This window comes from Panthera uncia (assembly GCF_023721935.1).
Source record: "Panthera uncia isolate 11264 chromosome C1 unlocalized genomic scaffold, Puncia_PCG_1.0 HiC_scaffold_3, whole genome shotgun sequence".
In the NCBI taxonomy this organism is placed as follows: domain Eukaryota; kingdom Metazoa; phylum Chordata; class Mammalia; order Carnivora; family Felidae; genus Panthera; species Panthera uncia.
In genome coordinates, this window is record NW_026057584.1 from 18,333,689 (window position 1) to 18,466,952 (window position 133,264).

Sequence of the window (133,264 nt, forward strand, 5' to 3'; positions counted from 1 at the left end):
CAAAATCCACATACAAATTTCCTTCAAATACTTAGCTACCTTTTAAATTTTTTTTTTAACGTTTATTTATTTTTGAGACAGAGAGAGACAGAGCATGAACAGGGGAGGGTCAGAGAGAGGGAGACACAGAATCTGAAACAGGCTCTAGGCTCTGAGCTGTCAGCACAGAGCCTGACGCGGGGCTCGAACTCACGGACCGTGAGATCATGACCTGAGCCGAAGTCGGCCGCTTAACCGACTGAGCCACCCAGGCGCCCCCTTAGCTACCTTTTAAATGGCACATGTTCAGGAAGAGATTTCAAGGAATCTAGTGGAAAAGTCAAATATCTGAGCAGGGATTTTGGAAGCTGCCACAGTGTGTTAAGGAGACCAAATGTGGGGTTCAGGACCCATGAAATTAGAAGGTCTTGGTAAACGCCTTGGTGTTTTCAGTAAAATCCCAAAAGGACCAAATTCTACGTGTAAGCACAATGTCACAGCACTAAGGGATACAGCCTAGGATTAAGAACAGAACTAAAATGCTCCCGCCTTAACTAGGCTTCTCATAGTTCATGAGTTCAAGCCACACTTCAGGCTCTGTGCTGACAGTGCAGAGTCTGCTTGGGTTTCTCTCTCCCTTTCTCTCTGCCCCTCCCCTGCTCACTCTCTTTCTCTCTCTCTCAAAATAAATAAATAAACTTTAAAAAACAATACAATATAAAGATGAATAGCTAAAAAGTCAATAAAGTTGAATACTAAAAATTACTTGATTATTCCAAAAGAAAGGAGAGGAGAAACAATGGAAAATGGGTAAGACAAATAAAAAACAAATAACAAGGTAGCAGAACTAATCCCAAACATATCAATAATTACATTAAATGTAAGGAACTATTAAACAATCCAATCAAAAGGTGGAGATTGCCAGTCTGGATTTACAAACACAACAAAACAAAACAGAATCAAACTATATCTTGTTTATAAGACATATACTTTAAATATAATGACAGGGGAGCCTGGGTGGCTCAGTCAGTTGGACGACAGACTTCGGCTCAGGTCATGATCTCATGGTTTGCAAGTTCAAGCCCGGCATCAGACTCTGTGCTGACAACACACAGCTGTCGCAGCTGTGACAGCTCTGTCTCCCTCTCTCTGCCCCTCCCCTGCTCACATTCTGTCTCTCTCTCTCTCTCTCTCTCTCTCTTCCTCAAAAATATGTGAACATTAAAAAAAATTAATAAAAAAATAAAGAAAATATAAATAAAGAAAAAAAAAACTAAAAAGTCCCTAATTGCAACATCCTTCCAAATGATCCATGGGTCTAAGAAGTTACAAGAAAAATTAGAAAATATTAACCACTTGATAATTAAAACACAAAAAAGTCATGCTTAGAGGGAAATGTGTAGCTGTACATGCATTTACTGTGCAGAAGAAAACATGTGGGGCACCTGGGTGGCTCAGTCGGTTGAGCGTGCGACTTCCGCTCAGGTCATGATCTCCTGGTTCATGAGTTCGAGCCCCGCCATTGGCCACTGTGCTGACAGCTGAGAGCCTGGAGCCCGCTTCAAATTCTGTGTCTCGCTCCCTCTCTCTGCCCTTCCCCTGCTCATGCTCTGTCTCTCTCTGTCTCAAAAATAAATAAAACATTTTTAAAAATTAAAAAAAAACAAGAAAACATGTAAATCAATGATAAACTATCAACTCAGGAAGTTCGAAAAATAAATGAAATGAGACCCAAAGAAAATAAAGGGAAATAATATGTGATAACTTAAATGTCATGGACAAATTTCTTGAAAAATTTAAGTTTCCAAAACAGACATGAAAAGAAATAGGGTATCTTGAATAGTTGAAGAAATTAAATTGTAATAAAACTTTCTCACAAAGAAACTCTGAGCCCAAATGCTTGAAGAAGTAATATCAATCATGTACAAAGCCTTTCACAGAATAGCAAAAGAGGAAATGCTTTCTGACTGACTCGATGAAGGAGTACAACCAAATGTTGTGAAGAAAACAGGAGAAAAATCTTGGTAGGTTTGGGTTGTGAAACATTTTTAAGAAACAGAAAGCATTTGCCATAAAAAGATAAAATTGATAAATTGTACTTCCTCAAAATGAAAATATTTTGCTCTTCAAAAGACACAGTAAGAAAATTAAAATGAAATGCTCAGAGTTGGAGAAAATATTCACAAACCATTTATCTGATAAATGAGTTGTATCTAGAAGTACCACAGAACTGTGAGTATTAGGGAATTATAAACACGTTTAGTTGTTATGTTCTTATCCAATTGCTGCTATAACAAATCACTTCAAACTTAGTGGCTTAAAACTACACAAATTTGTTAAACTCACTGTCTGGAAGTCAGAAGTCTAAAATCAAGATGTCAGCAGGGCTGTGTTCCTTCGGGAGTCTTAAAGGAAGAATCCATTTTCCCGCCTTTTTCAGCTTCTAGAGGCTGTTTGCATTCCTTGGCTTGTGGCTTCTTCCTGACATCTATCCAAACCTCTCCCAATGTCACATCTCCCACTACTGACTCTCCTCTCTTACAAAGACTCTTGTAATTATACAGGGCACACCTGGAAAATCCAAAGATAATCTCATCTGAGGTTAATCACCTTCTAAGGTTAATCACACTGCAAAGTCCCTTTTACCATATAACATTCACAGGCTCCAAGAGACTCTGACATGGACATATTTAGGGACCATTATTTAGCCTACCACAGATGTCTGGTATTGTGGTTATATAGGAAACTGGGGATGAGTTAGGATGGTTCTGGGGGCGGTAAAAAAACAAACAAACAAACAAACAAACAAGGGGAGGAGTTGGCTACACGTCCGCAGGGAACAGGGTCCGCCCGCGATTGGCCAAGCTGCCAAGGGAGGGTTGTGCAGATCCAACCCTCGCTGCGAGTGGGAAGCTACAGTCCAGTTTAGCCCCTCCTGCTGCTGTCTCTACTTTCTCTGCAACTTAGGAGGGGAGTGAACGCGCTGATCCCGGGAGAATGCAGCACCTACTGTGGCCTAGGGGTTCTGGGGGGCTTCCGCTACTCCTCTGCTTCGTGCTGCTGAACAGCCGCCCAGGGGGCTGCAGCGACATTAGTGGCCACGGTCAGGAGGAAACCTGGGGGAGGGGGTGGGGAAGGGCAGGCCAGAGAGCGATCCTGAGAGAAGTGGGTCGGGGGCCTCAAGGTTAGGAACTTAGGAGGAAAAGTATGAGTATGTGTCTGAGAACGTGAAAAGAGACAAACGTGGGAGCGTCTCGTAGAAAGAGACGCAGCCTTGGGGTGGGGCTCCGCATGTGGGATCTGGACCTAAGAGAAGCGAACTCAGGGAAGATTATGAAGGAGAACGGGAAAATAAGTGGGCAGAGGGAAGTAAGCCCCGCCTATGCCGGTACAGGAGAAGACGCACCGAGGGACCAAGGAAGAGAGATGCCAGGAGCTGAGGGATAGGCAGGATCTCTGGACAATAGGAGCAGGGACCCATGGGTACGGGCGTCCTGACTCCAGAGGGAAAGCTGAGCCGAGAAACGAGCCAGGGATTCATCATAAGCCCTCAGAGCCTGGCGTCTGCGATCTAATTTCTGATAAGAAGGAGAAGGCTAGGCTGGGGTAAAAGAGAATGGAGGGGAAAAGGCCCATCCTTCTTCCTCTCCCTCCACTCAGCGCCCTCGGGGGAGACCAGCGCTGACTCACGTCTGAGCAGCCAGAGACTGACTGCGCAGACTCGAGGATTCCAGTGCCAAGAGCGTGGGGAAGAGGGCGCAAACTCCTAGTCTGACGCCAACTTTCCCCGCCCGATTCTTGGATTTAGAGGCCAATGCGGAGAACTCGTGAAGAACTGTGGGAGGAGGCCTGGTGGCGGTTGACTGGAGGAGTGTGTGTGTGGTGGTGGTGGAGGGACGGGGGGCGGCGGGGGGGACGTTCTTGTAGGGATGCCTCGCCCTCTTTGCCGCTCAGACGCCTCTTCCTAGCCAGATTTCGGCCACCCCCTCAGCACCACGGACAGCGCCAGGTGCTTTGTGGGTTCTGGCAGAGGGTGTCCAGGTCACCAGTTTTCCTATCAGTCCTGGGATCAATGCCTCAGACAATGATCTCCCCTTCCAGAAGAAGTTCTTATCTTTCTCAGTAGGCTGCTGGAGGTTCTACTCCTTCCTAAAGGCAGGGAATTGGTATGGGGATCCATTTGATTCCAGAGGACAATTCCTTTTTAATGCCTGTCCGTAATGACTCATGGTAATTCCATTACATAAAAAAAAATGGACTTTGCCAACTCTACCCCGTCTACCCGGAATAATGAAAGTGTTATAGCATTAGGGATTGTTCTCCCCCACACCCTGTCCTTCTCCTATGCAGTTAGACAAACTGGTTTTCTGGACAAGGATCCAGACACACAAATCCTGTCTGTACTTACCAATACTTCCTTCCTCTAAGGATTCCAGGCCTCCGTTCTAATCCCCTTCAGGATTTCAGGCCTTCTTTGAGATGCAGCTCACCTGCTTCCCATGCCCCACTTATCACCTGATTATCCATTCCAGGTGTGTAGCTTTCTGAGCGTCTTCTTAGTTCATCCTCCACAGGCTGCTTTGCTTGCAAGCTCTTACCTGGAAAATGGCATCAAGGGAGAATGAGGTGCAGGTGCTGAAGAACAGAGCAGGTGGTGATGGGGGGGGGAGGGAAAAATGAAAAGAAGGAGGATTTGTAAGGAAGAAGGGTCTGGTGAGAGGAACAGAGACCAGGGAACCCAGGGGTGATAGTGAAAGACAGCTGCTTTTCTTCAACTGGGATTTAAAAAGCTTCTGGCCAAGCTCTCTTGCTGATTCCACCATTCTGCCCTTAGATGGTCAGGGCCAAGTGGGAGTGGGGCAGCTCTGGCCCCTCCAAGGGATTTGTCTCTGTAGTCTTCCAGCACTTGTAAGTTGTACTCCAGCAGATTGTGCCCCTAAGTGAGTACGGGCTGGGAAGAGAGGCTGGAGCCTGATCAGAAAATTGGGGTGGGTGAGTGAGGGGCTGTTTGATCTGTGGATGGGCTTTCTTTGTCAGATTTCTCTACTTGAAACTTTCCTGTCATGCTCACCTCATGGAGAAGGGGGTATGACTGCAATGGGGGTGGATAGGTGGACTGTTTGACCTTGATCACCCTGGAAGAACCCAGCAGAGGCTTCTAGAAGAAGCCAGCATCCAACTCCTTCTGATGAGCTCCAACCCATAGTGCTATCTGAGTTTTTCCATAGCCAGGAATCCTTAAGTTCTCAGCCAGAACACACACACACCCTCAGCCTCTGAGTAGGAAGCAGAGCAAATGGATGACTAGTAGAGAGGAGGAATGAAAGGGAGTGGAAAGTCCCTTGGAGACAGATGGCTGATGCTTCCTTAGAGCAGAATTTAATGAATGGGGGAGGGTCAGATAGGAAATCTACCTTGAATTCATATGATTGGTACTACTGCTGATGTCTAATATGCGTGTAATGCCTTAGAGCAGCTGTTCTCAAAGTGCATCCCAGGACCAGGAGCATCAGCACCACCAAAGAACTTGTTAGAAATGCTAATTCTTGAGCTTCACCCCAGATCTACTGAATCAAGAACTCTGGGGGTGGGAAACAGTAATTTGTGTTTTAACAAGGAAGTTCCGATGCACACTAAAGTTTGGGAATCGCTTCCTAAGAGTTTTCTAAGCACTCTTTACATCCCTAATCTCTTTTAATCCTCACAATAGCATCAAATGAACCAGCAAACAGAATATAATCCTAGTTGAAAATTTATTGCACACCAGGCACTATGCTAAGCAACTTTTTTTTTCTAAATTTAATGTTTATTTATTTTTGAGAGAGAGAGACATAGCACAAGCAGGGGAGGGGCAGAGACAGAGGGAGACACAGAATCAAAGCAGGCTTCAGGCTCTGAGCTGTCAGTGTCCCAGGTGTCAATTCACCACATCCTTTCACCCTGCAGGTTTGTTCTGGAAGGATGACATCACCCAGGGTGTGATGACCCAGAAGATGGGGCACATCAGCAGATTCTACCCCCAAGATCCATATCTGAGGCATGGATAGGCAACCTTTCCCACCAAAACCACTGGGATAAGGTATGAAAGGCCTATGGTTGATCCACACATCTAGCAGACAGACAGCAGGGAGAGAACAGATATTAAAACTGCAGGTAAGAGCTGCTGGCAGGACTATGAGAATGATCTGGATGTTTTGTCTAGGCTCCACAAAAAACACCTCCATTAGCCATTAGTGATATCTGCAAAGGGAGAGATGGATGTTAGCAGGCCTACCTCCCATCTGTCATCCCTGTCTCTTCTAGGGGCAAGCAAGAGGAGAAACTTTGACTCCTATTCCCCAAGGTAAGACTTATGCGTCTTCTCAAGCATTTTAAATCCCTGACTTTGGATCCTGCCCTTTCCCTTCTGGAGCCCTGTCATCCTTTTCTGCCTTCTTCTTGATTTCTGGCTTCCCCCCTCCCAGAGCCCAATGGCCAAAGTGAACAGGGATCAATGTTTTACCTCCAAAGTGGATCTGAAGACCCTGAAACGAGAGGTGACCAACCCTGTCAAGGTAAGGGATTGACTTTCTCAGGAGTTTGGAATCACCAAGAACCTGTTGAAATGAGGGAGGCAGCTATGAAGGGAATGAATATTGAGGTGTGAACAGATAAGCTGAAGGTCTTTCCTTTCCCAATCGAAAGGTACCCCCACCCTCCTTCTCTCTCACAGAAACACCTGGGGGTATCAGTATGAGAGGTTGGGAGGGCAGATGTGGAAGCCTCTAAAGAAGAAATTATCTATAGTTTGTGCATAGGCATTGAGTCTAAAATAGGCATTGAGGGGCACCTGGGTGTCTCAGTCAGTTAAGGGCCTGAATTTGACTCAGGTCATGATCTCGTAGTTCATTAAGTTCAAGCCCCATGTAGGGCTCACTGCTGTCACAACAGAGCCTGCTTCAGATCAATCCTCTGTCTCTCTGTGTCTCTCTCTGCCCCTCCCTCACTGTGCTCTCACTCTTTCTCTCTCTTTCTCATCTCTCAAAAATAAATAAACATTAAAAAACAAAATAAAATAAGCATTGAAAATTGCAAAGTTTATTGCCAAGTTTATCTGTCTATCTATCTATCTATCTATCTATAGTGAGTTCTATGCCCAATGCAGAGCTCAAATTCATGAACCTGAGATCAAGAGTCGCATGCTCTATTGACTAAGCCAGCCAGGGACCCCTAAAATTGCCAAATTAAAAACAATTAAAAAGTCCTTTTTTTCTCTCCATATACTCCTTTGCATACAGCAAGGGATAGCAAGGCTCCTTTGGATAAATGGGAGAGGTAGTCCAGAGGCCTTCACATTCAGCACTCCTTCCCCTCCTTGCTCTACCCTGTGGCCTGGGCAAGTCACCTGGGCAAGGCTCTGGGTTATCTCTTTGAGATGCTTAAACTCTTCAGAATCCAGATTAAAACACCCATCTAGCACTCCCATCTATCTTTATAGATAAGACATTGGGGCCCAGGCTGGTCAAGGGATTTACTCACAGCTACATAGTAGGTTCATGGCAAAGCCAAGACTGGACCCAGGGCTCCTGATTCCCAGACATTTCACAGGGGCACATCCCCTGCCCTTCCTCTCAGGGACTGCAGTGAGAATTGGGCTGTTCCCAATGTCCAACTCCTCCACATTAACAAAAGTCTTTTTTTTTTTTTTTGGACTAAGACCTAAATTACAAGAAGGTGGCAGCCAGAGGAAGGTATAAAGGATGGTCATCCCAGGCAGAGAGCAGTGACAAATGTCCTGAAGTAAGTATACCATTCAGGTTAAAGGAACAGGTGGAAAAGTCAGTGGCAGAAGATTAGGTTGGAGAAGTAAGCCCAGGACTGGCCATATAGGGACTCATGGATTTTATTTTAAATGTAGTGGCAAGTTAACTGGGAAGTTTTAAGGAAGCCCTAAACAATCATAATGTGATACATGATTTCAAAAGGCCACTCTTGTGATGTTGGGGTATAGGCTGTGAGAAGAGCAAGCATAGAAACTGAGAGCCTGCAAGAAGCCTGCACCACAGGGAGCTTCCAGCCCTGCATGCTCTCCTAGGAAACCAGTCCCCATTCCATCAGAGAGCAGCTGGTCTTCCTAAGTCTGGATTGGTTGCTGGGTCAAGGCATCCAGAACTAGGTGACAGATCCATTTGCAAAGGATGGTTGCCATGGTGTTTCTGTAAATGCAAACAAGGTACTGCCATTCTTCCCCAGCCCAGAGCCCCAGGGAAAAGCATGGGAGAGCTGGAGAACTCTTTGTGGGAGCCAGAAGGACAGACAATGGGTGGGCTGAGTAATTGTAGCTTACTCAAATCAGGCTGTTATTGAAGCATTTTGTGAGGGAAAGTAGGTGAGGAAGAGGCCACCTTCCCACATACTGATTCCAATCCTTTGTTTCTTCTTGTTTTAGGACTTCTTTGAGCCACCCCCCACTGTGGGCCACAACCTTGTTGCTGATTGAGACCTCATATGAAGCCTCTCTGCCCCAGTGCCCTCTGCCCTCCAGAGGGGCAGTTCTAGGATGACCCAAATGTGGATCATTAAAGTGGACTTTTGTGCAAACTCTTTCTGTGATTTGTCTTGAGGTGGGGGGGTCGGGTCTGGACACGGCCAGAGCCTCTGAAGTGGAAGAGTAGGGGTGGACCAGAACAAGGGTGCAGTGAAAAAGAGCACAGCTCCTTGGTGCTGGTGGAATGCTGTCTTGTCTTCCCTCCAATGACCATTCCTGAAGTGGAGAAAGTGGAGGTGGGACCACAGCTGGAATGCAGCCTTCCCCACCCACGCCTGCCTGCACTGTGTGGTCTAGTTGCATACCCTTCCATGTCAGACAGGCCTGGACCCTGCTGTTTTATGAGGGTCTCCATCTCCAGCATTACCACTCCTGCCAGCCATCTCCCAATCACCCTGCTCCCAAGAATCAACAGAGAAGTGCTATAACCAAAGTGTGCACACGTTAAACATTTTGATGGCTCCTGCCAGTTTCCTCCTGACACCTGAAAATCTTAAAAGGGAGTGGGTAATCTGACCAACTAGGTTCAGCCCAACTGAACACCAGAATATCCTATTTGCAGAGCTTTATGCTTCTCAAATATTCTCACACTCACTGGATACTCACAAGTGTAAACAAGTGGGCAGGTATCAGTATTTGATTTCTCTAAGTATATGTGTGCATATACTAATAATCATATGGCAATAAACATAAGTTTATATACTTTATTGGATATGTTATACTTCAATAATAAAAAACAATAACTAGGAGCCTCTCAAAGTAAAAAATGTAAGAAGTGAATAGGAGAAAAGATGTTTCTGAAATGGATGATTTGCTCTCCCTGCTATCAATACTTAGTATGAAGAAGCTATAGTAATTAAGGAAGTGTGGTGTTGATGTGAGGATATACAGGTAGATCTATGAAACAAAGTGCCCAGAAATAGGTCCACAACAATGTGGATACTCTATTTATAATAAAGGTGGCCCTGCAGACAGAAGGTAATATTTTCAATAAATAGTTCAGAAACAATGGAGTACCCTTGCAAGAAAAATTCACCTTTGTCACTTTAACTTAAAATGTACACACAAATAGAATCCAGGTGTATTATAGGTCAATGTGAACAATTAAATGATGAAACTTATTCTATAGCTTAAAGCCATTTGGTGGTTTTATTTCACTTCTCTGAACTTCTATTCTGCAAAACTTTGTAGATAAAGCATTTAGAGGATAGCACAAGAATAACTTCATGTCCTAATAGTTGGAAATGACTTCTTAAGGAGGAAACAAAAGTGCAATAAATAAAGGAAAAGACGGTACATTTGATATATTAAATTAAGAATATCTACAAACTTGGGGCACCTGGGCGGCTCAGTTAAGCGTCCGACTTCGGCTCAGGTCATGATCTCATGGTCTGTGAGTTCGAGCCTGCGTTGGGCTCTGTGCTGACAGCTCAGAGCCTGGAGCCAGCTTCGGATTCTGTGTCTCCCTCTCTCTCTGACCCTCCCCCATTCATTCTCTCTCAAAAACAAACAAAAAGAATATCTATAAACTCTTTGAGCTCAAGAAAGACCGTTTTAGGATATACTATTATCTCTGTCATGTGAATGCCAACTTCTCCCAGCTGTCTTCTCTGATAAGAATGGAAAAGGATGAATTTCCTAAGTCAGTGTTGTCTGGTAGAAATATAATTTATAATTATATACGCAATTTAAATTTTTCAAAAAAAATAAAACTAAAAATATAATTTTCTAGTAGTCACACGTTTTAAAAAGTAAAGAAGAAACAAGGCAAGTCTGTTCTCTTTAAAAGTGTGGCTTGGAGAGATATTTTTTACTTGATGGCCCACAGAAAATCACACTGGTCTATAATTTGTTGTTGTTGTTTTGCCTTTTAAATAGGCCTTTATTATAAATTTAAAATCTAGAGAAGCTCTTTTTTTCCCCTACCCAATGAGTTCACAAATGCAGACATTGGAGCAAGTTCTTCATTTAAAGATATCGTTTATGAATTGGTAAAAGATGATATCCTTGGGCACTAGTGCAGCTTCTAATAGGCAGTGCAAACCACAGTCACTGTGCCAAGGCCAATAAGGTTACCTCACCATCTAGAATTTATAGTTTAATTCCTACCCTTAACAAGGAAGGATAAAATTTATGTGGTCCAAAAGGGGAAAACTATACCCAAAAGACAGTCGTGGATGAGTCTCCACATTTTCCATTCAAGGTGATATTGACTTTTCCTGTCCCACTGGCCCTTGGGATGTTTCCCCATATGTACTACTATTATTCTTTATCTCATTCTGCACCAAAGTGAATTAAAATCTTCTTTGATTATAGCATGATATTGGGAGGTAACCAGTGATATTTAAATATGCTGGCTTGTAAGTGATTGAACTTTCAGTGAGAATACTCCATGGGCACTCTTCAGTTTTGATTCCACAAGAAGAGACTAGGTAAAGAAACTCAAAAAAGTCCAACAGCCCTCCAGTTGTAGGACAGCCAGTTCCCAGATATATTTCATAATGCTGGGGTTTCTGGTAATGCAAATAAGAATTTTGTTTAATTCTGACCTGAAGCCAGTGCTCATTACAGGTTACAAACACATCCTCAAAACCACAAATCAACACAAAAAGCATGAGGAGCCCTCCGGACAATCCAACATGTCAGAGGAAACAGGAAATCACACTGGTCCATTTTTTTGATGATATTGTGGCAACTGAATATGATGAGCAGAAGGTAGCATGAACCCTAGATGTCATAAGACACATGCATGGAAGAAGGACCTCAAGAAAGCTCAGAGTCCTGCCACATTAATGAAGTTTCTAGGGTCCAATTGTCTGTGGCATGTCGAGATGCCCTCTCTAAAGTGAGACACTTGCAATAAAAAAGAGACAATACTCTTTGTGGAAGAATGGGCTTCTTTGGCATTTGAGGCAACAGAAAACACATTTCAACTCTAACCCATCAGGCTTTCGTATGGCCTGAAACAAGGGAACATTCTGCAGGAATTCCGAGTGGCAATGCAAGTAGTCCTTTCACTTGATAATTATGACCAGTGGCCTCAGGAGCAACGGAAGTGTCTGTAGTAGACGGAGACATCACGTGAATCTTCTGGCAAGCCCCAGTAAGATTATTATAATGTAGATCCCTAGGATTTTAAAGGAAAGCTGTGCCCTTTTAGGCCATCAGCTATTCTCCATTTGAAAAGCAGCTTAGTTTCTTACCAGGCCCTGGAATACTGAACACCTGGCCATGGGACAACCAGTAATTATGCATTGGGTATTATCTGATCCAGTAAACCATAAAATTGGAGGTTCATCACAGCGTTTTACTGTTAAATAGAAATGGTGTATACACGACTGGGCCCAAGAAGATATGGATTAAACAAGTTACATGAAAAGATAGCCCAGATTCCTTGCTTCACTTATTACAGCCTTCTGGGGAATTCTCTATGACTGCCTAATAGAGTGGGGGGAAAGCACAGAGACAATTTATACATGTTTGCACAAAATGCAGTCAACAGTTAGAAATGGAAAGATGCTACATTACAGCACAATTCAGAAGTGTCTGTGAATTACATTGGTGAAGAGCAATCCTTTCTGTGGGAAGTTTTGTTGGTAGATCTGGTGGTCCACTCAGAATTGAAGAGGAAAAAAATTGAAGTATTCGTCTATACTGATAACAGTATTCATGAATAACAGGTTGGTTAGCTGATCTGGGATTTGAATAGAACAAGATATGAAAATCTGTGACCAGAAAGTCTGAGAGGGTTCACTTGGGAGGAACAGTGTGAAGACAGTCGTGGTTTCCTGTGTAAATAATCATGAGAAGAAGTAGACTGTAGGAAAGATTGTCAGTAATGAGGTTATGAAATGACCAATTCTGTGGATAACATTCATCCTCTTTCCCCAGGCCCCCTGGTGCTTTCTTAATGGGTCCACATATCAATGGATGTGGGGCAGGAAATGCATGGGCTTACCAACATGAATTTCCTCCTCCTGAATGGTACGGTTACAGCCCACCTGAATACCAATTTGCTTACAGCAAAGGATAATGTTGAGCTCCCAAAATGGCACACCTGGTGACAGATTTTTATTTTGAACCTCTTTCACCATGAAAAAAGGCAGTGAGGAACACCTGGGTGGTTTAGTTGGTTGAGCATTCAACTCTTGATTTCAGCTCAGGTCATGATCCCAGGATCATGAAGTATGCTTAAGATTCTCTCTCTCTCTCTCTCTCTCTCTCTCTCTCTCTCCCTCTGTCCCTCTCCCCCACTCATACTCTCTTTCTGTCAAGAAGAAAGAAAGAAAGAAAGAAAGAAAGAAAGAAAGAAAGAAAGAAGAAAAAATGGAAGGAAGGAGGAAGGAAGGAATGAAGGAAGGAAAAAGAGGGGTGCCTGGGTGGCTCAGTCAGTTAAGTGTCCAACTCTTGATTTCAGCTCAGGTCATGATCTCTTTGTTCGTAGATTCAAGCCCCACATCAGGCTCTGAGCTGACAGAGAGGAGCCTGCTTAGGATGCTCTCTCTCCCTCTCTCTCTCTGCTCCTTCTCTTTCCCCTCCCCTGTTTGCTCTCTCTCTCTCTCTCTCTCTCTCTCTCTCTCTCTCCCCCTCTCTCTCTTTCTTAAAAATAAACAAATAAACAGTTTTTAAAAAGAAAAAGGAAAAATGGCAGTGAATTATATTCTGGATATGGATTTGCCTTTTCTGTCCTCAATACTTCTGATAATGTTCACTCACCATTAGTGAACTTATGGAATGATTGTTTTATCCATCCCCAAGAGTTTTGGGACTAGGAGTAAAGGTCAGAGTGGCCCCCTCACTATTATACCTCAAAATATCTGAAGGAAACTGTGCTTCCCATCTTCTGAATAATGAGTTTTCAGGTCCTAGTGCCCAAGAGAGGAATGTTTTCCCATAGTCATAGTCATAGTCATAGTCATAGTCATAGTCATAGTTGAACTGGAAGCTGAGACTACCACTCAGTCACTTTGGGTTCCTCATGCCACTGAACCAATAGACAGATATGGGTATCACTATATTAGCCACAGTGATTGACTCCAATCACTGTCTGGCTGTGAGTTGACAAAGGTCTACATTTCTTTACCTGTCCATACCTTTATAGGTAGTTCTTTCATTAAACTCTTCAGATTTACTTTGACTGAGTGTACCATAGTTTCTGGACAAGTTCAAAGCATTAGACTGTACACACGTGAAGAGAAAATTAATAAACTGGACTGTAGTTCAAAAGAAAATATCCAGAATGAAGTATAGACAAAAGAATGGAAGATACAAAAGATGTGGTAGAACCATAAAAGATACTACATGACAGTCTAACACACATTGACTTGGAGTTCCAGAAGGAAGGGAACAAGGAAATGGGGTAGAATCAATATTTAAGATGACAATGTCGGGGTGCCTGGGTGGCTCAGTTGGTTGAGTGTCCGACTTCAGCTCAGGTCATGATCTCACAGTCCATGAGTTCGAGCCCTGCATCAGGCTCTGTGCTGACAGCTCGGAGCCTGGAGCCTGCTTCGGATTCTGTGTCTCCCCCTCTCTCTGCCCCTCCCCTGCTCATGCTCTGTCTCTGCCTCAAAAATAAATAAGAACAGGGGCGCCTGGGTGGCGCCGTCGGTTAAGCATCCGACTTCAGCCAGGTCACGATCTCGCGGTCCGTGATTTCGAGCCCCGCGTCAGGCTCTGGGCTGATGGCTCGGAGCCTGGAGCCTGTTTCTGATTCTGTGTCTCCCTCTCTCTCTGCCCCTCCCCCGTTCATGCTCTGTCTCTCTCTGTCCCAAAAATAAATAAAAAGCGTTGAAAAAATAAATAAATAAATAAATAAAAACATTAAAAAAAATTTTTAAGATGATAATGTCTGAGAATGCCTCAAAATTGATGAAAGACATCAGGCCAGGTATTCAAGAAACTGAATCTCAGGGTGAATAAATGGAAAGAAATGTCTCTCAAATCACAACGCATTAAAACTGTTGACAATCAAAGATGGGTTACCTCTAAAAGAGTAACAATTATACTTCAGATGATTTCTCAAAAAGAGAGAGGGGGAGGGAGAGAGAGAAAAGGGGATCAAGTGAGCTGATACTTAAAGTTTGCTGCTAGGATATACTCTCTACCTTCACCCTATTTTCTGTCTCAGGAGGCTAACCTGTATGTACTATTTCAATGAGCTCCCTCTTCCCCTGGATTCTGGTTAGGACAATGGGAATACTAGGAGAGATCAGAGGGAGGGAATGAGGAGAGTGAGAATAAAAGTTCTTTTTCCCCAGCTTCCTCCCTGTGAGGTTGTTACAGGCTGTCCATTCCCCCTGGCACATACATGCAACAGGAAGCATGTACAATGGTATATACACAGTCACACTATTCATGATAACCCAAGACTGGGGATAATCCAAAATCTATGTATATTTACTTTTCTTTATACTTTCATGACCCAACCATGCATTCTTAGGTTAAAATTGTAAATAAAAGCAAAGAAACATGGTCAAAAAGAGAATGAATAATGGCTACCTTTGGAAGAGTAATGACTGGGAAACACAAGGTTTTTAGGGTGCTAGAAATGTTCTATTTCTTGACTTGGGTTACATGGGTGTTCATTTTGTGACAATTTGTTAAGTTGTTCATTTTGGCTTTATGTATTTTTCTGTTTGTTTTATTTCACAATTTACAAAGTTTTTAAAAAGGAAATAAATGAGTGAAGTGATAAAGATGGCAGGAGGAATTGTGGAAGGTGAGGAGAATTCCCCGAGTATATTTTATTATATAGTTTTGATTGCTGAAAAATGTAAATATTTTACATATTCAAAAACTAAAATTATATACAAAGTAAAAAAAAAACCTAAAATTGAAAACAAACTGAAACAAACCAAACTGTATATCAAATTGCTAAAAATGACTACACAAAGAACTATTTCAAGTGACTTTAGGAAGCAGTATTTTGATGGTATACCCCGAGGGGTTATAATCCAAGGACAAAATAAACTACCACACATCTTAGATGTCCTTATAGTTTTATTAGTTGAGTAATGTTTATATTATTATTTGTAAATTATTGTATGTATATTGTAAAGATTACACATATAAGTGATTATATTAATGCTATAAGAAACCAAAGTTTTCAGTGTGAGAATAAAGAGATACCAGTACAAAATCAAGAGTGCAATAAAAATCACAGTTTTATCACAATAAAAATCACCCAGTGCCTGGGTGGCTCAGTCAGTTGTGCACCTGACTCTGGATTTTGGCTTAGGTCATGATCCCAGGGTCGTTAGATGAAGTCCTGCATCAGGCTCCTTGATTAGTGTGGAGCCTCCTTGAGATTCTCGCTCTCTTCTCTCTCTCTCTCTCTCTCTCTCTCTCTCAAATAAAAAACTTTTTAAATTGGAAATATCAGTATGTGTGACTGTGGGTTTGTGTGTGCATGTATCTTAATATTCTAGCTCTGTGCACTGAAAGGGCCTAAAAGCAATATCACTTCAGTTTCCATTATCACCCTTTTTTTCAATGTTTATTTATTTTTGAGAGAGAGAGAGACAGAGTGCAAGCAGGGGAGGGGCAGAGAGAGAGATAGAGACACAAAATCCAAGCAGGCTCCAAGCTCTGAGCTATCAGCACAAACCATGAGATCATGACCTGAGCTGAAGTTGGACTCTTAACGGACTGAGCCACCCAGGCACTCCTCCATTATCACCCTGGAAACCCAGATCGTGGGGGAGCCTGGGTGGCTCCCAGGCTCCAGCCACCCCGTGTGGCTCAGTCGGTTATGCGTCTAACTCTTGATTTCGGCTCCAGGTCATGATCTCTCGGTCGTGATATTGAGCCCGGAATCCATGCCCAGCATGGAGCTTGGTTGAGATTCTCTCTCTCCTTCTCTCTCTTTGCCCCTCTCCTGCTCTCTAAATAAATAAATAAATAAATAAATAAATAAAAACATTAAAAAATACCCAGCCAGATTGTGGTCTCTAAAATCGGTCCTTATTAAAAGCTACCAAGTATCTTTGGAAGAATGGCTGCTTTCACGTCTAGGGCAGGGAATAAAAAACATGAACTTGGTACATCTTGGAATGATAGAAAGTAAGAGAACTTTCAGTTATTAGTGGGATGTTTCAAAAAGACACCAAACCAGTTTAAAGGAGCTTTCATTTACTTATTCTGGGGCAATTTGAATATAAAAAAAGAATGATTACTGCAATTGATTGATGCTCATTGACTATATGAAAACCCATACTTCCCATAGTAATGCTCAAACAAGAAAAGTCATTAGGATGTTTCTTAAAAATTTATTTGTCACTGTCGAAGGTAGCTACTACACCCAAAATTCATTATGCTCCAAATTGGTAAACCAAAAAAATAAGAATGTATGCTACATTTCCAGCTGGAATTGTATTTCCGGTTGGAATTGTATTTCAGGGTAGGGGCGCCCAGGTGGCCCAGTTGGTCAAGTCATAGACTCCTGGTTTTGGCTCAGATCATGATCTCATGGTTCCTGATCTCCAGCCCCTGCATTGGGCTCTATGCTGACAGCATAGACAGAGGGATTCTCTCTCCCTCTCTCTCTGCCCCTTTCCTGCTCCCACCCTCTCTCTCAAAATAAGTTAAAAATGTTTAAAAAATTAACCTGATCCAATCAAGACATTAGATATAACTTCTAGTTTACAGTAAATGCAGGGGATACACAGGATAGATACAGGGCAAATACAGGGAGATCTATCATGAGGAAACAATCAGACAAATACAGAAGGCGGGGAGTTGTAAATAAAAACTAACCGGGTCTATCCAACAAGACATAGTCAAAAATGGGGGAGGGGCGTGTCTGTGTTCATTTAAAGAGAATTAAGAGACAAACCAAATGCAATGGTGGTCTTTGACTCCTATTTTGAACAAAACAGATGGAAAAAGGCATTTTTTGGAAACAATTTGAATTTTTGAATATAAACTGAGCATTAAATGATATTAGAGAATTACTGTAAATTCTGTTAGATGTCATAAAGGCATTTGGATTATGTGGGAAATACCCTTATTTCCTGGAGATACATAATGAGATATTTATAAGGGAAATATGATGTCTATCATTGACTCTTAAATACTAAAAAGAAACACATCTGGCAAAACAGCAGTCACTGTTAAGTCTAGATGATGTGTATATTGAGTATTTACTATGCACCACTATCTTTTCTTGTATTTTGGAAAATTTTCCCTGAAAAGTAAGAGAATAAAGTGATCCAATCTGAACTTTAGAAAGCTCACTCCCTACCTTATTGGGCGAGAAGAGTGAAAACAAGAGACTAGTTAGATGATTACAATAATATTAGTGATGAAAAAGCACCGTGACTTAGATAAAGTAGTGAGTAGGGAGGAAAGGAGTAGATAGGAGATATATTTTGCAGGTAGAGAAAGAAAGAAAGGAAGAAAGGAGAAAGAAAGGGGAGTCAGGGCTAATAACTAAAGAGAATATGCGTCATGCGTTTAGTATATGCCAGTGCAGTCCTTGTTCTAAGTGACCCACATGTGTTAACTCGTGTAATCCTCACAACCACCTTGCGAGGTAAGAATTATTGGCACCTCTTTTTTTACACGTCAGGAAACTTGGGCGCAGAGAGGTTAAGCAGCTTGCCCAAAGTTATACTCGCAGTAGGTGGCATTGCTAGAACCGGAATCCAGGCACACACATATAACCATCCCTGTTAAGGATGTTAAGGATACCAGTACCATTAATTGAGACGCGTAACAGTACCTATTCTACTCACTTTTATGCTCATTTTAGGATTTATACTAACCGACTCACATGTATTTCCTGGTCCCCACCTAACTTAACCTTTTTCTCCAACCCTGGGACTGGGTGATAGAGGCGGTAGTCCTTGGGGAGAAGCAAAGGTCAAAAGGGGGTGGGGCCAAGTGGGAATTCTAGTGAAGCACCTACTATTTGGCAGAGGAGACGTGGGGCGGGTCGGCACCCCTCTAAGGCAGAGCTCTTACGCCACGTCTGACGCAAGTAAGCGTAAGAGCCGGGGGTGGAGATGTCGTCACCACCCGCCCAGGGTTGGCGGAGTTGCCGCGAGAGGGGCGTCTAGACCCCGCCTCGTAGGTGGGTGGGGAGTGGCAGGCCCCGCCTCGGCCCCTCTGGCTGGCTCCGGCCGGCGTTGCTGCGGTTGTGGCAGGGGAGCGAGCGCGCCGAGCCCCGAAGGATGCGGCGCCCGCGGCGGCCTGGGGGTCCCGGGGGATCCGGGGGTCTCCGGGTGCTCGTCTGCCTCCTGCTGCTGAGCAGCCGCCCGGGAGGCTGCAGCGCCATTAGTGCCCACGGTCAGGAGGAAATGGGGGGGGGGGGGGGGGGGGGGGGGAGTGGGGGGGGGGGGGAAAAAGGGGGGGGGGGGGGGGGGGAGGTGGGAAGCTCGGGTAGAACGTGTGATGTCTGGAGTAGGGTAGGGGGAAGCACTGTGAGATGGGGAAGATGAGAGGGCGACTGAGAGGAAAGGGGCGTAGGCCTGGAGGTGGGGCTGGGAATACGGGGGCGGGACCTAAGAGAAACAGACTCCGGGAAAGATTGCGGGTTTGGGAGGAGGAATGGGGGTGCATATGGACAGAAGGATTTAGAGACGGGCTACAAGACCACGAGAGAAGCAAGTCGCGCCGAGGCGCCAAAGAAGTGGTGACTGGCGCTCAGGGATTGGGGGTAGGGGATAGGGGTGGGAAGAGGCAGCGCTGATGTCCGGGCGGTAGGAATCAGGGTCAAGAGCATCGGGATCCCAGCTCCCAGAAGAGCATCAGACCCAAGGAGGGACCAGGGTTTCTCTTTAAGCCCAGAGAGGCAGATTGCTGCGATCGAATCTCCAATAAGAGGAAGACAGCTAGGGGAGGCGGCAAAAGAGGGTGAAGGGAGAGGGGTCCTTTCCTGTCCCCCTCCCCACAGCCAGGCTGATGCTGACTCACATCTGAGCGGACAGAGACAGTCAGCGCTGACTCATGGGCCGGGGGAGGGTGGGGTGGTGGGGCGCGTGGGGGAAGGGGCGCAGCCTCACTGACGCCCTCCTTCCCCACCTGGTTTGGAGGCCAATACAGGGTACTTCCTGTGGCACTGTGGGTTGGTAGGGTGGCAAATGAAGTCTAGAACGGTGGAGGGGTCAGGTCTGTGGAGATTCCTGACCCTAGCTCCCCTCCCTCCCCCATAACTGCTTCCAGGCTAGCCCTCGGCAGCCTCAGGCTCAGATCTTCAGCACCGTGGACAGCGCCAGCGGCTCTGGGGCCGCTGACCTCAGGAACAGTGTGGGGAGCATTGCCCTAGAGACACCCCACCCTTACCCTTTTCCCACACGGAGGGAAGGTGTGCTAGGGTTTCCATCACTTCTGAGTCCCAACTTATCATAGTTAGGATGCTTTGGGAGATTTGGGGAGGAAAGTCCCTTCTCAGAATTTGGCCAAAAATGTCCTCGTAGTAATTCTATGAGAGTAGAAGTATATGGTCCTCTACTACCCCCATGCACCTGGAAGGCTTCTCCCCATCACCCAGTTAAGCAAACTGAGGTTTTTAGGGAAACTATCCAGGCTCTCAGATCCTTAAAATCCAAAGTCAGATCCTGTGCTTCCTTCTGTTAAGAATTCTAGGCCTCTTCCCTACTCTCCTCCCAGCTTCAATCCTTTCTTTGAATGGAAGAATGGACCCCATCTCCTTCCCCCTTTCCCAGCCTGTTCATCCTCTGACCATTCTATGTGTGTGGATGTCTGAGCAGCTCACCTTTCCCCCTACAGGCTGTCTGTTTGACCGCAGACTCTGCTCTCACCTTGAAGTCTGTATTCAGGGTGAGTGAGGCTCAGGCATAGGATTTACAAGATGGGGAACACAACAAGAAAGAAGTGTGGGGGAGGTCGGGGGGGTGGGAAGTGGTACTAGTCCTGGGGAGAAGTGGGAAGGGCCTGAAGGAGCAGGGTTCTGAAGCCAAGAGAGGAGATGGAGAGGATAGTGCCCATTTGCAACCTGGACTTTAGAAAGCCTCTTGTCCAAGCCCCCTACTGACACCACTTTTGTGCTCTTAGATGGCTTGTTTGGACAATGCCAGGTGGGAGTGGGGCAAGCCCGGCCCCTTTTGCAAGTCACCTCCCCAGTTCTTCAGCGCTTACAAAGTGTGCTCCGACAGCTCATGTCCCAAGGTGAGGTCTAGCTGCACTGAAAGAGAGGCCTTGGAAACTTGGTTGTATAGGGTGGGGAAGTGAGTGTGCACCTGACTCAAGGGTTTCTCTTTATGAAACATTCTTTTCACACCTACTTCTGGAGCCTCACCTTCCCAGACCTTGCTAGAGAAGGGGGCAAGACAGTAGTGGGGAGTGGAGCCATAGAGGCGGGCTGTCCACACTCAGACTCTTTGGAAGAGTCTAGAGGAGGCTTCTAGAAGGAGCCACTGGAAGAGACCAGCATCCGTCTCCCTAGGGCCAGAGCACTCCCTGGAACTGAGTGCTCCAGAACCATGAATCCTGGAGTGCTCGGCCAGATCACTCCACTCATAAAATTCACTCATTCAACAACTATTTATTGAGGATTTACCATATAAGCTTAGTTTTAGGTGCTTGGGATGTATCAGGGAATAAAACAGACAAAGATCTGTGTGTATTGGGGCTTACATTTTGGAATTTAGGGAGGGAATGCAATATATAAATTAGAAAACATATAGCATGTTTTAAGGTGATAAGTGACATGGAAAAAATTACAAATAGTACAGCATGATAAAGAGGTCAGAAATGGTCGGGTAGGAAGCTTCAGCATCAACCTGGGTAGTCAAGGTAGACTTTTTTGAGACTATGAAATTTGAACAAAGACATCAAGGCAGTGGAGGTGTTTTCCAGAAGGTTATCTGGGGGCAGTGTTTCAAGCTGATCAAACAGCTAGAACAAAAGCCTTTACTAAAGCAGGAGCATGAGTTTGAGGAACATCATGGAGAACACCTTTATGGTGTGGCTATAGAGGAGTGATAGGGAAAGTGGAAGGTGCAGTCAGATAGGTATTGGGGGAAGAGATGCAGATCATTGTAGGGCCTTATAAGAAAACTGTTGTCTTGGGGTGCCTGGGTGGCGCAGTCGGTTAAGCGTCCGACTTCAGCCAGGTCACGATCTCGCGGTCTGTGAGTTCGAGCCCCGCGTCAGGCTCTGGGCTGATGGCTCGGAGCCTGGAGCCTGTTTCTGATTCTGTGTCTCCCTCTCTCTCTGCCCCTCCCCCGTTCATGCTCTGTCTCTCTCTGTCCCAAAAATAAATAAAAAATGTTGAAAAAAAAATTTAAAAAAAAAAAAAAAAAAAGAAAACTGTTGTCTTTACTCTAAGTAAAAGAGGAACCCATCACAAGGTTTTGAGCCTAGAGGTGCATAATCTCACGTCTACCTTAAAAGGGCCATGCCTGCTGTTGTTGAGAATAGACTGAAGGGAGTCTAGGGTAGAAGCAGGGAGATCATTAAAAGCTACCACAGTGACTCATGTAAGAGATGAATGTTGCATGGACCAGGTGGTTGCAGGGAGGAATTTAAGATGTTCTTTCAAGGGGCACCTGGGTGGCTCAGTCAGTTAATCATCTGACTCTTAATTTTGGCTCAGGTCATGATTCCAGGGTTGCGGGCTCAAGCCCCATGTCAGTCTCTGTGCTGAGTGCGGGGCCTGCTAAGGATTCTCTCTCTCACTCTCACTCTCTCTCTGTCTCTCTAAAATAAATAAAAAATGAAAAAAAAGACGTTCATTCAAGTACAGTGGGAAGTTGAGAGTATGAGGTTGGGTTTTGAAATATGGAGTATTCCGGAGTGGAGATATAAATTGCAATTAAACCCATGATGTAGATGAGATAAGCAAAGGCTTTAGTGTATATGAAGAAGAGGCCTAGAGAATTATAATATTAAGAGGACCAGGACAAGGAGAGGAACCAACAAAGGAGACGGAGAAAGGGGAACCAATGAGGTAGGAGGAAAAACAAGAATGTCTCGTGTTCTAGAAGCCAAGTGGAAGTGTATTGCAGAGGAAGGAGCCATCAATGGTATCAAATAATGATGATAGATGAAATGGGATGAGATCTGAGAACTGGCCACTGGCTTTAGATATGCAGAAGTCACTGGCGATTTTGATGAAAATAGTTTTGGTAGAATAGGTGGGAATAAAATCCTGAATAGAGTGGATTCAAAGGGAATGAAAGGAAAAGAATTGGATACAGCCAGCACAGATAACATTTTCAAGGAGTCTTGCTGCAAAGAAAAGGAAAGAAATAGAGTGAGAGCTGGAGAGGAATGTGGGGTCATGCAGTAACTTTTTAAGTTGAAAGGAGCTCCATCATGTTTGTAGGCTAAAGAGAATAATTCAGTAGAGAGCAGAGAAAAATGATCATATAGGAAATAGGGGGAAATTGCAGAGAAGATGTTCTTGAGTAGATAGTAGGGGATGAAATCTAGTGCCTAACTTGGAGGGATTGGCCCTAAATAGGATGAGCTATCTAATGTTCATAGGCAAGAAGGCAAGTATCGATGCTAGTAGATCCTAGAATATGAGTTAAGAGCAGACTATTAATTCAGAAGCAAGGAAGAAGGAATGGGAGTAGAGAGTGGGAGATTATTCCTTTAGAATAGGTGACTGACCTTTCCTGAGAGCAGTTTCATGAAAGGCAAGAGTCAGACAGGAGATCTGCGTCAGCACAAGATAATTGATGGTGGTGGTGGAGGCGGGGGTGGTGGTGAAGGTTTAAAACGTGTGCAGTGCTTTGGAGTTTTCTGAGCACTTTCATTTCCCTGATTGCACTTGATCTTCACAACAGCCCCATGAAGTATGTCTTTTTCCCACCTTACAAATAAAGAAAAGCAAGGTTCAGGGTCAACAAAAATAAGAATAGGAGTGATAATGATGGCAATAATAAGAGAAGCTGTTTAAACTTCACAACGTGACAGGTACAGTTCATACCATTTTACATTAGGTTATTTTAATTATCACAGTCTTAGGAGGTATAAACCCCCATTTTACAGAAGAGAGAATTGAGGCTCAGACAGGTTCAGCAATTTGCCCCAAGTCACACAATGAGTAAGTGGCAAACTTAGTTTCGCTGGAGGCAGTCTGACTCCCAAATCTGTACCGGAGACTGGGAAGAGGGCAGCTCAGATCAGCCACCAAGTCTCTGGAGCACCTCCACTGCCCCTCTGCTCTACTAAACTCAGTACACTGCCGGGTAGGGAGTGCGGTTTTGATTTTCACCCTTACTGGGCCCTCAGACTGTCCCGAGCCAACCTCACCCTATCCTGTCCCCTGGCAGGATTGTCCTGGCACGATGACCTCACCCAGTATGTGATCTCCCAGGAGATGGAGCGCATCCCCAGGCTTCGCCCCCCAGAGCCCCGTCCAAGGGACAGGTAGGCATCTTTTCTCAACAGCTCGAGCACAGAAAGGCTGGTGGGCCTGTGGTCTTCCTAATGGACAGAGGGAAGTGGCCACCAACGTCAGCAGCCTAAGGCACAAGTAAAAGAGGTTCAGGAGTGGTCATCTGGCGTGTTCACATGCTTAGTAGGAGCTGAGCTCATCCCTGGGGATCCAGCAAAACAGCAAAAAAATATTTTTGAAAACTTGGACATTTCATAATTTGAAAGAAGCATCAAAGGGTCAGCATGGGACAAATACGAGTTTTGTCGTACTGAAGTTGTTTAATGTTCCATTTCATTGCTATGTGGAATGATATGTGGAAAGATCATCATCTTTTTGTGGTTAGGGCCTATGAAAGCATTGTTCAGACCCTGCAAAGCAGAGGAAAGTAAATGAGGGTCGTGGGGCTCAAGTGATGATACCAGGAGAAAAAAGGCAGAGTGGGGTGGGAGGGTAGAGTCGAGGGGCACAGTACTGAGTGTTTGAAGGCCAGGTGTGGGCATATGAATATAGGGGAAACGAGGCAAACTGTAGCCCCAGTTTATCTAGAGAGGTACCTGGCTGCCTTCCCCTGTACCCATTCTCTCCTTTTCCATCCCCTGCCTCACTCTTCCCTAACCTCTGCCGCTGTGTTTCGGGGACCCAGGCATGCTTACCCGGGAGGCAATGATCTATACCCAGGCTTGGCCCTCTGGTCCTTCCCCATGCTACTGTCTCCCTGAGACTATTTCATTTTGTTTTAAGAGGTCAGGTTTACTGTAAACTGCTGAGCCTGTCTGGTCCCACCATCTCTGTGTCCTGTATGCTCTGTACACTCTTGCCCCGTGCAACCAACACACACACATACACTTTGCTTTCTTCCCCAGATCTGGCTTGGTGCCCAGGAGACCTGGTTCTGCTGGGGAGCTGCTTTTACAGGGCATCCCTACTGGCTCCACCCCTGCTGCCCAGCACCGGCTTCCTCAACCTCCAGCGGGTGGCAGTGGTGGGGGGGTGGGCTCTCCACTGTCCTCTCTGCAGGCTGAACTGCTGCCCCCCCTCTTGGAGCATCTGCTGCTACCCCCGCAGGCCCCCCACCCTGCCCTGAGCTATGAACCTGCCCTGCTGCAGCCCTACCTGTTTCATCAGGTGAGCTTTAAACACCGGCCCCACCCCAACACCTATCCCCGAGCCCTGACATCTGCTCTCACCTGGATCTCTGATTTCCCCACAGTTTGGCTCCCGCGATGGCTCTCGGGGCTCAGAGAGCTCACCCGGGATGGTCAGTGTCGGCCCCATACCCAAGGCCGAACCTTCTGCCCTCTTCAGCAGAACTGCCTCCAAGGGCATGTTTGGGGCTCACTCTGACCACTCCTACGGGGACCCTCCAGGGCCTTCACCTGGTCAGCTTTTCCAGGAATCAGGGCTTTTCTACCTGGCCCAGGAGCTGCCAGTGCCCAGCAGGGCCAGGGCACCGAGGCTGCCAGAGCAAGGGGGCAGCAGCCGGCCAAAGGATTCTTCAGAGGGCTACGAGGAAGAAGGGCTAGAAGGTCACAGGGAGAAGCTTCCTTCTCCAGCAGAGCAGCCAGGTAATGGAGTTCTCAGCATCCATTCCCCTCCTGTGGAGCTGCATTCGGGGTCTCCTTCCTAACTATCCATGCTTTCATTAATCTGCCCTTAAAGTCATTCATACATTTAATTAATGTCCACTGACAACCTAATCTCTGCCAGGCACTAGGTGGGCAGTGGGGATACTGTAGGGGGTGGAGCTGACATAACTCCCTTCAGCTGGAGAGTCACGATGTCCATGGTGGGCCTGAAGTCTGGTCTTGGCCCTAGGAAGGCCTTTCCCCCCAAAGTGTGGACAAGGGCTGGAAGGTGGAGGGCATCAGTTTCCTGGTGTTTGAAAAGAAGCTCTTAAATGTGCTAGTTCCCTCCCCCACCCCCAACACATCCCACAAGTTCATGTCACCACCACCCTCTCGCCATAAGCTCTGCGTCTTGCTCCCAGCAGATGTGACTCTGCAGAGACTGGCATCTGTGCTGGCGGGCTATGGGGTGGAGCTGCGTCAGCTGACCCCTGAGCAGCTCTCCAGCCTCTCAACCCTGCTGCAGCTGCTGCCCAAGGGCTCGGGACGAAATCTGGGTGAGTGTCCAGGCAGAGAAACTAGCAACTACCAGCTCCATGATGGCGTCTTGCCCCCATCTCTCAAGACCACATGGAGCAGCCTAGAGAGGAAGGGTCAGGGTCAGGGTCAGGGAAGGGGGTTCTTTTGAGACATAAGCACAGGGTCATTGCCTGCCAAGAGCAGGAAGCAAGGGAGTGGGGTGGTAAGCTGAGTTAGAGCAGGAAAGAACTGCAGGGTGGGAGTAATGGAAGAAGCCAACAGGGGGTATGAGCAGGGATCACTAGGCACCAAGGAAGGTGGGTGGATGATAACAGCCTCTAAGGAAGGGAGAGGCCAATGCAAAGGTGAAGCCAATAATTGATGGGTAGGGGGAGGACTGAATAAAGAATAGTTTTGAGAGGTGCAGCCAATAACACAGGGAGAAGCTGAGAAAACAATTATAAGGTAGAAGCGAACAGGCTTGAGGCCACGCTTAGGATCAGACCAAAGACAGGGCTGGGTCACTGACTGAGGGAAAAGAGGCCACAGCAGGCTCGGGACCCCTGGCCCTCTCTCCCGCCCATGTTGTGTGGACCTTGGCCTTGGCCTTGACCCTTTGCCCAAAGTCTTGTTTTTCCTGTCTCTACAGGAGGGGCTGTAAACGTCGGAGCTGACAACAAGAAAGTGAGTTTGTGGCACCTCCCTGGCCCACAGAGCCCCTGCCAGCAAACCCCCTTGTCAAAATCTAAACTTCAGCATCGGGACCCAAATCTGTGTCCTCCACACCTCTTCATTTGGGGCGGCGGGGAGCAGGGGGGTACCCAGGCCCGGGGACTGCAAGTCATTGCCTAAGATCTCACTTTAGGTTGATGGCAGAGCTGGGTCTAGAAACTGGAATTCTCGACTCGCTGCTTTTTTTCACTGTAGTCATTTCAGGCCCTGCTCTGAGGATCCCTAGGCGAAGGGGGATGCATGCATGCATGCTCCTAGCCCCCCTGTAGCCTGAAGAGCTCTCTCTTTTTCACATGTTGGACTTCTGCGATTTTGTGGCTACACAGAAGTCTAAAACCTATCACCAGCCTGTTCACCTCTCTCCTAACGCCACCTTCCCTCACTCCAGAGGCTCTCCCCGCTCCAGCCCCATCTTGCAGACCATTACTGACCATGCTGCACTCATTCAATCCTTTATTCATCCATTCATCCACCTGAGTCACTTTTCTGGGTAACCTCTCTGTGCCCAGTGTTGCCCTGGGCCCTGGGAGGTAGAAAGAAACAAGTCCAGAGGTCCTCTTTAGGGACCTCAGAGTTGGGATGTGGACCCCCATTCCCCTATCCCCTCTACTGTCCAGAGATCATACCTCTATCCTCTCTCTTTTTTTTTAATGCTTGTTTGTTTTTGAGGGAGAAAGAGAGGGGTGGGCAGAGAGAGAGGGGGGACAGAGGATCTTAAACGGGCTCTGTGCTGACAGCAGAGAGCCTGATGCAGGGCTTGAACTCACAAACTGTGAGATCATGACCTGAGCCAAAGTCAGACGCTTGACCGACTGAGCCACCCAGGTGCCCCTCTATCCTCTCTTCTAAACAGACAGTGGAAGAGCAGGTGCAGGGTGGACACACAGTGGAGCCTCCGCCCCCCACACCCTCCCTTCCTGGATACCCCACTGCCAGCCCCACTTCGAGTAAAGCCCAGCAGGTGCTGATCTCTGGATCCTCTGAGCCCCCCAAAGCTATTGGCCACCCTGCCACACCGGTCCTGCTGGAGAAGAAAAGTTCCCTGGGCCAGAGCCAGCCCACAGTGGTGAGGCCGCCCTCAGCTCAGCCATCAGCAGAGGAGTACGGCTACATTGTCACTGACCAGAAGTAAGGGCTTCAGCCTGGGGAAGATTTCTAGTCTACCCTCCCGGAGGGGGAGGGGGTGGGTTGGCCTGCCTGGATGGAAACAGAGAGCAGAAATCCAGATGTGAACTGGATGGGGGTTGGAGTGGGGAGTGAGCTGCTCTGCATCCTTGGAGGTGGCTTGTTTCAAGGAAGTGGCTAAAAGGATCCCCGCTTTCCTTTCTCTGCTCGCTCCCTGCCTCCAGGCCCCTGAGTCTGGCTGCAGGAGTGAAGCTGCTGGAGATCCTAGCTGAGCATGTTCACGTGTCCTCGGGCAGCTTTATCAACATCAGGTGGGGCTGGTATCTGGTATCTAGAAGGTAGCTTGAGGGGAGAGGTGGCTGGTGGGACTCAGGGAAGGAAGGGAAGACGAAGTCTTGGTGAGTGGCCAAGGCAGGCACCCCCGCTACACACACACACACACACACACACACACACACACACACACACTGGATGCTGGCCTCCTCCAGCATTTCTTGGGCCTCAAACATCCCTATAGGGCATCTCTGTTCAGCCTCAGCTTCCTTTTCTCATGGGGAGAGGGCCAGAGTTGGCCTCTCTGTTACAGTCTGGGGTCTGTGGTGGGTGAGGCAGTAATATAGCTCCTGTTTGGCAGTGTGGTGGGACCGGCCCTCACCTTCCGCATCCGACATAATGAACAGAACCTGTCTTTGGCTGATGTTACCCAGCAAGCTGGTAAATACTGCCTGGTCCCAGCCCCAGCCCTAGTAGGACATTCCTAGGCCTGTGGCTGATGCCCCCACCTTGAAATATTTCCAGCGCACACAGGCCCTGCCTGCCACCTAGCATAGCATGACAGGGGGTGGGGACCACATGTGGCTGGAGAGAGTCTGACCTACATCTTCCCTGCAGGGCTGGTGAAATCAGAACTGGAAGCACAGACAGGGCTCCAGATCTTGCAGACAGGAGTGGGACAGGTATGAGAACTGAAGAATCAGCTGACACCCCAGAGGGCTGACGTTGCCCGCAAGAGATGGGGGCAAACTTGGCAGGAGAACCAGAGCTGAAACTCCTGTACCTGGCTGGCCCGCTGGCTTTGCCAAAGCAGCCCTCCCCCTTGCAGTTTCCTTTCTGGCCAGCAGATGGCCCCAGTGGCGGCTCTTCCCGCGACCCCCAGCCCCTATTGCTGGACCAGCCTTCCATACTCCTGCTTGGAGTAACGACCTGAGATGTCCATAGCTTTCTGGAACAAAATCTCTAAATTTTAAGGGAAGATCCTATGCATAAAGGACATTAAATTCAAATATAATTATAAAACATATAATTTATAGATTTTAATTATAGTTAATATTTTGAGAGAGAGTGTGAGCAGAGGAGGGGCAGAGAGAGAGGGAGAGAGAATCCCAAGCAGGCTCCACACTGTCAGCACTGAGCCCAACACTGGGCTCGATCTCACAATCCATGAGATCACGACCTGAGTTAAAATCAAGAGTCCGACGCTTAACCAACTGAGCCACCCAGGCACCCCTAAACTCAAAATAGATTTCTATTCTGCATCCAACACTGATGCCTCCCATTCTACTATTCGATTCCAAGCTGTGTCTCCAAACTTCTCTACATCCATTGTTTAAATGCAAAAACTCCTGGGGTGGGGGGTGGGGGGTCATCCAGTAAGTTTCAGGCAGTGCAGTGTGGTTGAGCTGGTCTGATGGGGACTGAGAAGGAGGACCTGGGGTCTATTTGAAACCTTCTGCCTGTGCCACCATGCCCTGCCCTCTCAGCTTTGCCCCAGGGGACACCCTAGCAGGGAGTGTGGCAGGGGAGGACAGGGCTGAGGAACGGCTTCTACCTCTCCCCTGCCGCCACTTCCCTTGATTCTAGCCTTGTTCCCACAGAGGGAGGAGGCGGCCGCAGTCCTTCCCCGGCCGGCCCACAGCACCTCTCCCATGCGCTCCGTGCTACTCACTCTGGTGGCCCTGGCGGGTGTGGCCGGGCTGCTGGTGGCTCTGGCAGTGGCTTTGTGTGTGCGGCAGCATGCACGGCAGCGGGACAAGGAGCGCCTGGCAGCCCTGGGGCCCGAGGGAGCCCACGGTGACACTACCTTTGAGTACCAGGTGTGCAGCCCCAAAAGCTGGTTGATGACAGGGAAATGGAAGGGGCTTGGGAGTCTGGGTCGCACATGGGGTGAGGGTGGGGTGTTGGATGGGGAGTGAGCACACATCCTTGGGAATATCCAGGCAGGGGCTACAGAAGCCCAAGCTGGGGTATTGTGGGGGCATTTCGAACGGATGGGAATTGGGAGAAGGTTCCTAAAGTTCTTCCCAATGCAACAATTCTGGGGTTCTGGGATTCCCCTCTAATATCTGAAGTTCTCACAGGCACCCCCCAAACAGAACACCCTTGAAAAGGATGAGGTCCAGGGCAGAAAAGCCTACCTCACAGGAGAAGGATTTCCTATAAAATCAATCAAGGATAAGCCTAGAATTGAACCCAGGACTCTGCTGAAAAGGGTTCAAGGGGCCTGGGACCCTGCCTGATTTTTCTTCTGCAGGACCTGTGCCGCCAGCACATGGCCACAAAGTCCCTGTTCAACCGGGCGGAGGGCCCGCCGGAACCTTCTCGCGTGAGCAGCGTGTCCTCCCAGTTTAGTGATGCGGCCCAGGCCAGCCCCAGCTCCCACAGCAGCACGCCATCCTGGTGCGAGGAACCTGCCCAGGCCAACATGGACATCTCCACAGGGCACATGATTCTGGTCAGGACTGGGCCCGGGCCCAGAGCCGGTGAAGGGACAGGATGGTGGGAGAGGCAGGGCTGAGGGTGTGGGCCGGAGCCAGGCTGTGCTATCCCCGTAGGCGTACATGGAGGACCATCTGCGGAACCGGGACCGCTTGGCCAAGGAGTGGCAGGCCCTGTGTGCCTACCAGGCAGAGCCCAACACCTGTGCCACCGCCCAGGGGGAGGGAAACATCAAAAAGAACCGCCACCCTGACTTTCTGCCCTGTGAGTCCTGCTGGCCAGCCTGGCCCAGCCCTCTCTCTGCTGGGAACTCTGGAGGGCTTGGGGGAGGGGCTGGCCGCCTGGCTCAGGTCAAGTGGCAGAGGGACCGGCACCCCAATGACCGAGGGGCACCTGAGGTGAGACGTGGGGTCTGTGCAGATGATCACGCTCGCATCAAGCTGAAGGTGGAGAGCAGCCCTTCTCGGAGTGATTACATCAATGCCAGCCCCATTGTAAGTGGCCCCAGCTCCAGCCCCCTCCTCTGCCCCGTTTTTATCCTGCCTGCATGAACTCCATTACCTTCTGGTCACCATCCACCCCACCTGAGGCCCTGGAATTGTGAGGCCGGGTATCCTGGCATGGAAATGGGGGTTTCTCAAGCTCACCCACATCCTGGCCTGCTCCCTTGGACGAAGCCTCTCCCCAGGAGCATGTCCCATTCTGGCTCATGATGTATCTTCCCTGCCCCAGATTGAGCACGACCCTCGAATGCCAGCCTACATAGCCACACAGGGCCCGCTGTCCCATACCATCGCAGACTTCTGGCAGGTAAGTTCTTGGAAGGAGGGCTTCTCCAGGGACCAGTGGCCTTTGAGGGCAGCTGGGGCCAGCCGGGGCCCAGAGACGTTAGAGTGGAGTCTCTGTCCCTAGATGGTGTGGGAGAGTGGCTGCACTGTCATCGTCATGCTGACCCCACTGGTGGAGGATGCTGTCAAGCAGTGTGACCGCTACTGGCCAGATGAGGGGTCCTCCCTCTACCACGTATATGAGGTCAGCAAGGCCCCTATAGCCAGGGGACAGTGGGAATGGAGAGAGTGGGTGGAGAACCAGTCATACATGTATGAACGTATATGCATATAAACATCCATATGCACACACACACATTCACACATACATGTACATCTACACGTATGTGTCCAGTCTAGGGCCAGAAAGCATTTATAGGGACCGAAGGTGAAAGGTACAGAAACAAACCCATAAAGCCACCAAAACTGAGGTAAGCAACTAAGAGTCAAGAGTATATGAGACAGGGAAGATAAAACCAAAGACCAACATTAAGACCTACTTTAATTGAGCCTCACTTAGCTCTGAGTTTCCTGGAAGCCAAAACCAAGAAAGAAATACCATCAGTCACATAGGTTGCCCATAGAAGGCAGACACAAACTTTTTCCTTAGGAGAGAGGCGAGGTAGGGGGGGAACTGGATAGAGGCAAAGCCAGGCGAGGAAAGAGGAACAGGTTCCTGGCACATGGAAGGTGCCCCTCCTGTAAAACAAGAGTCACTAAGAGCACACTAGAAGCTTCTCATCACCAGGTGAGCCCTGAACCCAGAGAGTAGGTATTCCATCATCAGATGAGCACTCGGCAGTCTTTTCTAAACTTTTTAAAAATTGGTGTTGCTCATGGTTAAAGAGAAAGAATAAAACTATAGAAGTCCATCAAGCTTTGTGGTGTGTGTAGCACAGACACTTTGCTAGACTCTGTGAGGAAGAGGAAGGAGAAGCTCTGACCTCAAGAAGCCCGCAATAGTTGTGTCTAGGTGGAAAAACCACCGGTTGTCCTGAGCGGCAGATAAGAGACGCAGACGACTAGGGGGCTTGGGGACAGCTGGGACAGTTGGAGCAGGCAGTCGGGTAAGCTTCTTGGAGGATTTAGAATTTGAACCGGCCTGGGAAGCCGGGAGGATTTGGAGGGGCCCTGCCGTGCTCAGGCCTGGGTTCCCTCACGGGCAGGTGAACCTGGTGTCGGAGCACATCTGGTGCGAGGACTTCCTGGTACGCAGTTTCTACCTGAAGAACGTGCAGACCCAGGAGACGCGCACGCTCACGCAGTTCCACTTCCTCAGCTGGCCGGCAGAGGGCACTCCGGCGTCCACCCGGCCGCTGCTGGACTTCCGCAGGTGAGCGTCCTGAGCCTGCGCGGAGGCGCGGCCCCAAGAGAGGCTCCGAGGAGCCGGCGAGAGAGCCCTCCGCACGGGAGCAAGGGGGGGGGGGGGGGGGGGGGGAGGGGGGAGGGGCGCTCTAGCCTGACCTGGAGCCTCCGCCTCTGACCTCCAGCCGCCGCCATCCAGACCCCCCAACCCGACTGATGCTCTGTCTGTCTGTGCACATCCCTCCACCCCTGTGGTCCTGCTCCGTTTCTGCTCGCTCTCGCTCTCGCTCTCGCTCTCGTTCTGCTGGCTGTGTCTCCCTCGCCCCTTTCTCTCCCTACCTCCCCAGGTCTGGCTCCTTCTCCATTCCCCCCCCCCGCCCCTCCCCCCAGATTCACCTTAGTCCAAGCTCCCTCCCTCTCGCCCTCTCTCCCTCTACTTGGTGCCCGCCTCCTTGCCTCTCCTGTGCTGCTCTTTCAGAGCTCCAGCACATTCCGTGTGTCCCCTCTCCTCTCCTCTCTCACTCCCTCCTGCCCATCTCCCCTTCTTTATCACTTGCTGTTTCTTTGCTTCTGTTTTTCTTTCTCCCCATCTCTCTTTCCTTCTTTTCCTTTCTCTGTCTCCTCACTCTGCCTCTCCCCTCATCTCTTGGTCTCTCTCACTGGCTGAGTCTGTCCCACTTTTTTATCTCCACATCTCTCTCCCTGCACCTCTCCCCTGTTCTGTCCTCCGTTCCCTTTCTCCACCTCCCTGCCATCTCTCTCTCTCACCCTCCCTCTGTCTCCCCACTCTGTCCTTCTTCCCCCCTCCTCCTCTGTCTCTCTCCCTCTCACGGCTGCCAGTGTCATTTTTGTGATCTGCAGCTAGTATTCGCTCTCCAGTTGCATAGTCACAAAAGTGATCATTGGCAGGTGTGGCCGCTGCATGGACAGGACAATCCGATCAGGACTTGTGGGCCCAGGGGCCCCCTGAAGGCTGCTGGGAGAGCTGGGGGCTGGCGGAGGGGGGGGTTGACTCAGAGGAGACAAACACCATCAAAGGCCTTGCAGAGGATCTCCGGATTCCTGGGGACTCCGTGGAGCCGGTGGGGGCTGGGACAGGAAGCTAACTAGGGGACTTACCCAGTTCTGACAACAAAACCACCACCAGGCCAGTCCTCCAGCATCCAGTCAGTCTTCCACTCCCCAGACAGGTGGCTGAGGAAGGAGTCTGTTGCCCCTAGTGGGGCCTCGCCCACACTGCTGCCCCCCTCCCCCCCCCTTGTGGTCTGCAGGTGCTGAGCAGGGGTGGGAAGCTGAGGATAGTTTCTGAGCCTCAGGATAATGGTTTCTACCTGGGCTCCCTGATGCCTGAGGCACAGGTGTCTCAAAAGCAGTGCCAGGGGTAAAAGAGCTATTTCCTGTTTTCCTCATTTAAAAACTCCTTATGTGCATGGACCGTTTTTTTAAGACTGCACAGGTAAGTTACAAGGTTACATTTCTTTGCTTCAGGCCAGAATTATGTAAACTCAGTTGGCATTAGACAGCCAGAACAAATTGCTGCTTAATCAGTATGGTTCAGTGAAGGTCCACCAGAGGAAAGGCAAAATATATTTTTTTGAAGTGCTAAAAGTGACCCTGAGCAAGTTCCTTGATCTCCCTGTTTCCTTACCTGTGAAATGAGGATGATGACCCATACTTAGGGAGTTGTTACAAGAGTTAATGGGATAAAGTCTGTAAAAAAATCTAGGTGCCTGGCATACAGCGAGGGCTCGATTAATTCTAGATGCAATTCATGGTCATTCTTATTAAATGATTGGGAACTACTTCGGCAACTTCTGTTCAACCCCAGCTCTCTAACACATGAGCCAATTTGCTAGAAAACCATATGGACTCCTGTAAAACCATTCGAAGTCACCTGGCCCTTACAAGCCTGGGGGAATCAGACAGGAAGGCCATTAAGTTCCAAGTTTCCCCTGAAACAATCTAATAACCCCTAAGGAGATCCTCCCTAGCCCTGGCCCGTTGGGGGTGTCAGGCTTCTGCAGGTGACTCTCAAAGCAGAAAAGTCATAAGGGACAAGGGCAGGTTAGCCTGGACCACTGAGGAAGGGACAAACCCCCTGTTCCCTCCTGAGAGGGCAGCAATCAGGGTAGCAGAAAAGAGTCTGGGGTCCAAGTGGACCCCAAGTCTAAATACGACCCAACCACAAAACACCTGTGCTGAGATGAGGCTGATTCAGGGAGACAGACAGCAACATAATGTTCAGAGCTGAGAAGTGGTCCTCCCCTGGCCAAAAGAGCTTTGTGCCTAGGTCTGCCTGACCTCACTGCTAGTAAGAACTCCAAGGAGCCTGAGTGGAGAGGGGAACAACCTGGACAGTGGTAAAGGAGGGGCAGAGCAGGAATGTGACAAGATTGCCACCCTTGAAGTCACCAGAAAGCCTGTTCTCCCTGGACTTCTGGCAGAGGTCACTATTAATATGTATTATCATTAACGGTACTGCATTTATCGAGCACCTACTGTATGTCAAACCTTACACTTAATTCTGTACACGAATTATCTCATGTAATCACGGTGAGAAATCTAAGAAGGTTACTATTATTATCGCCCTCGTTTCGCAGGTAAGAAACCTGAGGCTCAAAGAGGTTAAATTAGTTGTTGTTCCAGGGGCACAGCGTGGGCACCTAGCTCATGAAGTGACAGGGCAAGCCCAGTGCCACCCACACCATCTCTGGTTCTTTGCCTCCAGCCCTGACTCATTTCTCCAGCCCTCTTCCCTCCTCTGCCCTGGGCATGTGGGGAGAAAAGGAAGAAAGAGAGGCCCACAGGTGGGTGCTGGTACCCCTCACCCTCACACCCATTTCTTGTTGCAGGAAAGTGAACAAGTGCTACCGGGGCCGCTCCTGCCCCATCATTGTGCACTGCAGGTGCGTGAAGAGGGGCTGTGGGCAGAGGTGGGGAGGAAAGGGGACAGGACAGCCCAGGCCAGAGGGCTCTGAGGTGGGGGCACTCATGATTCCTGCCCTCTCTCTGTCCCCGGGTACATCTCCTATGCATACTGCCTGCCTTGATGCTGGCAAACTAAAGCCCATGGGCCAAGTTCAACATACCATCTGTTTGTTTTTTGTTTTTTTTTTTTAGTTTTATGTATGTGTGTATGTATGTATTTGGAGGGGGAGGGGCAGAGAGAGAGAGAGAGAGAGAGAGAGAATCGCAAGCAGGCTCTGCGCTGTCAGCACAGATCCCGATGCGGGGCTTGATCTCATGAACCATGAGATCATGACCTGAGCCAAAACCAAGAGTTGGACACTTAACTGACTGAGCCACCCAGATGTCCCACTATCTGTGTGTGTGTATGTGTGTGTGTTTTAATGGCCCATGAGCTAACTATGGTGTTCACATTTTTAAATGGTTGAAGGAAAAAAAAAAAAAAAAAGGAATGTATGACAGAGACTGTACTTAGCCCACAAAGGACAACGTGTACCCTCTGGCCATTGACACAAAAAGTTTGCTGAACGAAAGCCTGGCCAGAGGCTGGAAGGGGCGGTCCCTTCCCCTCCTGCTGCCTTCACCTTAAGACTGAGCCGGGGATCTCCTCTTAGGTTGGCCCACTACCCAAGTGACACCCCATGGGTCACAGGCTCCGCACTCAAGTCCTAGTTCCCAGGGCCAAGGGGCTATGACTGCTGCCTCCTTAGCTCACTTACACCCTCCTCGAGCCAACCCTAATGGCTCCACCAGTGTCTTCGCCACCTTAAGCCTCCCGTCTCCTCTGCCCCTTCCCCTTTTCTGCCGGGTCCTGAGCTGAGCCTGTCATCCTCTCCTGTTTCAGCGACGGTGCAGGGAGGACTGGCACTTACATCCTCATTGACATGGTACTGAACCGCATGGCAAAAGGTGAGGACCTTCCCCACGGTACCTGCAGTCCAGCTCCTGATCAGACTTTCCAGAACCCAGGCTCACAGGAGCTCTAGGAGGGACAGGTTGTTACACCCCCAGGCTTTGCCCAATCCTCCAAGCCTCCCGACCCAGGATGCTCCAGGCGTTCTGGGTCCTATCCTCCTCTGGACAACCTCCTCTCCGACCTCCAGGAGTAAAGGAGATTGACATCGCTGCCACCCTGGAGCATGTCCGTGACCAACGGCCCGGCCTCGTCCGCTCTAAGGTGACTGTTCCTCTTTGCCTTGACCGTAGCTGCCAGCCTTCCCCAGGAGGAATCCCCCTTCTCCCAAGTGACCTCCCTAGCACCCCCTCCCAAAAGCGCCCCTGTTGCACAAGCAGAGGTCGGTGCTCCCCGTCACCATCCTCCCACTGCCCTTCCCCAGGACCAGTTTGAATTTGCTCTGACTGCTGTGGCGGAGGAGGTGAACGCCATCCTCAAGGCGCTGCCCCAGTGAGACCCCTGGGGCCCCTCAGGGGGCAACCAGCCTCTGCTCCCTCTTTGCCTATGTGAGCATCCATCTGTGTACCCACTCCTCACTCCCCAGCCCCACGACCTTGGTCCCTCTTGGGGATGGCCAGCCATCCAAGAGGAGTGTCAGGAAGGGGGAGTGGGAGGGGGCGGGTGGGGGAGTGGGAGGGGGCGGGCCCACCCAGCCTCTCACACGTCAGAGCCCAGATGTCCCATGGGGGGAGCTGGCAGACAGCCAGGAGCCGAGGAGAGTCATGGGCAGCAATTCCACCCAGAGTCTTCTCCTGCCTGAGTTCCCTGGCCCCATCTCCTGTTCTGGAAGCTCCCACTATGTCTGTGTGGACAGAACCGGGCGAAGGGCCGCCACCCCCGGCCCTTCCTGCTTTCCCAGCCCCTGCTGCCTGCTCCCCTACCTCTGTGACGCCCCTGCTCTGGCCCCCGCCCTCCCTGCTTCCCTCAGGCCTCCTCCCCCGCCCTCCTGCCACGTGCCACTCAACTCTCTCCCTCTGGCACAAGAGAACATTTCTAGAAAAATCTACTTTTGTATCAACGTGAAATAAAGTTAGTGTGTCGTGTGTGCAGCTGCAACCTGGACTCCTACGCTTTTCCGGAGGCTCTGCTTCCAGACTCCGTCTCCGGCCTCAGTGGGGAGCTGGGCCCTGCTGCATTTCGCAGGAGATGCAGATAGTGATGGGTCAGCCAGGCTGCAGAGCCTGGTTCTCAAGCCCTGAATGGTGGCCAGGAAGGAAGCAGTTCTCTGTGCTGTGCTTCCCATGTGGCTGGCAGCCTCTCTCCAAGGCGCTCACATACGCCAGCTTGTTGAATCTTCAATCACTAGCCCTGAAGGAAACTCTCCCAAGGAAATGCAAATTGTATATAGTGGAGTTTGCAGTCGAACCCGGGCATGCTTAACCTCTTTACTGCCTCTCTTAATTCTAGAACAGCTGCTTTGTTCCCTTCAGCCTCAGGAAGATGTACGTCGTGCAGGACTGAGGTTAGGACTGGGCGAGGTGGTACGGGCAAAGTGCCAGCACAACTTAAGCAAAAGTAGCTGAACTCTGGATAGCAGCTTGTAGACCAGGCTTATGAGACATCACTACAGGCATTCACCTGAGGGCAGGGAGCACTTTCTCCCTTTCTCCACCCACCCCCAACCCTTCTCTCTGTACGTTCCAGAGGACCCCTCACCTGCATGTCAGGAGGCATCCTTGGACGAAGGTGGTGGACATAGAAATGAGGCAAAAAGAGCCTTGGGCCTGGAGCTACTTGGGAATTAAGGCCTCTTAACCTTGCCAAAGCTGTCTCCCCTCACAGGAAAAACAGGGGCGTATATCTGCCCTGCACAGCGAGCAAAGGGACCAGCAGGCAGACAGCAGCGCCCCCTACACCTCACCTGTGCTCTGCTGAGGCTCAACTCCAGTCTCAAAGACTAGATAGAAATGGGCAAAACAGCTTTTGGTCAAACTTCCAGCAGATTCGCTCTTTCGAGATAGGGGTTTTAAATTCCTCCTTCAGGGCAGGTGGCTTCCTTGCTTTGAGGAAAATACAGCATAAGCCCTTTGGCAACTGAACATGAAGCAATGCACTTTTCCTGGGATGAGAGAGGGTCGCTGGGGAGCCACACTGCTCTGCTTGACAAGGGAAAGCTGCTTGTGCCATGGCTGGAAGGGCATCTCCGAAGTTGTCTGGAGAGGAGGGAGGCGGAGATCCCTGGCTTTGTCCTCCCTAGGCCCTGATGAGTTTGGGGGGCCTGAACTCTGGGTGAGGTGGACTTGGGCCACTCCATGTGGGAAAGGCAGGCCTTTGAGACTGGCCACTGGCCTTGAGGTAAGGGAACCCGACAGGGCTCAGTCTATGGGCCTCAGGAGTGTGTTATTGCAAGTTATCACGACGTGTTTCGCTACTTTCTGCCATCCACATGCAGCTATAGCTTAGTCTGGTCCTGGCTGTGCTGCAGCACATTGGGTGGCAGGTCCCTGCTAAGGGGAAGCAACAGCTGCCTGGGGAAAGCCACTTACAGGGCCACAAGTGCAAGGGCAGAAGAATGTGAGCATTTCTGGAGATTCGACAGTGTACGGGGGAAGGGCAGCCTGGTCAAAGAGGGACTTCTGCTGTCAGCTAGGAAGGCTTGTGACCTCTAGGTGTTTGGGCAATGGGGCGGGTTGGTGGGGGGAGGGGGGGCGGCATGTTACCCTCTGGTCCCTAGGGTCCCTTTGGGGCCACCCTGGAAAGGAAGAACACAGGAATACAGCACAGCACTGAGCTCTCAAAACAGCTTTATTGACTTCCAGTGTTTCTCCCTCTGTCTGAGCTCAGCCCAGCTGGCTTTGATAGGTCTCTGAGATACAATGTCACAGGGTTAGCACTCTGGCTCCACCGCTCCCCTCCCTGGCCCCTGGGCTCCCCAGGCAGGGAGGAGGAGAGGCAGCTCATTTGTGTTGGGAGAAAAAGGATGGGCAGCAGGGTCAGAGGCCAAAGAAGCCATACAAGCAGCAACATGCCCAGAGCGCCACACACACCAATCCTGGCCATGCGTGTGCGTGCACACACACACACACACACACTCACTCACACTCCTTCCCTTCCAAGCTCTCTGCCTGCCCACACCCATCTATCAGCCTTCTGGGGTCATGGCCCGCTTGTCGATCCTACCCGGGCTTGGGGCTTATTCCTTGGAACCCAGGACTGCCCACAGGGAAAGAGCCTCTTCCAGATGCCACAGCGCTTTGATTTGTACGCTGTAAGCCCGGTGCCAGCAAGAGGTGTCAGGGGAACCGAAGCTTGGTCCATTACCCCTTCATCCACATTCCTGCCACCCCGGCCAGAGTCAAATCAGATGACAAGATCTCCCCATCTCACAGCAAGTGACAAGCCGACCTGGGCTAGAACTACATGTCCCAAGATGCACAGCTCCACAACCACGCACCGCTTCCCCCAGATGATCTGTCAGAAATGAGGCAGGGTGCATTGCATTCTGGGACTTGTAGTCCCCCAAAGACAGCACCAAACACCCAGGGAAGAGTTCACAGGCTAAGACTATGGATGCCTCCCCACCCGGCCCCCCACCCACCACCCAGGCCCAGCTCTACGCTCAGCATGGGCGAGAGAGAGGAATGGAGGGTCCCCTCCTAGTGCACAGGGGAGGGCGCTGTCCTGTTGGAACTGTGCAGCAGCTCTGGATCCGGGACATCCAGCTCAGAACACATCTGAAGAGAGAGCGGGGGCGGGGTGACAGGAGAGATGGTGAGCAGCAAGCCGTGGAGGATGGGGCCAAGCATGCAAACCTGGGCTAGCCCTGTGGCTCCTCCCTGAGCCCTGATGCATGGTGAAGCAGGACGGGGCACAGTCCCCTCCTAGGCCTCCCTCCTGGGGCACCCTGGCCTTATCCCACCTCTCCAGGGATAGCGGCCTCACCTCTGCCTAGTCCCGAGGCCCTGGGGCAGGCTGAGGCAGCAAGAGGAAGGGAGGAGGAGTGGGCTCCAGTTCCGATTCTGGACGAGAGGCTCCCGCCCCACCCAGCTAGCCTCCCCAGAAGACCTTATGGCCCTACCGGCCACAGCATCTTCCTGGTCACACTGAGGCTTTCTTGGGGAAGGAAGAAGGGAGTCCTAGCCAGATGGCATGAAAGCAAGCGATGCGGCCCGTGGGGAAGTGCAGAGAGAAGAGAGCGAGGGAGGAGCAGCAGCACCAGAAGGGAAGCAACAGAGACGTCAGAGCTCAACGCTGCACAGAAACCAGGGTGGGGTGTCTGCAGCTGGACAGGGAGCACAGGAAGACTCCCCGGTGTAGCTGCCGACTCCGGCTCAGAGAACCCCGGGCCAAGTCCTCCTTCCTTGAAGTCATCAGCAACACAGGTGGCAGAAGACCTGGGCACAAGAGGCCCGACCCACACCACTAGTGCCCTTTAGAAACCCCATCTAGTAGGAATAAGTGCATCCTGGCTCCTGGGAGGCCCTCCCACTGCCCGGAGGCCCCCCCACCCTGGGCTGTGCCAGGGACCTATCAGCTGTAGGCTGAGCGGAGCAAATCCCGAGTCCACCCCGCAGTGCGGGTGGACGTGGGAGGGAGACCTGCGGGGGGAGCACGCAGTTGGAGAAGGGCTCCGGCAACCCAGGCCGTGCCCCTCTGCTCCCAACAGTGAGCAGGACCCCCGGTGGCCCCGAATCAGGACGGTCTGGGCCTGGTGATCAGAGGATGAGGCAGCGAGAGGCCTTCTCCTCCGGGGACGGGCTGGGTTTGGTCGCGTCCCCCCTGGCAGCCTCAGGAGCCCCCCCCATGCCGGGATCTTGGTCCTGAGCCTTGGGCCGCCCCTGCCGTCGACGCTGCGCCCCCCGCCCACCTGCCGGTTTCTTCCCAGCTGCCTCCATCTCTGACAGGCTGTAGGCCATGGCGAGCTGCAGATCTTCATCATCCTCAGAGAGGTCGCTGTCAGAGGGGCGGGAGACAGGGGTCTGCCGGACCTGTGTGCCCCCAGACCTGGAGGTGACAGACTGTTGCTGCTCACGCCGGCTCAGCTCCAAGCCCAGTGCCAGGTCGTCTGGGACACCTGCAGGAATCACAGCCACTTGCGACCCAGGCCAGGGGAACCCTGCCAGGCTGCCTCAGGCAGCAGCGACTCTGACCACTTCCAGCCCCTCCTTTGGAACAGGCCGCATGCGTTTTGGCACTTAGCATGGTGATCATGCGCACCGGCAGGTACTCAGCTCCAACAGGTCCGAACAGTCTCCTTGCCCGGGGCCGGTTACTCAACCTCCCTAAACCTCCCTTTCCTCATCTATAAAATGGAAATGATGACACTGTATGCATTGTCAAATCGTTCAGATGACTAAATAAGACAGCCCTTGAAGCATACTTAGCACACGGGGCTCGCAGAGCTATGGAAGCGTAGCTGTGGTGACCAACCCATTCCTGTGGGAAGAGTTCCACCCCAGGAATCCTGCGTTCTGAGTGTCACGCCTGGCTTTGCCCCTTACTAGGTAGGACAAAGCCTGGGGCTTGGGGCTACTTGGGAGTCAGGGTCATTGAACCATGCTGAGGTTCAGTCTCCTTCCATGAAAAATAGGGTGAAAACAAAACAAAACAAAATAAAGAAAAGTAGGGCGAGTACCAATAGCCCTGCTTTCCCCCTGGCTGTTTCAACAGAGGTCATGTTATGTGCACAAGTCCTTTCAAAATTGTCAAATGTTGGGGCGCCTGGGTGGCTCAGTCGGTTAAGTGTCCACCTTCGGCTCGGGTCATGATCAAATGGTTCATGGGTTCAGGCTCCACACTGGGCTCTGCACGGACAGTGTGGAGCCTGTTTGGGATTCTCTCTCTCCCTCTCTTTCTGTCCCTGCCCCACTTGCTCTCTCTAAATGAATAAGTAAATAAACAAATACATAAATAACTTTAAAAACATGCTGGGATGCCTGGGTGGCTCGGTCGGTTAAGTGTCCAACTTCCACTCAGGTCGTGGTCTCACAGTTCGTGAGCTTGAGCCCCGCATCAGGCTCTCTGCTGTCAGTGCAGAGCCTGCTTCAGATCCTCTATCCGCTTGCCTCTCTCTCTCTGTCTCTGTCTCTCTCTCTCTCAAAAATAAATAAACATTTTTAAAAAATAGTCAAATGTTCTACAAACACCACGCACCCACTAACGACGATGGTCATTAGCTGGCCCTCTGAGACTCCTCGGTTCCCTGCCCCAGCCCCTTTCCCAGGAGCCCCCTCTCTGATTCTGCCAGTCTGGAATATGGCCGCCATTCCTTCCCTGCCCCAAAGGAGTTTGGAGAGGAGCAGTTTGGGAAGGGGGATCTGGGGATCTGGGGCCTGGGGCTGGGGCTGGGGCTTCCTGCCAGGGACTGGGTGGCGGAGCCGCTCCTCACCATTGATTGTGACTGACTTCAGCTGCCCGTCTTCTTCCACTTCCACCCGTTCCTGCCCGTTCTCCATGATTCTGTGAGAGACGGCCCAGTTCGGTCAGCAAGCGTGCACGAATCCCGCAGGTGCCTTCCACACCCTGGGATGCCACAGTGGACAGGACAGACTCTGCCCACAAGAAGCTGACATTCTAGTCGTATGCCGCCCCCCCTCCACCCCTCACCCCCTCACCCCTATGCCCGGTATGGTCCCAAAGGAGCCCTCACCTGCGTGTCGTGATGCGGTGTCCTTGGACAAAGGTGGTAGACGTAGAAACAGAGCGAAAAGCACCAGCCCCAGGACTGAAGGAGAAAGATGAGGAGGAGAAATCTGGTATGGAGACAAAGGAGGAGGCGGAGAGGTTGTCAGAGGGAGGACGGAGCTGGCATGCCGCAGTCACCATGGGCCAGAAGCCTTTGTGGGGTCTCCCCGCAGAACTGACAGAAGGCAGGGCTCCAGACACGCAGGAGAGAGGCTTGAGCCTCTCTCTCACACATGAGCTGGGAGCTGGGATGAGGGGTTCCAGGGCCCAGAGCTTGCAAAACAGGGAAGGGAAAGCACTTACCGGAGTGCCCAGGGAAGGAGGAAGAGAAGGTGAAGAAGGGGCCCGAGTGTCGGGAACCCCGGCTCTGAAGCTCTGAGAAGGGGCCCAGGTCATCTGCAACGAGCAAGCAGATTACTAATCGGCAAAGAGACTTGTCCCCCAAATTGTGTGAACCCTGTCAGTCTAGAAATGTAACCTGATAAGCCTTTCTGATCGTTTTTCTTTTTTGATTGGACTTGTTTACAAATTAAATTTCTTTTTAATATCATATATGGAAAAGACCCCTGGCAAATTCTGTCCACAGTAAAAAATAAAGGAAGGAAGGAGGGACGGGAAAGCGGAACGGGGGACAGCCAGTTCCTTCCGTATAGGCAGGTAAGCACGGTGTGAAGTCGGGCAGACCTGGCTATGAGTCCTGGCTGTCCCCTTTGCTGTGTGACTCCAAGCAAGTTATCTGAAAGTACCTTTGTTTTCTTAGCTGTAAGTGGAGAGAAAATGATCCAACTCACAGGGTTCATGTTAATCATTCAAAAAATGGTATCTGTTGTTTGTGATGTCATTATTATTGTCACATGGTGCTTTGAGTCTTGCTTTCACGGTTGCTATTGTGCAAGCCTAACAATGTATTATTGTTACTATCATTTAATAAGGCGAGTCTCTGTGGGTTCAGGCCTGTGTAAGGTTCTGTCCCAGCTGTCACTGGATCCACCCCCACAAAATCTTCTGTCTGCGGAATTCTGCTTCCCCTTCAGCCTCCTGCCTCAGGGCCTCCCGGCTGATGGACGACAGGCCTAGAGCAGGAGCCAGGCCGGTAAGAGGCCTCCCGAGCCCACTCACCAAAGAGCTCCGCAAAAGGGTCTCCACTCCCGAAGAACTCCCGGAAGACCTCCTCGGGGCTGCGGAAGGTGAAGGTGAAGCCGGGCCCACCACCACCAGGTTCCGCTCGAGATGGGCCAGTTCCTGGAGGAGAGGCAAGATGGGGAGGGGGCTCAGAGCAAGCATCTCACCCTGAGCCAAGGGACCCCACTGAAGGCATGACCAGGGGCCTCAAGAGACCATCCACTGCAATAACCTGCCCTCCCTCTCTCTTCCATGAGCCGCGTTCATCCCTCCCCACCCCCACTCCACCTACCTGCCCCAGTCAGCCCTTCCCGGCCATAACGGTCGTAGATCTCCCGCTTATGCTCTGGAAAAAGAGACCAGATCATTTCTCCCTCCCTCTGGGATGATGGCCTCCCCTTCCAGACTGGGACCCTGTGAGGTCTTCCCAGTGACTGACGCTAAGGAGGTAGCAGGGCGCACAGGGGACGCGGGCTATAGGTTTTAGCAATGCCTGCTCTTCACACAGTGGCTCCTTCTCATCTGTAAAATGGACACAATAACAGCACCCACCTCACAGGGTCATTGCAAGGATTAAATAAGATAATCCACATAAACTGCTTAGCACAGTGCCTGATAACTCAGTAAGTGTTCAATAAATGCTAGCTAATAATTACTACTGTTGGTATTAATCAGGGCTTAGCCTAAATGTCACCTCCTCAGAGAGACCTTCTGTGACCACTGTAACAAAAAATGGTGCCCATTAATCCCTATCAACATCACCCTGCTACTTTCCTTCAGAATACTCTTGTCTGTGTACTTCCTTGGTTAATGTCGGTCTTCTGGACCAAAATGGAATAAACCCATCAGGATGAGAACAGTGTCTGCTTGTCCTCCATGGTTCCCCAATACCCAGCAAGGACCCAGCACCATAAACACTCAATGAATATTTTTTGAATGAAGAAATAAATAAAACAGACCTGGATTCATATTCCAGCTCTGTGTGACCTGGCGTAAATTACTTCACCTCTCTCAGCCTCAGTTTCCTTGCCTGTAGAGTGGGGGTGATAGATCCTGCCTCACAGGATGGCTATGAGGACTCCTGGAGATCACACCCACCGGTGCTTGGCACAAAGGAGGTTCGGCACACGTAGGTTACCTGCCCTGCTCCCTTCCCTTTGTCAAGACCCATCCTGCAGCTATCAGACCCTGGGGAGCACACACTGAGCACAGGGCATCAGGGAAAGAATAAAAGGGTGCTTTGAACGTAGCAGGTGCTCACTTGAATTGAAGCAAAAAAGAAAAAAGTCCCCGAGTCCCCACAGGGAGGTGGCGGGGGGGGGCACTTAGATGCCAGGTTGGAAAAGGCACAGAGGAGACAGGAGGTGGCAGCATGGCTTTGGGAAGCAGCAGGATGGGGCGTGAAATGGGGGTGCCCTGCCCCTGGCCCTTACTGTCTGACAGCACTTCATATGCCTCGGCCACCTCCTTGAACTTCCTCTCAGCAAATTCTTTATTATCCGGGTTCTTGTCTGGGTGCCACTGTAGAGCCTTCTTCCGATACCTGCAGGAAGTGGTTTCAGAGGGGTGGGTCAGAGGACAAAAGCAAGTACTTCCCACCATGGAACAGAACGGCCCATTTTGCCCATTAGTCCGCCACGGTCCTTTCCCCACTCAGATAGTGTCCACCCCGGCAGCCCGGGGCCGCCTCTGCTGCCACGTTTTAAGGAGTCCCTCTCTCTCTCCCTCCCCTCTGCAGCCAGTGCTAGGGACTGTAGTAGCAGCAGATGATCATGTAAGCCTGAGAAAGCCCCAGTCCTAACCCCTCCCTGGAGCGCACTAGGGCTGCAGAAGTTAGAAATATGTGTTGCCATGGAGGGTACAGGGCCCCTCCTGGTCACAGGGCTTGGACCTGTGAATCCTGCAGGTATCCTGACAAAGCCGACCCCCAGGGGCTGGGACTGGGGTAGGAGGGAGGGGGGAGGCGGGATCCACTGGAGAGGGCCCCACAATGCAGCTCCCAGCAGAACTTCTTGCAAAGGGCTTTCCCCTACTCTTCCAGGGGTCTTCTTCCTCACTATAGAGGGAACCCTCCCCCAATCCTTTCTAAGGCCCTAGCTCTCTCGCGGCAAGGCTCCTGAAGGACCCCATGGCGGTGTTGGGGTTTGGGGGGGCGGCGGTGAGAGACTTTCTGATGCGCAGCGGAGGCACTTACGCCTTCTTGATGTCATCAGCGGACGCACTTCGCGGCACGTCTAGGATATCGTAGTAGGATGCCATGGCAACTCGTCAGTAGTCAGATGGGCCTCTCCTCCTCGGGGCTGCAGGAGAGGAGGAGGAGTCAGGCAGAAAGAACCGAGGGCCCCTCCCTGGGGCTGGAGACCCCCCGAGGGAGCGGGAACAGCTCCCAGCCGGGAAGCGGAGCCCACTGGGTTCTGCTCGGGGCCGGTGACGAGGCTCCCTCGGGCTGCCTTATCGGCCCCCCGCAGGCCGGTGCCACGGGCTATCTCGGCGCCCAGGCCCCGGGAGCCCTATCGCAGCCCCCTGACTCCAGCAGCCCGGACCGGGGCCTCCCAGCCTGACCCGGGGCCCCCCGCCCGCACCTCCTCCGCCGGGAGTCCCTGGCCTCCTGCAGCGCCCCGCCCCTGCCCCCCGCCGGAACCGTCTGGCACCGGCCGCCGGGCTCGCGGCTGCTGCGTAGGACGCGCCCGGCCCAGCTGTGCGCGCAAGCATGCGTCAGCGGCTCGGAAACTACTAGAGACCCAGCGGAGGCCGGCTCGGCCTGTCACCCAGGGGGCGGGGAGGCGGGGGGCTGCTGCAGGGGCTGCCGGGAGATGGGGGCGGAGCCGGCTATTTTGGGCTTGCACCCGGGCGACGTCATCCCTGGACCGGACCCGGGAGACTGGCGGCCGGCTGCATCCAGGCGTGACGCACTCGCCGGCAAACAAGCCACCCGGCCCGTGGTCCCTCTGTCGCTTTCCTATAAACAGGCTCGATGATCGAAGGCTACTCACCACCTCAAGGACTCACAGACTCCCCCTCTGGGCCTGAATCCTCCCCCTCCTCCCGCCCCAGGTCCTGAAAACAGGCTGCCCCACCTACTTCTCTGAGTAGGTCAGACCTGCCTGTCAGCATCTCGTGACATCCTTCATCACACTCGTCAGAGATACAAGTCAGCACTTACTTGTTTGATTTTTTGATTGACATTTCACCTCCCCCACTAGCATGTAAATTCCACGGGACAGAAATTGTGTCTTTTTTTGCACTAGAGTACGGGAGCAGTAGTGGGGTTCAAAAATATTCTTTGCATAGTTAAATAACGAACAGATTGGAATCTCTTGTTGACAGTTTTGACACATTTGGGGGAGTTGGGGTTAAAAGGTAAAAGGAAAACAAATTTTTTTTAAAAAAGGAAAAGGAAATTCTGCAGGCTCAAAATTTGTTTTTTGTTTTTTGGGGTTTTTTTGTGGTTTTTTGGTTTTTTGGTTTTGTTTTGGTTTTGTTTTGTTTGTTTGTTTTTTTTCTCCTAGAGTGATCTCATGTAGACCTTGTCAATGATTCCTGGGTTGAGGACTCACTGGAGAGTTAGAGAACTTTCCAGAATTGGCTGCTACTTGATATCCAGGCCAATGCACAAGTGTTAACTGAACATCTTCTACACAGTAGATGCGGCCAGGCTGTAAAAAGAAGAATATGGCCCAATACCTGGCTTCACAGAGCTCCAACATGATGAGATAACAGCCCAGCAATATAGCCCACCAGGAAACCTCAAGGTCTTAAAAACAGACAGAGCTGGGTTTGCAACCTGGCACTTTTGTGTGGCTTGGCAAAACCTCTGAGGACTCAGATTTTCCTACCTGAGTACAGGTAACGCCTAGGGCTGTTTGTTAGTCAGATGAGGTGTGGTGCATAGTATCCCTAGGTCTTAGTACATATCCTCTCTGGCATCATGATTGGCCCAAGCAGTAAGGCTTATGTGAGTTCAGAAGAGTGTTTTCGGCTGGATGACCTAGAAATGCTTCACTGAAGAGAAAGGCTTGAGCCAGACATGAGAGAAGGTGGTGTGCATTTGTCTACTTTCCCTGGCTGCCCACAGTCTGACCCTTCTGCCTGCATTTGGGAAAGTCCCATTGTTGTAGGCCTGGATGGGAGGCAGGCCACCACCTGTCACAAAGCCCTGACACTTGCTCTCCCAGACTTCTCGGCTCCAAGGGTACAAGCAAAAGACATAAGCCCTGCCAATTGAAAGCTCCAACTGGGACTTTGAATGTGGAGCAAGTCACAGAGAAGCAGGGGCAGTTGAGAATTCATTTCCGTAGTGATTGTGACAGCGGAGCCAGCAGCGGCCTCTAGTGTCTGGAGGAGGAAATGTCAGTCTCAGTGCCTGGGTGAGAGGGAGCCTCGCTGCAGCCCCTGTTCTGTAGGGAACAGGGGTCTTTTAGGCAGGCTGTCCTGTGCCATGACCTTGACTTTGGTGCTAGCTGCTCAGCTTCCCTTGGTGCCTACCTGTTTGTGGAGTCTCATCTGGAAGCCCTAGTATTAACTTTGTGTGCTACCCAGCATCTCTCCATTTTATGTTTGTGGGAGGGAAGCAGGGAGGAGTCTTTTTTCTTGTTTTTAATTTGCCAGAGCTAATTTCTGCTGTTTACAAGGAGAGCCCTGACTGACCTTAGTTAGTATAGGTGGAAGGAATCACTCCAAAATCTTCCATCCAAATCTTTCTTCTTACTTCTCTTATCTCAGCAGACATTTGTCTAGCACCTACTGCGTATGTGATATTATATTAAGAATTAGGAATACAAAGGGGTTTGAGTTGCAGTCCTTATACTCGAGATAAAAATCTAGTTGGGACATTGACAAATGGTAGCTGAGGGAAATTATGTTGAACACATCTAGCAAACAAAGGGTTAATTTCCTTTGTTCACAGAGAAAAGACAATGCAGTTTTTTAAATGGGCAAAAGGCACAGATAAGACAGATCACAGAAGAGAAAATATTGATTTTTAAACATATGAAAAGGTGCTCAATCTCATTCATAACAAGAGAATTATAAAGGAAAGCTGCAATAAAATACTTTGTTTCACTTATCAGATGATTGACAAAGGTCAAAAAGTTGTACATTGTATGGGCAAGGCTGTGGGCATAGGCATGCAAGTACAATGGTAGTGGGAGAGCAATATAGCACATATCAGAGTTAAAGGTGAATAGCTTTTGACCCAGCAATTCTGATTCTAAGAACTTATGGTTGTACATATGTGCAAAGAAGTATGTACAAGAGTTCCAGCATTTGTTTCCAAATCAAAGGACTGGAAACAACCTAAATGCTCATTCATAGCAGACTGGTTAAATAAGCAACGGTGGGGCACCTGGGTGGCTCAGCCGGTTAGGTGTCCGACTTTGGCTCAGGTTATGATCTCATGGTTCACGGGTTCAAGCCCCGCGTCGGGCTCTGTGCTGGCTCTGTGCTGACAGCTCAGAGCCTGGAGCCTGCTTCGGATTCTATGTCTCCCTCTCTCTCTGCCCCTCCCCTTGCTTGCACTCTGTCTCTCCCTCTGTCTCAAAAATAAATAAACATTAAAAATAATAATAATAAAAATAAACAATGGTACACTATACAGTGAATACTATGTTGTTACCAAAAAGAGTGAGGCATATCTGTATGTACTGAAATGGACCATCTTCCAGGTTTTTTGTTAAATGAAAAAAACAAGGGTAAAACAAAGCGTGTCTAAGTGTGCGTACATTAGTCCCCCTTGTCCACGGTTTCACTTTCTGTGGTTTCAGTTACCCACGGTCAACTCCGGTCTGGAAGCAGATGATCCTCCTGATACATCATCAGAAGTCAAAATTAGCCTAACACTACATTATAATACCTACGCTATTCACCTCACTTTATCTCATCCTGTAGGCATTTTATCATCTCACATCATCACAAGGAGGCTAAGTACAAGATATTTTGAAAGAGACCATATTCACATAACTTTCATTAGAGTATATTGTTATACGTGTTTTATTTTATTATTATTTTTAATCTCTTACTGTGCCTAATTTCTAAATTAAACTTTATCATAGGGATGCATCTAGAGCAAAAGACATAATATATATGGGGTCTGGTACTATCCATGGTTTCAGGCATCCGTTGGGGTCTTAAGCATGTCCCCCATGGATAAAGGGGGGCTACTATATACACATTAATAGGGGTGACTGGGTGGCTCAATCCGTTGAGTGTCCGACTTTGGCTAAGTCATGACCTCATGGTTCCTGGGTTCAAGCCTTGCATAGGGCTCTGTGCTGACAGCTCGGAGCCTGGAGCCTGCTTCAGATTCTGTGTCTCCCTCTCTCTCTGCCCTCCCCCACTCACTCTGACTCTCTCTCTCAAAAATAAATAAACATGAAAAACAATATATATATATATATATATATGTAGATGTCTCTGGAAGGAAACACTAACAAAAAAGTTAATAGCGGAGGCTGTGAAGAGGGAAACAAAAGAAGAGGACTTATTTCCACTTAGAGACTTATTCTTGCTGTTTGTTTGGTTTATTATTATTTTTTAAATGTTTATTCTTGAAGGAGAGAGAGAGAGAGACAGAGCACGAGCAGGGGAGGGGCCACCCAGGTGCCCCTATTGTTGCTGTTTGTAAATCTTTTTTGAACCTTTTCAATTTAGAAGCATGTTCACATAATAACCGTTCAAATATACACATATTTTTTTTTTAATCTAGGAGAAGTAGGATATTGGCAAGAAGCTGGGTGCCACCATACAAGGCAGTCCATGCCAAGTGCCAGATGAGTGATAGAGACAGACAGTAGGTGCTGGGAGAATCTAGAGAAGGGGGAGCTTCCCAGGGCTGGCTGGTTCTGGGTGACCGTGACCTAAGCTGGAAGGAATGGCAACACAGAGACAAGCAGGGGGAGGTGGTGGCGTTCCAAAAGGAGGGGATGGTGAGAAAGCAGCTTTGGAGGCAGGCATATTCCTGACACACCAGAGATGAAGGAATAAATGCATTGGGTGGAATCCAAGTTGGGAATCTGTCTTTGTGTCTGCCTGCAGGAGGTAATTGCACCCTGTCTTTAGAAGCATCAAGGATGAAAGCATTCCCTGTACTGAGGGAGTCCCCAGGAGCCTGGGTGGCACTCCCAGCTGCCCCATGGAGGTCTGGGTTGCCACCTCCCCGCACCTCTGCCCAGTCCAACCTAGGCCTGCCAGTGCCTGCCAGCAGAGTTACTAGCTGGGAGGCCTTGCAGGGTTTGAGAGGAAACGGCCACACAGCTGCCCAGGGTGGGCGGGCTGCTACAGCAGACAAGAGGGGCGCCTGGCCCCTTCTCTGGATGCCCAGCAATCCTGGCTGGTGAACACCTCACATCCTTCTGGCCTCTCCCAAGCTCTCACCTCCCACCCTATGAAATGTTGGAAGCAGGGGCCCTTTCCAGATGGCACTGACAGCCCAAACCTGGCTCCGAAGTTGCTTCTGCCCTTGTTCAGCCCCAGAAGCTGTGTCTCTGCCGCCCCCCTCCATGCCCTCCACCACAGCGCCTGGGCAAGGGAGTGTCAAGCGTCACCCCCTCCTTGCCTTTGAGGTGCCTGAGTCACTGTCTGGGCATTAGAGGCCTGGCAGGCCCAGAAGAGGTGGCTTCTGGGGAGGTGCCTGGAACTCCTGTGGAGAAGAGCGGGGAGGGCACCCGAGGAAGGAGAGGACAGCAGCATAAGCTTCTGTCCAGGCTGACCTGGATTCGAATCCCAACTCCTCCATTTACAGCTGAGTACCCTCGGGCAGGTCCCATAACCTCTCTGAGCCTTAGTCTCCACATCTGTAAGACAGGCATTCACTTAGCAAGTCAATTCAACACATATGTCACCTAATATGTCCACCCAGAAATATTCTGGGTGCTGAGAATAGAACAAGCCTTGTTCTCATGAAGCGTCCAGTCCAGTGTATATAACTGTATTTACCTCAGTATTAAACAAGGTAATATGGGTACGGGGCCTGGTACATGGTAGGTGCTCGATAAATGACAAATGTTTCTTGGGATTTGAAGGGCTCCCGAAATAACCCCTCTTCTCTTCCCAGGTTTGAAACCAGCTGAGAGAAGGAAAGACACGGGAGTCAGGTAGAGATTTGAAGTCAGCCCTTTGAGGGAAAAAAGTGGACTTAAAGAAAAAGAAAAAGAAAGTGGATTTGAGGGTATAGCTGAGCTACTCAGCCAAAATGGGCTTCTAAATGCTCCCACTGAATTAAATTACTCCCACCACGACTAACACACACACACACACACACACACACACATACACACACCTTTAGGCCTCTTTCTTCCCAGGACAGAGCTGCCCCTATATGCTTAAATCCTCAGAGAGGAATTGAGAATACATGCTCTCCCTGGGCAAATCATCGTAAAATGGAAGGAAAACACTGCTGCCCTGGGCATGCCCCTTGGCTTCTCTAAACTCCTCCCCACCCTGTTGCTTTCACTCCATCCTCCACTCACTACAGAGTAGTCATCGGGACAAGAGTGACAAGGACAGGTGAGGGGTGCCAGGAGTCACTCCATTTTAATCCACCACAGGCCCTGAATGCTGGACCTGGGGTGGGTATGGGCATGGTTTGCCTGTTTTCTCTGAAACTCACTTCCCCCACCTTCCCCGGCCCTCCTCTGTACCTCACAGGCTGCACCCCCTTGGACCCAGGCCCCCTTGCCAACTAGCTCCTGTCTAGTTTCGGACAGGGGGAGATTTCTAGCCAGAAATTGAGGGCGGGAGGAAGGAAAAGCCAGGGTATTTCTCCCCCTCTCTCTAAATCAGGGGGCACCCCAGGCAGTGGTTGTGTCTCCTCCATGGCTCTGGTCCAAATGTCCCTCCCTCCTTGGTCCCTCCTGCCACCTCTGGGCAGCCCTGCCGTGGCTCTAGCTCCCACCTGGCATCCCAGCTCCAAGGCTCTGACACCATCATCTCATCCCTTGGCTCCTCCAGCCCTAGGATTGCTAGCAGTTTCCTGGGGCTACTGATCTTTCAGTTGCCTTCCCAGCATCCAATCCTGGGAAAGGGAGGCTGCAGGAAGGACAGAGCTGAGGCCAACGCTAAGCAGTGAATCTCTTGGGGGTGGGGGCGGGGATGGGGGGTGGGGATTGCCCTAGTTTCAGTCCCTCCAATGGTTCAATCATTCCTCTAGCCCAGCAGAGGCTACAGAAAATCCATATATAAAGATTTTACAGCCAGCCATCTGGTTGGAAGTGCGGGCTTGCCTAGCACGAGGCATGGGATTGAAATAAAGGTCACTTGTCATTATCAAAAAGTGGTGAGTATTGACAGAGATTACAGGGAGGTCAGCCCCCCGCCCCCCGCCAACACACACACACACACACACACAATCATTTCCCCACTGTTGCTGCCACCATGCCACTGTTCGTCCCTAATGCCACCTTCTGGATCTTCTGGACCCAAACCTCCTGCCTGAAAGAGACAAACCTTCAATCTGCAGGGAGGCCTAGTGAGCCCCAGCTGTGTCAGACTCCTCCAAGTCACCACTTCGGACCCTCCTGGTCTCACCAGGCTCTGGTTGCAGCCCTGTGTGCCTGGGACCAACTTCAATTACCTCCTGACCAGGGTTTCCCTGGTGACGCTACAGACCAAGTGTGTGCAACCTCACAAGTGCAGGGGAGTTCATGCCTGATGGGGTGGAGGCTTGACCAATGGAGGAAGGGAGCAGGTGCATGAATTTCCCCACCCACACCCCCTCTCCTGCCCCCCCACCCACCCACCCAAGGAATGATTCTGAGATGCCATTTATTCGGCTGCATCTTCTCTAGGATGAATTCTGCCTCCTTCTCTGCTTTACTCTCCTTGGCCCCCAATCTGCTTCCTGGAATTGCCTCTTTAATAAAATCTGGAACCAGGTCTGCTTTCTGGGGAACCCAGGCAGAGATCCCAGCCTTCTTACCTCTCTCTTTTTTCCCCAAGAGAAAAAAGACCCTCGTGCGACAGTAAGCCCACGGTCCTTTAATTACGGCAGACACACAGGAATCCCCTAGTATTCATGCCCCTCCTCTTCCCCTCCCTCTCCTTCCACACTATCATGCCCACCTCCTCGTAATCCTTCTCCAGGGCAGCCATATCCTCCCGGGCCTCAGAGAACTCCCCCTCCTCCATGCCCTCGCCCACGTACCAGTGCACAAAGGCCCTCTTGGCATACATCAGGTCGAACTTGTGGTCCGGGCGGGCCCAGGCCTCCGCGATGGCGGTCGTGTTGCTCAGCATGCACACGGCGCGCTGCACCTTGGCCAGGTCACCCCCGGGCACCACGGTGGGTGGCTGGTAGTTGATACCAACCTTGAAGCCCGTGGGGCACCAGTCCACGAACTGAATGCTGCGCTTGGTCTTGATGGCGGCGATGGCGGCGTTGACGTCCTTGGGCACCACGTCTCCGCGGTACAGCAGGCAGCAGGCCATGTACTTGCCGTGACGGGGATCGCACTTCACCATCTGGTTGGCAGGCTCGAAGCAGGCATTGGTGATCTCTGCCACGGACAGCTGCTCGTGGTAGGCCTTCTCTGCAGAGATGACCGGCGCATAGGTGGCCAGGGGGAAGTGGATGCGAGGGTAGGGCACCAGGTTGGTCTGGAACTCCGTCAGGTCCACGTTGAGGGCCCCGTCGAAGCGCAGGGAAGCCGTGATGGACGAGACGATCTGGCTGATGAGCCGGTTGAGGTTGGTGTAGGTGGGGCGCTCGATGTCCAGGTTGCGGCGGCAGATGTCATAGATGGCCTCGTTGTCCACCATGAAGGCACAGTCCGAGTGCTCCAGGGTGGTGTGGGTGGTCAGGATGGAGTTGTAGGGCTCCACCACGGCCGTGGACACCTGGGGGGCGGGGTAGATGGAGAACTCCAGCTTGGATTTCTTGCCGTAGTCAACCGAGAGCCGCTCCATCAGGAGTGAGGTGAAGCCCGAGCCGGTGCCCCCTCCGAAGCTGTGGAACACCAGGAAGCCCTGAAGTCCTGTGCACTGGTCAGACTGAAAGGGCAAGGGGAAGAGAAATGTGGGCCAGGAAGCTGATGGAAAGGAAAGAGCCAAGTCATGCTGTTTCAAATTCCCCCCCAAAATGCATTAAATCCTTGGAAGACTTTTCCAAATGCACAAAATAGATCCTCATAGGGAGGGCCCCCTCTCTCTCTTGCTCTTCTTTCTTTCTACAACCTCCCAAGGTGCCCGCACACAGCTCTCTTGAATCTCATGACATAGTCACTTTTGTGATCATAACTTGCCAACCCCGCCCAGCTTCATACCTGTTTACCCCTGACTTAATTTCACATGTTTCTGGAGGGCTTCCTTACTGAGATCAATAATCTAGGAACCCGATCCCCATCCTCTGTGGAGGCCAAAGTCATTCTCAGAGCCTTGGGCCAAGATTATTTGGATCCCTGTTTTTCACAGGGCCTTCTGCCCACATCCCTGCCATACAAGGTGATATTCTGGGAATGCCCGTGGACCTCCATAGCTTGGCCAGGCAGCCCGTGGACATGTTTGCCTTTGGTGGCCACTCTGCCCAGCCTGGACCAGTTGCCATAGGAGGTAAAGAGGACATCTGGCTTTAGTCTGGAGCCTACACCCTGTTTCCCCTGATCAGAGTGGAATAACCCTCCTCACTGGTCCTGATCCTGCATCTTTAAAACTCATGGAGGAAGCTCTCTCAAGGGCTGAAGCTCCTCTTCCTGTCTGGTGTTCAGATCCCTTCACTACAGAAATCCAGCCCTAAGCCCTTCACTCACTGGCTTCTGAATTCGGTCCGGTACCAGGTCAATGAGCTCTTTTCCAGTGGTGTTAGTGACCTCGGGCATAGCTATTGGCAGCATCTTCCGTGCCGGTGATGAGCTTCTCTGGATGGAAGAGCTGGCGGTATGTGCCCATCTGAACCTCGTCTGTAATGGGGAAAGTTTTAGACACCCCTCCTTCCCTTGCAGCCTGGCTCCCCAAAGTTCCCCGAAGGGGCCGGGTCACTAGGCCCCAAGGCCTACCCTAGAGGAACCCTATTCAGGCTGCTGCTATTGCCCTTGACTTTTAGTATTTTTCAATAAAAAGGAAAGGGATGTGAGGGATGTGGAGCGACCTTGAGACTCTGGAGCTGAGTGGCAGCAGATCTGTAGTTTAATTGGCTGCTGCAGCTGGGAACTACAAATTCTAGTGCTCCAGTTTCGGAGGACTCGCTGTGGTACCCAGAACAAGGTGACATATGTGGCAGGGACTGATCCTCACTCACCAATCACACTGGGCTCCAGATCCACGAACACTTCCCTGGGGCACGTGCTTTCCAGCCCCAGTTTCACTAAAGAAGGCGTTGAAGGAGTCAGCCCTTCCACCGATGGTCTTGTCCCTGGGCGTCTGCCCATCTGGTTGGATCCCATGCTCCAGGCAGTAGAGCTCCCAGCAGGCATTGCCAATCTGCACGCCAGCCTGCCCCCACATGGACTGAAATGCACTCACGCTGAACGGGCAAAGGGCAGAGAACACTCTTAGCAGAGAGAAACCTGCCATGCCTGGATACAGTTCCCACCTGCAATCCTTTCTTGAGTGGTTCTCTGGCTGAGAACAAAGGTTCCTGGACTCTGCTCTCCTTGCCCCACCTCCCGTGTCTAAGCCTTTACTGATGGCTTTGAGGATCAACAGGCAGTGGCTCAGGGGGCTGGGGGCCAAAACCCACAAAGGAAGCAGACGTGGGCAGTTCCAAGATTATATAGTCTTTCTTGCTCAGTGACTAAGCATCGTGAGGAGTGTTGAGGGGGGTCAGATGAGTCTGGCAGAGCATGATAGTCAATCCACCCATGCTCGGAAAGAAATTAAGGACCCTTGGTGAGAGACACAAGATCAGAGGTTTCAGGGATCAGAGGCCAGGGGGAGGTGTTGAAAGCAGGAAGAACTCTAGAATCGTGTTACAGCTAGAAAGGCCAGCAAGGAAGGGAAAAGTGGTCCTGAAACGGAAGGGGGTGTGCTGTCCTTTCCTCTCTTGGGTGTGCACAGTTCTGGAGTGGAGTGGGGCTGGGGAAAAGGTCTTTCCCACATGACTCTAGGCTGGTGGTCAAAGAACTCTTGGCCCCCAAAGCAGGACTGGGATAAAGTGCTTGGTCCCGGAAATCCAAAAGGTCACTGCCCTTCCTGGGAGCCTCATGAGAATCAAGAAAGTTTGACCCTCTCACTCCATCAAACATTTGGGCCTCTAGTATGTTCCTGATGCTGGGCTGACACTGGAGACGCATGGCATCTAATACACTGGCCCTCAGTAGCCCACTGTCCAGGGAAGGGAGAGTTTCATACACTAACAGATATATAACAGTGTGGCAGGTGGGATACCAGAGTATGCCTTCATGCTCTGCTTGAGAAGTAATTACCACAGGCCTTAAAAACAAAATGAGGGGGCGCCTGGGTGGCTCAGTCGGTTAGGCGGCCGACTTTGGCTCAGGTCATGATCTTGTGGTCCGTGAGTTCGAGCCCCGCATCGGGCTCTGTGCTGACGGCTCGGAGCCTGGAGCCTGTTTCAGATTCTGTGTCTCCCTCTCTCTGACCCTCCCCTGTTCATGCTCTGTCTCTCTCTGTAAAAAAAAAAAAAAAAAAAAAACAACCAAAATGAGCACATCCATCAGATTCACCGAAGCTTTAAGGCCGAACCATGTGGAGGATGTGGAGAAATGGGAACCCTTAAACTGTTGGTAGAAGCCTAACGTGCCACATCTCTTTTGGAGAAAAATTTGGCAATATCTAGGAAAGCGGATGATGCTCTTGCTCTAGAGAAATTCTCACACAGGTTAACAAAAACAGGTACGAGAACAATCACGGCACCACAGCAACAGAGGCCAATTAAATGTCCTTCCACAGCAGAAAATGGATAAAGAATGATTCAGAAGTGAAAATGGATGAACTACCAGAAAGAATCTTCTTAAAAAATTTCTTACCGGAAAAGAAAAGCAGGGTAAGGAAGAATCATACAAGCGGATACTATTGATAAAAACCTTTAATGCGTAAAACAATACCGTGCATCATTTACAGATAAATGTACACTTTGCTGTATATTCTCGTAGTGTGTGTGTATTACAAAAATAAAAAAAGCAAGGGAAATATTAACACTAAATTTGGAATAATGGTTCTCTCTCTTAGAAGAGGGAGGTGAACGCAGTTTGGAGAGAGATTCTATTTCTTAGGCCGGGTTACAGGTATTTATTATTTTTTCTGCCTTCCTGAGTATCTGGAATATTTCATAATTTTTAAGGAGGATGCTTTATCCATAAATTTAATACTTTTCTGACTTTAAAAAAATTCATTTTTGAGAGAGAGAGACAGCGTGAGCAGGGGAGGGGCAGAGAGAGAGGGAGACACGGAATCTGAAGCAGACTCCAGGCGCTGAGCTGTCAGCACAGAGCCTGACGCAGGGCTCGAATTCACAAACTATGAGATCATGACCTGAGCCGAAGTCGGACATTTAACCGACTGAGCCACCCAGCTGCCCGTTCTCTGACTTTTTAAATATGATTTAACTTTTGATGATTTTTAAGATGACTGGGATTAATCCAAACATCATCATTACTTCTCTACTTGCCTTGAGCAAGAATCTTCACCTCTCTGTGGGTGTCCCCCTATCTCATGAATTGGGAGAGTAATAAGAGCCCCCTCCTAGAATTACTATGGGGATTAAATGAAAGAATGCATACAAGTTGCTGGCTCATTTCATGACACATACGGGGGGGCGGGCACCATACATGTTGGGTCCCCTACCAACTCCCACCCTCCAGTCCCTGCTGTCTAGTAAGAGAAGGTAATGAATTAAGCTGGGATGTAGGGATTTAGGGACACAGGACTCACAGAAATCCGCACATCCAGGAGGGGGTGCTGACAGGGTTTACCAATTCCCTGGCAAGGCCAGCACCGGCTGCTGCAACTTTGAGCCTGCCCAGGCTCTGTCTACAAAGTCAGACACCGTCTTGGCTCCCTTGACTGCTGGCCCACACAAGGCAACTCTGACCTTTACTTGAGATGCTGGGAACGACACCCCTTACTGTGGGGCAACAGGTTTGGGACAAAAAACTCAATCCCTCCCTGGAATCCCATAGACTTTGTGTCAAACCCCCTTCCCTCTATGAGCTCAGACAAGTTACTTCTCTTCAGCTGCTCTAAGCCCTTTCCTTGAATGTAAAAATAGTACGACCTCTTACCCGGCAGCCTTTTCATTATGTCATTTAGTCCCCCTACGCTAAGCATTAATTATGTGCCAGGCACTGTGCTAAGCGCTCAACACACACTATCTCATTTAATTTGCACAACAACTGCTGTAGGTAGGTACTATCTTTATGCCATTTTGCGCATAAGGAAACTGACTCTCGGGGAGGTTAAGCGACTAGCTCTAGGTCATGAGCAAAACCCCTAACATTCAGAGTGGGGACAGTTTGGTGCCAACCATGCTCTTAACTGTTCTTCTACCCTTCCTGCTGGGGACCCTGGCAAAAGATATCAAAGAAGCCCCATGTACAGCCAGCTCTCCGTAAGTGGGAGCACCCTCCCTTTCCCCCCTCCTCCTCACTCTCTCTACTGAAATGAGGGGTCAGGTCAGATGCATCAGATGAACAGGGCCATGAGGATGTGTCCCAAGAGCTGCGAGGTGGGATTAGAGGCCAACAGTGAATCTGCTGTGATGCTTCAGGTTTCTGGAAAAGTGCCTACACTTTCTGCTCCAGTCTTGCTTACCCCACACTCCCTACCCCTAAATTTGGAGCCCCGCAGCAGCCCAGCTCCTGAATAGAGGCTTAGAGACATGTCCTCCACCCTTCATGTGCTCTCACATACCGACACACCTGGGGGACCACACTCACATCTGGAAGTCTCTTTCCCTCTCTCCACCTCACCTGCCCCCACACTGTGGCCAGGCAAACACTTAGACTCCCAAGGGAACCTCACATCACCCACCTGGGTCCACTAGGACCCTCACTTGCATGCCCAGCCCCCTACCCCTGCTCACCATGCTGCCTGGCTGGGGGCTGGCTAGGGTTGTCTGTCTGTCTGCTGCTTGATGGGAAGCGGATGTGGGTCTGTGAGAGATCCACTGCCAGACCCACCGGCTTCTTTATGGTCTCTGGTCGGCTCTCAGGGGGTATGTTACAAACGGCCCCAGGAGGGCAGGAGGGCCCCAGGAGGATAACCGTTGACTTGGTTACCAAGCGCTGGGCATGGGCTCAAACAGGGCAGCAAGGTGAGGGGGTGAGCAGAGGAGGGGTTCAGCTGGTCACCCCACACAGGTACCCAGGCCCCCGGGTACACAGTGTCTGCTGCTCAGTCACACAATCCCATTTCCTGGTGGCTCAGCTGGCTGGCACAGGTGGGAGAGGATTCAGAAATCAACCCCCCTGAGCTCTAGCAGCACTGCCACCCCTGGGGTGGGTGAAGGCAGGAAGTGGAATGTGGGTGGGGCTAAAAAGATGCACTGAACCAGAAATAATGAGTCCTAGGGCCAGAGATCAAGCCTCAGGGCCTTCTGGTGGAAACTTGGAATGTTTTAGGACAGAGGGAAGGAGAACTCAGTCTTAGGGCCATCTCTAGCATTTAACATCTTCTTTGGCCTCAGTTTTCCCATCTGTAGAATGGGGAGAGGTAGTGTTGTAAGGATGAAACAAGACAAACTTTCTTAAGTGCTTAGTCTAGAAATGCTGTTGTTCTCCCCAGGGAAAGCAAAAGGAGGAAGGAGCAGGGGTTCAGGGCTACTTGTCAGGCTCTCTCTCTATTCCAGACAAGTTGCTGCAGGCCTTGCCTGGCCTCATTCCCCCCCCCCCCTCTGCTGGAGTCTCCCTGTGGCCTCAGGCAGAACTTACGAAATACACATGCTAATCTCTCACCTTTGTATGCTGCTTTGTGGCTCTTAAGGTAGCTTCACCCCTTATCTCCTTTGAGTCCCTCCACAGCTCTATGAGGTAAGGGAGGTGGGGCCCCCATTCCCCTGATGTAGAAAAGGAAATGGAAGCCTCTTCCCTCTTGCCCAAGGTCACATGGGGGTTATTAGTGGTGGAATTAAAACTCATCTGTGACTCAGGCTCAGTGCTTCTTCCCTTTCCACAAGGCAGAGTTTTCACTGTCCCTCATCCCCCTCCTGTGTCTTTATTGCCTTCCTTTCCATCTTAAGTTCCACAGTCAGTCAAGTCAGGAGCACTCCCTTACCTCCCCCAGCTTCAGCATCCTCTTTGGACTAAACCACAACCCTGGTTCTTCACCAACTCTGTGCCTGTACTGACCCAGCTAAACAGCGGCTGCAGAAAAACCCAGAACCAGACTTCAAACGTATGACCACTAACCTCAAATGGACTCTAATGCTGCCTGGAAACCACACTGTGTCTCTGCAGTCATTCTTTCAATTAGCAACCATGGCCAAGAATAGGAATGCCAGATTTCGCGAATTAAAGAATTTTATCTTGCAACTTTATCCACGAAGCAGTTGCCAGTGTGAAATTTCAGTCACTGTGGCAAACGGTGGGCGAGTTATTTTGAGGTGGGGGCTTTTTCAGAGTCCTTCTCACCACCGTATGCCAGGGAGTGACACAATATCAAGATAGCTAACTCTGGTTTTGGCTGTGGACTGCAGTCTTCTCTCTGCCACCTGGAATTAAGAGGCCAAGATCCCCAGAGAGAAGACGCAGCCAGCCAACACTGCAAATGTAAGCAAGCTCTGCCTACTCTGGGTTGATCCATGAAGCCATAGACCTCAGGAATTATTATCCAGAAGGAGGGATTTGGGGCCCAGAGGGCCCACTGGGCCCCAAATTCTCTTGTCGAACATTTCAGCTTCCCAACTGGCTTTCAAAGTCGGGCATCTCAAGAGTCAACATAAGTGTCACCAACTCTGGAAAGAAAACTGTCCTAAAGGTAGGCCGGGGAAAAGGGTCTTAGGTACAACAGACTGAAAGACTGAGATTTTTAATTATACTAATGTATCTGAGTTATAAAATGAGAAGCAATCCCTATCTTAATTTCTTCAACAAGTATTTAGGTTTTTAACTTAAGCATGTGGGTAGAAGACTTGAAAACCTAGGACAGAAGCAGGTTTGGCAGGGAGCAGGGTGAGGGTAGGACATCGAGAGTTCTACTTTGAATGTGTTCCGTTGGAGATGTCTAACAGGCTTTCAAGTGGTAATGTAAAAAAAATAAAATAAAATAAAACAAATAAGCACCTGAGTCTGAAATTCAACGTAAGTTACGTTGGAGATGTCTAACAGGCTTTCAAGTGGTAATGTAAAAAATAAATAAATAAATAAAATAAATAAGCACCTGAGTCTGAAATTCAGAGTCTGAAATGAATGTATAAATTTGAGAATTATCAGCTCATGGGTGGTATTTCTTTCTATTCTATTCTTTCTCTATGGTTTGGGAATGTATATACTCTAGTTCTATTCCTTATTGAATAGCCTTAAAATGTTACAGTAACTTTTTATTAAGGACACTCAAATACACCTGAAAGTTGAGATAATATAATAAAAGCCCATATTCTCATCATCTACCTTCAATAATTGCTCCTTCAGGAAGAAAAACAAATGAAGAAAAGAGAGAGCCTGGGACTGAGCTGTGGGAAACACCTGTTAGGGGTAAGCCATCAGAGGCCATCAAGAAGGACAGGCCAGGGAAAAATCAGGAGAGGGGCATGTCACTGAAGCCAAGAAGAAAGTGCTTCAAGGAGAAAGGAAGGATCGACGGTCTCGAACGCTGGTGAGAGGCTGAGAAAGATGTAGAAACATGACCTTTGGCTTTGGTCAGTTGGAAGTTACTAGGGATTTTGGCAAGAACATCTCAGTAAAGCACGTGAACCAGTGGACAGTGAAAAGGAGAGAAGACATGGAGATATCCCCTTTGGAAAGATTGTGCTGTGGGCAGCCAATAGATGCTCCAGTGTGAAGAAAATGGAAGGATGTGCACTAAGGCTCAGTTCCATCTTTTCCAGATGGAATTGGCGGAGATATTTTAAACTTTGAGGACCTTGCTGCACTGCTCCAAGATGGAGGTGAGACTCTGGGAAGGGGTTAGAAACGATGGACCTAACAATGGGCAGGGGAAGAGGAAGAGAGATCCAAAGAGAGAGTGGTCTGCTGGACACCTTTGTAGGGTAGATGGACAAAGCGGTGATTCAACTGGAAAAATGAAGTGCCTGGTATCATCTGTTGGATTCTGTACATGTATGTGAATGTCTAAGTTTTCAATCTAGTAATACGGATTATTACCTGTACACCCACCCAGACATTATGGCCCTAATTCAGGAGATACATACACACTCACAGTCATGTGCACATGTACATGAAAGTCTACACACACACACACACACACACACACACAGAGTCAGAAGCAGAATCTATATTCCACTAACATGCCTTGGACATTTCTCCCAGCAGCCTTGTCTTCTCCATTTTCCCTGCCAGAAGGCCTACTCAGGGGTTGTAAACTCCTTGCTACAAGAGCCAGGATAACATAAATATGTTACAGTTGAGCATATGATGGTAAACGGTGGACTGGGTGATTTGAAGCAGCTTGCTGTCCATCCTAAGAAGGTGGCCACCGCCCAGCTCCATTTGTTGCCCTACTTGTTTCCTACTGCTGTTGTAACAAATTGCTACAAACTTAGTAGCTTAACATAATACAAATGTATTATCTTACAGTTCTGGAGATCAGAAGTCCAAAATAGGTCTTATGGGGATTGTAATATTGTGATTTATAAAAATATATATTTGGTTATTCAGATGACCAAAATATATTCCTCATATATGTTTGGTCTTTGTCTAGGATTCCTGACTCACAGCTCCTAAAACCCTTGGAATTTCTTAAGTGTTCAGAGGGATAAAGGTGTCTTTTGTTATGGTAATGAGATGACTTTGGGGAAAGCACCTAAGGTTGGGGGCTGGTTGCCAGGGATCCAACCACTTGTTAAAGAGCTGGAACTTTCAGTCCCCTTTCCACCTCCCCAGAGGGGAGAGGGGCTGGAGATTGAGTGCAAACACTAATGGTCAATGATTCCATCAACCATGCTTATGTAATGAAGCCTCCATACAAATCCAAAGGGATGGGGTTTGGAGAGCTTCCAGGTTGGTGAACACATGGAAGTCCTGGGAGAGTGGCACGCCTGGAAAGGGCATGGAAACTCCTGGTCTTTTCCCCATACCTTGCCTTATGCATCTCCTTCATTTGGCCATTCCTGATTTATATCCTTTTATAACAGACGAATGATACAGTAAGTGAAATGTCTCTCTGAGCTCTGTGAGCCATTCTAGAAAATTAATTGAACCCAAGAGGAGCTCATGGAAACCTCTAATTTATAGCCAGTGGGTCAGAAGCCCAGTTAACAACAAGGGTGCTGGAGGTGCAGTCGTGTAGGACCAAACCCTCTACATGTAGAATCTGATGCTATCTCTGGGTAGATGGTGCCAGAATGAGTTGAATTCTTAAGGCACCCTGCTGGTGTCTGAGAATTGTTTGGTGCTGTATGGGGAAGCCCTCCCCATCCCCACCCCCACTGGAATTAATACCAGAACCTATTTAGGTATAAAAAGGTGTTGGCAGAGTTGCCCTCCTTCTAGAGATTCTAGAGGAGAATCTGTTCCTTGCTTTTTCCTTGTTCTACAGGCTGCCATATTCCTTGACTCATGGCTTCCTTCCATCTTGAAAGCCAACAATCACATCACTTTGACCTCTGATCCTGACCTCTCCTTCCCTGACTCTGACCCCCCTCTTCCACTTATAAAGAGCTTTGTGACAGGGCGTCTGGGTGACTCAGTTGGTTAAGTGTCTGACTTCAGCTCAGGTCATGATGTCACAGTCTGTGAGTTCAAGCCCTGCACGGGGCTCTGTGCTGACAGCTCAGTTCTGGAGCCTGCCTCTGATTCTATCTCTCCCTCTCTCTCTGCCCCTCCCCCACTCATTCTCTGCCTCTCTCTGTCTCTCAAAAATGAATAAACATTAAAAAAAATTTTTTTAAGATCTTTGTGATTATATTGGGCCCACCCAGAAAATCTAGAATAATCTCAAGATCTTTACCTGAATCACATTTGCAGTTCTTTGCTACATAAGGTAATATAGTCACAGGTTCCAGGTATTACAATGTGGACATCTTTGGGGGACTATTATTCTGCCTATCTCAGTTGCTATATAGGAATGCAGGCCTGATACAGCCAGATCTTCCAATTCTTTTCAAGATAAGCTAGACATCTGGATTTTTATATGACTGTGCAGAAAGAGTTAACACAGCAGGTTGAGACTGCTCCTTAGAAAGGTCTGCTTGTGGGGCATCTGAGTGGCTCAGTGGGTTAAGCCTCCTACTCTCAATTTTGGCTCAGGTCATCAGGTCATGATTTCACGGTTCATGAGTTCGAGCCCTGCGTCAGCAAGGAGCCTGCTTGGGATTCTTGCTTTCCCTCTCTCTCTCTGTACACTCCCTGCCCCAGTAAGTAAGTAAGTAAGTAATAAACAAATAAGTAACTTGTAAACTTGGCTTTGGCTGGTGTCTGGGAACTTGGCTCTTTAGAGTGCTCCCAGTCGATGATGGTCTGATCAGGATGGTTCGCTGAGCCTAGACAGTGTGTAAAGAACATGGCTGATACTGAACAACTGCTTTCCTTCTAGGAGTCTGGAATTTTGGTACGTGCAAAGCAGAGGCGTCTCTGTGACCAGCCCTCACCATAAACCTTGATTGCTGAGTCTCTAACAGGCTTCCTTGGGCAGAAACACTGCAGGAAAATGTTGCTCCGTTTTCATCTTGGAGAAAGAGCATCCTGCATGAGCCCTCCTGGGAGGGAGAGGGTATAGGTTCCTTCAGATTCCACTTGTGTCTTTTCCCCTCCTAATCCAGCTGTGTAGCCTTCCTACATCACTGTTGTTGGTTGACCTTAGCTGGGAGTACAACTTGATGTCCTGAGTCCTGTGAGTCCTTCTAGTAAATCTCCTGACATGGGGATGGTCTTGGGGATGCTCCAACACAAAGACAATTCCTGATTTTTCTCATATTCTAAATGCTACGAGGATTAACACCGTGAGGACCAGACAAAACAATTCTGAGAGGGAACTTGGCCTCCAGACTGCCAGTTTGAAACTTCTGGCTTCTTAAGAATTCTACCCTAGTTTCACTCCCATCTCTGAAGTGAAGCAACTCCTCTGACACACATTTAACAAATGCTTACCCCCATGACATCCTAGGAACCAGGGACACAAAGATGAATAAAGAAGATACAATCCTTACCTGGAATGAGTTTACAACCTGGAAGACAGACATGTACACGAATAACTGCAGCATGATATGCTATGCGCACTAAAGTAAATGAATAAGATGCTCTAAGAATCCAGACAGCCGTTTCCACTGCACTTTGCTGTGTATGTACACATCCCTAAATTCATCTGGTCGGTCCTCACGATCTGAAGTTGTTATCCCTGTTTCACAAAGGAAGAACCTGAACGTGAAGGTCAAAGAAGTTTAGGGTGTTGCCTAAGAGAGCTCAGGTCTTTCACAATACTCACTCTGCTGGGGTGGGGGTGCGCAAGAGAAAAGGAGGGTCAGGGAAGGTCTGAAGGAGACCATACGTTCTGTAATCACCAAGGGTCTCCGTAGAGACAATGAGCCGGTTTCTCAAAGCAGCCTCACTATATCCCCTTGCCACTTTTCACTTTTATGAATGAGTCTTGGTGGCAAGTCTATTGGGAAAAGAGACCTGGTCATACTTCACTGTGTTCCCTTCCATGCTTTTCCTAAGTAAGGTGCCAATTAGCTATTTTGTAGGTAGGAAGTTGCCATTGCTAGTTTTTTATCCTACTGTGCTGTCCCGTCAGACAGCTCTGGCCCTAAGGAAACACTGTGGTAGGTGAGGCAGGTCAATCTCTTCCAAACGACTAGCCTGAGAGGCAGGTTCTTTCTGGACATTCCAATGGGCACAGGGGACATTTCCTGATGATTTCCCCAGTGAAGGGAGACAGCTAGAGAATGTATGGCATGTAAGGGAAAGCAGAAGTAGATCGAAAAGTCCATTCCCACAAGAAATGGAGATGGAATGGGGGAAGAAGGAATAGCTTCCGTGGAGGCCTCTGCCTGAGCGTTAAAGGCGTTAAGACGCAGGTCACAGATCCTGGCCATGGCCTAGGAACAGGAGAAGATGGGAAAGTCGAAATCAGGCACCATATCAAAATCTCCATTTTCTTTTTTCCTCTTCAGAGTCAACAAACATTTTGATTCCTCACAATAACGCCGTCAGCGCGGAATCAGCGTCTCCTTTTCGCCAATGAATACGCCAAGGACTCAGTGAGGTGAGGTCACCTGCCCAAGGTCACACAGGGCAGTCAGGACAGGAATCCACGTCCTGAAGGCTTCAGTCCAGAGCTCCGGCGGTTCTGGCCGCAGGGAAGCGGGCAGGTGGCGGTGGAGAGGGCTCACTAATAGTGACGGCGCTGATGACGGGGCCACAGACCGGAGGCCAGCCGGCGAGCCGCGGCAGATTCCTGGGGTCGGCCCTCGCAGGCAGGCTGCGGGGGTTGGCTCCGTGGGGTATTCTAAGGGATCCGCACCCTGGGGCTCAGGCTGTGCAGCTCTTGGTCCTCGGCCGCCCACGGGCGTTGGCGAAGGCCAGCCGTCCAGGCCGAGGACCAGCAGGCCGTGTGCAGCTGCAAAGGGTTCCCCCGGGACTGGCCGGAGCCTCCGGGGAGGCGGGGCGGGGAGGGCACGGGCGAAGTCTGGCTGCAGCCACCTCGCAAGGACAGCCTGTACAGCACCCGGCCTAAGTCAGGACACCTGGGCGATGGGCGCCCGCATGACTCAGGTGCTGGCGAGATGCGCCCTGGCACCATGCCCTGCGTCCCTGCAGCGGAGATCCGGAGCCCAGAGTGTCGGCTCAAGACCTCGAGCGAAGGGTTAAAGCCCGGGTCGCCACTCCTAACCCTGGCGAGACAGGTGAGACCAAGACGGGGAAGGGGGAGGGGACCCTCCCTGGCCCCACCCCTCGAGGCCGCTTACCCTTCGGGGGCGTGGCCTCCGGGCCGCACAGCCCTAGTGGGTGAGCGCAGTGCGCGGGCCCCGCCCCCCGCCTATAAGAGCGGTGCGGCACTGCAGCTAGCGCAGTTCTCACCGAGACCCGTCACCCGGACTCTACGTGAGACCCACCGCCCGGACTCACCATGGTGAGTGCGGCCCCGCCGGGATCGCGCCAGTCCCCTTATTGCCCTTCTCCTCCTTGGGGGCTCCCCCTCCCGGGATGCTCCGGACCCTCCATCCGGCGTTCCGGGGCTCGAGGAGGTGCGAGGGTTTGTGCATTCCCCCACCCCCACTGTCTTGGTGACTTTGACCGAGTCGTGCTGTCCACTTTTGGAGGCTGGGGAAGAGGGGTGGAGTGGAGTGGGATTCTTCGCTAGCCGAGAGGCTGAGAGGAGCCCTTCTGGAAATCGCCTCCTGCTCCACCAAGCATTTGTGCCCTAACCCTCCTGGGGGGAGTCGCAGTCCCGCTCCCTGTCCTTTCCGCGGATGAGAGAGACCCCCTGGGCTGCCCTCCGCCCCTGGCCTCCCCCCACCGCGACCCCCGCTCCCCGGAACTGAGCGAACACGTGCTTAGCACAAGAAGGTGGTAGGGGGTCAGATTACTTGGTTCAGCATCCCCTTTTCCTCCGACTGTGTGTGCATCCCTCCTACCCACAGCCCTCCCCCCCCCCCCGTGACTCAGCACCCCGCTTCTGAGCCAGGAGGGGTGGCAGGAATGGGGTTCGGCCTCATGAGGCGAGTCGGCCCCTCTCCTGCCCGAGCCCAGTGAACGGACGGGCAGAGACAGCTGGCGCTGAGCGAGAGCGCGGGCCCAGGCCAGGTTGGGGGGAGGGGAAAGAGGTGTGTGTAGGGGGGTGGTATTTATAGTCCGGGAACGGGGGCCGAAATCCAATCTTCGCTTTCGGCTGGGATGTAACTGGAAAGAATCTAGAAGGGGGGCGATTGCGGGACCGGGGGTGCAGGATGGCGCTCACCCTGCGCAGGGCAAGGCGGGTTACCTCTGGGGCCTCACCGCAGGTTCCGCTTCCTTTTCTGGGTGTTTGGAAACCGTCACCCCGCCATTTCGGTGTTGGGAAGGGAGGCTGCGCGGGCCCTGCGCCGCACCACTTTGGCTCTTTAGGGGTTAATTTCAGACTGGCAGGGATGAGCCTAAGGCAGCCGGTGCCCCAGTGCCCACAACCCTTATTGCCCGCGCCTGCCATCTGCACCCTCTGCTATTTCCGTGAGGGCTGCGCGGTGGATGAAGGTGGTGAAGACACCCAGAGTGTGGGGGTGGAGGTGGGGAGAGGAGCCAGCTGGGATTGATCTCCAGAGCCAGATGGGATTTAAAGGTGTTGGAGAGGATACCCTGACGGTCAGTGTGGTCAGTTGATGCCAGACTCGAGGTCTGAGACACCTCTGCAGCCCACAGGAAAGAAAGGGGGAGAGGGTTATATGAAATTCTAGCTGCTCATCCTCAAAGAATTAGTCAAGTTGGGGGGCTTCTAGCTATAAACTCATGGCCCTGGAAAACCTGTCCTTTCTCAGGTTCTTGAGAAAGGTAGCTTTGGGAGTATAAATCTGAAAATGGCTGGAAAGTCGCTTGTCCTTGCTCAGAGTCATTGCAGTATCTGCCTGCTTTTCATGTGCACTTACCCTCTCTGTCCTCCCTGAGGGTCTTCTGAGTGTGGCGGGGTCATGTGGAGCCACAGCTCTTACTTGACAAGGTCCTCACAGGGAAGTAGACTGAAGGGATTGGTTTGCCCTACTGGGTGCCCCCAGTTGTTAAGTCCTATGTGGGGCAGCCTGGGCAGGCTGCCAGCCTCTTCCCACCTCTGCTCAGCCCCAGGCGTCCACTTTGGCCAACCGAAGCATCCTGGCTGGTAGGTGATAGGGTGGGAGAGAAGCTCATGAGGTGAGGGCTGTAGATGTGGGGCTTATGCTGTGTTCCCTCTCTTTATACCTCAGCGTGAATGCATCTCAGTTCATGTGGGGCAAGCAGGTGTCCAGATGGGCAATGCCTGTTGGGAGCTCTACTGCCTGGAACATGGGATTCAGCCTGATGGGCAGATGCCCAGTGATAAGACCATCGGTGGAGGGGACGACTCCTTTACCACCTTCTTCTGTGAAACCGGTGCTGGAAAGCATGTGCCACGGGCAGTGTTTGTGGATCTGGAGCCCACTGTGATTGGTGAGAGGAAGATGGGGTGGAATTGAGGGGAGCAGAGAGGGACTCTAAGCTTCTCTCTGGCGAGATGGTATCTAGACCTGGCTTTCCTGGCCCTGCAAACTCTTTGTGCCATCTTTGAAGCTGAAGAAGGCGGGCTGATTGCAGGCCAGGCTGGGTGGTGGGTGTGGGTTTCTCTCACAGGCTGGTATCACAGGCTTACAGAAGGATGAGCTTTTCCATACATCTGACCGCAGCTACCACGCTGGGGGAGGGAGGTCCCTGCTGAGCACAGCCTTGTGGTTTGTGCCCTAACGATGTGTTTGTGCCCTTCCAGATGAGATCCGAAATGGCCCATACCGGCAGCTCTTCCACCCAGAGCAGCTCATCACTGGGAAGGAGGATGCCGCCAACAACTATGCCCGTGGTCACTATACCATTGGCAAGGAGATCATTGACCCCGTACTGGACCGGATCCGCAAGCTGGTGAGAATTTGGGTTGGAAGGGAGGGAGCTTTCAGACGATGCTAATGGTCAGGAACGTCTTTTTTCAGGATCCATTTCAGGGGGTCGTCTCTAATTGTATGTGTTCCAGAGCATGTTCCAGACTCTGGGTCTCTGCCCTGACTCCTGAGAGATTTTAGGCTTTTGTGGAGCCAGAAGGTAGAGTTTCTCAGGCCCCTCGCCCACCTACATTGCTGTTTCTCTTTCCTGCCTTTCAGTCTGACCAGTGCACAGGACTTCAGGGCTTCCTGGTGTTCCACAGCTTCGGAGGGGGCACCGGCTCGGGCTTCACCTCACTCCTGATGGAGCGGCTCTCGGTTGACTACGGCAAGAAATCCAAGCTGGAGTTCTCCATCTACCCCGCCCCCCAGGTGTCCACGGCCGTGGTGGAGCCCTACAACTCCATCCTGACCACCCACACCACCCTGGAGCACTCGGACTGTGCCTTCATGGTGGACAACGAGGCCATCTATGACATCTGCCGCCGCAACCTGGACATCGAGCGCCCCACCTACACCAACCTCAACCGGCTCATCAGCCAGATCGTCTCGTCCATCACGGCTTCCCTGCGCTTCGACGGGGCCCTCAACGTGGACCTGACGGAGTTCCAGACCAACCTGGTGCCCTACCCTCGCATCCACTTCCCCCTGGCCACCTATGCGCCGGTCATCTCTGCAGAGAAGGCCTACCACGAGCAGCTGTCCGTGGCAGAGATCACCAATGCCTGCTTCGAGCCTGCCAACCAGATGGTGAAGTGCGATCCCCGTCACGGCAAGTACATGGCCTGCTGCCTGCTGTACCGCGGAGACGTGGTGCCCAAGGACGTCAACGCCGCCATCGCCGCCATCAAGACCAAGCGCAGCATTCAGTTCGTGGACTGGTGCCCCACGGGCTTCAAGGTTGGTATCAACTACCAGCCACCCACCGTGGTGCCCGGGGGTGACCTGGCCAAGGTGCAGCGCGCCGTGTGCATGCTGAGCAACACGACCGCCATCGCGGAGGCCTGGGCCCGCCTGGACCACAAGTTCGACCTGATGTATGCCAAGAGGGCCTTTGTGCACTGGTATGTGGGCGAGGGCATGGAGGAGGGGGAGTTCTCTGAGGCCCGGGAGGATATGGCTGCCCTGGAGAAGGATTACGAGGAGGTGGGCATCGACTCCTATGAGGACGAGGATGAGGGAGAAGAATAGAACAGCTGCCTGGAGCCCATTCACTATGTTTATTGCAAAATCCTTTCGAAATAAACAGTCTCCTTGCACGGTTTCTTGTCCCCTCTGTGAGTGCTTGAGCTTCTGCTGCCTTCCTCTCTGTGCTGCTGCCGCTGCCACTGCTTCACTGCTTCTGCTGCCGCCCTCATTCTTTGCTGCCCATGACCCCTTTCCCTTCCATGGCTGAAGGTGAGATCTGCCAAGGGGTCCTTGCCAGGCCCAGGAAACGTGACCTCAGGGACCTTGATGTAAGATCCCAGGGGCGCCCAGGAGAGTAGAGAGGAAAGGAGGACTGAATCCCGGACCTGTCTGTCCAGCCACAAGCTGTTGAAAAGATACGAGTTCTCACTTCCTTTCCAAGTAGAAGTTTAAATCCAGCAGTTTCTGTATTTGAGTTAGACTGCTACCCTATTCTTCCTGCTGCTTCTGCATTCACTGACTCTGGAAGCTTGGCCCAGGCACCTCTGTGCGTGATGAGGGCTTGGGAGCGGGGCCGGGCTGGCCCACAATTCCTGGGCACGGAGCCTAGTCATAAGCTTGGGGGATGGGAGGGGACAAGGGCGATCTCCTTGAGTTGTGTCACTGCACCTCTGAGCAGCTTTGCACAGCTGAGTGTCTCTCTTGCTGCATTGCTGGGGCCTAGGGCTGTGCCATTAAAAGTCAGGTCATCTCTTCTCTGTTTGTGCTCTCTTTCTGGCCTCAGCCTCTATGCTAGCTGGGGGGAGCCTCCTGCCAGGGCCCTGGAGAAAATTCCAGCATTGCTAATAGGCACCCCAGGACCCACATCGACGTCAGCACATGGGGGTGAGCATGGGGGGGGGGGAGGGAGAAAAGAAGCTTCAATCTCAGGAGCAGGAGATGCCAGCCCTGCCCTTGCCTTCCCCTCCCTGGTGATTCAGAGACGCAGTGCCCTTCCCTAGGGAACAGTTCAGCCTAGCAAAGGCAGGGCCCCTGTTTACTCAGCAGAGTAGACAGGAAGTGGCAGCTGGATACTGCCACACCAAGTGGCCTCATTAATCATTAACCATGTGTGAGCTAGAACCATCTGGGAGAAACTGTGGGCCACAAGGCTGTCACCTCCACTCCCCTTGCCCCCAGGCTGAGGCTGGGAGACCTGTTATGTTGTTGTCCCAAAGCTTCCTCAGGTGTCTCCACCCAGGAGCCCTTGCCTGGCAAACCGGCTGGGCTGCTTTGACTCAGCTACGCACTCCTGGGAATGAAGGAAAGAATTGAGTGTGCTTCTAGGGAGCCCTGGTCCCAGTTCTTAGCAGAGGCCAGCTCAATCCAGAACAGCTTTAAGTGTTTGACCAAGGCAAGCTAGGAGAACTGCCCGCTCCTGGCTAGCCAGATGTAAGGTAAGGATACCTGCCTCCTCACATGGAATGACGAAGTCCCACCACCCTTCGCTACACCAGTGTCTCTTCCCAGTCTGTTCCCTTGGAAACGTCAACCAGACCTTGGGCCCCTGGCACCTCTTCTCACTCCAGGAACAATGAGACTAAGATCCACACCAAGCTGCTTTCACTTTATTCTTCTATTTATACATTCTCTTGCTTCCAGATGTGGAGGCAGACCATGATGTAAGCTCAGTAGTCCTGCTCAGAACCTGTCTCGATTCTATCAGTTTCCCTTTCCCCATTCCCCAACCCTGTCCACCCCAACTCAGTCTGTCCCCCTGTTCAGTTGTTGCTCTTTGAGATAAGCGAGCAGAAGCAGAGACAGGAGACTGAGTTGACTGTCCCCACCCACCTGCCCCCAACTGCAAGACAGCAGTCCTGCAGAGAACACGTGGAGATTCTAATAAGGGGATGGGATTCTCCTTCCAAGGCCCGGGGGCCACCTCAACATGGCCACTGGTTTGTTCAGATTTGGGTGGTGTGCTGGCCCAAAGCCGGGGGTTGCAGTGCCTCCAGCTGACTGAGAAGGAGATGAATGGGAGGACGCTGCTGGGGGTCTACAGTCATCATGGAGGCCAAGAGCTGCCGCAGTGCTGAAGAATGCCTGTGGAAGGAGGCGGACAGGGTGACCAGACAGTCCTCGTTCCCTGTGCGAAGGTTCCAACTCCACTAATGTCTGGGAGCAGTCTGAAATGTTTGGTGGCCCTTTTATTGCTTACCTGGGACTGTGCGGGATGCTTAGTTGGTTCTGCACGGCAAGGGCCACACTGTCACCCTTCTGGAACACCATGTCATATGGGCCCTCCCCAAACATCATGGCATATAGCACACAGCCTAGGGACTGAGCACAACTTGGTTATTCTTTGACAGGGGACCAATGGTGGGGGGGGGGGGGATACCTCTCCTCTTAATTCTGTAGTGAAATGTGACTGCATAAGCTAAAAAGATTATGCTGACCTCAGCCACATGACACCAAACCAGGTCCAGAGAAATCACCAGGTAGCTGGAGGCTTCTGTACCCCTCGTTTAGCCACTGCCTTCAGGCCTGACACTTAGCTGTACTCACTCTGTTCAAAGAGCGGGATTATACCACTTCCTGAGCAACTGAGTACGGTGTCAGTGACAGCTCCCAGGAAGGAAGTCGAGGGGGATGGGGACACATGCAGTTCCTGGGGCCCCATGCACTCGAAAACAAAGACCTGCCTCTCTACTTCACGGCAGGTACAGAGTAGCATTCCTCTCCCCGCCATACTCCCGCCCACATGTTCCTCACCCAGACATCGGTCCGCTCATCGATGACACAGTGGCTCTGCACAGAGAAGAGCTCCGGGGCCCGGTAGGAGATGGTGCATCTCTGGGCTGCCCAGTCCTGGAACAGTGGCCCCACAACTCAAAAGTGGGGCACAGGTCATAGTCATGTGACCAAATTGGGGCACACACCGGAAGAAGTTGTGGATGGGGAACAGGAGGGCAAAGGAGCCGGACGCTCTGTTACCTGCAGGGCCAGAGCCTGGCGGGAGCCCTCCACATGGATGCAAGCTTGATTCATGGAGCCCAAGTCCATTAAAACCGGTTGCCCCTCATCTCCAAGCAAGATATTGGTAGGCTTCAGGTCCCTGTAGGGAAGTAGAAATGGCCCATGAGCATCCCTGGACAGGGAGGCTGGAATCCCTGAGGGCAAAAGAATCATGGGGATTGTTCCTTGGGAGGAGAACAGAGACCTCTTGATCCTCTTGGTGAGGCTCTTCCTTTCTGCCCCGTAAATACGCACGGCCCTCCCACTGACCTGTGGGCATAACCTCTGGCATGAATGGCCTCAAGGCCTCTGCAGATACCGAGCAGCAGCTGAAGGATTTGATCTTCAGTCAAGAAGTTGCCTTTGTCCTTCAGCCTTTCTATCTCATTCCACAGCGTACCCCTCTGCAACACAAGTTTTCCCACAGTTGGAGATATTTTCTGAGCCTCTGATCCCGGACCCTGATCCCTTCCCTGTGTCACAGCCTATCAACTCTTTCACTGCACGCACTATACACCTCACATTCCCACCTGGGTTCCTCTAAACCCCAAATCTGAAGTGGTCAAACCCAAGACATGGCGTCTGCTTCCTAACATGCTTGACTACTCACACAGCCCTTGGTAGATGGCTTTGTTGCAAGCCCCTCCATTGCCAGGAGACTTTCTGACCTTGAAGAAGGGTAGCAGCAGCCAGGCTTCATGTTTGGTGCCCCGCTCTCTCAGACAATAAGCCACAAGGTGAAGGATGTTGGGGTGATGGAAGAGGCGATGCATGTCTGCTTCTCGTTGGGCCTCCTCCCGATCCTGCTGCTCGTGACACAGGATCCGCTTCAGGGCGTAGAAGTGTCCATCATGTAACCCTTCCACTAGGTCCACATAGCTGAACCCACTGTGGGCCAAAGGGGTCAGTGAAGGACCACGGTCATCTCCCATACTGCTAGGGATTCCCTGGAGGGAAGAGGTGGGGGGGGGGGGTATCTTTCCCAGTTGGCAAAAACCCTCCCAAGATGTGGCTTCAAGAGGAGTGTGACGATTTTACACTTTGGGCTCAAGAGCAGGAACACAGTAATCTCTGAGGTGCTGTGATCATAAGGCAGCGCTCTGCACATGACAAACGCTCCATAAATATTAAATGAGTAACACTCAACATTTATCAAGTGCTGTGAACCAGTCACTGGGTGAGATGTTTCATATGCATTATCTCATTTAATTCTTACAACTCCATCAGTGACACACACACACAAAAAAAATCATCTCCATTCAGCAGATGAAGAAACCATGGGTTTTCAAGGTCACACAAGGCGGATCCAGGAGGCCTGGCTCCAGAATCCACTGTTCTGACTACCGTGTCGCTAGGCTCTGACAGGTGAGCTAAAGGATATGTTAAGAGGATACTTCTATGCCCCTATCTTGTGCAGACTGCTGTCCTTCAATCGCCATAACGCTGGGGACTACTAGCTAAGTGATTGCCAAACACTCACCCCTCCCCCAGTTTCTGGATGAAGAGGTAGCGCTTATTGTCAATGATGACAGTTCCCCGAGAGCAGACACACAGCGCGTGGCCCATAGTGTCTCAGTCATCCTCCTCAAGGGCGGTCTGAGGCTGCCGAAGGCTTCGTCCAGGTTGAGTGGGCTCTTCCTGGGGATGCGCTGGGGGCCCAGCGGATCATGCTGGAAGGAAAAAAACGGCAGAGTCGTGGGTCAGGGACAATCCAGACGACCCCTGAAGTACCAGGAGAGCTGGGGCCCAGGTCCCTGAACGTAGAGAAAACGGGCCCTGGCGACGCCAACTCCAAGAAGGTTGGAGTCAGGTGCCTTAAAGCCTCCGGCCACACAGCGACTACCAGGCCGCTTCTTCCAACCCCAGCCCACCTTGGAGAGGCCCCCGCTCCCACGGCCATCGGGCCGCCACGGCAGGGCAGAGGGTAGTTCCGGGGGGTGCGAGGCCCCAGCCCACCTCCAGAAGGGCCCACCCCCGGCCTCGGCGCGCAGAGCCCGGGGAGAGTCAGCCCCGGATCCCCACTGACCTGGCTCGGGCTGGAGAGAGACGCGGGAGACCGGAAGAAGTGAGTACGTCATCATTCCGCGCCGGCGTAACGGCCCGCGGTAGCCTAGCAACCGCTGGGCGTATGGATGATGTGGGGGCCAGAAGCAGAGAGGCCGGGGGCGGGCTAAGCCTGGGGTAGGACGGGTCCCAGGACCCGGGTGAAGGTTCCACACCTGGCCTTCAGTAGTGGTCAAGACGCAGGCACTTACGCCAAAGGGGAGCAAAGCCGGGCTCGGCCCGAGGCCCCCAGGACTTCCATCTCCCAATGCCGGAGGTAGGAGGCTGACTACAGTCCAGCCGAGAGGGGCGGTTCTGGGGTGGGTGCTGGCGGCCTGGACCTCTACGTCTCTGATCAGTACAACCTTGGGGCTCTGGCCTGTATCCCACCACTCTAATTTCAGTGGTTAAGAGCTTAGGCTTTTGAACCAGACTAGGTTCTAAATCTTGTCTTAACAGCTTAGTTACTAGCTGTGTGTCCTCGGACGACTTACTTAACCTCTCAGAGCCTCGGTTTCCCTAAATGGTAACAAGGTATAATAGTACCCAAAGTTAAGTGCACGTACTGTGGGGCCAGAATGCCTAGTTCAAATCCCATCTCTGCTAAACTAGTTATGTGACCTTAAACAGGCTATTTAAATTTTCTCTCAATTTCTTCATCTGTAAAATGGAAATGAGAATTATCTACTGCGCGGAGTTTTTTGAAGATTAAATGAGATATAAAGTGCTGAGCACAATATCTGACACACAGCCCTTAGTGTCAGTAAACAGAAATTACTATTATTTTTATTATCATTTTATTTATTTTATCCTGGTCCTTACATCCCTGGCTTGGGACTGTGAAGGCAGGAGTCATGGAAATTCACAAATCCCCAAGTCTTGGCCCCAAGTTGTCCTTGGCATCTCTCGCACAGGCAGGCAGGGATAAATTGGAGAGCAGTGCACATCCAAAGAAGACGGGATGGCCGAGATGGTCTCTTACTGAAACAGGGCCACCAGGAAAAAAGATCCCTCTTATAATCTGTTCCCCACTTTCACACCACTGGGAAGATCTGGTTTCTCTTGGTTCTGAACCTATTTTTGCCCCCTGGTTCTGACATTCATTCATCTAGATTTAACCTGCTATGTGCCGGGCCTTGTACTAGAAGCTGAGGATTCAAGGTGGACAAGGTACTCTTCACCCTCAGGGAGCTCAGTTTAGTAGAACAGTGCTTCTCAATCTTGGATGTCTTTAGAATCGCCTGGGAATCTTGTTAAAGTACAAATTCTGATTCTGTAGGTCTGAGGTAGGACCTGAGACTCTGCATTTCTAACAAGCTCCCAGGTGACGCTGATGAAGCTGATTCAAGATGTAGAGGATTTTACAAACTAGTAGAGTAGCGGGTGGACAAGGCCAGGCTGATCGCCTGGCAACTAGAGGTGGTCTCCGCCCCCTTGCTCGCTGAGGTTCCCTCCCAGGAATCCGCCACGTGACAGTCGGACCGCCCTCTCTGACTAGAGGAGCCTTGTTAGCGCCATGGCTCCCAAGAAGCCGCCCTGCCTTCCTTCCCTGCTGTTGCCACTTCTGACGCTGCTGCTGCCCCAGGTAAAATGACAGGATTGAATCAGCAGGCTGGGTGCGGTGAAACGGGATCAGATCTAGCCCAGGAGAGAAAGAAAGTGAAAAGTAACGCAACAATGGGCAGGGCTAGTTCCATCTCCAATGCAGACACCGATCCCCCTGCCAACTCGACCTCTGCTGAGCATAATCTCTCCCTTTGCAGGCAGACACTCGGTCGTTCATAGTGGATCGGGAAAATGACAGATTCCTCCTGGATGGGGCCCCATTCCGCTTCGTGTCCGGCAGCCTGCACTACTTTCGGGTACCACGGGTGCTTTGGGCAGACCGGCTCTTGAAGATGCGAATGAGTGGCCTCAACGCTGTACAGTTGTAAGAAGTGCTCAGGAGAGCCATGGAGGGTGGCTCCTACCACCCACTTAAGAAGGGTGTTGGGACAGATAGACTGGCTGGGTATGAGAGCTCCAGGGCTTCCAGGCCTAGGGTGGGAAAGGGTGGGCCAGGACCTCCTACCAACCGCTTCCAGGAGATTCCCTGCAAGGCCTGATCCCTTAGGACTCTCCAGCACCGCCCTGCCTCGGGCCCTGTTAACCTCTTTCTTTCTCAGTTATGTGCCCTGGAACTACCATGAGCCAGAGCCTGGGGTCTATAACTTTAATGGCAGCCGGGACCTCACTGCATTTCTGAATGAGGCATCTATAGCAGACCTGTTGGTCATACTCAGACCAGGACCTTACATCTGTGCAGAGTGGGAGATGGTGAGTTAGGAGAAGGGCCACTCGTGCTCTTCTTGGACTCCTCCCATCTGCCCACACTGCAGCGCTATACACAACATCCTCCCTTCTTACCTCCGCTACTTCACTCCCAAACAACAAAACCTGTTGTCTTTATGTTTGTCTCAGGGGGGTCTCCCAGCCTGGTTGCTTCAAAAGCCTGAAATCCAACTGAGAACCTCAGATCCAGGTGAGTTGAGACAAGATTTTTAGCACAAAAAAAAGCAAACAACAGCAACAAAACGGGTCGTTGGGTGCCCAAAACAGAAGAGACCATCCCCAAACTGGAGATCATTCATGCAGATATTTGAGTGTTTCCTTCATGCCCAACAAGATGCTAGAAACTGGGGAACCAGACAGACCCAGTCCCTGTGCAATGGAGCTTATGGTGAAAGAAACAGATTGTTAAAAAACCAAAACCTGTAAGATTATTGCAAGCTGTATAAATACTACACAAGAAAACAGACAAGGAATTGCAATCGTGAATAACAGAGAAGGCCTGTTGGGGCACCTGGGGGGCTCAGTCGGTTAAACTTCGACTTCGGCTCAGGTCATGATCTCACAGTTTGTGAGTTCAAGCCCCATGTCAGGCTCTGTGCTGACAGTTCAGAGCCTGGAACCTGCTTCAGATTCTGTGTCTCCCTCTCTCTCTCTGCCCCTCCCCTGCTCATGCTCTTTCTCTCTCTCTCTCAAAAGTAAACATTAAAAAAAATTAAAAACTGGGAACACCTGTTTTTGGTAGGGAAGTCTGAAGTTCTGAAGGCTCTTCTGAAATGATGACATTTCACTTGACTCCAGGGAAGGGAAAGCTCTGGTCATATAAAGAGTGAGGTGAGAATGACCAGGTAGAAGAAACAGTATATTCAAATGCACAGAGATGGGAAAGAACGTGGCATGGTTGAGGCCAGCTTGGCTGGGGCATAGGGAGAGAGGAATGTGCTGTGAAATTGGAGATAGATAGGGAATGTTAATACAGGACCTTGTAGGCCATTGTAAGGGGTTTGCATTTTATCCTAAGCAGAGTAGAAAGCCACTGAAAAAGCTTAACGAGACATAAACCATTGAAAGAGCTTCTTAAAGAGACATATTGATTTGTTTTCAGATTACTTGAGCCTGAGTGTGGAGAATGGAGGGAGGGGAGCAAGGATAGAGGTGGAAAAACTAATTGGGAGACTCTGGCTATAGTTGAGGAGGCAGGTGTTGGCTCCTGGACTCAGGTGACGGTGGCGGAGATGGGAAGAGGGCAGAATTGAGATACAGTTTGGGGATCAAAATCACCAGGACTGATTGATAGATTTTGTTGGGAAGGGGAAGAGTAGGGGCAGGGGGTAGGGTCCAGAAAGAAAGGAATCCAGCTTTCTGGCTAGTCAAGATGGCGGTGCCATTACTGACATAGGAAAGGTGGAAGAGACTAGGGGTGGCAAAGGACCACCTTTTTGGAGGAAAAGCAGTTCTTCTGATCATGTTAAATTTTTATCATATCACACTCAAGTGAGGATGTTAAGCCACGGGCTGCATGAGTGTGGAGCTCACGGGGAGGTCTGAGCTAGAGATAAATTTAGGATTCACCAGTCTAAAGATGGCACTTAGATCCACAGATACTGGGCCATTGCCTGGGGAAAGAGCATAGGGAGAGACAAGATAAGAACTCATGATCAACTCTGAAATGCCCACTATTTCAAGGAGTTTGGATTTTACTTCAGGTGTAAATAGGAATTCCATCATCAGAGCAAGGGAGTGATTTTATCTGATTTATATCTTTTAAAAAGATCACTCTGGGAGCACGAGTGGTTCAGTTGGTTAAGCTTCTGACTTCGGCTCAGAGTTCATGAGTTTGAGCCCCGTGTCGGGCTCTGTGCTAACAGCTCAGAGCCTGGAGCCTTCTTCAGGTTCTGTGTCTCCCTCTCTCTCTGCCCCTTCCCTGCTCATGCTCTCCCTCTCTCCCTCTCTCTCTCTCTCTCAAAAATAAACATTAAAAAAAAAAAAGGATCACTCTGGTAAAATTGCTTCGTATCTGCTGGGGACCTTCCAGGCACTTCACTTCATAGGGTGCTGAAGAGCTTTACGCCCCTTCTAGCACTTCCTCTGACTTCAGCTGACTTGAAATGCATTTGAAATGGCAAAGTAGTGATGGGACACCAACATGCAATGTCCATTGTTCTCAAGAAAGCTAGCAACCTCTTCACTGCTGAATCCACAGTCCCTCTCTAGGCCTCCGTTCTTTGAAATGCATTCTTCTCTCAGCTTCCAAAATACCACCTTTATCTGGTCCCCCCCCCCTTTCCCCCACATCCCAGCCTTGCTGACCCTTCCTTCTTAGTCTCTTGCTGGTTCGTCTCCCTTTCTGTTTCCTCTAAATGCTGGGGTGTTTCAGGGTTCAGTCCTGGGATGCTTCTCTTTTCTTTTTTTTTTTTTTTTTTTCTTTTTTAACATTTTTAATTTATTTTTGGGACAGAGAGAGACAGAGCATGAACGGGGGAGGGGCAGAGAGAGAGGGAGACACAGAATCGGAAACAGGCTCCAGGCTCCGGGCCATCAGCCCAGAGCCCAACGCGGGGCTCGAACTCACGGACCGCGAGATCGTGACCTGGCTGAAGTCGGACGCTTAACCGACTGCGCCACCCAGGCGCCCCGATGCTTCTCTTTTCTATGTGTTTCCTTAGACAATCTCATCCATTCTCATGGTTTTTGATCCCATCTAATAGTTAATGACTCTGAAATATGTATTTCCAGTTCCAGGACTCTCCCTTGGCCTCTGAAAACATATATCTGGTTGCAGGTTTGGAGATCCAAGGCATAATGATACAATTAAGCTTCTGGTATGGCCTCTCCAACGAGCTGTTCCTACCATCTCGCCTCAGTTCATAGCAACTCCATTTTCCAACTGATCAGGCTAAACACTATGGTATTTGTTACACCTTTTTCTCATATTCAACCTATCAGAAAGTCCTGCAAATATATTGAATATACTGACTTCAACTACTTTTCATCACCCCCACTGGTCCAAGCTGCCTCTCCCACCTGGACTACTTGAATAGGTTCCTTATTGCTTCCCCTTCTTTGCCCTCACCCCTTATAGTCTGTTCTCAATGCAAATATAAGTTTAAACATATATCTCAGATCATGTCATTTCTCTACTTAAATCTCTCTAATAGGTTCTCATCTCATTCAGAATATGAATCATGGACTCCTTAAAATGGCCTATTAGGTCCTACCTAATTGGCCCAGTCACCTACCTGACATCTACTCTTTCCCTCATTGTTCACACTGGCTTCACTGGCTGTTTTTCAGACTCACCAGGCACATTCCTGCCTTGAGGCCTTTGCACTCGATGCTCCCTCAGTCTTCCTGCAGAATCACCTTCTCCGTGATGCCTTCCCTGGGCTACGCTCTAAAATTTAAGCTCCCCTTCTTCCATATATATTTTTCTTCCTTCTTCCACATATATCCTTCTTCCATATATATTTTGTTGTTGTTGGCATTAACACACGATACATTTTAGCTATTTATTGTCTGCCTTCCTCACTGGAAAGGAAATTCGACAAGGGCAGAGATTTTGGTCTATTTTGTTGTCCTCTGTATCTCTAACACCTAGAGCATTGTTTGGTGTATAGTAAGCACCCGTAAATACTTGTTGGATGAGATTTAATATGCGCTTGGATTAAAGGAGGCGGTCAAACCTGGGCACCCTTTATACAGGAAACAAAATGTAAAGGGGTTCAGTGTCTTAATGCAAAAATATCCTCCAACACATCTTTTGTTGACTCCACCTTTGAGAGTCTGCTGTCTGCTAGGCATTGTCCCCAGCGATAGGATGCAGCAAATGAACCTGACAGACTAGGTTCCTGCTCACGGTGGGGGAGAGAGACGGTCGGGAAACAATTATAGAAGTAAATGCTTAATTATAATTTGTTACATGCTTGAAAAAGAAGTACGAGGTGATGTGAGAGTGTGTAACAGACATCTGCCCTCATCTGGGATAGCCGAGGTTTTCCTGAGGAAGCGAAATAAGTTAAGATCTTAAGCTTGCATTGGAGTTGGCTGGATAAAGGACGGTGGGGAGAAAGTGTCAGGCAGAGTGAAGTGAAGTGAAGACCCTGAGGGTGAATCAACAAAAATCACAAACAGGAGTTGAGGATGATACCTAAGGCGTGATACCTAATACAGCGATGTTTCAATTAATGACTCAAATCACGTGGATCGTCAGTTACATTAGGGTGCAGGTCAGAGAGTCTGCATTTCTGTGAATTCCCATGCTACTTCACAGCCCTCGCAAGTATACACTGATTACATAATAATAGCTCCATATGATGCATTTAACATTTTTCTTACGTTTAAAAACTAAATTTACAAGAAACACTGCTTCAGGGGTTCCTATGCCCAGATGTCCTTGCCATACAAGTACATAAGAGGGTTTCAGACTCACTGCTTCTCAGATTTATTTGCAGACAAGTGGGATGCCAACTGCAGCCCAGGGTTCAGGCATCACTGAAGTTGCTGGCATAGATACTAGGGGTGGGGGCTATGGAGGCGGTGGTGTCCTAATGAGCAGAGCACTGCTCCTTCCTTTAGACTTTCTTGCCGCAGTGGACTCCTGGTTCAAGGTCTTGCTGCCCAAGTTATATCCATGGCTCTACCACAATGGGGGCAACATCATTAGCATTCAGGTACAAGTGACTGGGTACAAATTGACTGGGTAAGGGGAAGGAGGAGCCAGGGGTCCTAACCCCCACCGCATGGCCAAGCTCCACTTTTCCTTTTCCTTGGCAGGTGGAGAACGAATATGGTAGCTACAAAGCCTGTGACTTCACCTACATGAGACACTTGGCTGGGCTCTTCCGTGCGCTACTAGGAGACAGGATCTTGCTCTTCACCACAGATGGGCCTGAAGGACTCAAATGTGGCTCCCTCCAGGGACTCTATACCACTGTAGATTTTGGCCCAGGTCTCCTGAGCAAGGGTTAGGAGTGGAGTCTGGGGAAGGGGCACCTCTTCTATGTTTATCGTTCACCTTTTGCCTCCTCTCTGCAGCTGACAACATGACCGAAATCTTTGCCCTGCTTCGGAAATATGAACCCCATGGGCCATTGGTGAGGATCTGGAGGGGATGACAGTCAAAACAAGAGTCAGGGTTTGGAATGGGTCAAGCTCAGTTTCCCATTTCATTTATGGTATCTTCCACTTCACCTTCTAGGTGAACTCTGAATACTACACTGGCTGGCTGGATTACTGGGGCCAGAATCACTCCACACGATCCATTTCAGCTGTAACCAAAGGTCTAGAGGCCATGCTGAAGTTGGGAGCCAGCGTGAACATGTAACTGGAGACACGGGGGCCAACATGAAGCTGTAACTGGGTATTGGGGATGAAAATGAAGATTCAGTGGGTCAGCTTTTGCCTTTCCCCCACCTTCCCCCCCTCTTCAGGTACATGTTCCATGGAGGTACCAACTTCGGATACTGGAATGGTGAGTCCAGATGGTCCCTGGGGTAGAAGCAGGGACGTATCAAGGAATTAGATTATGAGGTCTAGAAGCTGGATATGGCCACCCCTGTCCCCTCTGATGGCAAACTTCTCGGCATGAATTTTGTTGCTTAGTGCCTATTATTTGAGAGATATTGAATTAATGAAATTGATTTGACCCCAGGTGCTGATGAGAAGGGACGCTTTCTTCCAATTACTACCAGCTATGACTATGATGCACCAATATCTGAAGCCGGGGACCCTACACCTAAGCTTTTTGCTCTTCGAAATGTCATCAGCAAGGTGCCCTACCACTTCATTAAGTGCCAAAGGCTTTTATTAATTTGGGGAAAGGGAGTACTTAAATTGTTTGTAATGGGATCCCATAAATCACTGGTTGTTGTCTGGGCCACATAGCCTCACAGAAGCATTTCCCACCCACCCAAATGGGGACTATTTGGGAAGATACACACAAGTGTGTGCAAAATTACAGGATCTTCATGACCCCATGAAGCCCTTCCCTGGACCCCCGGTTAAGATCCCTGTGCGGGGTTTTGGAATAGGGGTTGTGTGGTTTTCCTATGGCTCCTGAGAGAATTTGGGCTCAGTTCCAGGAAATTCCCTTGGGACCTTTACCTCCCCCCAGCCCTAAGATGATGCTCGGACCTTTGACCCTGCACCTGGTAAGCTCTTCCCCATCTTTTCTCTGATCCTACCTCTTTATTCTCTATAAATGGCCTAGCCTATCCTGCCCTCTATTCTGAAACTTCCCCTTTGTTCTAATACCTTTCCCTTTTTCTAATAGGATGGGTATCTGCTGTCTTTCCTGGACATCCTGTGTCCCCACGGGCCCATCCGTTCCATCTTGCCAATGACCTTTGAGGCTGTCAAACAGGTAAGGCATAATCCCACATCCAGTAGGAATGGCAACCTTCCTCAACAGCTGTAGCTGTAGCTGTAGTTCTCTGAGCTGCACATTTTCCCCACAGTGTCCTTTCTTACCTCTCAGTTCATCTTAAGTACTTAACTCTTCCACACCCAGGACCACGGCTTTATGTTGTACCGGACATATCTGACCCATACTGTTTCTGAGCCAACACAATTGTGGGTGCCTAACAATGGAGTCCATGACCGTGCCTATGTGATGGTAGATGGGGTAAGAAACTTGTGAGCCCATCTCCTCTCTCCTTCCCAGCACCTTTAGCCTTAAGGTCCCCTTATCTACCTTTTCCCATTGTCTGCCCACATTTGCAGGGGGCCCAGGGATAAGCTGGGATGAGGAAGAATTTGGCTGAGGCTAAGGTTCCAGAATGGATGGGTAACTGACAGGCCACATTCTCTTTGCTCCCCAGATACAGGTGCTAACGTAGCTTCCTGTGTCATGGCCACGAGCTGGATGTGGAGCCCTTCCACTCACAGATCTTTTTATCCACAGGTGTTTCAGGGTGTCTTGGAACGAAACATGAAACACCAACTATTTTTGATGGGGAAAATGGGGGCCAAACTGGACATCCTGCTGGAGAACATGGGGAGGCTCAGTTTTGGGTCCAACAGCAGTGACTTCAAGGTGAGCTAGCTTTGCCCACCCCCTTCTCCTCCATACTCTTACTGACCAAAGTCCCTTGGAAAGATAGGGGCCTAATGAAAGATAGACAAGAGCCATGTGCTTAGGAGTTAGGCAGCAAAGTAGTCACTTGTGGGGCTCTAGACATGGCCAACAGTTATATCCCAGGGCTTGATTAGGGACAGTTTGGCCTTAAGAGCTTAACGAATGATGAATTTTCATTTGTCTTCTTCACAGGGCCTATTAGAGCCACCAGTTCTGGGACAAACAGCCCTTACCCAGTGGCTGATGTTCCCTCTGAAAGTTGATAAGCTTGTAAAGTGGTGGTTTCCCCTCCCGTTGTTGAGAAGTTCACACCCTCAAGCTCCCTCTGGCCCCATCTTCTACTCCACAACATTTTCAATTTTAGGAGAAGGCGGGGACACTTTCCTCTTTCTACCTGGATGGACCAAGGTACTGCTGACAGTGGGGTTGGGGTCAAGGTGATGAGAGGAAAATCATGGAAGAAGGGGCAGCAGAAATTCCTCTGATTAGAAACCCCAAAGGGCATGATGCTACGCCCTTGATAGCTGACCCTTTATTTTCTTCTCTCTTTGCCAGGGCCAAGTCTGGATCAATGGGTTTAACTTGGGCCGGTACTGGACAAGGCAGGGGCCACAACAGACCCTCTATGTGCCAAGACCCCTGCTGTTTTCTAGGGGAGCCCTCAACAAAATCACATTGCTAGAGCTAGAAAACGTGCCTCCTGAGCCCCAAATCCAGTTTCTGGATAGGCCTATCCTCAATAGCACCTTGCATAAGACATACATCTATTCGCTCTCAGCTGATACACAAAGTCCCTCTGAACCAATGGAGTTAAGTGGGCACTGAAAGAAAGGTAACCCTTGGGCCTGGGACACGGAGTGGGTAGGATCCCTTGGTGCTGGCCCTGGTGACCACGTGGAACCAAAGGTCACAAGGCCCGAATGCGAGTACGAGTGCAGTTTCCTTGCCAAACTTTATTATGATTAAAGTTCCAGAGACGGTACCAGCTCCACACACCTCTGTGGCCCTGTCTTTGCCCTGGTTCCTGAGTGTCCTCCCTATTATTCCAAACACTCTGGTTTCATGGGAAAGAAGAAGCCTAAGGCTAGCATGAATGCACCCTCTCAAGGCCCAGAGTCAGCCCCAGGCGCAGCCCTAAGAGATCAGGAAGAGGGCTTTCCAGCCTGGCAGCGATGATCCCGGAGGCAGCGTGTGGAGCAGAAAGAGAAGTCGAGATAGTGAAAGGGAATGAGGCCTTGGAGGAATGTCCCACAACTCCAGCAGCGTCTGGACAAGAGGAACACAAAGGGCTCAACAGGTACCCCAGAAACTTTCCGATCCAAGCTCTCCCCATTCCCTCCTGCCATTTCTGGTTTGGCTCCAGAGGGTTCCCAGAACATCTCAAGTCCCCTCAACAGCCCGAGTTCTCTGCAAGCACTCATTCTGCGTGCCCCAACACAGCCCACCCATCACGCCTGCCCCTGCAGGCTGAGCACTTACTGAGCACTGACGGCTGCAGAGCCTGGGGCCTGAGGGGTGGGGGCTCCCAGCTGGGCAGCCAGCCTGCGCTCTGCAGCCAGGGCTCTCTGCGGGGAAGAGAAGTCTGGTTAAGGACAAGGCCCCAGTGGTGGATGGGATGCTCCAGAAGTGACAGCGGCACACTGGGAAGGGGTCGGACCTCCGGAGGTCTCAGCTGTGGAAGAGAGAACCACCGGCCTCACCTTCTCCCGATCGCTGAGGGCGGCAAAGCGCCGCCGCTCTTCTTGCTCCCGTGCCTCCTGCTCCCGCTGCTGCAGCTGCTGTTTTTCCCGTTGCCTCCGGGCAGCCTTCTGCTCCCTTTTCCGCAGAGCCTGCTGTGCCTCCATTTCTGGCGTCAGGGGCCCTGGCACCTGGAGAATTTCCAGGGAGGGGTAAGGTAAGACCCATACACGCTATCTTTGGGGAAACTAGAAGAACGTGGAAAAGATCTAGCCAGGGTCTGTGATGGCTTCCTATTCTGCTGCTGCTTCTTTTCCAGCTCACCTGAGCCTTGCTGTAATCATAAGCATCTGGATTCTTCTCCATGAACCTTCGGAACTCATTACGTGTTGACTTGTCAGCTGCGACTGTATATGGCGGCCGGGCCCTCGAGTCCCTAGGTGCAAACCGCCCCCACAAAAAAAATGGGTTCAGCTCGCTTCCTACATCTCCCAACCTCACCCAGACAGATGAAGGGGATACTGTGAAGTAGCCAGTGCCACCATTAGCCTCCAGATGATCCTCTCTATACCCTAAAGGGCTCGGCTTGGGGACCCTTACTTACTGCACAGTAGGGTCAGCACCCGCCTCCAGCAGCAGGCGAACCACTGAGCCTCTCCCAGCTGCAGCTGCCGCATGCAGGAGCGTGAAGCCGCTGGAGCCCAAGGGGGCACTGAGCAGAGACAGAACTCCAGGGTCTATGGGGCCGGCAGCTAGCTGGAGTTTCAACATCCCAACGTCTCCAGCTCGGCAAGCAGCTAGAAGCATGTCCCAGAGCTCTGACTGATCGGGGGTCTTGGCCTCATCCAGAGAAGGCCCCACAGGGGCTGCCCGTCCCTGGGTGGACTGTGAGAAGGCCTCATCTCCTTGAGTTTGCTGGGGAAGAGCCTCCAGGTCTCGGCTTCTCTCCTTCTTATTCCTTTTCCTCCTCCTCCGCTTTGGCAATACCTCAAACTCCCGAAGATCCAGGGTCCCCACTGCCAACTCTACTAGCTCCAACTCCACCTGGAAGCTGTCCTCTCCCTCCGACCCTGAACCTGGGGACAAATATGACATGTTAGGTCCGTCCAAAGAGATATACAGAGGGTGGCAGTATGTGGGCTGGCCCAGATGCTATAAGTGTACATAAAAAGGTAATTCAGATGATCTTGAAATTAAATTAAGTATTTGTAGTTTGTCAGCCAAGACCAAGTAGCACATCAAAAGCTGAGTCCGTTAGTATCACATGCAGAAATGGAACTCTCAGCTCAGACAAGGACAGACCCAGCAGGAGCTATGCAGGAACAAGTGTCCTTAGACTCTCCCCTTGAGCAGCCTTAGGATGGTACATAACAGAGTAGAGCATGGGAGCAGTGACAGCCACACAGACTAAGAGTCTGCAGCCGGGAAAGCAGGCCTTAGCTCCAAACCACACCATCCGGTAAGACAGGTCAATTATGTAAGGTTTATGCAACACAAGCATCTATTTCATGTACTATTTCGTGTTTTCTAAGTACTGAGGATACATCCACGAACAAAAGAGAACAGGAAATTTGGAAAGGTCACAAAACACGTCTCTGTAACTGCTACCACATACCCCTTATCATAACAGACTTATGTGTGTGTATAACGGTGTGTGTGTGTTGTGTAAGGGCTCATCTATAAAGAAGGAAGTGGGGCGCCTGGGTGGCTCAGTCGGTTAAGCATCCGACTCTTGATATCAGCTCAGGTCTTGATCTCAGGGTGGTGAGTTCAAGCCCTGCATCGGGCTCTGTACTGGGCACGGAGCCTACTTAAAAAAAAAAAAAAAGAAGAAGGAAGTGACAGTAGGAGATCTGACTGCATTTCCAGGATAGACACCCAGATAGAGATTGGACAGTTGCCAGATGGTGCTCAAACCCTGTTTGGGAGACTCCTCGTTCTGCCCAAGTGCCTCATTTTCATCACTGGAGACCTTTCTTTCTGCCTCGATAGCCTTCTTCTCTCTCATGGTCTTCCAGTGTGTCCGAGGTGAGTCCAACCTGACTGTCTCCCGGGGGTCTTCTTCTGCCATAAAACAAAAGATGTTACTCAAGTTTAGTTGAGGAGAAGCCATTCCAGGTTTCTCTCAATGAAGATGCTGTCTGGATGTACAAATAAGAACCAAAGCTTGGGCTGGAAAGTACAGGAAGATCTAGGGAGTCTGGGGATCTAGAAAAAAGGCTCACCGTGGACATGCAAAGTGGTCAGCTTATGGAGCACACGCTGTAGCTCCCGGAAGGTGGGTCTGCGGGTAGCGAGGGGGATATCCCAAAGCCGGGGATCCCCCCGTTGCAGGGGTGCGCCAGGGCCTCCGAAGAACAAGGACCGGCCAGAGCGGGGGGCACGTAGCAGTATTGTCCCAGCCTCCCCCAGTGCTTTAGCCCAGCCCGGCCCTGCCAGCAGGTCACGAACATCCTAGAAAAAAGAGTAAATCAGGCCAGTGTATCTTCACTTGCTGTTTTCAAATCTCCAACCAAAAAATGGCCCACAGATGACGTGTAAGGGATGGGAAATAGAAGGTAACATAGGGGAAGGAAGAATGAGAAGGCTGAGGTTCTTGGGGATCCATCCCTAGTCTACCTTCGCCTACTCAGAAATAACGAAGACTGGGAGGATACAGGAGTCCCACCCCCACTGGAGTATCTGCCAAGTTGAGAGGGGTAAACAGTAGATTAGCGGACCACCAGATCTGGGACGCCTAACTCACCTTATATAACGTGGCTTCATTATAGCGCCTCAGGTTGGCTCCGGCAGAACGAGAAGCCACACCCCGGGCATCCCGAACTCCCTGGGCTGTGCCCCGCTTGGCCCGCACCGTGTAGCGGTGAAAGGTCTTGTGTGTCACCACGTCTCTTCTGTAGACGACACGGACTCAGTACTGGAAACTAGCCCGTACTCCCAGGCTAACCGGGTCCATTCCATCCTTACACCCACACAGCACCCTCTCACCCTTGAAAAATGGCACCAGCAAAGTGCCCAGCCGCAGCCATGAGCACCACACAGTATCTGGGACCTCCGTTTTGCAGGTTCTGTAGCAGCAGTTCTGGTTCTTCTGGGAACACCTGGATGACAGAGGGACAGCACAAACCTATCTGTTGCATTCACTGAGAGTAAGAAACTAAGTGCCAGGGCTAAGTGTTTCACCTGCACTATCTCATTTCATATAACCATCCTGAGGCTTGTTTCCATTTTACAAGTCAGGAAATTTGAAGCTTGTAGAGGTAGTCAAGATCAAGTGGCAGAATGACAATTCAAACCTAGATTGGTCTGTTTCCAAACTTAACTCCATTACACCCGACCCCAGATTCAGGCCAATTCAGTCCAAGACTGTGTTGTCAACTGTGACCCCACATGCAACAGGAAGAAAGAGAAAGAAGTAAGAAATGGGACTGGGTTCAGGGGAAATCTAGGCTGAGTGTCCAAAAGGCTGCAGTTGACCACACAACCTGCGCTGCCACTTGCCTGGCGAGGGCCCAGGACACAGCGGTAGGCATCAAGGAACTGGCCCCGGGCATTCTGGAAAAGAACCCGATGGGGGCGGAAGCCTTGGGCTCTGCTGGGCTTCTCATATTCTGCCCTCTCCTCATCCAGAATCTGCAAGCCCTCTTCACTGGCTGAGTCTGAGTCTTCTGATCCTGAGATGCTGGAAAGATCTCCTGAAAACATGAGGTGCACAAGTTTGGCGTTCCATCTTTGACCTTTCCACAGGCTCCTAAACTAGAGCCTTCCTCCACCCCCACGTCCTACTCAACACAGGTCTACCAGCCATCACCTGTGGAACTCTGCTTTTCAAAGTCCAGGGCAGACAGGAGAGGCTTGTCCTTGAGACGTTGCTTTAGGTTAAACCGATGCCAGTCAAGCTTATAATGTTCCCTCTGGTAGGAAGCAAAGGGGGAGGCTGAATGTGGAAATATGCCCCCCTCTGGCCCTTTATGGTACCCATCACCAGTAACAGAACTCCAGGAAGTGTGTTGGATAACACCAACAGCCTTACTCAAAACGTGAACCTTTATTAAAGATAAATCCTACGTCTACCTCTCCTCACCCACCATTATACTTTTGCTTCCACCATTTACCTCCGCACCTGGCCTTACCTGTTCCTGGTGGTTGTGGAAGGTCTGGTCACAAGTTGAACAAAATAACTTTTCTGAAATATCAAGCAGACCCTGGAGTTTTCTTTCTGGGCTTGTGCTCTCCCCTGAACCTAAATAAGGGGAGGGTAATTAGAGGTGGAAAGGGAGCCCAGATCTGCACCTGGAATCACATTCACTGTCTAATAAACAAAGGGGGATACAAAAGAAAAGGATGACATCTTTTCCTCCAAAGAATTTATAATCTAGTAATAATGAAATAAATGGCACAGTAATCACCTTATACAATATGTTTCTGAAAAAATGTATGTAAGGTGAATATATATCAAACACTAAATTAACTAAAGGGATTACCTAGAGGAATCCTGTAGAAAATAATTTTTGGCAACATTAAAATCATGTTTGCAAAAACCACTTCTCAGATGCCCTTTAAATAGATTAACGTTTCCAATTACAGTCCGGTTTTTAAAAAACATGCTCAAGAAAAAAAGCCAAAGACAAACTAATGTTGTAAAAAAAAAAAAAAAAAAAAAAAAAAGTTTTACATTGGGGCGCCTGGGTGGCTCAGTCAGTTAAAATTTGACTCCTGATTTTGGCTCAGGTCATGATCTCATGGTTGGTGAGTTCCAGCCCTGCCTTGGGCTCTATGCTTCCAGCCCCACCTCTGCTTGGGGGTCTTTGTCTCCCAATCTCTCTGCCCTTCCCCCATTCACTCTCTCTCTCAAAAACAAACATTTAAAAAATTTTTGTTCTATATTCAACAAGAACGAGTAATTTAATTGGGATCCAGTTAAATTTGAACTCTAGGAATTCTGAAGTGATTTTGCAGGCAGTGCTTGTAAACGTGACCTGATACAAACAATGGCAAGAGGTTGGTTTGGAGACAATCCAGGCGTCTGTGTTGGAAACAACCCAGAGATTGAGTGAATCTAAGATAAATTTTATCCATAGAAAGACGTCAACAAGGGCTCTTAAACTGGGGAATATCAATAAGAACGTGCTCCCTGGAGGAGCAATAAGCTCTAAAGAGCGTGTCACGTACCTCATGGATCCTCCCCAAACCTTCCCAGATACCTGGACAGGAAGTCCGCAGAGCTTGGGCCAGAGCCTCCCCAGAAGGGTGGCTCACCAAGTTCAGGCCCTGAAGGACCGGAGCATCCGCGTTGAGGTCAAACAGGGAGACCAACGTAGGAACCTGGGCTGCAGCTGAAACTGGCGACATAGCTGAGCAGAAATTATTTAGGAGCGGCTCTTGGAGCAGAAAGCGGGGAACAGAAACAGAGCTCCCCAGAGAGAGAGAGAGATCCTACCGCCCCGTCTCCTGCCTACCTGACTTGGTCTCCCCAACGCCGCAAGGCACTTCGGGCCTCACTCTGGTACCAGCAGTCCGCTCTGCAGGTTAATACGTGACCCCAACCCGTTTTCTCAAACCCCCAGTCCCGGACCACACAGAGTGAAAGGGGAGCATGCAGCTCCCAAATCGAGTCCAAAAGAGCTACAATCCCTAATCGACCGCTCCTCGTTACCCGTGCGATGAACTCCAGCAATGACTAAACCGCGTGTACTCGCCCCCGCCCTCAGCAGCTGCACCAAAGGTCCTGGGAACCGAGCCGCATGTTCGTCTTCAATTCCAAGCCCGGATTTCTGCAACATCACAACAATCTCGTCACTACGGAGCAGCGAAGGGGACAAATGGCGTCGCCCGCAACTCAGCCCCGCCCCACATAGGGCGCACTATTGGTCCTTGTACTGTCCAAGACCCACCTCGATCCTTTAGTCCCGCCTGCGAAGCCGAGAATTGGCCGTCATATCTCCGCCCCCCACGCTCATTGGTCAGATTGGCTGCGGGTGACAGTGAGTGACAGGCGCCGGGCCTAGAGCTCTGGGTCCGGACGAGCCCAGCGGAGCCGACCGAGCCCCTGGAATCACTCGGGTCACAGTTCCTGAAGTGAAACGCGAGATCGGTTACTGGAATCTCGGGGCCCGGGTTGGGCCTGACCGAGGGTGCCTGCGGAGCCCTAAGTGAGCTCAGAGCGGGTAACGGGGGGAAGGGGCTCCGCGGGCGGGGCGGAGGCGCGCAGCCGGAATGTTTTGATGGCGGGGGCGCGCGGACGGGGGCGCGCGCGGGCGGCGGGGCCGCGCGCGAGGTTGTCCGCTGTTGGGAGCCGAGCCCTTGGCCTGGCGCCGGGCGACCCTGGGGCGCACTGGGCTCGGGTCTTGGCGGCTGGGTGTGGGGAGGCAACCCAGCCCACTGGGGCGATCTGCTGTCGGACTGGCTCGATTCTTCCAACATCCGCAGGAACCTCTGAGCCCAGGCCCGGCCAGCCGGGGCTCCATGACCCTGGGTCCACACTGACCTGGTCAGTGGTGAGTTCCCTGAGGGCTTGGTCAGCTCCTTCTGACCTAGGGCTCTCACTAACCCAGGGAATCCCACTGGGGCCAGGCTGGGCCGTGTTCCAGGGCCCCAGGGTCTGCACCGACTGGGTGAGTGCCATCTAAACATGACTGGCTCCAGGGACCGAGGGAACCCACACTTTGCCCAGGATCTGTGTCTACAGTGACCCAGTCAGGATTTCCCCTCCAGGAACTATGCCTGTCTGCTGGACCTTTGCTGCTAGGGAACCAGGGGAAGGGGGTGATCAGAAAGGTCTTGTTCAGAAAGACCCTGTTCTTGGGTTTTGGATTTGGGGCTTTGAGGACCCTGAGAGGCCTATAGAATATTCTGAGGCCGAGGTGGGGCAATGGAAAAACAGTCCGGAGGGGCTGCCTGACCTCAGGTCTGTACTGATCCAGTCTTTACAGGTTCAACAAGCCACTTCTTGGGATGAGTTGGATGAGTGGCCCTGTATAGTACAACCAGAGGAAGGGCACATAGCCGTAGTGCCTCTTCCCCACTGCAGCCTCACTGCCCCATGCTTGGCCTCCTCTTAGTTGAGGGTAGGTGGGCAGGGGGGTTGGGTTTCTTTCTGTCCCCAATCCCCACTCTCTGGGGCCTGACACCTTCTCCTCCAGCAGCTGCAGAGCCAGGGCATCAAGGGCTGGAGTGGAGCAGATGCTGTCCATGGAGCTGGTAGGGCCATGTGCTTATCTCAACCTTTGTTTACAAAATGCTTCCAAACTTCTAGTCTCTTGGGAGACCCGGGTTTCTCCTGGAGGGCAGAGGGAAGTCCCCTTATCTCCACTGAATAGAAGATGAAACAGCCCCTGCCCTCCAGCAAAGGGGCAGAGCCTGGCTTCAGACCGGCAAGACCTCAGTAGACACTCAGTAGAGGCTCTGGGAATGACTGACCTCCCAGGCCCTGAGCTTGCTGCTCTCCTTTGGTAGCAACTCCACTGCCTTTGAGCCAAGAAGACTGGTAGTGGAGACCAAGCCCAAGGATTCTTTCTCACTCTTTCTGGCCTACTAGGCAGGACAGAAGACAAGCAGCACCAAAGTCTGAACCTGGATCTCTTTTCATTACCGGCAGGTGGACAAAGTGGACAGGGGGCGGTGGTGATGGCGCAGTTTGACACTGAATACCAGCGCCTTGAGGCCTCCTACAGTGATTCACCCCCTGGGGAGGAGGACCTATTGGTGCACGTCCCTGAGGGGAGTAAATGTGAGTGCTTGGACACAACAAGGGCGCCAGGGCATGGGGAGAGAGTTGGTGGAGGAACACGGAGGGAACAAGGAGCTCATGTTCCTTCGGGGCCCTGACATCTCTGCTCCTATGCCCACAGCACCTTGGCACCACATCGAAAACCTTGACCTCTTCTTCTCTCGAATATCCTTTGTGTCTCTGTGTTGGAGCTCTGGGAACTTTATCCCCTCCCTAAGCCAGGCCCCTCATGGGCAGTTGGGGTGGGTCTGATTCTAGTCTCTGGAAGGGAGGTGGAAGTTTTCTTAACACTGAAAGAGGCTGAGGAAATAACGATTGTTATAGATAATGATACCCCAGGTTTACCAAGAACTACGTGCCTTTCACTTTGTGGTGTCAGTTTATAAGGAACCTCTTTAAAGGTGATCTTTCTTTTTGATGGGACGCTAATAACTATAATAATATCTTTTGACTTATTCTGTGTCAGCTCTGTGTTAAATACTTTATGCATATTGTTTCATATCTAATAATTCTATGAGACAGGTGCTATAAGACAGGTGCTATTATCTATGGGACAGGTACCACTGCAGACAAAAGTTTAGAGAGGGTAAGTAATTTTGGCCAAAGTCACACAGCTTGAAAGTCATGGAGCCAGGAGTTAAGTTCACGTATGTGACACCAAAGTCTGTGCTCTTAACTGCTGTCTCTATCAACCACATTTTTCTTGACAATTCTACGTTTATAATCTACACCAGAAGAATGGCTTCACTTGCATGCTCATCGGGGAGATCTTTGAGCTCATGTAAGTCTAAGAAGGGATGGTGATGTGGTGAAGGACTACATGTCAGTCTTTCCTTGAGCTCAGCCCTGGCCATTCCTGCCAAGGCGGTTCAGTCCTAGGCTCAAAACTTTGCAGACTCTCAGAATTCAGGGACTGGGTGTGGCACCAAAATTTCCAATCTCATTTTTTTTTTTTAATCTCCCCTATAAGGAATGCTTTCCAAGTCCTATCTCTTCCACGAAGAGAACTCAGACTTGATCATTTCATTAGAGCTCCAATGGAATGGGCATAGTTCAGTCTGGAGGTCTTAGAGATGCCTGCCACTTACTTAAGAAAAGTGTGTTGTTCTGCTTTGGTTAACAGCTTTAGAAGGCAAAGAGCTTTCTAAAAGGGAGGAGCCATATGGTTTTGCCAAAGGGAATGGGATTGGGAAACCTTCCTTCAATAAGAAAAGACTGTAAACCCCCTAAGGGCTTCTAAATACTATCTCAAAAGGAAATCAGGGATTGGGAAGAAGAAACCACAATCAGAAGATCTTTGAGAGTCTAGTAAGTGGTGGCAGAGATTACTACTGGTGAGAAAAGCTGGCTGATTGTGTGATGCCCTGAGGCTAAAAGGAAAAAGTAGTAGCTGGTTTGGGTCTTAGAAGGTCCCTGGGGCTGGGAAGTAAGGAGAGCCCCCTGGGAGTTCTCCAGCGCCTGCGTGTCCCTAGAGGCTGTAGTCTATAATCTCCTTCTGCTGCTTCCAGACCCTTCTCTTTCCCCACACTGTTTCACTGGTGCTTCTCTGACTCCTGGACTGTGGCCCCTCTTCCCAACTCCCCAGGCAGTTCCTCTTTGTGGTTGCCTTCACCACCTTCCTGGTTAGCTGTGTGGATTATGACATCCTATTTGCCAACAAGATGGTGAACCATAGTCTTCACCCTACCGAGCCTGTCAAGGTCACTCTGCCAGATGCCTTTTTGCCTGCCCAGGTCTGTAGTGCAAGGTAAGGGCTGCAGAGTTCTGCTAACAGGTGGGGAATGGAATGGAATGTGAGGTAGTCACACATCCCCTAGAACACAGACTCGGCCTCGCCACATCCTTCAGGATAGCATCGTGTCTCCCAAGACTCCGCAAGGGCCACCCCTCCTTCCTTCCTTTTTCCTCCCCACTAGGATTCAGGAAAATGGCTCCCTTATCACCATCCTGGTCATCGCTGCTGTATTCTGGATCCATCGGCTTATCAAGTTCATCTATAACATTTGCTGCTACTGGGAGATCCACTCCTTCTACCTGCATGCTCTGCGTATCCCCATGGTGAGACTGGGAAGTTGAGCGGTTAGCACCACAGCCCAAGATGCCTTCTGTGGCTAGGGAAGCGTGGGGTGTATTCCTGGGCCTCGGGCATCCTCATCCGTCACTGGTAGGTCAGGGAGTGTCTGCTTAAAGGCTCCGCGCGGCTAAGCACAGGACCTCACAGCTAATGCGGGGAAGGAGTCGGGGCAAAAGCCCACCTTCCCTGCCTTGTCTCTCTCCCACCCTACAGTCTGCCCTTCCATACTGCACGTGGCAGGAAGTGCAGGCCCGAATCGTGCAGACCCAGAAAGAGCACCAGATCTGCATCCACAAGCGCGAGCTGACCGAGCTGGACATCTACCACCGCATCCTCCGTTTCCAGAACTACATGGTCGCGCTGGTTAACAAATCCCTCCTGCCTCTGCGCTTCCGCCTGCCCGGCCTTGGGGAGGCCGTCTTCTTCACCCGTGGCCTCAAGTACAACTTCGAGCTGATCCTCTTCTGGGGACCCGGCTCTCTGTTTCTCAATGAATGGAGCCTCAAGGCTGAGTACAAACGTGGGGGGCAACGGCTAGAGCTGGCCCAGCGCCTCAGCAACCGCATCCTGTGGATCGGCATCGCCAACTTCCTGCTGTGCCCCCTTATCCTCATCTGGCAGATCCTGTACGCCTTCTTCAGCTACGCCGAGGTGCTGAAGCGGGAGCCCGGGGCCCTGGGAGCACGTTGCTGGTCACTCTACGGCCGCTGCTACCTCCGCCACTTCAACGAGTTGGAGCACGAGCTGCAGTCCCGCCTCAACCGAGGCTACAAGCCCGCCTCCAAGTACATGAATTGCTTCTTGTCACCTCTGCTGACGCTGCTGGCCAAGAACGGCGCCTTCTTCGCTGGCTCCATCCTGGCCGTGCTTATTGCCCTCACCATCTACGACGAAGATGTGCTGGCTGTGGAACACGTCCTCACCACCGTCACACTCCTGGGGGTCACCGTGACCGTGTGCAGGTGGGCCAGGGGCAGCAGGCGGGAGCAAGCAGGCTGGCGTTCCTGGGAAAGGCTTGCCTCTCACGGGGACCCTGATCCCCCTAGGTCCTTTATTCCGGACCAGCACATGGTGTTCTGCCCTGAGCAGCTGCTCCGCGTGATCCTCGCTCACATCCACTACATGCCTGACCACTGGCAGGGTAATGCCCACCGCTCGCAGACCCGGGACGAGTTTGCCCAGCTCTTCCAGTACAAGGCAGTGAGTGGAGTTGGAGTTAGGGCCTGCTAGAGACTGGCTAATAGCTCGGTGGTAAGGGCTGGGATCCCTCCTCCTCTCTTATGATCTGGGTCCCCTCCCTTTTAGGTGTTCATCTTGGAGGAATTACTGAGCCCCATTGTCACACCCCTGATCCTCATCTTCTGCCTGCGTCCACGGGCCCTGGAGATTATAGACTTCTTCCGCAATTTCACCGTAGAGGTCGTTGGTGTTGGAGATACCTGCTCCTTTGCTCAGATGGATGTTCGCCAGCATGGGCATCCCCAGGTACCGGGAGAGGACGGGCAGGTGGCCAGAGGCGATGCCGGCATTGTCTTTGGGCAAACTGAGCCAACGAATCACCACAAAAAGGCAGCCCTGCCTCTGGGCAGCCACGTGCCAGGGTGCACACTGCTTGGTAAACCGGAGCTAGGGCTGGATTTTAGCCTTAAACTTGCACCTTTGGCCACATTCCCTTGAGAAAGGCACAAACCGAGCAACTAGTCCAGCACGCGACTACTCCTGGGGTGGGGCACCGGGGCCCCTGGACAAGCTACAGCAGCGCGTTGTGGTCCATCCTCCAGGGGCACAGCCTCCCCTCTAGCAGGAAAGGTACAAAAAGGGTTCCCGTCAGAGGACAGTCCTGCTCACTGTAGCCTCCCTTGTGCAGTGGCTGTCCGGTGGGCAGACAGAGGCCTCAGTGTACCAGCAAGCTGAGGATGGGAAGACAGAGTTGTCCCTCATGCACTTTGCCATCACCAACCCTGGCTGGCAGCCACCACGTGAGAGCACGGCCTTCCTCGGCTTCCTCAAAGAGCAGGTTCAGCGGGACGGAGCAGCGGCTGGCCTTGCCCAAGGGGGTCTGCTCCCTGAAAATGCTCTCTTTACGTCCATCCAGTCCTTACAATCTGAGTCTGAGGTGTGTTCCTGGGGCCTGGGCGGTGACGGGCAGCGTGTGCTCCAGGTGCTGGGAGTTGAGGACTGGACGTGGGGTGGAAGGGCCTACCTACCCTATCGGTTTCCTTCTGTCTGTTAAGTCTATTCCACTGAGTCCTGACACCCAGGATACTGGGGGACCCCGCAGCCTCCCTCCTGCCCTGGGAAGTCTACCCACCCGTTTTCTTTCACAGCCACTGAGCCTTATTGCAAATGTGGTAGCCGGCTCCTCCTGCCGGGGCCCCCCACTGCCCAGAGACCTTCAAGGCTCCAGGCACAGGGCTGAGGTTGCCTCTGCCCTGCGCTCCTTCTCCCCTCTGCACCCGGGTCAGGTCCCCACGGGCCGAGCCGCCAGCACCATGACAGGCTCTGGGTGAGTAGAGGTGGGCCGCGATGGGAGGACTTGGGAATAGACCCCAGCAACTTCTGTGGGTCAGAAATGTTGACGGCTGCTGTCTGTCTGTGCTGGGAGGGACAGGGTGGATGCCAGGACAGCCAGCTCCGGGAGCAGCGTGTGGGAAGGACAGCTGCAGAGCCTGGTGCTGTCGGAATACGCGTCCACCGAGATGAGCCTGCATGCCCTCTATATGCACCAGGTGAGTGGGCTGGAAGGGGCCGAGCCACGGCATCCAGGTGGCCGCTGAAAAAGAGAGGGTTTGGGGTGTGGAAAAGCAAGACCTGGGCTCAGAACCCTTCTCTGCCTTTTACCCACTCTGTAATCTCCATTCCCGCATATACCCTTTTACTATCCTTTTTAGCCAAGCTTACTTTCATCCAGCGCCTTTACCCGTTTGTTTCCCTTGCCAAGAATCCACTTCCCTGAGATATGCGTATGGCTCCCCCGTTGTCTTTATTCACATATCTGTTCTTACCTCCTCTGTGAGACCATCTCTGGCCACCCTGACTAAAAGCCTCCCTTGGCCACCCTCCTAAATCTTCCTGCTCTGTTTTTCTCCATAGCTTCTATCTGACATATTGTATTTTTCCCCCCTCTTTATTTTATTGTCTATAACCCCACCCCATCCCCCAGTATATAAGCCATACAGGGCTGGGATTTTTGTCTATTTTGTTCACCGCTGTAGTCCCAGCACCTAAAAAAAGTGCCTGGCACTTAGATGCGCAACCAATCTGTTCTTGACTTACATGACTACACAAAGCGAGGGTCATTACAGCTCTTACATTACACACAGATTTGTTCCAGGGACCTGCAGAGAATTTAACCTGTAAGATGTCATATGTGTGTTAACATGATGGTTACTCTGGGTTAGTGATTCTGGGTGAGGTGGTAAAAATGGGAACTGGGGGATACCATGGTGGGGGGCAGCTGTTTCAGACATCCTGTCCCCAACTAATGAGCCCCCCCACTTTTCAGCTCCACAAGCAGCAGGCCCAGGCCGAACCCGAGCGGCACGTGTGGCACCGCCGGGAGAGCGATGAGAGTGGGGAGAGTGCCCCTGAAGAGGGGGGAGAGGGCTCCCGGGCCCCCCAGCCTATCCCCCGCTCTGCCAGCTATCCCTGTGCTACACCCCGGCCTGGAGCACCTGAGACCACCGCCCTGCAGGGGGGCTTCCAGAGGCGTTACGGGGGCATCACAGGTATCCAATGGCGGTTAGGGAGGACACAGAGCCTTGGGGGAAGGGTGGCTCTTTCCGAAGCCTCTTGGGGAGGAAAGAGGTCAGAGCAATCAGGCCCAAAGAGACTAACCCTCATCTCCACCCCGCATAGAACCTTTCTCCACATTTCTGTTTGGGTTAATTCTAAGGGTATGTTTACTTTTGTCTCTAGATCCTGGCACAGTACCCCGGGCTCCCTCTCACTTCTCTCGGCTGCCCCTTGGAGGGTGGGCTGAAGATGGACAGTCAGCATCAAGGCACCCAGAGCCTGTGCCCGAGGAGGGCTCGGAGGACGAGCTTCCCCCACAGGTGCACAAGGTAAGGGCTCCAGGACCCGAGAACAACTACCAGAAGTAGTAACTTCCAGGCTGAGGTCCAAGTCCCATGTGAGAGAAGGCAGCCCTCTCGTACAGAGATGCTGCTTCTCCCCTCCAACATACACTCCCGTTTTCTTCCCTCACCTACTCTGAAATCAATTTCTGAAGGAATCAAGCTTTCCTTTTCCTTTATCTCCAGGCTTTATTTGGGTCAGCAGCTAGCTAAAGACTATATCCACTACTAACCCTTTTCTCTCCACAGGTGTAGGCAAGGCTGAGGAAGGTCCCTATGTCCCAGGATGGAGGCCACTGTTGCCCTTCCATCCCATCCTCCCGCCACGGAGGGCTTCTCTGAGTGTCGCCCGGCTCCACGTGTGTGGTGTTTGTGTGTCCGTGCCCGGCCAAGGGAGGTGCCAACGCTGGGCTTGCCACAGCCCCAGGAGAGAAACTGGGGGCCTAGGAACCAAGGCACACAGGACTCTAGCCTCATTCCCAGGACCCCCCCCCCCCCTTGGCTCAGAGTGTGGTGCTAGAAACTGGTCCCCAGCCCAGCCCCAGTACTGCCACCTTCGCACCTGCCCCTGCAAGTCTCCAGAGGACTGCCCATCACAGAAGCTGCCAAGCAGGGAGCACCTGTGCCAACTGTGGAGTGGGGAGGTTGGGTCTGGACCCTCAACGTCTGCAGCCTCCCTCCCTCCACCCTGAACAGATGAGCAGCTCAGGCTGTGGCCCTTACCTCACTCCCACTTCTCTCCCAGTGCTGCAGCCTGCTCACTTCTCTCCTGCTTCCCGCACATTACTGGCGTGTATGCCGCTTGCTCCCGTTCTGTTCGCTTGCTCCCGTTCAGTTCAGCTTTTGCTTTGCACTGGTGTGGAGGCCCTAGCTCCCAGCTATCTTTTGACACTAAGAAGGAAGGTTTCTAAATTGCAGGAGCAGGATAGAAATTATTTGCTGCCCTCTCCCACTTTTAGGATGGGCCCCTGGGAGACTGAGGCCATCCTGGCCCCCATTGCTGCTTATTGTACCCCTTACCGCCTGCACTTGGGACGGACTGGGCTGGAGTGTGCCCTTGGCTGTCTACCTCCCAGCAAGAGAGCTCTGGCCTGTCTCCCGCTGACCCCTAGAGGGGGATGGAGGCGCGACAGGAGGCCTTCGCCCTAGGCTTTGAGCTGCCGCGTTGCATGCTGGGATTCAGCTCCTACTCTCCGCCCCGCGCCTCGCCCAGGTCTGGTCCGCTGCGGGTGTGGTGAACCGCGCTGCCTGAGCTCGCAGCGGAAGGAGTAGGAACTGTGTACAGCTTGATAACCCTTAATAAAAAAAAAAAAAAAGGGACTTTGACCAGGTCTTGGCCTGTTTTCTCGCGCGGCTAGGATTCTGAGAACGAGTGGGTTGCGCCTGATCCCCCAGGTGGCTGGGGCCCTATAGGAAAGTGGGCCTATGCCGTCACTCAGCTAAACCGAGCCAGCGTGCTAGCAAAAGGTCCATTTCCTAGCCACGGTTCCGTGGAGGTCAAGGTCTCCCGCTGTACGTGCGGTCAGATTTCGCGCCCTGCGCACGTGACCAGCCCGACTCCGCCCCTGTATTTTGCCTTTCCCGCGTGCACCTTAACTCCCGGCCCCTTCAGGGAGCTTGGCCAATGGGGACCCTAGGTAGGGGCTGAGGCCGCCCCCCGGTGGGCAGGGCTGCTGCGCCAGAGCCGCTCCAGTCAGATGCTCAACATTCCTTTGGGCCCGGACTTGGCAGGAGGGTCCTGCCTGGGCTGCGAGCGAGGGGCGGACGGACTGCCGAAGACGGCGTACGTGCCCTGCGTGAGTGCGTGTCGGCGGCGCGTGCGCGAAGAGAGTGGGTAGTGTGGCCGGACCCACGTGTGTCCCTGCCCGAGAGGCCCGCGGCTTGGCGCCCCTTGTCTCCATGACCCGAGACACCCTGGCATTCGCGTCCCGCCCTGAGCAGCCGGTCCCGTTCTCCCTTCCCGCAGTCCCCGCAGCCTCGGCCGGCGGCCACGCATTACCATGGTGACTGTGGGCAATTACTGCGAGGCCGAAGGGCCCGTGGGTCCGGCCTGGGAGAAGGGTGGCCTTAGTCCCTGCTTCTTCTTCACGGTTGTGCCCTCGATACTGATGGCCCTGGGGGCTCTGGCCTTGGTGCTAGCCCTTACCTGCAAGCGTCGGGAGTGGCCAGCTGGCTCCCGTGAGCTGTCTTGGAGCGCCGGCCCCCTTGTCCTTCCTTATGGGCTGCAGCTACTTTTGGCTACACTCCAGGTGGCGCTGCCCCTAGCTACCCTGGTTGGCCGGGTGGGCACTACTGGGGGAGCCCCGCTGCCAGGCTACCTACTGCTGGCTTCCATATTTGGGACTCTGGCCAGCGCCTGTGGCCTGGGGCTGCTCGTGGTGGAACGCAATCAGGCCTGGCAAAGGCTAGCAATGGGCATCTGGATCGAGTTCAGGCACAGCTTGGGTCTCCTGCTCCTCTGGACTGTGGCGTTTGCAGCTGAGAACTTGGCTCTTGTGTCTTGGAACAGCCCACAGTGGTGGTGGGCAAGGGCAGACTTGAGCCAGAAGGTAAGGGACTTTGTGGGGAATGGAGAATCATGAGTGGCAAGGGCTGGGGAGAAAGACAGAATGTCTAGTCACACTGGCTCCACACTTTGGGATGCCTCTAAGAGAAAAAGGAGGAGGCCTGCTTGGCAGGTTGCTGATAGCCAGCTGGTGGGGTGTGTCTGTGCTGAGTCACTCTACATTTTTTTAAAGCCTGTTTGATGCTGGGCCCCTGAGCTGGGTGTGTGCCCTGCCCCATTCCCTAGCCCTGTTCTAAGTGGTAACAATGGCATTTTGGCCTTCCTTGATGCTCTCCCTACGCGTTTCATTCTAGGTCCAATTTAGCCTATGGGTGCTGCGGTATGTGGTCTCTGGAGGGCTTTTTATCCTGGGACTCTGGGCCCCTGGACTTCGTCCCCAGTCCTACGCCTTGAAGGTTAATGAAGAAGATCAAGATGTAGAGAGGTCCCAGGTACACCTGAATTTCTGAACCTTAGAGCCTGTCTTAATTTCATTGCCTGTCATCCTTTTTTGCCACCATAATAATTCTTTCTCAAATCTCAGTTTATGCCACAAGAGGCTTTCTGACCTCATCAGGAATCATTTGGGGTCTAAGATAACTGGAAGCTGCAGTCCGATACATTTTCCCTAGAGGGGTTTGGCTAGGGCACTTCCTTTTTTTTTTTTTTTTTTTTTTTATTAATGTTGACTTATTTATTTTGAGAGAGTGTGTGTGCAAATGGGGAAGGAGCAGAGAGAGAGAGAGAGAGAGAGAGAGAGAGAGAGAGAATCCTAAGCAGGCTCCAGGCTCTGTGCTGTGAGTACAGAGCCCAATGTGGGGTTTGATCTTATGAACTGTGAGATCATGACCTGAGCCGAAATCAAGAATCTAGTCACTTAACCGACTGAGCCACTCAGGTGCCTCTAGGGCACTTCTCTCTGATTTCTGAGCTCTCCTCCCCTATGTGTTTTACATTCCTAGGTTCAGTCAACAGAGGAAGCACCAGGCTCTACCTGGCGAGACCTTGGCAGGAAGCTCCGCCTACTGAGTGGCTACCTGTGGCCTCGAGGGAGTCCAGCTCTGCAGCTTGTTGTGCTCATCTGCCTGGGACTCATGGGATTGGAACGGGGGCTGAACGTATTGGTCCCCATCTTCTACAGGAACATAGGTGAGGGGGGAAGGAGTGCCAGCTCAGCTCTTTCTGGTCCTTTATTTGGCCTGGTGAGGGGTGGGGGCCCAAACCTAGGAAGGTGGGACAGTGTTAGGAGCTGGATAATCAGAAAGAGGCTGTGGCTGGTGCCTGGATCGGTTTCTTCTGAAGAGTGTCCTGGGGGCCATAAGTGGCCTCTGACTTATTTTCTCCACCATAGTGAACTTGTTGACTGAGAAGGCGCCTTGGAGTTCCCTGGCCTGGACTGTTATCACCTATGTCTTCCTCAAGTTCCTCCAGGGCGGTGGCACTGGCAGCACAGGTATGAGGGAGGGATTCTGCTATCCCCCTGGCTGGTATTGGTCCCTCCCTGCCTTCCTCCCCCAAGCATCCCTCCCCTGACCCCTTGGGGTTCTCAGACTTTTCATGTCTGGGTACTGGGCCGATGTCATTTGGCCCCTAAGCTCTACTGAGGCCTCCCCTGGCTCCCCCCAGGCTTTGTGAGCAACTTGCGCACGTTCCTGTGGATCCGGGTACAGCAGTTCACATCGCGGCAGGTGCAGCTGCACCTCTTCTCCCACCTGCATGAGCTCTCGCTGCGCTGGCACCTGGGGCGCCGAACGGGGGAAGTGCTGCGGATTGTAGACCGGGGCACGTCCAGCGTCACAGGGCTGCTCAGGTGCCAGGCCAGTGGAAATGGAGTGTGGGAGGGTGGGGCTGGAGACACAGGAATGAAGGGGCTGTCCAGAGAAAGCACCTAGCTTCAGCTGCCTCTCCATCCTTTTTTTTTTTTTTAACTTCAAGATTAGCACGCATCTGCTCTCATAATAAGACAAATAAAATGGAGCAAATATCTTATGTGATATCTTATAAATTTTACTTCTCCAAAGGTTCCCACTCCATCTAGTATGTTGAGTTCTGCTTTTTATGTGTTCACATGTATACGTGGAGACTCACAGCACTAATATGATATTGGGGAGGGTTCTCATAAAACAAGCAGTATCATGACATAGGTGTCATTCTTAGAGTTGCTTTATTAATAAGACATTAGGGAGATATATCCTTACTATGCATGAAGCTCCCTCTCATTCATTCTAATTGACACGGCATTCTGTGCTTGGGGCAGGTACAGTTTACTTAGCCACCCACCTCTTGAGGGTTAGTTAGCTTGATTCTGGTCTGTTGCTATTGAAAAACAAAACACCAGGGTGCCTGGGTGGCTCGGTTGGTTGAGCATCTGACGTTGCTCGGGTCATGATAACTCGGTTCGTGAGTTTGAGCCCCACGTCAGGCTTTGCACGGATAGTGCGAAGCCTGCTTTGAATTCTCTGTCTCCCTCTCCCTCTGCCCCATCCCGACTCATGCACAAATGTGCGCGCGTGCACTCTGTCTCTCTCTGTCTCGAAGATAAATAAACGTTTAAAAGAAAAAGAAAACACCACGCTGAAATTCCTGGAGGCAGAGTTGCTGGCTCTAAGCCCCTAAACCTTTCTTTGTCGCTTGACTTGCCCTCCTAGCTACCTGGTATTCAACGTCCTCCCCACCCTGGCTGACATCACCATTGGCATCATCTACTTCAGCATGTTCTTCAACGCCTGGTTTGGCCTCATTGTGTTCCTGTGCATGAGTCTTTACCTCAGTGAGTGCTGCTTGGTGAAGACGTCTCCCGGAACTATGCCAGGGACTCCCTTGGGCATGAGTCCCGCCCCCACTCAGGTGGCCCACCACGGGGAGGTTGTAGATCAGTGGACTTGAATAAGCTCCTGCTGCTCCCCAACATGATGGGTTGGCCTCCTCCTCTGCCAGGGGAACCTCAGCTCAGCCTGGATGGAGGGCCAGGGAAGGGCATCCTGGTCACATTAGGGGCCTGCTGTGGGTACAGGGCAAGGAGAAACCTCATTTGTGTAACCAGATGCAGCTTGGCTTCACTTGGCCACCAACGAAGCATTTTCACACGCAAGGCTTTGCACGGGCTGCAAAGGTGTCTCTGTCACAGCCCCTTCCCTCAGGGAGCTTAGTGCTCTTTCCCTTTGGGAATCTGGGTCCCTGGCCTGTAGTACAGGGTTCACGTGTATGTGGCAGATAGCAGACATCCTCTTGTGGTCTCTGGTTTGGGGTGATGTCTTGATCGCTTCTCCCTCCTCCTCCTGTCCCTCGCAGTCCTGACCATTGTGGTCACTGAGTGGAGAACAAAGTTTCGACGTGCTATGAACCTACAGGAAAATGCCACGCGGGCACGAGCCGTGGACTCTTTACTAAACTTTGAGACGGTAATGAAGGCCTCGGTGGCAGTAGCGTGAGGCACAGTGGCTGGTGGAGCAGCGTGTCTGGGACCGGCGGGGCTGCTAGGGAGCTGGGGGGGGTGGGGTGCTGTTTAAAATGAGGAAGGGGGGATTGGGGACCTGGAGGAAATAATCCAGGTGTAAATGCTGCAGCCACGTCTCACAACCGTGGTTTGAATTCATCAGGTGAAGTATTATAACGCGGAAGGTTACGAAGTAGACCGCTACCGAGAGGCCATTATCAACTATCAGGTGAGGATGCTAGTTTGAGGCCTGCCGAGAGCAATGGCCTAGCCTCGCGGAATTGCCAGGGCCAAGAGGAGTACGGTTCTGGCTGAAAATTTGAGGTTGAAGATGCCTGGGCCCAGGTTTGGATTTGGTGAGAGTGTATATGTGACATCCTCCCCCACCCCGCTAACCCCTGCCCCGTATTATTGCCCCAGGATTTGGAGTGGAAGTCAAATGCTTCACTGGTTTTACTAAATCAGACCCAGAATCTGGTGATTGGACTTGGGCTCCTTGCTGGCTCCCTGCTTTGTGCATACTTTGTCAGTGAGCAGAAGCTACAGGTCAGAGAATTGTGCTGGGGACAGGGCAGAGGGCCTATGTCTGGGCCCCCAGGTTCCTGGGTGGGAAGCGGGAAGGTGACAGCCTGAAGGCCTTCTGTGACTCTGCACTTCTCTGTGGATCTTCACAAGGTTGGGGACTTTGTGCTGTTTGGCACCTACATCATCCAGCTGTACATGCCCCTCAACTGGTTTGGCACCTACTACAGGTAACTGATCTCCCACCCTCGCCTGTTGAGGATGCACAGTTCTTTCCCCAACTCCTCAGAGGAGCCCCAGCCAGCACTGTTTTTGCAGGATGATCCAGACAAACTTCATCGACATGGAGAACATGTTCGACCTGCTGAAAGAGAAGACAGAAGTGAGTGAAGCCGGGGGGGGGGGGGGGAAGTGGGAGCCCACACGGTGCTCCTGGTGTCTGGAGAGTACCAGACCTGTAATGGTAACATGCCTGGGTCCCACTCTCCCAGGTGAAGGACCTTCCTGGAGCCGGGCCCCTGCGTTTCCAGAAGGGCCAGATAGAATTTGAGAATGTGCACTTCAGCTATACCAGTGGGTGAGCCCCCCTTTTGCCATCTCACAGCCCCCTTTCCCACTGTCCATATGCAATCTTGCCCCCATTCCCCACCCTCCCCATCCCCACCCCCACGCCATCCCTGCTTCTCAGCCCACCACTGCCTGGAAAGAGAGCCTGAGCAGGGGAGGGGCAGGGCCCGGTAGCAGCTCTGCTGATGGAAGGGGGCACTGGGAGTACAGCAGGCCTGCTGACCATGCCCACCCTTCCTTGCAGGCGAGAAACCCTGCAGGATGTGTCCTTCACTGTCATGCCTGGACAGACACTGGCCCTGGTGAGAGGAGACCCAGCCCCTTGGCCCAGACTCCTTGAGTTTCCCTATTGCGGTGCTCATGGAAATTTGTGACCCAGGCTGTGGAGTCAGAATCCTGTCACAGTGGGCCACAGGATTGAATGTAGCAGCCTCCACGGACATTGGTGGCTTCTTACAGAGCAAGCCTTAAAAGCCAGTGGGCCTGAAAATATTTTCCTTCTGTTTCCAATGCAACAGGTGGGCCCATCTGGAGCAGGGAAGAGCACAGTATTGCGCCTGCTGTTCCGCTTCTATGACCTCAGCTCTGGCTGCATCCGAATAGATGGGCAGGACATTTCCCAGGTAAGGTTGCTCGGGAGGAGTTTGTGACTTAGGGGCCTGTGTGTGAAAGAATAGCGTTCTGTGAAGTGCTGGCCACTCTCCAGGGAGAGAAGGAGATGTCACCCCTGCAGAAAGCTGCAGCAAGAGATCTCAGCCTTCTTGGCATTCCGTGGCCTATCCAAGTAAAGTAGTCATGAGCGTAAAAAGCGTATTTTCTCTTTGTAGACAGGGAAACAGACTCGGGAAGGTCGAGTGATTTGCCCCCACAGCTAGAATTATTTGGGGGGCTGGTGACAGGGTTCCTGTACCTCATCCCATGTGCTTCCCTCCAGTCCGTCCTATCTCCCGGGCCTGGGGCAGTCTCACAGGCTGAGGCATATGGTCTCTTGGCCCCAGGTGACCCAGATCTCCCTCCGGTCTCACATTGGAGTCGTGCCCCAGGACACCGTCCTCTTCAATGACACCGTCGCCAACAATATCCGCTATGGCTGCATCACAGCCGGGGACGAGGAGGTGGTGGCTGCTGCTCAGGCCGCGGGCATCCATGACACCATCCTGGCTTTCCCTGAAGGTGAACTTCCCTGCAGAGTCCGTGCCCTGCCTGATTGAGTCCTGCTGTCCCCATCCCCCCCCGGCCTCTGTTCCATCCCTTCCTGCCCATCTGGTCACAGAAACCAAGTTTATTATGTGTGACTAGAGGGAGGTGGGTGATATTCACAGGATACGAGACACAGGTGGGCGAGCGGGGACTGAAGCTGAGTGGTGGGGAGAAGCAGCGTGTGGCCATTGCTCGTACCATTCTCAAGGCTCCAGACATCATTCTGCTGGATGAGGTGAGAACCCTGGGCAGCCCAGTCTCCTCCTTCCTCCTTTGCCTGTGGCCAGGCCATTCCTGGTGGGCAGTTTTCCCTCACGGATAGATATCATGAATCCTGGCTTCATAAAAACACCTTACGGTTCTCAAGTGCAGACAGATTCTTTTTGATTCCCGAGGCCTCCCTCAGCTAGCAGCTGGCATCCTCCTTCCATGGGGATTTGGGGTGGCAGGGGCAGGTTTACACAGATCCTCTCTGTAGGCAACATCGGCGCTGGATACGTCTAATGAGAGGGCCATCCAGGCTTCTCTGGCCAAAGTCTGTGCCAACCGCACCACCATCGTAGTAGCACACAGGTACAGGACCGGGGCAGCAGGCGGCGGGGGGCCCACTCGTGTTGTGTGGTGCATAACCCAGTTCTGATTTCTCAGGCTCTCAACTGTGGTTGATGCTGACCAGATCCTCGTCTTCAAGGATGGCTGCATTGTGGAGAGAGGACGGTAAGGAACACAGCAGGATGAATGAGGCAGGGCCTCTGAATTGGGGGCCCCAGGAAAAGGTGAAATCCCAGGAGTTTCTGAAAGGGATCTCCCTTGCCAATCGCACTCATCTCTGTGGGCTGCTGGTGAGGACTCTTGGGGTTGAACTGATAGCTGGGACCTACACTTTCCACTTTGCCCCAGGCACGAGGCTCTGTTGTCCCGAGGTGGGGTGTATGCGGAGATGTGGCAGCTGCAGCAGCGGGGACAGGAAGAAGTCTCTGAAGACACCAAATCCCAGACTGAGACACAGTGACAAGGGTTGTGGCCACTTCCCTCCAAGAGGAAAACTCAGAAGGGAATGAGATGTATCCCTTTTCCCAGTATATTTCATGCTGGGGTTGGGGTATGGTGCTAGCTATAGTGAGAGCAAAGAACCTTTCAGAAAAGCACTTTTTGGGGAAATAAAAGTGTGGACTATGCCAGGATCCTTGTGACTTTGATGTGGGGTACTGCCGTGGGCCTCTACACTTAAGTCAGGGGAGCATTCTTGACAGGACCCCCCTGGTTTCGGTTGTAGAGGAGAAAGAAACACAGCACTTGGAGGTCTTATTGACTGCCAAGATCCTTTATTCTTTGCAGGCCCCTCCTTGTCCCCTCGGCATGAGGCAGCCCCAGTGTAAGGGGGATTACATGATGCAGGGAGCTGAACGGGGCCTGGCCGGCATCCCCCGAGGCCCAGCCGCCGGATGGTTCTAGCCGCTCTCTCCTGTGCAGCTGGAGAGGCCAGCGGGGCCTTCTGTGGGCTGGGCTCCACAGCTGTTCCTCCTGACGCTCCCTGGAGGGGGCCTCCGTTTCTTCTCCTTCTCCTCAGTCTTCCAGGCTGCTCCCAGCCTCCTCTCCCTCTGTACCCTAGAGGTGTGAGGGCCACAGTCCTCCTCAGCCGAGCCTCCCTCCCCAAGCCCAAGGCCCTAGCACAGGCTGCAGTTGGACGGCTTCAAGGTGCGACTTTGCGCCTGGAGCAAGGAAGGGGGAAGGAAGGGAAGGAAGACAGGGTGCGACGTCAAGGAAATGAGGGACAGTCCTCACTTCAGAGCCCAGCGTGGGCTAGAGTCACACCAAAAGCAAAAGGATAACCACCATTCCACACTCTCTACCACTTGAAGAAAGCCCCCCAAACTCCCAACGCAGGACCTCAACTCCCCCCACCCAGTCCTCATACCTGCTGCCGTTGGTATTCTGCCTCACTTGCTGATAGTGCTTGTGCTAAAGCTAAGTCTTCTTCCTCCTGAGAACTGAGAGGGAGGAACAGCTTAAACTAGATGACAATAATATCTGAAACATGAGTGTCTTATCTGTTAGGCATCGCCGTGCTAAGCACTTCTGAGTATTATCTCAATCTCCACACAACCCTATAAGTAGGTAGGTATTAGTACTGTTCCATTTTAGAGGAAACTAAGAACCTTATAACCTTATAGGTTAAAAGAACTTGTCAGAGATCATATAGTTAATAAGCTTCATTTTGAGCCCAAGTGCCTAACCATCATCCTACATGGGGTTGGAGTGGTCCCACGTACCTCCCTCTAATCTGAGCTTTTGCCCGCATCCCATCATCTTTCACCAGAGTAGGTACCTTGGGACCTGGGGTTTGGTCTCTGCCAGGGACAGTTCTAGGGCTCGTTGCAGAGCCTCATCCTCACTCTGTAAAAAGGAGAAAGACCAGTTGCCTTGGACTTTATTCTCCGTGTGGGTTTCCTTCTGTCCATCCAACCTCCACCCAACTCACCAAGCCATTCTGCAGAGCAATCACCGGAGGGGCTGTCCGGGATGGAGACTGGGTTGTGGCTCTACGGCAGACATTCAAGAGGCTGAGGTCAGAGATGCAAAGGGGAAAAAGGGAGAGGAGAAACAGGCAGGCCTACCTGCTGGGAGAAGTAGATGAAGGCAATGTCCGACTCGGGCTGGGGATGGTGCTTGTAGAAGAAGCTTGTGCTCTGGAGATGGCAGCAAGTCTGTAGAGAAGAGACACTCTTGGCATGCTTCCAAGGATAGCTTGCAGGCTCCTCCCAGGCCTTACCCAGGAAGTCAGGAGGGGAGTTCCTCCAAACAGTCTAGAAAAATAGGCACTTGAAAATGAAGCTAAAAGACTCCCCTAGCCAAAGGCAACAGGTTTGAAGCTCCCCAACTTGTAATGAAAGAGGCTGAGTAAGTTCCAAAAGGATGGGGAGATCCTAAAGGCACAAGTACTGGACTTGGTTGCAATTACCCTGCCCGGCTGGTTGGGTGACCCTCCCCAGAGCAATCATGGTCCAGTGGGTGACGGTGCTTGATGCAGAAGTTTCGGCCACAGCGTTCACAGGTCAGTTTCATCATTTCTCGCTGCCGGCAGCCAGAGCGTTCACACTTATTGGTGAAGATCTGAGGTGGAGTGGGAAGGTTTGCCTCTGCTGAGACTCTGACCCCCACTTCTCGAACCCCATCATAACAGCTGTTCCAGTTTGCAAGCATCCATGGTCCCAGCTAGGTCATGGCTAACCCCTCCAACGCTTACCTTACGTTTTTGCTGTGCTGGATCTGAGCGACAGTCTCGGTCAATATGCTCCCCCACAGCACGGTCAGGGGGCTCCCCTCTGGCCACAGGTACAGGCACATTACAGAGTGGGCATACAGGTACCTGGATATCCTAGAGTTAAGGAGCAGGGTTCAGTCTGTGGCCCGCTCCCAGTCCAACCAAATATCAGGTCCTGAAACAGCCTCCCTGAAAGAACCTGGATATGCCCCCTATAACGCACAAGGAAACAATGTTTGCACCGCTGAGCCTCAAAGCAATAAAGCAGAGGAAAAGAGAGGCAGAGGGATTCCGGAGATGCTGCATGCTTTCTCCACCCGCCCCCTCTCACCCTCAGACCGCCCCCTCACCTTTTGGTAAGCAGACCCACAGTGATGCTGGGCGTAGGCCACATGGTCTGCGCAGAAGATGCCCGAGCAGGCGTCGCACTTCAGCGGCAGAAAATCTGCAAGAAGTGGGTCGGATTGCAGGCCCAGCGGGACCTCGACGTCGTTCCCACTCACTCAAGCCTTCCACTCGGTAAGGAAAAACGGCCACCGGGTTTGCAGCAAACTATACCCGTTCCTAGGCTCCATCTCCTTAGCCACGCCCCCTTAGCCACCCACCCCAACTTCGATCCCCGCCCTCCTCTGACACTTCCAGCCCCGGAGCCCACCCTTCGCCCCACCTTCAGCTCCAAGCCCCGCGGGCCCGGCCCCGCCCCCCGCGCGCTCCGCCCCTCACCCAAGCGCTGACAGCTCGGCTCGGAACAGTGAGCCCCGAGGTCCGGAAACTCCATCGCCGGACCGGGCGGGGCCGGCTGGCCGAAGAAGCGGCGCTGATCGTGTCTAGGGCTCCCGCGCCGAGTCCAGGCCACGACCCCGCACTCTGGGGGGGCTCCCAGCTCCGCCCTTTCCTCTCCCCCGCCCAGCCCGAGTTACCGGAACCTGAGCCCTTCCCGACCAGCGGGGTCCCACTCCTCCCTCGGCGCGCGCGGGCGCACTGACGTCATCGCGCAGGGCGGGCACGTCCCGCGCAGTCTCGGGGCGGGGGGAGGAGCGCCCTTGCAGAGGAGAGCCCAGCCCTTCCCTGCTGGGTGAGGCGAGGGCGTGGCCGCGCGCGGCGCGCCGGCTTTGCTCCCAGAAGAGCGAAAGGACCGGCGAGGACGAGGGTAGATATCTTGGGGAAGGCGGGCTGGGGTAGCTTGGGGTCTTTTACAGTTGGGTCCCTTGCCCGCTTCTCGCTCTCACACTTTCCCCCTCGCCCTTTCGTCCGCTGCCACGGCTGCACTTCCTGTCCACGAGCTGAAGATTCCCATATTTCCTCGAAGTGCAGAATTTTCTCCGGATCTGTGGATCCTTCCTCCAGGTTTAGCTCTGATGCCCTTTCCGTAAGACTTCCCTGACCCTCCCCAGTACCTGCTCTGTGATCTCCCTGGTTCTGTGCTAGCACCACATCACCTTATTGTAATCAGCTGGTCACACAGGCGCACATAAATGTACTGGGAAATCAGGGACCACGTCTCCCTAGTTCTGGGTCCCTAGCACCCAGCGCAGTGCCTAGAATTGTGTGGTTTTGTTTATGTGGGTTTGATAGTATTTCAAAAATTGTTTTTAGAAGTAAAGTCGTTTTGCTGTAAGAATGAAGTAAGTTGTGTCAGGCTGTCATGGTCTCCTCTGTTCTCACAGGTAGGAACTCAGCCCCTCAGCTGCTGAGGCGCCCCTGGGAGCTTATTAATAAAAACATATGGGCGCCTGGGGGGCTCAGTCGGTTAAGCATCCGACTCTTGATTTCGGCTCAGGTCATGATCTCACGGGTTGGTGAGATCAAGCCCCGAGTCAAGCTCTGTGCTGACAGTGCAGAGTCTGCTTGGGATTCTCTTTCTCTCTTTCTCTCTCTCTCTCCCCCTTCCCCTCTGCTCCTACCCAGCTCACTCTCTCTGAAAATAAAAATAAAATAAACTTAAAAAAAAAAAAAGCTTAATAGGGGCGCCTGGGTGGCTCAGGCAGTTAAGCGTCCGACTTAGCTCAGGTCATGATCTCGCAGTTTGTGAGCTCGAGCCCCACATTGGGCTCTGTGCTGACAGCTCTGAGCCTGGAGCCTGCTTCGGATTCTGTGTCTCCCTCTCTCTCCCTGCCCCTCCCCTGCTCGTAGTCTGTCTCTCTTTCAGAAATAAATAAACATTAAAAAATATTTTTAAAAATGAAATTAAAAATTTAAAAAGCTTAATCAAAACATATGAAGAAGCAACTGGATGATATATGCAAAGACATGTCATACAGGGCAAATATATACATTTCAGGAACCCCCAGTCTGGGGTGGACAAGTATCTTTTTAAGTCAAAACCTGAAGGATGAGTGCATGATAGCTAAGTGAAGGCTAAGGGAGAGAGGAGTAGAGTGGAAGGAGATGGTATTCCAGGCAGAGGAATCAGCAGGGACAAAGACCCGGAGATAAGAGAGGGAACGAGGTCTTTACATCAACTTTAAAAAAGCTTGGGGCATCTGGATCTTAGGGTATAAAAAGCAATCTAGAGGGGAAGCTGGAGAGCTAGCAGGGGTCATATTAGCTCAGATAGTGGAGGCCACAGTAGTATTGAGAACTTCAGCATAAATATAACAAGAGACTACAGATAGCTTTAAGTAGGGGAGGAACATGATCAGGTTTGTATTTGGGGAAGATCACCCTGGCTTCAGAGTGGAGAACAGATCAGAGGAACTAGGAGATCGGAAGAAGGGAGACCAGATAGGATACCAGCTGCTACAATCCAAGCAAGAGATGATGATGGCTTGAACTGGAGTGGGGGCAGTGTTTAGAATTAGAGTTCAGTAAGGAGTTTAGGTATGAGATAGATATTTTAAAATAAGTAAATTATCTGGGGTGCATGGGTGGCTTAGTTAAGTGTCCAGCTTCGGCTCAGGTCATGAGCTTAAGGTTCATAGGTTTGAGCCCCGCGTTGGGCTCAGTGCTTATAGTGTGGAGCCTGCGTGGAATACTCTCCCTTTCCTTCTCTTTGCTCCTCCCCTACTCGCACATGTGCACAGTCTTTCTCTTTCTCTCAAAAAAATAAAAGTAACTTTCCAATATATCACTGAAAGGATAAAATGAAAGGGGGGAATTCTATTTTCCCAGAGCAATTATGAAGTACTTAGAAAAAAACATTTTAAGAAAAATCCCAACCTTATCTGCAGGAAACACCTTGACTTACCTCTATGCAAAAGCTCAGCCAAATGGGGTTAGTGTATGGGGTACACTTTGGCCATTCCTTCAGGGAAATTCTGGCTGCTGCTTCCCTCAACCCACCCTCACACCCTGGGGTGGCTCAGGACAACCATGTTTCTGCCCTCCCAGCGATGATTGGTCTGGGGGTAATCATCTGACACATACTAGGTATCTAGGCTTGTGTTGCCCCAAAAGCATAGCCTGAGATAAGGATCTGGGTGCAGGTGGTTCATGTGGGAGGTAATCCCAGCCAAAGTAGGAGACGGAGACAAGGAAGGAAAGAAAACCAATAGAGAATGTTATTGAGGGGCACCTGGGTGACTCAGTCGGTTGAGCATCCAACTTTGGCTCAGGTCATGATCTGGTGGTCTGTGAGTTCGAGCCCCGTGTTGGGCTCTGGTGACAGCTCAGAGCCTGGAGGTTGCTTCAGATTCTGTCCTGTCTCCCTCTCTTTCTCTGCCCCTCCCCCACTCTCTGTCTCTCTGTCTCTGAAAAATGAATAAATGTGAAAAAAAAAAAAAAGGAATGTTACTGAGGGGTGCCTGGGTGGCTCAGTGACTCATGATCTCACGGTTCATGGGTTCAAGACCCACGTCAGACTCTGCACTGGCAGTACGGAGCCTGCTTTGGATTCTCTCTCCTCTCTCTCTGCCCCTCCCCTACTCACACACAGTCTCTCTCTCAAAAATAAATAAACATTAAAAAGAAAAAGAATGTTATCGAGCTGATTACCACTGTGGTAATAGGAGCTCAGTTCCACTGGGATATAGAATGCACCTCAGAATTGTCTTTCTAAAGGACAGAAGGCTGGGCGGACTCCTGTCTGCCGTAAGTTGGGGATTGTTGCTGGGGGTGATAACTCTCCCACACTCACTTGGTACAGCCAATCTGCCCCTGTGTGTGAGCTGACTGAGCTATGGAGGCTTTGCCCCGGGGGCAGAAATGGTGAGGCTGGGTTTTGAGGTGGGAAGCCAGTAAGGCTTATAGGAACTGTCCCCAGCAGTAGCTGAAGTCATAGATGGACCAAGCAAATGTGGCCCGGGGCACCAGGAGCATCTGCTGTATTTGGCTATACGGCCAATCAGATTCTTTCCCAAGAATTTGGAATTGAGGCCGAGAGAATCAGTATTCATAATATATAAGCTATAGGATGGCCATCTGCCATAGTACCATACTGTCATACTGACTGGGGGACGGGAGAGGAGATTGCTATCTGCAGTCCTCTGTTATCTGCAGTGGGACACAGTGAGCTCCATAAAAAGAGGTTAATCTTGTGGCTCACACATTTGGGCTTAAGTCATATCATGACCTAAGTCTTTTGCCTCCTCCCAAAGTCTACACCCCGATGAAACTATGGCTAACTGCTATTATTTCATTGAGTTCGTTTTGTCTGTTTTAAGATAGTTAGGAGTCATCCCAGTAGATTCAGGGTATTTCTCAAGGCTTTGTCAGAATCTCTGATCACAACCTGATGTCAGGCTGATGACATTGTGGAGGCTCTTGATGCAGGTGTGCATGTGAGGGCCCTCTGCCATGGGGGTCCAGCTTTTGACGTAGGTCCCTAAGAAAGAACAGTTGTTGAAGAACCTGCCATTTGTGAACTCCAGAACTCCGTATCTGTGAAATCCACCATCAGTTCCGTTAGATTTAAACTTACGAAATTGCTAATATTTGACTATTTTTTTTAACTTAAAATGTTTCCATATGATTTAATCTAATCTAAGCAGCATATATCATGGGCAAGAATTGTGTTTCTCTGACCTTCTATCTAATCCTCAGCCTGCTGGGATTTTGACCCCAGACATGAAAGCAAACAGTTACTGTCTGAGAGTATGGTTTAAAGTCCACACACCTTAAAAACAGATGTGTCCAATGTCTATGTACCTCTGCCCTTCAAGCTTCTGCCATTTGCTACTAATAATACATAAGAAGAAAGTATTAGATAGGATTCAGGCAAAGCTGCCATAACAGAGACTCAAAAACAGTGGCACAAATGAGAAAGAAGCTTAATTTCTCGTTTGTGTAATAATCCAGGGCTTGGACACCTCCTATTTTGTGTCTCCACCATCCTAAGCTGTTGCCTTTGTCATACGGTCCCAAATGAGTCCTTGCTCCAGGCAGCAGAGTGAGGGGGAAGAAAAGGAGAGCGCCCCCTACAACTTAAGGGCATGATCCTGAATTTGCATACATCACTTCTGTGCACTTCGCATAGTCACATGATCTCCGTCATGCTCATTCGCTAGCTGGGAAATGTAGTCCTTAGCTGGATAGCCATGTGCCCAGATAAAATTTCAATTATTTTGTCAGTGAAAGAAAACAGATACTTGGGAGAAAGCTAGTGTCACAAGGGGAGATAAAGGATAAATTTTGTGGTATGTGGACCATCTTGAGTTTGAAGTAGTAAAGAAGGTGCTGGGTCACTTAATGTAGCATAGCAGCCAAGATTGTAGAAGGCTTCTTAGCTCATGGGGTTTGAAGATGAGAACAATGGGATTGAGCAGTACTTGGCGACTCTTCTGCTGTAGCCCACTCTGTTGATTGTCTACCCAACAGCCTTTCCCCAGCTCCTTCCTTGAGGACAAAACCATGATTTTAGTCACCCTTTTCCAAGCAGTCGTGTTTTACATGGATCCCTTTGCAGCCACCAGGATGAGTCTTAAAAGGCCTAAGTCAGTGTTTTTCAAACTTTCTAACCACTACTCATATGTTATACCCATTAAAAAAATTTTTTAAGTTCATTTATTTTGAGAAAGAGAGCAATCAGGGGAGGGACAGAGAGAGAGAGAGAGACAGAGACAGAGAGAGAATCCCAAGCAGGTTCTGCACTGCCAGCGCAGAGCCTGAAGTGGAGCTCAAACTCAGGAACTACAAGATCATGACCTGAGCCGAAATCAAGAGTGAGATGCTTAACCGATTGAGCCATGCAGGCACCCTCATTTTATACCCATTTTATAACTACATTGATACTCAACACACACACACACACACACACACACCCCAGAGGCCAAAACTGATAGTTGATGTCATTATGTTTATGTTTGATGCACTCTGATATTCTATTTCATTTTTTTTTAATGCTGGTTGCCATACTGTATTATTTCCATCCCACCATCCTATAAATGGGTTGCAAACTTTAGTTCAAATTAAAAAAATCCCCGCAAAAAAAAAAAAAAAAAAAAAAAAGGAAAGAAAAGAAAGCCCTCCTGCTCTAAGCCGATTAAACTGCCCTCATTCACCTTGGTTAAGGCATATAATACAATTTGTACCTGAAAGAAAAGTTGGTCCTAAACCTTAAAAAAGACAAAATGATGATTGTTGTTTTAAAAATATAATGATAGAGTTTTTCTAATAAGCCTGCTTGACCTTCATCTGGCACGCTTGGAAATATAGCTGTTGTTATAGTATATTTGGCTAACAATCCACTGCTGATAAAAGTACAGTTTACAGTTTTGTACCATTAACCTGTGGAAATTGATACGGTGTTGTTCTTACATAGCCTTGAAGAAACACTAACCACAAAGGCGTTATTTTTTTGCCTGTGGAACATTCATTGGTTTGTACCTAACCTAATAATTATGTTCATTTATTGATATACATATTTCTTCCTTGAAAGCAGGGAACCAACTTTTTGTATTTAAAACATTTTTTTAAATGTTTACTCATTTTTGAGAGAGAGAGAGAGAGAGAGAGTGAGCGAGCTTGCGGTTGTGAGAGTGGGGGAGGGACAGAGATGGGGGGACAGAGGATCTGAAGTGGGCTCTGTGCTGACAGCAGATTTGGGGCTTGAACCCACGAACCACAAGATCATGCCTGAGCTGAAGTTGAACGCTTAACCAACTGAGCCACCCAGGCGCCCCAACTTTTTGTATTCTTTTTTAAAAAAAATTTTTTTTAATGTTTATTTATTTTTGAGAGACAGAGACAGAGCACGAACGGGGAAGGGGCAGAGAGAGAGGGAGACCCAGAATTCAAAGCAGTCTCCAGGCTCTGAGCTGTCAGCACAGAGCCCGAAGCGGGGCTCAAACCCATGAACTGTGAGACCATGACCCGAGCTGAAGTCAGACGCCCAACCGACTGAGCCACCCAGGCACCTCCACTTTTTGTATTCTTTACCAGTTCCTTCATTTATGATTTAAATAAAACCTTTATATGCACTTACTGTCTACTTAGATGAGAATTTATTTCTGCTGTAAACATTACCTGTGACAGGTAGCTTTCAGGCACCCATTTTGTGACCATGAATGGAGCCAAGCAGAGAGGACAAGTCAACATGTTGAAGGTGGCAGAGAAGAGAGATGGGAAAGATCCAGAGTTGTTGATAAATTAACCTACCCTGAGCACCACATCTGGCCTTTTGTTATATGACAGAATAAGTGTCTTTGTTAATGAAGTTTTCTGTGTTTTGCAACCCAAACTTCCTTTATGATATACCTGTTATGGCAACTCACATTAATAAAAATGAACATGTGATTCATTCAGTTGGAACTTTTTGCTGGTGGATTGTCTACACATGGTGTTGGGTGTGGTGGTAGCAGTAGAATGATTTCTGAGCTCCCGACCAACCTTACAGACCCTCCCTTCACAGCTCTGGCAAGATTCCTGATATACTAATATTATATTATAATCTGTGCATTAATATTATGTTTAGGGGCACCTGGGTGGCTCAGTCGGTTAAGCATCTGACCAGCTCAAGTCATGATCTCATGGCTCGTGAGTTCAAGCCCCACGTTGGGCTCTGTACTGACAGCTCAGAGCCTGGAGCCCACTTATTCTCTGTCTCCCTCTCTCTCTGCCCCTCCCCTGTTCACGCGCTGTCTCTCTCTCCTTCAAAATAAACATTAAATTTTTTTTTAAATATTCTCTTTACTAGTATTTTATTTTATTTTATTTATTTTATTTAACATACATTTATCCTTGAGAGACAGAGAGAGATAGAGTATGAACAGGAGAGGGGCAGAGAGAGAGACACACACACACAGAATCGGAAGGTGTCAGCACAGAGCCCTATGTGGGGCTCAAACTCACGGACTGTGAGATCATGACCTGAGCCAAAGTCGGACGCTTAACCGACCAAGCCACCCAGACACCCCTCTGATTACTTATTGTTAATCTTAAATAATTTCCAAGGCTTAGGGGTGCCTGGGTGGCTCAGTCAGTTAAGCACCTGACTCTTGATGTTGGCTCAGGTCATGATCTCATTGTAGGATCAAGCCCTGGATCAGGCTCCATGCTGAGTGTGGAGGCTGCTTGGGATTCTCTCCCTCCCTCTCTCTGTCCCTCCCCTGCTCGTGCTTGCTCTCTCTCAAAATAAATAAATAAACTTAAAAAAATAATAAATATTTTCCAGGGCTTTATAAATGCTTTTATTTTGTTTTAATATACAACTACCAGAGTTTGAATCATCCTCTTCATATTAAACTATAGTCATTTGGTTTCAAGATTTTTTTTTCCTGTCTACATTCATCAGTGGCTTTAGAATTGTAGGCTTTCAGTTTTTGGAACCTTGTTTGGAGCAGACTAAACAAAGATAAACACTGTCTTTCTCTCTGCTCCCACTCCATGGATGCTCAGATAACCGAAGGCTTAGAGGACCCTAAAAATAAAATCTTTGGAGCTCTCTCTTGAGCATGAGCCAGAATGTTTTAACCACCACAAGACTTACTTCAGACACCGCAGAGACCACAAGAGAGAGCGAAGCTCTGACAGTCTCTCTTTTCTCAGGCAAAACTCCTCTTAACCTGATGGGTTATAGCTATTTGTGCGGATCAGTAGCCCAGGAGCTTTCCACAAGTTAAAAAGGGTGGTGAACCAACCCAAGTCACCACCCCCTAATGCATAGATTGAATGTAGGTTCCTCGCTCCCTGAATAAAGGAATAAAGGAGAGAAATCCAGTAACATTTCTACCTTGAACAAGGTGTGTCAGAAGTTATCAGTTAACAGTTGAATACTGCGCAAGTCTCTTTGTAGACCCACAAAGCATACGCAGACCTGAGAAGCAGCTTTGTGCTTCAGCTGTGGGTAACTGAGCCTCAGCCTCCTCCCTGAAACAGCAGAAATCGGCTCTACAACTTAGCAGGTGGGGTGATGGCCAGGCACCTCTTGTTTCGGGGCCAGCAGGTTTAAAGCAGACAAGGTCAAAGTGAGGATGCCAGTCAAGGTGCCCAGTTTGACTCAAATGTTAGCCTGATGGTATCCGTTTAGTGGTTTTCCTCCTCTTCAAACAACTCTTAGAGAACACATACAGAAAAGGAAAGGAAAGCTGTTTTGTTTACTGTCCAGTCCTGGTCTTATTCACGTGTTACCTTTCGAAGTAGATATTATGTATTCCCATTTTGCAGATGAGAAAAGTGAATTTGAGGGGCTCCTGGGTGGCTCAGTGGGTTGAGCGTCCGATTTTGGCTCCGGTCATGGGTCATGATCTCCCGGTTCATGAGTTCGAGCCCCGAGCTCGGCTTTGTGCTGAGTGCAGAGTCGGCTTGGGATTCTCCGGCTCCCTCTCTCTCTGCCCCTCCCCCGCTCACACTCTCCTTCCCTCTCAAAAATAAATAAACATTAAAAATTTTTTTAAAAAAGAAAGAAAACTGAATTTGAGAGATAAGTTACTTTCTCAAGGAGATAGCATCTGGAGCCAGATTTTTGTATGGCCATAAGTCGCTTGTATGATGAAATCATTATACAACATTGCCTCCCCCAAATCTACTTTATAACCTTTTTAACAACTGAAAAGAGGAATCTTAAGTGGCAGGTTTCTCAGAGTGTTTGTAGGGAATCCCAGATCTATTCAAGGGTTATCAATAATCAAACACCCTAGCAGAGCAAGATGTTTAAATATCTAAGTGAGGTAACCAGGATGGGGAAGCTCTTGGAGCTGGCTTCAGATCCCAGGAATTAGTAGAGCAGCATAGGTCCACCTTCACTGAGGTCTGCCTTGCTGCCTCAGGTATGTGATACACAACCTTTGTGACAATATTGTCACTTGTCCTCAAGTGCCCTAGCTGTCCTGTGAGCTAATTAGACTCCTAGTTTAGGTATATAGTTCAAGTTCATATGACTTTATGGGTTACACAGTGATCTCATATATATTTGATTCAACCCACTAAATATTGACCAAGCCTTGTTGGATTTCATAATACCCCGGGCATAGAGAAAGTGAATAACTCATGGTCTCTACCCCCTAGTTGCTCAATGTCTAGTAGTAAAGACATATAAACAACCAATTCAAAGTGAAAAATGCCCTAATACAGTGGCTTTCAAACTTATTCAACCTTGACCCACACCAAGAAATATATTTTACGTCTCATCCCAATATATTTAAATGTAACATAAATACTATCTAAGGGTCCCTAAGTTGATTTCATGACTCACTAATCCATGACTCCTAGTTGGAAAACTGTGCTCTAATGAATGTACATAAGCTATAGAACACAGAAAAGGGGGCCAGTAATGCCCAGGAGTGGGATTGGGGAGGGACAGTGGGAATTCTCCAGGCAGACAAGATGCCAGAGGTATTCCAGCCCCAGGAAGGGCATGGGAAGAACACTGCAAATGTTATAGATTACCCTAACAAGTAGGGCATGGAGGAGATTGAGTGCACAAGAGGCTAGGAGAGTGGAAAATGAACTTTCTGTTAAATAAAGTAGATTGAACACACACATTTTATGTTTGTTCCCTTCTCAAACTCGCCTAAAATAAGAGAATAAAGAGAGCAGAAGAAAGAACACATGATTTAAAAATGACTAGATATTATTTAGATATGATTTTTAAAAAAATCTTGGAAAATGGAAAGCTAATAGAGGAGGGATGATTGGGGGCATAAGTCAATTTGGGCTGCAGGGCCTTGGAAAGGCTTGGGATGGGAAGAAACAGTTATATCTGAAGGTGAAATGGGAGACTGGGGCTGAAAACAGAGGGATGAGTTGAAGATCCACATAAGGAGCAGTTAGATTCCCAGATTCCCTCCTCTGATCTGAGCGGCCAGATGATTGCCTCTCTTACCTCAACAGAAGGCAGGAGGTATATCCTCCTGAGAACAGACCAGAGGGACTCTGGGCTTAGGGCCATCAGATGCAGCTGACGGGGGAGAAGAGAAACCACACCCTTACTTCAGCTGGCTTCTAGAGCACTGGCAGTCAAGTTTATACTCCTCATGCTGGAAAGTGCAGCCTTCTTCTCTAGGGGAACTGACCGGCCTAAGCAAAAAGATCCACAGATACTGGCATTGGGGGGTTCCCAACAAAATGGTTGTCTCTGCCAAATCACCCTACAGGAAAGATGCCAAGCACTGGGTCCTACTTGTGCCTGGAGAGTATTCATTTGGCTTTTAGGAGCCTCTACTCAAATATGAAGGAGCAAACCAGGATTTGGGAAATCTCTATCATGAAAGAGGCCAAAATAAAGAAAAAAATGTGGGGGGTGGGGGGCACCAGTGACAATGCAGGGAACATAAAAATATAATTAATAGAACTATTATTAGGTATTATATATAATAATATTTTATTATGTGTGATTATATAATATATAGTTATATGACATATTAATAATGATTAATGCAATTACCTTCAAAGAACAGATTTTTCATCTAACGCACAAGAGCAAGAAACTCTAAAAAGGGATATTCAGAAAACAAAGAAAGTTCTTCAAAATAAAAAATATAATCACAGGATAAACAATTCAGAAGAATGGTTGCAATGTAAAATTGAGAAGATATTTTAGAAAGAACAAAAAAAAATGGAAAAATAGGAAAGCAAAGGTAAGAAAATCTCAGTCTTTTTTTCTAAAAAAATTTTAAAGGTTTATTCATTTTTGAGAGACAGAGAGTGAGCAGGGGAGGGGCAGAGAGAGAGGGAGACGCAGAATCAGAAGCAAGCTCCAGGCTCTGAGCTGTCAGCACAGAGCCCGATGCGGGGCTCAAGCCCATGAACCTAGAGATCATGACCTGAGCTGAAATCGGACCCCCAACCGACTGAGCCACCCAGGCGCCCCAGACATGAAGCTGAAAAGCCAGGTAACTTTTGTATTATTTTGAAAGGTGTGCTTCTAAACATGTATAGCTGGGAAAACTAGCGTTCAAATTCACACCTTGATTCCAAGTTTAGTATTCTTTCCATATAGCCAGAGCAGTATAATTTAGATCAATAGTTCTCAACAGGGGGCAATTTTGCCCCGAGGGAACATTTGTGAGGGTGGAGGGGATTTGGGGAGGGTGCTACTGGCATCCAATGGACAGAGACCAAGGATGCTGCTCTTCATTCTACAATGAACAGGATGATCCTTATCACCACCAACAAAGAATTATCTGGCTCAGAAGGTCAATAGTACATTTAGTCAACAGCTGAGAAGCCCTGATTTTTTTTTTTTTTTTTTTTTTTTTTACTGTTTATTTATTTGTTCTGAGAGAGAGAGATAGAGAGCCAGCAGGGGATGGGCAGAGAGAGAGGGAGACAGAGAATCCCAAGGAGGCTGTCAGCACAGAGCCCAACATAGGGCTCGAACTCACGAACCATGAGATCATTACCTGAGCTGAAATCAAGAGTCTGATGCTTACCGAACTGAGCCACCCAGGTGCCCGGAAAACCCCTGACTTAGATGAAATGTAAAATTGGAGCTATTCTGAGCAGTTCAAATCACAGTGTCAATAATTACTAGCCGTTAGAGGTTGACAGATCAGACCAAAATGACTTCACTGATGTTTCGAGTATTTATTTTAAACAAAGGAATCATTTATTTTTACAGCAAAATGTTCAACATTTAAAAAAGTAGTTTCTGGGGGTGTCTGGGTGGCTCAGTCAGTTGAGCGGCAGACCCTTGATTTCCACTCAGGTCATGATCCTAGGGTCTTAGAATCCAGGTCTTAGATGCTAGATTCTAGACCTTAGATCCTTAGATCCTAGGCCTTAGATCCCAGATCCTAGGGTCTTAGAATCCTGCATCGGGCTCCTCTCTGAGGGTGGAGCCTGCTTAAGAGTCTCGCTGTCTCCTTCTTCCTTCCCCCTGATGGAAGGAGGAGGGAGGGGGATGGGCTAGATGGGTATTAAAGGAGGGCACTTGTGATGACCACTGGGTGTTGTGGGTAAGTGATGACTCACTAAATTCTACTCCTGAAACCAATATGGTAACTAACTAGAATTTAAATACAAAAATTTTTAAAAAGCATGAATGTTAAATATATATTGTTTTACTATAGATTACCAGAATATAAAATTAATCAAATATTATTTTAAAGCATAAACTAAACACCAGTAAAAATTAAAATATAATCATAAGTAATTGAAAATAAAATTATTTGCTTTTTTTTAAAGTAATAATTTCTTAAAGAAAATATGTAAAGATTTCACCATTAAGTTTTAAGTGTATTTTTTGTGCAAATTTTCCTAGCTGCTGGAAAGGCTTTCTGGTGTTTTACTACTCAAGAGAATGTGAGGAGATGAAGTTGTAAATCTAACTTCAAATATAGTTCTCTGATTCCTCCTTATTCAAATAATCTCATCTCTTGTTCGCGAACTTATTTTTTTAATTAATTAATTAATTTTTGAAAGAGAGCACGCGAGTGGGGGAGGGGCAGAGAAAGAGGGAGACGGAATCGGAAGCAGGCTCCAGGCTCTGAGCCGTCAGCACAGAGCCTGAAGTGGGGCTCGAACTCATGATTGGTGAGATCATGACCTGGGCAGGACGCTTAACCGACTAAGCCACCCAGGCACCCCGTGTGTGTCAACTATACTTTTTAAAAAAGTTCTCAGGGCACCTGGGTGGCCCAATGGGTTAAGTAAGCATCGGACTTCGGCTCAGGTCATGATCTCACAGTTTGTGAGTTCTAGCCCCGTGTCGGGCTATGTGCTACAGCTCAGAGCCTGGAGCCCGCTTTGTATTCTGTGTCTCCCTCTCTCTCTGTTCCTCCCCCACGTGCACTGTCTCTCTCTTTCTCAAAAATAAATAAACATTAAAATAAATAACTAAATAAATAAGTAAATAAAAGTATGGTTGACACACAACGTTACATTAGTTTGAGGTGTACAACATAGCGATTTGACAAGTCTATATGTTATGTATGCTCACCCTAAGTGTAACAAGGAGATCTTTTTGAACCAATGTTTTGTTTCTTGAGGTAGATGTGATCCTTTTGATCTCTGGCAAACTCAAGTGTTTGTTTCAAATGAAAAGTTTCTGATTTGTATCCATCTTCTTTAATTTCATTGACTAGAGATTGAGATTCTGATGCAGAGAATCTATATTAATCTTCATATTGTCCTGTTATTAATTCTAGTTGTTTAAAGTGTCCTTGAACTAGTAAAAGTATTTTTGTAATAGAAGCTCATTTTGTCTGTTGACATATTTTTCTCCTCCTGAAGTCTGTGGAGTGCAATAGTGCTTTTTAAACAAGTAACACTTTGTGTGTTCAAATTTTTAATTCAGCTATACCTCATTTATAAATGACCCAGAATTCAGATTTCTTTTTCTAATGTTGAAAGAATCACTTTACCTCACCTATAATTCTATGTTGGTGCTTTAAAATAGGAGGGTGTATGGGACAACCAGAATACTGAAAAACAGTGCTATAACCACAACTAGCTGTGTAACTTAGGGCAAGCCATTTACCTCATTCGGCCTCAATTTCATCATCTGTAAAGTAGGAGGTGAGGGAGTCCTACGTCAAAATGCAGTGGTGAGGAGTACATAAAAGGATACATGTAAAGCACTTAGATCTATGTGTATCATAGTATCATGTGTACTAAATAACTTAGCAAACGTATATAATTAGCTATTACTGTATTGTCCACTTCCCACGTGTTAATACGTGGTCTTTATTTATTTATTTTTAATATGTAGATAAGCCAAATCTTTTAATGAAATTTCCAGGTAAGCTTGGTGTGGTTGTTTTAAAATATGTCCCCGAATTCTTTGCTTCTTCTCCCTTCAAAAGTGTGAGCTGGACTCAGTGACTGGTTTCTAACAAATTGAATATGGTGGAGGTGATAGAGTGTGACTTTTGACACTAGGTCATAAAAAGCATTGCGGCTTCCTTCTTGCTCTCTCTTGGATCACTTGCTCTGGGGAAGGTAGCTGTCATGTGAAGACACTTGAATGGCCATAGGAAGAGGTTAGCATGATAAGGAACTGAGGCCTCTTGCCAGTGAGTAACGGAGGCTTCTAGCCAACAGCTGTGTTCAGTGTGCCATTGTGGAAGCAGATCTGTCGGCCCCAGTCCAGCCTTCAGATGACTGCAGCCGGCCCTAGCTGACATCTTCACTGCAGCCCTATGGGAGACTTTGAACCAGAACCACCCAACTAAGCTGCTCCCAGATCCCGATCCTCAGAAATAGTGTGAGATAATGTTGTTTTAGGTTGCTAAGTTTTGGAGTAATTTGTTATGCAGAAATAGATAATACACTTGGTATTGACACTTCTTGTTGATGTATAACTAATACATACAGAAATGTATATAGGTGATTGGATTTTCAGAAGTTCAACACTTCCGTATAACCAGCACCCAGATCAAGAAATGAGATATCACCACCCTTAAGAAGATTCCTCCAAATGCTGCTCCCCCACCCCAAGGGTAGCCACTATCTTGACTTCTAACAATATAAATGTACTTTATATAAATGGAATCATATGTATTTTTTTGTGTCTAGTTTCTTTTATTCAATATTTTGTTTGAGACTCATGCATATTTTTGTTCTTACACTTTGTTCATTCTATTTAGTTGTCTGAAATATACAACATTTATCCATTGAATAACAAACTTCCATATGTTGTATTTATCATACGTATTTCTTCCCAACATTGTGCCACGTTTGCTTTATCATTATGTCCATCTGTCCCTCTCTCTCCCTTCCTCCCTCTCTCTACACACACACACCATACATTCACATACTCATGTATTTATTTACTTTTCCAAATCATTTGATATACTTTGCAGAGAACATGACCCTTCATCTCTGAAATCTTCAGGATGTATATCCTAAAATAAGGATATCCTCTTATAGAAACAAAGTGAAATTCAGGAAGTTTGATCTTGATACAATCTTTTATGTAGTATACAATCCATATTCAAATTTTACCGGTTGTCCCAATAATGACCTTTATAGGAACTTTTTTTCTCCCACCCAGATCCAAGATCATCCCTTGCATTTACTGTCATTTCTCTTTGGTCTCCTTTTCTTTTTTAATATTTTTTTCTTAAGTTTATTTATTTATGTTTGAGAGAGACAGAGACAGCATGAGCAGTGGAGGAGTAGAGAGAGAGGGAGAGAGAATTCTAAGTAGGTTCTGCACTAGCCAGCACGGAGCCCGATGCAGGGCTTGAACTCACGAAACTCTGAGATTATGACCTGAGCCGAAATCAAGAGTCAGACACTTAAACGACTGAGCCACCCAGGCACCCCACTTTGGTCTCCTTTTCAATCTTGAATAGTTCCTCAGATTTTCATTATGTTTTATGAAATAGACATTTTGAAGGGGAGTCCCCTCACTTTTCATACTTAAAAAGAAAATGAGATTTCTTTTAACCTTATTCCATTTCTGCAGAGTTACTTTTTTTTTTTTTAAATGTTTATTTATTTTTGAGACAGAGACAGAGCATGAACAGGGGAGGGTCAGAGAGAGAAGGAGGCACAGAATCTGAAACAGGCTCCAGGCTCCGAGCTGTCAGCACAGAGCCTGACGTGGGGCTCGAACTCACAGACTGTGAGATCATGACCTGAGCCGAAGTCGGCCGCTCAACCGACTGAGCCACCCAGGCGCCCCTGGAGTCACTTTTTTTTTCAAGCATTCACTAATACATATAACTGGATTTTTGATGAAAATATTTAGCTGAGGGGCGCCTGGGTGGCTCAGTCAGTTGAGCGTCTGACTTCAGCTCAGGTCATTATCTCATGGCTCGTGGGTTCAAGCCCCACATTGGGCTCTGGGCTGACAGCTCAGTGCCTGGAGTCTGCTTCAGATTCTGTGTCCCCCTCTCTCTCTGCCCCTATCCTGCCCTGTGTCTCTCTCCCTCAAATATAAATACACATTTAAAAAAATTTTTAAAGATTTTAAAGGAAAATATTTAGCTGAGTCTAAATAGTTTGGTCAAAACTGTTTTGGAAACATGACACTTTGATACAATCACGGAAGATCAAGCTGGTTGGGCACTCTTACTTTAAACTCAGAAAAGCCTTTAGCTCCAAAACCAACAAATACGAAATTCCAAATCTAGATCATTTTCACTGCCTTTAGCCTAGCAGAGGAACAAAGAGCTCACAAGTCTATGTGCGGGTTATGTTAGCTTAGCTACCATCCACTCTAAAACAATAGCAAACAAAGGCAAGATATTTACTATCAATAGGTATGTACCACACAAAAATCTATTTACATTGGCTGCTTCAAAAGTTCAAACACTGGTTTAGTATAGTTTGACATATGTTTACTGAACATCTACTATGTGCCAGGCACTGTGTTAGGCTCTTGGAATATTCAGATGATTAAAACATAGTCCCTGCCTTCCAGAATAAGCAGTATAGTGGAGGTTATACATACACACATATACCTATATCTCCCCCCCCCCCCATATCATGCTTGTATAGAGAGAATGAAGATTCCACGTGATACATGGAAAAACAGAAGGACACTGAGGGAACACCAGGAGAGCAGGTCTGATGTGGGGGGCAAGTGATGTGAGACATCAAGGGAGTCTTTGTAGATGGAGAGTGTCCTAAAGTACATGTTCAAAGACAAGTGAAGTGTTTGCCAAACAGAAGGATGGGGTGTGTGTTTGTGTGCAAAGCAAGGGTGGGGGAGGACAAGCTGTGTGGGGTTTGGTGCTGTAGTGTAAAAAGCAAGACAGGGCACTCCCAGTGTTGGCCCACTGAAATAAATTCCCTTCTAGTTTCACCACCAAAAAAAAAAAAAAAAAAAAAAAAAGGCAAGACAGGGCAGGGACAGATCTCAGAGGCTTTTAAGCCATACCAGGGATCTTGAATGAAAGTTTGTAGGAGAGCCTTTGATCAATATTAAATGGCAGAAAGGCTTACCAAATTTGCATTTTAAAATAATCTAGCCATATTTCGGGGCACGAATTTCAGTGGGGGACAGGAGTGTGGGCAGGGAAACTGTCACAGTGTGCCAGATGAGTGATGAGAGAGATGTGGATCAGGGCGGTGATAAAAGTGACAGAATCAAGAAGTAATTAGGACATCAAAATAGCAGCAACTGGTGACTGGGTGTGGGATGAGGCGGATAGTAGGGCTTCATGGTTGGTGATGGCAGCAAGCAGGATGGAAAATAGAGAAAAAGCCCATCTATTTAGGGGAGGTGGGGGTGGAGGGCAGAGCGGAAAGAGGGTGTGTTGAGCTTTCAGTATGCTGAGCAGTAAGTACCTAAGAGAGGTTCAGGTGGAGATGCCTCGTTGGAAGTTCTGGGCAAGGAGTCGCGTTAAGATGCAGAAGTCATCAGCACGTGAGTAGAAACTAAATGGGTAAACGTGTGAAATTGCCCTGGCAGTGGGAAGAAAGATGAACCAGTGACAGACTTGACGATCACCAACATTTAAGGGAGCAGGAAGAAGTCCAAGGAAACTTCAGTCAGACGTTAAAAGCAAAGCAACATGGTGGTATATTATTGTCCTTCCACGATGGAATGGACGGTTCTTGATCTGTTAATCCTTGATCTCTGTACTTTTAAAGATCATTTAAATCTACTCCATTTTGCAATATCCTTTGACCAGAAAAACAAATTCTGCCAAGCACTATTATTAATCAAATTCTTGTCAAAGATTTAATCTCTGCCCTCTGAAGTCCTACAGATAACCCTTCAAAGTTTGAAGGCAGCTAATGTGACTCAGCTCAGCTCTCTCTTTTCTTGGGACAACATTCTCTGTTCCCTCACCGGTTCCCCAGATGACGATTTTCAGCCTTCATCTCTGGTGATCCTCTACTGGGCACACTGCACTGTGTCAGCTTGTCTACGAGCGTAGGAAGCCATCCCCTGTCAGTATTCTAACTTGTGCACAGCACACTACAGGTATTATCTTCCTTGCTTGGGAAACTCTATTTCTAGCAATGCAGCCTAAAATTAAGTTTATGACCAGACACCTTACACTGTCAGCTGTTTGAATGTATAGTTGACTAAAGCGCACTGCCCTTCCTCCAACATAAATGTAATCGACTCTTGTGGCCCCAGCCTGTACTACTACTGGTGATTTTTGTTTAGCCTAAATTGTAGGTTTCACATCTCTGCCCATTTTTCTTTCACTCAGGAAAAGCTTTCTTCTTGTCTCTTTCATCATGGGCAGGAAATAGCCAGGACACCTGATAATGAAAAAAATTGTAGACAAACATGTAGCAACCATCAGACCAAGGTGAATGTCAAGAATTGACCCTCATGAACTTCAAATCTATGGCGAATGTTTTGATCCAAGGCTTTTGGCTCTGTCTTCAGACTGTAAGTGTAAGAAGGAAATGGGGGTGTCTGGGTGGCTC

The 133,264-nt window shown here is 50.1% G+C and overlaps 10 protein-coding genes, 2 long non-coding RNA genes and 1 pseudogene across 31 annotated transcripts in view; 7 read left to right on the forward strand and 6 right to left on the reverse strand.

Annotated features, from left to right (window-relative positions):
* The window catches only part of RESP18 (regulated endocrine specific protein 18), an 18,025-nt gene extending 9,567 nt beyond the window's left edge, over window positions 1-8,458 (forward strand). The window contains 6 exon segments of the mRNA XM_049615238.1: window positions 2,845-3,082; window positions 4,814-4,857; window positions 4,859-4,919; window positions 5,926-6,058; window positions 6,446-6,533; window positions 8,408-8,458. Coding sequence (XP_049471195.1) covers window positions 2,845-3,082; window positions 4,814-4,857; window positions 4,859-4,919; window positions 5,926-6,058; window positions 6,446-6,533; window positions 8,408-8,458 — 615 coding nt within the window.
* A 10,199-nt stretch (window positions 8,459-18,657) lies between these two features.
* Window positions 18,658-37,187, forward strand: PTPRN (protein tyrosine phosphatase receptor type N). 2 transcript variants are annotated; one of them, XM_049614830.1, is made up of 23 exons: window positions 18,658-18,796; window positions 20,240-20,290; window positions 20,525-20,638; window positions 23,755-23,851; window positions 24,725-24,986; window positions 25,072-25,426; window positions 25,852-25,983; window positions 26,595-26,629; window positions 27,531-27,805; window positions 28,027-28,113; window positions 28,437-28,516; window positions 28,694-28,758; window positions 29,677-29,895; window positions 30,333-30,533; window positions 30,634-30,781; window positions 30,938-31,011; window positions 31,250-31,327; window positions 31,430-31,549; window positions 32,511-32,677; window positions 35,502-35,555; window positions 36,461-36,525; window positions 36,720-36,793; window positions 36,954-37,187. In XM_049614830.1, the coding sequence occupies exons 1-23, from the start codon at window positions 18,682-18,684 to the stop codon at window positions 37,023-37,025; spliced, it is 2,940 nt and encodes a 979-aa protein (XP_049470787.1). In that variant the 5' UTR covers window positions 18,658-18,681; the 3' UTR covers window positions 37,026-37,187. The 2 variants fall into 2 exon arrangements, with proteins under 2 accessions (XP_049470787.1, XP_049470784.1); XM_049614827.1 differs by lacking the exon at window positions 28,027-28,113 and having other exon boundaries at window positions 18,682-18,796.
* A 2,111-nt stretch (window positions 37,188-39,298) lies between these two features.
* Window positions 39,299-47,348, reverse strand: DNAJB2 (DnaJ heat shock protein family (Hsp40) member B2). 5 transcript variants are annotated; one of them, XR_007454276.1, is made up of 10 exons: window positions 46,900-47,070; window positions 46,512-46,617; window positions 45,751-45,860; window positions 44,610-44,663; window positions 44,315-44,437; window positions 43,499-43,591; window positions 43,161-43,263; window positions 42,900-42,970; window positions 40,590-41,585; window positions 39,299-40,245 (listed from the first exon to the last, which is right to left on the reverse strand). XR_007454276.1 is itself a non-coding variant. In XM_049614845.1 (10 exons), the coding sequence occupies exons 2-10, from the start codon at window positions 46,574-46,576 to the stop codon at window positions 40,235-40,237; spliced, it is 837 nt and encodes a 278-aa protein (XP_049470802.1). In that variant the 5' UTR covers window positions 46,577-46,617; window positions 46,900-47,065; the 3' UTR covers window positions 39,299-40,234. The 5 variants fall into 5 exon arrangements, 3 of the variants coding, with proteins under 3 accessions (XP_049470802.1, XP_049470801.1, XP_049470800.1); XR_007454275.1 differs by having other exon boundaries at window positions 40,454-41,585; XM_049614845.1 differs by having other exon boundaries at window positions 41,379-41,585; window positions 46,900-47,065.
* A 6,954-nt stretch (window positions 47,349-54,302) lies between these two features.
* Window positions 54,303-56,840, reverse strand: LOC125911153 (tubulin alpha-8 chain-like; annotated as a pseudogene).
* A 10,924-nt stretch (window positions 56,841-67,764) lies between these two features.
* LOC125911152 (tubulin alpha-4A chain) lies at window positions 67,765-72,213 on the forward strand. 2 transcript variants are annotated; one of them, XM_049614840.1, is made up of 4 exons: window positions 67,765-68,219; window positions 70,248-70,470; window positions 70,784-70,932; window positions 71,169-72,213. In XM_049614840.1, the coding sequence occupies exons 1-4, from the start codon at window positions 68,100-68,102 to the stop codon at window positions 72,138-72,140; spliced, it is 1,464 nt and encodes a 487-aa protein (XP_049470797.1). In that variant the 5' UTR covers window positions 67,765-68,099; the 3' UTR covers window positions 72,141-72,213. The 2 variants fall into 2 exon arrangements, with proteins under 2 accessions (XP_049470797.1, XP_049470798.1); XM_049614841.1 differs by lacking the exon at window positions 67,765-68,219 and adding an exon at window positions 68,345-68,446.
* Window positions 72,214-73,662: 1,449 nt separating this feature from the next.
* STK16 (serine/threonine kinase 16) lies at window positions 73,663-77,184 on the reverse strand. Of its 4 annotated transcripts, none has more exons than XM_049614846.1 (8): window positions 77,098-77,184; window positions 76,552-76,741; window positions 75,740-75,959; window positions 75,342-75,475; window positions 75,051-75,171; window positions 74,829-74,924; window positions 74,275-74,396; window positions 73,663-74,159 (listed from the first exon to the last, which is right to left on the reverse strand). In XM_049614846.1, exons 2-8 carry the CDS (start codon window positions 76,635-76,637, stop codon window positions 74,021-74,023), a joined length of 918 nt encoding a protein of 305 aa, XP_049470803.1. In that variant the 5' UTR covers window positions 76,638-76,741; window positions 77,098-77,184; the 3' UTR covers window positions 73,663-74,020. The 4 variants fall into 4 exon arrangements, with proteins under 4 accessions (XP_049470803.1, XP_049470804.1, XP_049470805.1 ...); XM_049614847.1 differs by lacking the exon at window positions 77,098-77,184 and adding an exon at window positions 77,028-77,093; XM_049614848.1 differs by lacking the exon at window positions 77,098-77,184 and adding an exon at window positions 76,943-77,022.
* Window positions 77,185-77,214: 30 nt separating this feature from the next.
* GLB1L (galactosidase beta 1 like) lies at window positions 77,215-87,512 on the forward strand. Of its 4 annotated transcripts, none has more exons than XM_049614833.1 (17): window positions 77,216-77,391; window positions 78,561-78,699; window positions 78,878-79,044; window positions 79,280-79,430; window positions 79,575-79,635; window positions 84,018-84,112; window positions 84,216-84,390; window positions 84,477-84,535; window positions 84,640-84,761; window positions 84,872-84,912; window positions 85,093-85,211; window positions 85,517-85,591; window positions 85,714-85,803; window positions 85,951-86,064; window positions 86,344-86,475; window positions 86,710-86,925; window positions 87,073-87,512. In XM_049614833.1, the coding sequence occupies exons 2-17, from the start codon at window positions 78,631-78,633 to the stop codon at window positions 87,340-87,342; spliced, it is 1,956 nt and encodes a 651-aa protein (XP_049470790.1). In that variant the 5' UTR covers window positions 77,216-77,391; window positions 78,561-78,630; the 3' UTR covers window positions 87,343-87,512. The 4 variants fall into 4 exon arrangements, with proteins under 4 accessions (XP_049470792.1, XP_049470790.1, XP_049470789.1 ...); XM_049614832.1 differs by having other exon boundaries at window positions 78,573-78,699; XM_049614835.1 differs by lacking the exon at window positions 85,517-85,591 and having other exon boundaries at window positions 77,215-77,391; window positions 78,573-78,699.
* On the reverse strand, window positions 82,882-85,976 carry LOC125911158 (uncharacterized). Its single transcript, XR_007454277.1, has 2 exons — window positions 85,911-85,976; window positions 82,882-84,543 (listed from the first exon to the last, which is right to left on the reverse strand). It is a non-coding gene; the product is annotated as an uncharacterized LOC125911158 (long non-coding RNA).
* A 147-nt stretch (window positions 87,513-87,659) lies between the features above and the next one.
* ANKZF1 (ankyrin repeat and zinc finger peptidyl tRNA hydrolase 1) lies at window positions 87,660-94,001 on the reverse strand. Its single transcript, XM_049614831.1, has 13 exons — window positions 93,399-94,001; window positions 92,328-92,437; window positions 92,006-92,108; window positions 91,696-91,889; window positions 91,183-91,295; window positions 90,941-91,088; window positions 90,420-90,648; window positions 90,112-90,258; window positions 88,799-89,270; window positions 88,519-88,630; window positions 88,218-88,385; window positions 87,997-88,082; window positions 87,660-87,783 (listed from the first exon to the last, which is right to left on the reverse strand). The coding sequence occupies exons 1-13, from the start codon at window positions 93,544-93,546 to the stop codon at window positions 87,660-87,662; spliced, it is 2,154 nt and encodes a 717-aa protein (XP_049470788.1). The 5' UTR covers window positions 93,547-94,001.
* On the forward strand, window positions 91,293-92,392 carry LOC125911159 (uncharacterized). The gene is made up of 2 exons (XR_007454278.1): window positions 91,293-91,719; window positions 91,825-92,392. It is a non-coding gene; the product is annotated as an uncharacterized LOC125911159 (long non-coding RNA).
* A 160-nt stretch (window positions 94,002-94,161) lies between the features above and the next one.
* On the forward strand, window positions 94,162-103,399 carry ATG9A (autophagy related 9A). 7 transcript variants are annotated; one of them, XM_049614823.1, is made up of 16 exons: window positions 94,162-94,346; window positions 95,337-95,394; window positions 95,792-95,923; window positions 96,045-96,088; window positions 96,640-96,704; window positions 97,509-97,670; window positions 97,840-97,981; window positions 98,211-98,959; window positions 99,044-99,197; window positions 99,303-99,482; window positions 99,865-100,113; window positions 100,325-100,503; window positions 100,609-100,726; window positions 101,503-101,725; window positions 101,916-102,061; window positions 102,323-103,399. In XM_049614823.1, exons 3-16 carry the CDS (start codon window positions 95,821-95,823, stop codon window positions 102,326-102,328), a joined length of 2,520 nt encoding a protein of 839 aa, XP_049470780.1. In that variant the 5' UTR covers window positions 94,162-94,346; window positions 95,337-95,394; window positions 95,792-95,820; the 3' UTR covers window positions 102,329-103,399. The 7 variants fall into 7 exon arrangements, with proteins under 7 accessions (XP_049470780.1, XP_049470781.1, XP_049470782.1 ...); XM_049614824.1 differs by having other exon boundaries at window positions 95,340-95,394; XM_049614819.1 differs by lacking the exon at window positions 94,162-94,346 and adding an exon at window positions 94,404-94,808.
* Window positions 103,400-103,772: 373 nt separating this feature from the next.
* ABCB6 (ATP binding cassette subfamily B member 6 (Langereis blood group)) lies at window positions 103,773-111,521 on the forward strand. The gene is made up of 19 exons (XM_049614826.1): window positions 103,773-104,622; window positions 104,933-105,070; window positions 105,581-105,767; window positions 105,970-106,071; window positions 106,245-106,428; window positions 107,267-107,388; window positions 107,910-108,019; window positions 108,218-108,283; window positions 108,475-108,600; window positions 108,730-108,806; window positions 108,895-108,958; window positions 109,068-109,153; window positions 109,388-109,445; window positions 109,662-109,766; window positions 110,142-110,316; window positions 110,466-110,578; window positions 110,822-110,916; window positions 110,992-111,060; window positions 111,244-111,521. Exons 1-19 carry the CDS (start codon window positions 104,074-104,076, stop codon window positions 111,353-111,355), a joined length of 2,538 nt encoding a protein of 845 aa, XP_049470783.1. The 5' UTR covers window positions 103,773-104,073; the 3' UTR covers window positions 111,356-111,521.
* Window positions 111,522-111,867: 346 nt separating this feature from the next.
* ZFAND2B (zinc finger AN1-type containing 2B) lies at window positions 111,868-114,603 on the reverse strand. 2 transcript variants are annotated; one of them, XM_049614850.1, is made up of 9 exons: window positions 114,332-114,603; window positions 113,959-114,053; window positions 113,591-113,722; window positions 113,306-113,457; window positions 112,962-113,051; window positions 112,826-112,886; window positions 112,673-112,740; window positions 112,262-112,334; window positions 111,868-112,055 (listed from the first exon to the last, which is right to left on the reverse strand). In XM_049614850.1, exons 1-9 carry the CDS (start codon window positions 114,384-114,386, stop codon window positions 112,011-112,013), a joined length of 771 nt encoding a protein of 256 aa, XP_049470807.1. In that variant the 5' UTR covers window positions 114,387-114,603; the 3' UTR covers window positions 111,868-112,010. The 2 variants fall into 2 exon arrangements, with proteins under 2 accessions (XP_049470807.1, XP_049470808.1); XM_049614851.1 differs by having other exon boundaries at window positions 111,868-111,951; window positions 114,332-114,602.
* Window positions 114,604-133,264: the final 18,661 nt, after the last annotated feature.

What these genes read in the sequence shown, in the direction of transcription:
- ANKZF1 (XM_049614831.1), bottom strand. Translation starts at nt 93,546, where the DNA reads ATGTCGCCAGTTTCAGCTGCAGCCCAGGTTCCTACGTTGGTCTCCCTG. An exon ending in TCTGCGGACTTCCTGTCCAG is followed by an intron (nt 92,438 to 93,398) that starts GTATCTGGGAAG and finishes CCCCTTATTTAG; the next exon opens with GTTCAGGGGAGAGCACAAGC. An exon ending in TGAAAAGCAGAGTTCCACAG is followed by an intron (nt 91,890 to 92,005) that starts GTGATGGCTGGT and finishes TCATGTTTTCAG; the next exon opens with GAGATCTTTCCAGCATCTCA.
- ATG9A (XM_049614819.1), top strand. Translation starts at nt 94,419, where the DNA reads ATGGCGGGGGCGCGCGGACGGGGGCGCGCGCGGGCGGCGGGGCCGCGC. An exon ending in AGATGCTGTCCATGGAGCTG is followed by an intron (nt 95,395 to 95,791) that starts GTAGGGCCATGT and finishes CATTACCGGCAG; the next exon opens with GTGGACAAAGTGGACAGGGG. An exon ending in AGCTCTTCCAGTACAAGGCA is followed by an intron (nt 99,198 to 99,302) that starts GTGAGTGGAGTT and finishes CCTCCCTTTTAG; the next exon opens with GTGTTCATCTTGGAGGAATT.
- STK16 (XM_049614846.1), bottom strand. Translation starts at nt 76,637, where the DNA reads ATGGGCCACGCGCTGTGTGTCTGCTCTCGGGGAACTGTCATCATTGAC. An exon ending in GCCAGAGGTTATGCCCACAG is followed by an intron (nt 75,172 to 75,341) that starts GTCAGTGGGAGG and finishes ACTTCCCTACAG; the next exon opens with GGACCTGAAGCCTACCAATA. An exon ending in AGCATCCCGCACAGTCCCAG is followed by an intron (nt 74,160 to 74,274) that starts GTAAGCAATAAA and finishes CTCCTTCCACAG; the next exon opens with GCATTCTTCAGCACTGCGGC.
- ABCB6 (XM_049614826.1), top strand. Translation starts at nt 104,074, where the DNA reads ATGGTGACTGTGGGCAATTACTGCGAGGCCGAAGGGCCCGTGGGTCCG. An exon ending in AGCGTCACAGGGCTGCTCAG is followed by an intron (nt 106,429 to 107,266) that starts GTGCCAGGCCAG and finishes TTGCCCTCCTAG; the next exon opens with CTACCTGGTATTCAACGTCC. An exon ending in CTGGACAGACACTGGCCCTG is followed by an intron (nt 109,446 to 109,661) that starts GTGAGAGGAGAC and finishes CCAATGCAACAG; the next exon opens with GTGGGCCCATCTGGAGCAGG.
- GLB1L (XM_049614833.1), top strand. Translation starts at nt 78,631, where the DNA reads ATGGCTCCCAAGAAGCCGCCCTGCCTTCCTTCCCTGCTGTTGCCACTT. An exon ending in TTCGAAATGTCATCAGCAAG is followed by an intron (nt 85,212 to 85,516) that starts GTGCCCTACCAC and finishes ATTTGGGCTCAG; the next exon opens with TTCCAGGAAATTCCCTTGGG. An exon ending in CCAACAGCAGTGACTTCAAG is followed by an intron (nt 86,476 to 86,709) that starts GTGAGCTAGCTT and finishes TCTTCTTCACAG; the next exon opens with GGCCTATTAGAGCCACCAGT.
- PTPRN (XM_049614830.1), top strand. Translation starts at nt 18,682, where the DNA reads ATGCGGCGCCCGCGGCGGCCTGGGGGTCCCGGGGGATCCGGGGGTCTC. An exon ending in GGGCTCGGGACGAAATCTGG is followed by an intron (nt 25,984 to 26,594) that starts GTGAGTGTCCAG and finishes CTGTCTCTACAG; the next exon opens with GAGGGGCTGTAAACGTCGGA. An exon ending in TGATGTTACCCAGCAAGCTG is followed by an intron (nt 28,517 to 28,693) that starts GTAAATACTGCC and finishes TCTTCCCTGCAG; the next exon opens with GGCTGGTGAAATCAGAACTG.
- LOC125911152 (XM_049614840.1), top strand. Translation starts at nt 68,100, where the DNA reads ATGCGCCCTGGCACCATGCCCTGCGTCCCTGCAGCGGAGATCCGGAGC. An exon ending in TCCTAACCCTGGCGAGACAG is followed by an intron (nt 68,220 to 70,247) that starts GTGAGACCAAGA and finishes TTTATACCTCAG; the next exon opens with CGTGAATGCATCTCAGTTCA. An exon ending in TCTGGAGCCCACTGTGATTG is followed by an intron (nt 70,471 to 70,783) that starts GTGAGAGGAAGA and finishes GTGCCCTTCCAG; the next exon opens with ATGAGATCCGAAATGGCCCA.
- DNAJB2 (XM_049614844.1), bottom strand. Translation starts at nt 46,576, where the DNA reads ATGGCATCCTACTACGATATCCTAGACGTGCCGCGAAGTGCGTCCGCT. An exon ending in CACCGCATCACGACACGCAG is followed by an intron (nt 42,971 to 43,160) that starts GTGAGGGCTCCT and finishes CGTCTCTCACAG; the next exon opens with AATCATGGAGAACGGGCAGG. An exon ending in GAAGTCAGTCACAATCAATG is followed by an intron (nt 41,586 to 42,899) that starts GTGAGGAGCGGC and finishes TGATTCCTGCAG; the next exon opens with GTGTCCCAGACGACCTGGCA.
- ZFAND2B (XM_049614850.1), bottom strand. Translation starts at nt 114,386, where the DNA reads ATGGAGTTTCCGGACCTCGGGGCTCACTGTTCCGAGCCGAGCTGTCAG. An exon ending in CACCCAACCAGCCGGGCAGG is followed by an intron (nt 113,052 to 113,305) that starts GTAATTGCAACC and finishes TCTTCTCTACAG; the next exon opens with ACTTGCTGCCATCTCCAGAG. An exon ending in TCATCTACTTCTCCCAGCAG is followed by an intron (nt 112,887 to 112,961) that starts GTAGGCCTGCCT and finishes TGTCTGCCGTAG; the next exon opens with AGCCACAACCCAGTCTCCAT.